Genomic DNA, 113,675 nt, shown 5'->3' on the forward strand with positions numbered 1-113,675 from the left:
AGGCTGGAGGCTTGGAGAAGGTCCAGACACCAGAGGCTCGGGAGGATGTGCGTGCACAATATTCACATGGCATATGCTCGAGACAATCCGAATGAGGTCCCCATGTGGCAGAGAGAGAGAGAGAGAGAGAGAGAGAGAGAGAGAGAGAGAGAGAGAGAGAGAGAGAGAGAGAGAGAGAGAGAGAGAGAGGGAAGAGTAGAAGGGAAGTAGATGGCATAAACATAAGAACATGGGGAGAAACTATGTAATGGACACTTAATGCATGGGCCATAAATGGATAAGGCTTACATAGAATTGACACTGCATGTACATCACGAATGGATAGGTCTTGACACATGTAAGCATGTGTGCAAGCACACAGATGTACATACGTAAGGACATGTACACATAAATAGACACACAAGGAGATTGATATCATCTACACACAACATTACACACACTCATGCTCAAGTGTCTTTATACACAAGCATGTGCTTAGCATGTGCACATGTGTATGTGTGCATATCTATGTGCATGTAGAGGTTTTTTAATCTACATATGCATACACATGTGAGAGTGTGACTATACGTGTATCTTGATTCTATAGGCATGTGTGAGGGTGTCTCTATGTGCTTTGAAGGGCTTAAAAATCTCCCTTATTCTTCTTCCTTGCTCAATTGTTCCTAGAAAGAGCAGCCATCGAAGCTCAACCATGGTTGGATCTGCATGCTGCCTCACTTTCATTAAATGTATCAAATCTTTGCAGGCCTCTCTTCCATCATCCCTTTGACTTTCTCCCCTCAAACTTCTTCCTATGATCTCTCGCTTGCCTTGTCGACACTACAAAGCTCATGTAGCCCTTTTCCTATTTTCCTACATAAGGATCTTAAAACACATGACTAAAGGCAAGGAATGCCATACACAAGGGGATTAATTGGGTTGGCTTACCAAATGATTTTGTTGTCTAGTCCTACATACGATACAAAGACAAGGTATTCATAACGAGAGGCTATCTCCAATTCTATGACATGGAGTGGAATCCAAATGATTTTGTTGTCCAGTCCTACATACAATACAAAGACAAGGTAATGATCATGAGAAGCTATCTCCAATTCTGTGACATAGAGTGGAATCCAAAAGCAAAATTATTGGAATACATCAATAAGGACTGTAGCTACTTCCATCACATCTATACCACAATATGTGGAAAGAGAGATTAGCACTTCGAGATAGAGGTGGAAGATTTGAAGGTCAATGGAATGCACAAAGAGCAGAATTTGAAACATAAGAAAGACATTGCGAATCTTGGTATCGTTTAGAAAACAACTCTCCTCTTAGGAGCCTATTCCCAATTAGAATGAATTGCATTCAAAATTGATGTGTCAAGATGATGCTTTCGAGCTGGAGGACCTACATGCAACATTTAAAACTTCAGAGTAGGATTGTCAGGCATATTGGATAAGATCCTCTAAAAATATAAGATTTCTAGACAACAAGCATTGAAAGGGACTTAGACATCATGTTGAAAGGTTTTGGGACGTCAGTGAGACTAAAACGACTGCAAGGTATGAGAGCACCTCAATCTCTAATCTACCATCTCAAATCAGTAATACCAATTGAAACTTTTGAAGGAATGGTTAATGATTCAGAAATTTGCACCTGCAAGCTTGAACGAACCTACTAATTATTTCAAGTCACCATTAAATGAAGAATCATCCCAAATTCCCATAGATACCTTCAAGCAAGCTTCATGGTTATTGGGCTCTTTTACCATTTTTGCTACTTTGGCATGAAGCAATTGCTTCCATGCCTTTCTCTGAACTCGCTCCAAAAACATTTGAATAATTTCCTTTGATATGATTGAACTTTGAGAATACATAAATTATAAATGTAAAATTTGAAATAAGTGTTCTAATATGTTTTATAATTCTTGCACCTAGCCCATGAGTTTTTGTGTGATCATTGCACTTTCTTTCTCACAGTATCTCTGTGTCGATTCCACTATGATAGTTTTATTTTTTTGCATGGCTTGACAGTGCTAAAAGGAGATATCAAGCACTTTTGTCGAGGTTTTGTCCCTATTTCATTGTTAAAAGTATATAAAGGATATCATTTGTAAAGATTGAAATGTGAATGAAGTCATGAATAAAAAGGTTCATTTATATCTACCTTATCTTCTATTCTATTTTTTAAGGAAGAGAATGGAGTTGCCATGTGGCAGGAGGAGTTGGAGTGGAGGGGGAGTTGGGAGATGAACAAATTTGACACTGGGTAGGAGAGGAAACAGAAGTGGAGATGCGGCTAGGTGAGTTGCACATTAAATTTTTGCGAGTGTCACAAAGTGAAATAGTGCCTCAATTTTTGGATCATGTTTGTCAGCAATTATTTCCATCTTTCCCTTTTCTATGTGAAATGTAAGTTTGCAAATGTTTTATGCAAAAATTGAAAGTGATGATACAAGCGATAATAAGAAAAAGCTCAATGAAGGGTATTCTATCTTTGCTATTATTGGATGCTTAGTTTGGTGGTGGCTATTGTTTCTCTACATATTGCATCCAAATTTTAGCAAGTGATTAATTGCAGAGTGTGTTGCTTATTCACGAGTTAAAGTGGAAGTTTCTACCTTTGATTTAGGCGATTATGTTTATGTCAATGTAGTTTGCCAAGTATTGCAGCTTGAGTTGATGTTATGCAAGAGATGCATAAACTATGGTTGAAATGCTTGAGATGATGCTAGAGGGTTTGGAAAGCAAACACCTCAAACTCTCTATAACCAGCCTCCTGATGTATAAATCAGCTAAAAAGCATAGAAATGTCAAGAATAGTAAATATAGACAATTGCTTTCTCTCTCTCTCTCTCTCTCCTTGCGCGCGCACACACACACGAGCGTGCGCGCACACACACACACATGGAGAGAGTTGTGTATGCAATGCTAACGAATAACCAAGATCCAACTTGAAATTTTCTTTGAGATATTGAGAGTTTATAATAAAACTTGAAATTTCAATTTTTGATACTTAACACATTCTAAGATCACACCTGAGAAGAGAGTCTCTCACTCCGTCGTAGACGAGTCATGCTAGTCTTAAGGCGAACAGAGACTCTTTGGCTGGCAGAAAGTCCATGTAATAATAAACAGGAAATATTATTTAAAATAAAAAATTTTGATTGATACACTTCTCACTTGTGGTGGGATGTGTGCTTTTGTGCCATTACCATGCTGTAGTAGCATCCTTCCTTGTTTCTCATGAGTTGATCATGGCTACCCAACGCCACAAGCCTCCCCGCCTCTATCACAGCAATTCCATCCGCATGGCGGATGGTCGACAGTCGGTGCGCTACCACCACTGTTGTGCGTTGCACCATTGCCTTGTCCAGAGCTTCTTGTACGTTTCTCTCCGACTTCGCATCCAACGCACTGGTGGGTTCATCCAGTAGTAGTATCTTAGGGTCTTTCAGCACCGCTCGGGCTATAGCTATCCGCTGCTTTTGCCCTCCCGACATTCGAAGTCCCCTTTCTCCAACCTGCTCCAGCATCGTAAACAACAGCAATCCACATCAGCTCGACGTGAGTATAATGTATCCCTTTGCCCGGAGGCAGCATGCAAAGACAGTCAATGAAGAATCACGTTTGCAGCTCGGACATATCATGCAAGTACAGTCGACGAAGGAACAAGTTGGTTGTGATCACAGCTAAATCACCTCTGTTGCGTATCCGTTGTGCAGACCGCTGATGAAGTCGTGTGCGTCTGCTGCGCGAGCTGCCTGCTCGATTTCGGCCATGGTAGCGTTGTGTTTACCATAAGCGATGTTCTCCCATATCGAGCACGCAAAAAGTACAGGCTCTTGGCTTACCAATGCCATCTGACTTCTCAGCCAGTTGAGCTGCAAGTCGCGTATGTCTATACCATCCAAAAGAACCTTGCCGCTAAGGGGATCATAAAACCGTTCTAGCAGAGAGATAACAGTCGACTTTCCGCTTCCACTTCCACCCGCCAGAGCCATCACCGTCCCTGCGGTGATTGTTAAGTCGAATCCATCAAAGATCAGTGTCTGTGGTCGCGTTGGGTACGCAAATGTCACTCGTTGAAGTTGAATCCCTCCGCGCAGCTTTTCCAGCCTATGCTCTCCATCATTCTTTATCTGTGGTTCATGATCCATGATATGGAAGACGGTTCGAGCTGCTGCTGAAGCTCGAGAGTAGTCGGGCATAAGCCGGGAAAGGCTACCCACAGAAAAACAACTGAGCACGAGAACTAGAAAAACTTTCACTATGTGTTCAAAATCTGTTTCTTTCTTTTGCGCCAGAACGGAACCGTAGTATAGCAAAAGAGCATACGATCCGTAAGTTAGAGCCTCGGCTATGCCCAAAGCTGCTCCGGCAAGTTGCGTCTCACGGATGGAATGCTTGACCGAATCCGAGAGAGCTGAGACAAACCAATCCACAACTTTGTCTTCTGCACCAAAAGACGCAACTGTGCGGATGTTTGCGACCGCTTGAGACGCTATGCTGGCCGACTTTGTAGCGCTGCTATTCACCTCCCGTGCACCTCCTCCTACATTGATCAGCAATGCTTCCATGTAGTTCGAGCTCAGGAAAAAGGGCGTGAGCACCGTCGCCAGCAATGTCATCTTCCAGTTTATGAAAAAGCAGATGATCAACGCTGCAACTATCGAAGAAATCCCCATAAACAGCACGGAATAGCGGTCTGCCAACAGTCCTCTCACTCGAGACGAATCCACAGATACCCTCGTTGCCAAGGAGCTGGTCATAGTGTCTTCCTTGTCGAACCAAGCCACGTCCTTTCGCAGAATGGTCGCAAAGGCCTTTCTCCGCAACGTTCTCGTCAACCTGATGCCTGCCCAGTTACAAAATCCATGCTGTAGAGTCATGGCCACGAAGCAAGCAAGCCCAATGAGCACAATCAGCAGGCTGCCCTGGTTAGCTTTCCTTTTCATCTCGCTCTGATCCGCGTCATAGTAGTGGCTAATTGTGAAACTGATAACAAAAGCATAGGCCGGCAGTGTGACACCGGCCTGGATAGCACTGACAAGCCCTAGTATCAGCATTCCAAGGTCGGGTTTACCGATCGAAATGATGCGTGAGAGTGTCACGGCCTTCTCTTCGCTTTCTTGTTTGGAGGAGGGACGTGAGTTTGCTGCTGGACGCTGGTCGGCTTCGGGAAATTGTTCTTGAAAGGCCACGATAGGAATTGTTGTTGCTGAGTAGTATTGCGACGGGGGAAAGGCAGCAGAGGGTGGACTCGCGGAGAGAATGGATGGCGTGCATGCTGGGCTGACGAAGGCGCCTCCACTCCGTTGTGTATTATTGTTGACTTCTCCAGCAGACACCAACGAGGCATACACGCCTGCTTGCTTCTCTAGCAGGCTCTCATGGCTTCCCATCTCCATTACTCGACCGGCTTGCATCACGGCGATGAGAGGGACATGCCTGATGGTGGAGAGACGGTGAGCGATCACGATTGTTGTGCGATTGATCATTATCTCGTCCAGAGCTTGCTGCACGATGCTCTCCGACTCGTTGTCCAGAGCGCTTGTTGCCTCGTCAAGTAGAAGAATGGACGGGTCCTTGAGGATTGCCCTCGCTATCGCGATGCGCTGCTTCTGTCCACCCGATAGCTGCACGCCCAATTCTCCTACCTGTAGCCATACGACCGCTTAATTTACGTGCGAAGTGTGTGGAGAGCAAGCAAGTAAACGTTGAGACGAAATTGTTGGGAAGAAAGTTTTACTTTGCATAGAAGAAAGACTGACAAAATTACATGACATGTAAACAAAAAAGTGCAGAGCCCGGGGGAAGAGCAGGTTATCGTGGAGAGGAGCTGAAAGAAATAGAATGGGATCAGAATTTGATGGCGAGGACGTGAGGTGTTCGAGAGAGAAGCAAAAAGAAACAAAAACAAGATGGAAGTGGGAAGAAGAAGAAGATGATGTTAGACCTGAGTGTGATAGGCGTGAGGCAAGGCACATATGAAGGAGTGGGCGTTGGCGGCTTTGGCAGCGGCCTCCACATCCTCAAGGCTGGCGTGCCGTCTTCCATACAGAATGTTGTCGAGGATGCTGGTCGCGAACAGCACCGGCTCTTGCCCTACCATCGCCATTTTCTCTCGAAGCCACCTCAGTTGGACATCCCCTATACTAACACCATCCAAATATATCGTCCCTGCAAGCCTCTCAACAATCTCCTTATATTAATTTGCAAACACAGCTCCATCTCTCACGTCATTTATGCATTGCAATCGCATCTCTCATCTGTCGTGACGTTTTTCTACCTTTTTCCGGATTGTAGAACCTCTGCAGCAGACAAAATATGGTCGACTTGCCGCACCCGCTTGGTCCGACCAGCGCCACCGTCTTTCCTCCGGGCACTCTCAAACAGAATTTGTGGAGCGCTGCAACTTCTGGCCTCGTTGGATATGCAAAGGAGACATCTCTAAACTCTATGTTGCCCTTCAGATCATCCATAACTAATCCGCCCATATTGTAGACATCGATCGGAGGAATCCTGTCTATGATTTGGAAGATTCTGTAAGCAGCCACGGATGCTTCTGTGAAAGTGGACAGGTATTGTAAAGCCAGACCGAGACACCTGCGATTTACAGTTCGGCTTAGATACATGTTAAGCTGAGTCCTTCGCATTCAGCGAGCTCAAAACGTTTGTGTTTGAACTTGCCTTCCACTAATCACAGTAGCGAAGAAGCACGACACGGCGTTGCCCCCGGTAATTTTGTTCTGGGCAATCAGGATTGCCCCGTACCACAGTATTGTTGACCACGTACAAAACGCGATAAAATAGAAGACCCCAACGCCAGCGCCCTTGACGAACCCGAATTTCGTGCCTATCGGTAAGGACTTTTCCAACAGCGCAGCGTATTGACGGTATAGATGATCTTCAGCAACACAAGAGTAAACGGTTCGGATAGAGCGGAGTGTTTGATCTGCGAGGTTACGCGCTGGACGGTACTCCTCCTGAGAACGTAGAAATAGAACATCAATTGCTGCAAGCAGTGAAGTCCATTTCAGTGCTGCAACAAACACTCATCTTCGTTACGAGTTCCAACCTCTTCTTTTACTGCGAGCTTGGCTTGAATACCATGTTGGAACAATCCGATTGCTACCATGCTCAAGCTGATGCCAAGAACAACAAGCGAAATTTGCCACGACTTGGTGAAGCCGACAATGTACCCGATCACGAAAGTAGCAAAATAATGAAGAAAACTAGCTGTCTGCAAGAAACACGGTACGACAGAATTCTAGTCAACGCCACCTTTCAAACTTCAAAATTCAAATCAAGGATCAACGTCCACTCCACGGATTCATTACACAATTCATCAATTCGCTACAATAAACATTCAAAACTCCGGACTCCGGTCCTTACTTTGTGCCCGATAGTGTCCTGGATGCAGTCAACGTCTGCCGTTATCCTCTGCAGCAAACCTCCCGTCTCCACATTCACGTCAAAAAACCCCACGTTCTGTCGCAAAACCGCCCGCAAGTATCCCGAACGAATGCGCAACGCTTGCTTCTCTGCTGCGAGCGCCCACGCAGCAACCTCTGCACATTGTTTCCTCTTGTAAGCCCATCGAATCTTAAATTTAACGCGTTAATACATAGACCTACGGCTCGCCGGAGTAATTTTGATCGGGGCTCACCTATATACGAGCCAATCATTGTACTGATACCCAAGATGACCATGTACACACAAACCTGCAGACCAAAAACACTCGAATCACCAAAGTTAGTACTGATCCAATCAAGATTCAAGTTAAGTAAATAAACCGGGGGGTGGGCTGCCGGAGTAGTTCATGCATCATGAATTCATGCATGAATGACGAGATTATGGAAAGTCGGCATCTGTCATAGGAGAAGCTCGGCATACCTGGCGCACAGATTGGATGCCTCGGTTCGTCCCTAACCTTGTTACCATTTCCCCGAACAGTAGACAGAATACAGGTATTGATGCCCCGTTAATCAAGGCTCCCAAAGTTCCCAACATCATAAGCAGCTTGTCCCAAGTGTCTGCATATCTGAGCAAGGCAGGATAACTTATAGTACCCTGCGATTTAGGATCTCTGTCATCTTCGTTTCTGTCTTCTTCCTCATACTGCGGATAATCTGTGTTTGCGTCCTTAACAGGAACCCAACCATTCATCCAGTTAACGGCTTCATCGGAATCAGAGTAGGCAGTATCCCGGACGCTTTCGGAATCGAAGTAAGACGGCACTGCGTCTTGTTCAACTAACAAGCTTAGCAGAGATCCGCCATCCCGCGATGGTTTGGGCTCAATGTCAACGACTTTCCTCGACGAAAATGGTGACTGGTCTACAGAAAGATCATTTTCAAGGAACAGAGACGGATTGATTTCGCTTCCATTTGCTGGGGATTCATGAAAAGCGCTCAAATTTGTCTTTCGTAATGGCGTTCGTAGCGGCGTAGCCCCAGGAGTGCCGAACGAGTCTCTCTGCGAGCGTGCTGCCGTCCATATGACCTTGCCAGGTGATCCATCAGGATGTTTTCTGTAGTAGTCTTTTGCGGTACTCGAACCAGGAGATTTGCAAAAATAGTTCCAATCAGGACCCAGTGCGGGGCTCAAAGCTAAGGCAGCAAAGTTTTGAGCCGACGAATTCCAACGGGAATTCGTCACGGATGGTGAATCGATTTCAGAGGCAATGTATAGGGCAGAAGCATTATTGTATGGGCTTCTTCGCGAGAAAGCGTCGTGTCCTGGGGAAGAGATCGGAAGGACCTTGGAGTGATACTGGGCCGGAGAGTCAAGAGCAGGAGACGCAGAAAGAAGAATTCCGGGTGGCAAGATTGGGAGCTCTTCCATTGTCTGGTGACGAACTTTCTGTGTATACGATAAACGATCAAAAGTGATCCAGCAAAAGCAACGCTGAATTACGGGCTGGTCGTGCTGGAAACTTTGGGAGGAGAAAATTAAGGAATGGAATGAGGATGGAGTTGCCTCGGCCACCTGGCAGCCACCCGCCGTGATGGTCTCAATGCTCGCTTCCGTGAACCCCCAGGTATTTGTCCGTTGCCTTAGTCAACAAGCTCCCCATGATTAACGAGGAGAGGCAACCATGGTGGTGTTCACGCTCAGGTGACGGATGCCCTTGTTGTTGCACCTGAGTTGTGTGAACCCAACCTTAGTAACTGGGGAGGGAAGCCACTTGTCTTTTCTAGCTTGAAAGGAACTAGATTTGCAGCAAGGGAGTCTTTCCATCATGGAGCAAGTAACTACTAACTCGAAATTGAAGCTGAATCCTTCTATTTTATCAATTCTTTAAGAAAAAAAGAGAATGAGGAAAATAGTGGACATGAGACTCGACACCAAGGGTAGTGATTTATTATCGATTTTGTGATGTCCATATTTTGGAAGCTGAAGCCCAACAAATACATGAATACGGCAATACAATAACTGATCCTCATTCTAGTTTTTACAATATTGTCACAAGGACTACAACCATATGAATAACGGTGTAGACATCCTTCAATCTTGCATCTATCTTGGATTTCCTTACTCCCTCGCATCGATAACATGCATTAAACGAGAGGAATGTTGTAAGAATTCATATTAAAAACAAGAAATTTTGAATGGACCAGTAATTGAAAATATTTAAATTATAATATATAACATCACAACAAGACAAAGCACCCATAGACGCGCACACAGACGCATTTTTTGAACTAAATAAAAAACTTACGGGTGCGTCTATTTGCGCGTCTATTTTCGTGTCTGGAGACCCGTGCCTATCAGCGCGTCTATATATTAGACACACGCGCGTATAGACGCGCACTTAGACACTTAAATAGACGCGCTTATAAATGCGTTTATAGATGCAAATATAGACGCTTGTCGAACAGACAGACGCATAAATAGACGCCTTTATAAACGCACTGATAGACGCGCTTTATTTATTTTTTTAATTTACAGAATGCTGTGTATGTTGTGTATGCTATATAGTTACAAGAATCCCATATCCACATTGTGTAATTCAATTCTTACAGCCAATCGCCAACTAAAACATTACAACTCCAAAACGCAATAAAATTGAAAGCTCAAAAAGTGCTTGTATATACATATAGCACGAAGCTAAGCCACGTCATGTGGCTTCAAGTACAAAAAATAAGGAAGCTAAGCCACGTCATGTGGCTTCAAGTACAAAAAATAAGAGGAGTGTATATACAAGAGGCATGAAGCCAAGCCAATGGCTTTAAGTACAAAAAAGAGTAGCTAGCACTACTTCTACGACTAATCTATGTTCTCCATGTCCTCCCTCCGTTCCACGCTCCCTTCTGCGCTCGTCTTGTGCACGGGGCTGTATACAAGGGACAACATATATCAATGTATGAAAAATTAAATCTTTACCTATAATTTTGGCATTATTTAATTACTTTCAAATACCTGGGGGGTCGCTAGCCCGGGTATATTACTCCTCAGTAATCAACCCGTCATCATAGAAGTGCCTCCATGTATCTCCTCTGCGATGGTGGCGGTGGTAGGCTGTCTCCACAAGAGTAGGGTATCTGCCCACGATCTCAAGCTGCATGACGACACACTTTGCGGAGGGATTAGTACAAAGAAACAACCTCCTAATAAACTACATAAGCAATATAATTTGAGATCGATACTTACAAATTGGGCCTCCCATGATTCAACACCCCCTGCTACAAAATGCGCGCTTCCATATTCCTCCATCTAGATCCTCCGTGCCTCCACGTGCTGCAGACTGGGGTCCTCCCTCGCCTCTCCCTCGCTGACTTGATTGCCTTCTTCCACTCACGCTTGTGAGCGGTGTGGGGCGGGCCCCTTGGTGGTTGACCTGCCTCAAGCCTGGCAAGCTCCGCTAGTGCCTGCCTCTTAAGCGAAGATCTTTCATTGCCAAGTATCGTAACAATCTTTGACTTGGCCCATTTATCTGTGAACTGGCGATTGGGGGGGTTAGGATACCTAGAGCGAACAGCAGCGAGGGTCTCATCAGCCAACCTCTTTGGCTGGTCTTTGTAGTGGATAAAGCAATCTCTGTAATTGTTAGCAATTACAGAGCACATGAAGGCCATGATGTCCTTCCCCCGCGCATCCATCAAGATGCCTCCTGTCTGAGTGATGTCATAATAAATTGTACCATCTCCCGGAGGCACGTCTAAATCATCTGAATCATCATCGTCCCCACCGCCACCCCTCCCAAAGCACTGTGCCATGCATCCCCCACCGCTCTCCCTGCTACTGCGCCTGCTACCGTGTCGTGTCGAGCTCGTACGCTGGCCACTCGTAGCTGGAGACTGCACAGGACTACGCTGACCACTCGTAGCTAGAGAACCGAGTCTCGACGGCACAGGAGTACGTCGACGGCTCTGCGAGACAGAAGGACCTCCTGACAGCATGGGAAAAGGGGCATAAGACGGGATGGCAGAAGGGACATAAGACGGCATGGGGGAAGGGGCATAAGACGGTATGGGGGAAGGGGCATAAGACGGTTGTGCTGACTCCGTTGGGGTGATCTCAGGTGGTGTGGGGTGGTTTGGAGTCTGTAGTGCTGACTCCTGGGGAGTGTTTAGAGTATCCGTCATATACCCGTATAACTCCGCAGGACTAGGAGGGTGCCCTAAAAGGTTATATAAGTCCTTCCAAATAGATTCCCGGGGATCAGGTGAGCTGGAAGCGCTTCCTGGCCACATGTTGAACTAGAAAAAAGGAAAAAAATCTATTACTGATGAGGTGAGAAGAAAGGGGAAGGAAAGAGAGGCTTACTGTCGGATCGCATCTATAGACGCATCTGAATAGCACGTCTATAGACGCGTCTAATAGAGCGTCTAACAGAGCGTCTAACAGACTGTCTAACAGAGCGTCTAACAATGTCTGCAAACAGGCTAGACGCGCGTTTAGATGCGCCTATAGACACGCTTTTAGACGCGCTCTGAGACGTGCCTATACACGCGCTCCGACAGACGAGATTTCTAAAAAGTAGAAAAGGACATTGCGCCTGACACACAAACGTGACACTGATACCCAGATCATGCACTTCTTGGATACGAGAAAGTACAAATCTAAAGAGAGCAAACTTCCAAACAAGATCAACTGCAAAAGGACTTACTTGGATAGAGGTATGGAAGGTTCTTCTTCTTTTTCAAAGTTGCGTCTCCTCCTTGTTCTTCCTCCTCTCCTTTAAGCTTAGAAGTAAGTGTGGGTGCCTTCCTCTTAAGTGTAAGCTTGGAAGTAAGTATGGGAGCCTTCCTCTTAAGCGTCAAAACTGTGGATCTGCTAATGAGGAAGGAAGCAAGCCGCGCGAAGTATAAGTAATGTGAAGAAAAGCAAAGCGAGCACGCTAAAAGCAAGTTTAAAGGCCGCGTCTATAATCACATCTAATAGCGCATCTAAATACATAGAGTAGACGCACCTTTAAACGCGCCTTTAGACACAATTTTAGATGCGCTTTTAGACGTGCCTTTAGACGCGCCACAGAGTTTAAATTAAACATTTGAAGAAAGCAAATTTGGTGGGTTGTTTATTTGTGGATGTCTTCATCTTCAACAAATAGCTCCAGTGAGGATGAAACCCTCCGTATCCACCATCGCGAAATGTGGTTGGAGCAAAAAATCAAATGTTTGTGTGATCGATGTCGAGGAAACATGTATCATGCACGCAGGATTACACTCAATCATATCTCAAAGTATGGAGAATGGGATGTGACCGTAAACAGGGTAAGGGTTTGCAAGTTAAGGTCGATTGAGATACCTATGGGTGTTCATATGTTTGAGTTATGATCCCGTTTTAATTTGATACAGGATGCAGTGCCACATCCGCATATGTTGCCCTATGCTCGCCGTGAGGAGGCGAAGCGTCGGCGATATGAGGTGGGATCTTCAGGAGGGACTGTTACGGATGCATGGAGTGATGGTGATAGTAGCCCTTCGCCATTACCTCATGAAGCCGTGGAGGAGGAGGTGTTTGATGATATGGTGCGGGATTTATATGTCCATCAAGGGAGGGATGATAGCATGGAGCAGGATGATCTTTTTACTGCAGCATCGACTCCACTGTTTGAGGGGTGCACATTCTCTGTTCTACGCGCCTCCCTTGAGTTACTAAACTTGCAAACCATCTATGGATGGAGGAATGCAAGTTTGAATGCATTACTCAAGTAAGCTTTAAAGTCTATTTTGCAAACATGGTGAATTATGCTAGTGGGTCAATTACTCGAATGCTTTTCCTCATTTATGGTCTTCACGTGCAGGCTACTATGTAAAATGCTTCCAAGGGAGAATAAACTACCGACCTCAAGAGATATGGCAAGGCAACATGTGACCTCTCTTGGAGGATTAGATTACAAGCGCATCCATGAGGCATCCATGCATGTGTCAACGATTGCGTTTTGTTTTGTGGACTACATAAGGATGCAAGAGAGTGTCCTACTTATGGAGAGGCAAGATATAGAGCAGATCTCAAAACCTTGGATGTGCCTCGTAAGGTATTGCGACATTTTCCCATAATCCCTCGCATCCAACATATGCAGAGCTCATGTCATGGCATTCCTCCCATCGATCAACCGATGGCAAGTGAAGAACTCCCGCGGACTCTCCTGCATGGAAGCATATTGAAGAGCTTGAGACTTGGATTGGGTATGGACGGTGTGAACCCATTTGGTCTCAAAAGCACGTCTTACAGTGTATGGCCAGTGGTATTGGTGAATTACAATCTTCCACCCTCTATGGCTATTAAGAAAGGACATGTTATGATGTCCCTTCTAATTCCAGGGAAACATAAAGTCAAAAACCCTGATGTTTATTTGGAGCATTTGATTGACGAGCTAGAGATACTTTGGAGAGGTATCGAGGTGCATGATGTGAGCAGGCCTCCCTCATCACGAGACTTCAACTGCAAAGCAGTCTTGATGTGGACGATGCATGACTTCCCAGGCTATGGCGAGTGTTCAGGTAAGCATTGCATTTCTAATTATGAATAGGCAAAGGATGTGGCACCCTAAACCCACCTTCCACTCTTAATTGCATCTATTATTCAGGTCTCACTACATCGGGTTACCATGCATGTCTTGTTTGTGGTCCTTCGCTAGTTGCCTCATGGGTAGACGCATTGAATAAGGTCATCTATGAGAATCACCATCGATTTCTTCCACCTGATCATCCTAGATATGTTGCCCCTTGGAATGAAGTCCTCCCACAATCACTCACCGTGGAGATTGGATGAGAATTTGGGACGGTTCCACGACTCCTCCACCACTTGGCATGAGCCGGTAAGGGTTTGTAACTATTGTGTACTATATTGGCTGGAAATAAAGATTGCTTGCTAACACTTTATTTTGTTTAGATACTCCATCTTTTATCGTTTACCATATTGGTCCCACCTCAAGATCAATCACCTGCTTGATCCCATGCATATCTTCAAGAATGTGGCATCTACCATTTGGGAGCATTTGAATGGGACACGAGATTCTGCAGGCATAAGGGAGGATTTACGTACCACAGGGAGGATGCGTGAAGCTTGGCCACAAGAGAGACCAAATGGGCGTGTTTTTTTACCTCGTGCACCGTGGATGTTATCAAAGCTAGAGATGGCGACGGTGAAGTGTGCTATTACTACAATTCGTACTCCCACTGGATGCATGAGGTGTTTGAAGGGAGCCTTTACAAAGAGCAAGAAAAGAGGTGTAGAGCAATTATATGGCTTGAAATCTCATGATTGGCACAAGATGCTCCAAGTAAGTATTTTATGTGCATAATATCTTTTTCCTTTCAAATTTGTGAGTGAATAGTTATAAGCAACTAATCAACCACCTCCTCATGGGTTCAGTTCATACTACCTACTAGCATTTCACGTAGTGCATCAAAGGACGTGAAAGATTGTATTTACAAGATGGGCGAGCTTGTGAGGTACTTTACATGATACAAAATATGATGCGTATCAATGCTCCGTGCAAGTTTGAATGCATATTGCTAATATGCTGTACTTTTTCATTTCTAGGTATGTGAGCTCAAAGGAAATAGATCCCACCACGCTTGAGAATGCTCGAGTTATGTTAGTGGAGGCGGTTTGTTTAGTGAAGGAGACATTTCCACGTTCTATTCTCACAAGCCAACTACATCTCATAGTGCATTTGGTGGATGAGATTGCTATATGCAGTACTATACATGCACGATGGTTGTTCTTTCTAGAGCGCTTCATGAAGACCTTGAAGGGCTTCGTGAGACAAAATGCAAGACCCGAAGGTAGCATGGCCGAGGGTTGGTTGGTACAAGAGTCACTTGTATATATTTCTGAGTTTCTTGTTGATGTGGATAGCTCTCTCCCACGACTATGGAGAGATGATGAAGACCTAAGGATGACCTCTATTGTGCCTCAAGGGAAAGGATGCAATAAAGTAATAGACACGGAGTTGCATAATAGTATCAACCTCTTTTGCGTGCTTAATAGTGATGTGATGAAAAGATGGGTGATAAGATACGAGGATGCAAAGGCAAGAAGACAAGAAGAAAGGGCCCTCTTTCGTACACACCACGGATCTCGTGTGCCATACCCTCAGTATCTAAGAGCACTTCTAAAGGATATTCATGTGGATTGGCTACTTGATGAAATGGAGAAAGCAGAGAAAGAAGAGGGGATGCATATCACAATGGAAGAATGGGAGTATGCTAGGGGATGCATGAGCAAGGTCGGTATATAGAATGTTATGCATAAGTAAGGAGCTTTTAATAATTTAGATTGCTTATTTAATTGATTTTTTCTTGGTGTAGTGCACTATGTTCAATGCTATATGGTGTGAGGGCAAGCATTTTCGAACACAACGGATTGATGATAAGAGAAACACACAAGATTGCGGCGTCATTGCTAGCTTTGAGGGAGCCAATGGAGCCATGGATGATTATTGTGGCATAATCCAAGATATTATTATGCTTGACTTTCGACACTTCTTTGTGTATGTTTTGGATGTGAAGTGGTTTAAGGACGTGGTGGAAAGAGGCCCTAATGCAGCAATCAAATGCCATGCAAGTGGCTTTGTAACTATTGACTCCACAAAGTTTTGGCAAAGTAGGAAGGACACACTAGTACTACCGCAACAATGTGAACAGGTATTGTGCACACATATAAAAATACTTGCTTTTAAATATTTGATGCAAGAAAAATAACATGATTGTATTTGTGTTTGAATTGGGTTGTCTATCAACCAATGGTGGATAATAATAGATGATGGCATGTCATACCTATTATGCCACGTTCCAAAGTGATGTATAGTACATTTACTAATATGGAGCGTATGGAGGATGATCATGGCCATGGACGTGATGATGACCGTGATACGAGAGAGGAGGATGATCATGAGATAGGAGATACAGATATTGAAGCCATTACCCATGAGGACGAGCCTACCATTCGAGATGCTGATTTCGATGAGCACATGAGTGGCACAAGTAGTAGTGGGTTGAATGTATTTGTAGATCTAAACACTTGTTTGGATTTTGAAGTAGATAGTTTGGCGGATATTGGCAAAACTATTTTACATATTGTCTCATTCTCCTCATCTCACTTAATTCTTGTATATGTGGGCTTGCAAAAAATTATGTGCTTTGGTAATCATGGGCAATGTTTGGAAAGCAATGATGTACACCAAAATCTCACTTTCTGTATTCTCTGGTTTGTGTCTATCTACGCGTCTAAATGCACGTCTGATCAGTGTAAACGCACAAATAAACGCGCTAATACACGTGCAAATAGATGCGCTGATAAACACGATGTTAGACGGGCTCGTATTTTCTCAGTTTAGATGCGCAAGTACACGCATCAATTTACACGCAAATAGACGAGCTTTTAGACGCACCCGTAATTCCTCTACTAAAGCAATGCCTATAGACGCGCCCGCTATTTTGCGCGTCTATAGTTGCTTTGTGTTGTTCTGTATGATTATTATAACCACACATAGCGTGGGCGAGAAGGTGGTGCGCTTCCTTCTCCAAAGAGTTATAATTTGAGGGAATGGGCCCTTCCCTAGGTGTTGAGATAACGTCGAGAATATTAGCACCGATGATGAGTCTCGCGAATGGATAAGAAACCGGCATATTACTTGAATGTCAATAGTCATAATCATAGTCAAATGCCTAGAGACAATATCCAAAAAACTTGCCAATGTGACCCTGAGAGGATTTGTGTGTGTCCTTGAGCGGGATGATTCGACCAACATTCTCACATTGTTCAGTAGACTCTGGACAGCGCAAAAAGACAACTATCATTAGAGGAAGTCCGAAGTAGAGCACTAACATTCTCACTCTCCACTTAGCCAATGTTACGTGTCTCTCCAACCTGGAGAAAATGGGGGTTTGATCAGTGTAGTAAGTTGAGCTTGTGAAAGTAGAGCATAAGGTCATCGCGAGGCTCTCCAAAGCTTCACATGCCAATAAGCCCAAACTTGCAAAACAAGTAGACCATCTCTTCAAATCGAATAGGTTTGAAACATTTACATAGTCTTTTTATTGTGAAAAGCACCTATATGCTTTTAGTGCTTTAGTCAAAAGCTTAGCTTTTACATCAAATGAAATCAAGGGCATAAGATGAAGGGCATAGATTCATGACAAGTGGCTCAAGGGGGTGTGAGAAAACCCAAACATCCCCCTAGGCTGCCTGTCGTAATGACAAGACTTGAAAATATAAGTGCAAAGTAAGGAATGAAATATTAGATAAAATGTTATGACAATTAATAGACACTTGGATTCTTAAATTGAAAGAGGTCCATGTATTTTTTTACTTTTTTTGCAATGTTCCATACTCTTGCATTGCAATATTCACATGTCTTTAAAGGACCAACATGATTCTACACTTTGTCCTCGCAATCTACTCATGCAATAGGCTCTCTCTTGATAGAGAAAAATTGCGTCATATTGTCGACTTCTTTGTGTGTCTCCACAAGCTTACAATTTTGTTGAAATTTAGAAATGAAAAAGCATGATATTTGAATATCCCCATTTCTCATACAATTATGTTACCCACAAAATCTATGCAAACAATATGTTTGCAAGTTTTAGATCCAAGCAAAGGAGTCACAAAAAAACACTCAGAATCTCACCTTCTCTTTAGCTTGAAGTTGATTCATCAGGTCGTGGTTGTCGTGGTTTTATTAAGGATCATGATTCCATGGGCCACTATATTCAAATTGATAGAACCCATTGTTATCGGTACATTTCTTGAAGTCTATAATTGACATTTTAAACATGTAGGGCAAAATTTGTGTGATTGGTGCTCGATTGATGTAAGATTTGGATTCATAAAATGAGCATCCTAGATCTAATTGATGCAACTCTCATGAAAATAGTGCCTGTAATGTTTTTTGAATATTATTGATGCAACTCTCATAAAATGAGCATCCTAGACCTATTGATGCAACTCTCATGAAAATAGTGCCTTTCATGTTTTTTGAATATTATTGATGCAATAATTTTCCCTATGGATCATCCATGAATTACAACGGTGCAACATCTTGATTCATGATGATCATTCTAACATTGCCACCAATCAGAATGGATTGATGCACCATTTTGATTCATAAAATGAGTGCCCTAAGTTTTTAACAATGCAAAAATGGATTAAATCAATACATCTCTCATGCAAATAATATTTAGAAAAGAAAGAACATATGGATGCAACATTTTGTTTTATGGATCATTCATGAATCACATGATTGGTGCAACATCTTGATTCATGATTATCATTCTAACATTGAGCTGGTAAAAGAACATGATGGTGTCTTGCAACATTCACACAAATTATGCACCATTTTCAATGCACTATAAATCAAACTAGAGGCTATGAATCAATCATTAATTTCATTATTGGTGCAATGTCAAACGATGAACCTAAAATTTCAAGCAATGCAAGAATATATGTGACCAAATCCAACACTCTTGCAAATGATAAATCATTTTTCTTTCATATTGTTAGTTCAACTCTTCACCCTATCCACCATTCATGAATCTGCACGTAATAGGTGTAGTGTGTTGATTCAACAATCATCCTCTATTTTAAATAATTATAAGAATGGATGCAATTGACACAACATATCTACAACATTTATGCATAGAGGGCCCGGGAGAATGCCTCATCTTTTTCATACATTATCATAATATCCTATCAATTCTACTCATATTATATAGATGAAGGAATGTATGAAACTAATTCAACAATATTCAAGCAAATAATGCATCAATTTTTCCATGCAATTTTGCAGCTCATTCTATCAATATGATGATATCAATCATTCATAAAACATGTGATTGGTGCAACGTCTAAATTCATGAACTTGTTATCTTGCATTTTAATGATCCCCATGTATTTCAATTAGACTACCATCGCAAGAATGGACAAAATCAATGTGATGAGATTAAATAAATAATGCATTATCTTCCCCATGTTTTCTCGTATATGTGCAATAATAAGCTCTTTATTCTATAAATAACTCATGAATTACATGCAAGGGGCGTTTTGAATCAATCATTTATTGTGGCATTTTAAAACATTTAAAACACTTTTAATCATCCTGGGAGCATTTTAAAATAGTCTAGGAGCGACTTAGTTATAGGTGGTAACCGCGTGGTAAATTAAAACACTAGGTGGTACCACGTGATCTTCTTGTCTACTGCACAATGTTTGATTAAATTACAATATATAGTGCGGTGTACCCATTATACCATGTGGTATACTTTATTTATATAATATAGCCGTCTAATATTCATATTCTCAAGATTTTGGTGCTCCATGAAGTCTCGAAAATGAAGACAACGAAAAAAAAAGGATAAACAAAGCTACAACTCAAATTTGTTACTTTTATAATATCTACTGGCGGTGGTGGGCTCGCTTGTGTTGGCACGATCTTTGCCCACAATTAGATACAAATTGGATAAACTTAGTTTTTCTAGTTTGCTAGTAGAAAGAGGTCGATGTTTTAAATAGTATAAAATATTTAGTACCCTTTTTAAGGAAAATCTATGCATTGATTGGGGGTTGGATTATGTTAACGTGTAACAACTCACACATAAATGAGAAATATTTAGTTTGTGTGCCGATTAGGGGTTTGCTTATGGCAAACTATAACAACTTGCACACGGATACAAAGTATATGTCAAACTATCAATAAACTGTAAAGTAACATATAATACTTAACTTTGAGCCGGTTGTTGTTTTATTATGCCAACCAATAGCAACTCGTTCAAAGTCTAGCCCATTGTGTAGCTTACAATTTTTGCCCTATATTAACACGTACATTATACTTTACAAATTCTCCCATGTGTGTGGACTATAATAAAGTTTATAGTATATCCAGGCCTATACTTTATACATTTCATATACTATAAGCATGAAATAATAAAAATGGCTAGATTACATATTTTCAATTCCTAGGTTTTAAGAAAGATGCTAGCTTGGAGGAAAGAAAAGATGCAATATTTTTTAGAAAAGACACAGCTAGCCTAGATAAAATAAATGAATGGGGGGAGCAAATTTTAGATCTTGCTTATCTCTCTCTTGAGGTCTAGTTAACTTACATGAAATGCTATAAGTGTAATGTGCTAATGTCCAAAACAATTTCTTGGTATAGAATAAACAAAGAAAACCAAAGCTGGCTTTTTAAAGTATCTTGAGTATCATGATATAAACTTTAAGCATGGAAATGCACATGAATGGATCTTAATTAGGAAACATTACTGATGTTTCTCTTCATTTTATCTTTCTCTTCACTTTATGTTTCTCTCTTCTAGCCTAGACAACAATCATGGCTCTAGAGAAGCAAGGGAAAATTCCTACAAAGGCTTAGGATTATGTTATGATTCTAAGGACTATTTGCCAGCTTAAAGAGTACACATGGTCAAGAACAAGAATGTAAAGGCATCTCATATGTGATCCTCATAAGCAAATTGAAAAGTGTAGAGGGCCAAGACTTTAGAGATTTGTTGCAGTTCTAGCTAGAGATGTATCTAGAACTATAGACAATCAAGTGGATGATGTAGTGGCATGTCAACAAGGCCAACCTACAATTGATGGTAGAATCACACATTCGGAATCTGCCAATGTTCAGTCATACCTATATATGGTTCTTCGTAAACATGTAAAGAGGGGAGGAGATAAAACAACAACCAAAGTACATACTCATGAACTCATGAACCTTCCACTTGCATTACAGGGGAGAGGCATAATCTTGTAGACAACATTACATCTTCTATCCTTAAACTCAATCTACAAGGAGTTCCCTTAATACCATTTATAACTAAACTTTAAAGATGCCACCTAAGCAACTCTATATCCCACACAACATGTATGTATATATCATCTATACATCAACAGTCTTCTTCTCAGGCTCAACATGAGCTCGTACATCACATAGGCTAGCCTAATAAGTCAATGGCATATGCATTTCATCCATCACGGGCTCTAGACATATCTCCAATCACTCTAGATATTTTTCCCTTTTGCAATAGCATTTTGTTGTGGAGTGGATCTGCATGTAACCATCTCTTTATGCCTTGACCATACGAGAACTCATTAGACCCATATGACATGTACTTTCCACCATTATTCATGTAAAAGCATTTTATTTGACACACAAGCTCCTTCTTAACAATTCTTTTGTATTTGTAAAAAAACTTTGAAAGCATCACTCTTTGCTTTCAAAAAGTACACCCATATCATGTGGCTAAAATCATCTATGAAAATAATGTAATAACTTGCTCCTCCTTGGGCTAGATTATCCATAGGACCCCAAATATTCGAGTGCACTATTTCCAAATGATACCTACTAATTCTCCCCCTCTTTGGAAATGGCAAGCGTGTTTACTTGGCAAACTGACATGTTGGGCAAGGCATACATGGCTGAAATCCAAATGTCCAAAACTAGGCAACCCTTTTAGAAGATCTTTTGTTTGCATCTCCTCCAACCTTCTATAATTGATATGGCCAAGCCTTTTATGCCATAATTCGGCCACTTTGTGTAAACCTTTCTCTAAAGAAGTGTTCCTACATCAAAAGTAAATAGTCTTCCTCTCTTATGGTGTCTTGCAACCACTTTCCAAACTCTACCATTGTAAAACTCCTCCACAAAGCATCAAACTTTATTCAATCTCACTTGATAATCTTGGTTAGCCATTTGACCCACTAATGCAAGAATATTAGTAATGGTGGGAACATATAACACATCCCCCAAATTATTCTCTACACCATTTCTATCAACCAATGGAATATTCATATGTGGGTGATTTTATGCATAGTATCATCACCCGTAGCCACAAACTCACCAACTAGCATCTTATCTTTTTGAGTAAACCACTCACCATAGTTGGTCATATGATTGATGCCACCCGAGTCAATAAACCAATTATCACTTTGTGATGGGGTTGATATGCTGCCCATGACATGCTCCATGCTAAATAAATGAGCTCCATGCCTATTCTCATAATCATACTCCCTTTGACCAACATTATTGTTATATTGAGGCCTTCCACCATGGCCTCTACGGCTATGATTTTTTAAAGCATAGCAATCTCTCCATATTTTTCCACAAAAATGACAATTTTTAGCTTAACAGCACATGGTTAGCCCTTCCTCTACCACGGTTTGGGGCTCTCCCCCTTAGCCTCTTGGTGCATATTCATTTCCATCCATATTGTGTTCATGAGCATATGAGGTTCTCCCATGGCCTCTTGAGGGCCCACTCCTCCCTCTTACACCACTTCTACCTCCCCATGGTAGAACAAATTATCTCTTCCACTACTACTTCAACCTTTTAGTCCAATGTTCACTTTTTTCATCCTGCATAAAGAAACCAACTCATCAAAATTGCACATTATACCTCTCATGGAGATAGAAGTGTCCAAAGACTTATATTGAGGCCCAAATTTGTTCAAGGTGATGCACACCAAGCCATCATCCTCCACATTGCAATTAATGGAAGCCAAATCCTCCATGATTCAAGACTAATTTTTGTAACATAATCTATAACACTTCTATTACTTCTATAGCCTCTCTAGATTCCATGGAGCCTTTGAATAAGCTGGGGTCTCCTTGATTTGGTGGTTGTACCATACGTTTTTTGAATTACATCCCAAGCTTCTTTTGAAGTGTTGGCCTTCTTGATGTGTGGTATGAAAGTTTTTGAAATGCATATTGATATCCAATGCAACACCTTGCTTGAGTTCTCAACCCAAGTCCTATATGCCAAAATTAACTCTTCTGTTAGTTCCTCCCATGGTAATTCGAGGCATTCATCTTCACTTGTAATCAAACCCCATAATCCTTTGCCCATGAGGAAATATTCCATGTGAGAGGACCAAACACTATGGTTATCTTTGATGAGTTTCTCACCCATAATTTGTGTAACTTGAGAGGTTTTAGCCATGCTTGACTCAATATTTAAGCATATAGTTTCTTCCAAATGCAATTCAACAACACCCAAAGTGTTGGTACTTTTCTGAAATTTTTGCACACCATTTGCCACTCACTTCATGTGAGGCATATAGCATTCAAATCTGAGATTTGCCCTTTGCCACAAGTGCTTAAACTTGCTCTATCTTTTAGCATTAAAGAGCATCATTCTTTGGCATCCAACACTCCACTCTTGGACATCAAATCATGCATTTAGCATTGCATTTATTGCCTTTTTCACTTTTTGTAAATGCATATATCAAGGCATCAAATGAAACCCAAAAGCATCCCAAACTTGGACTTACAATAGCTTGCCAAATTGAAAATTTACCCTTCATTTTCGAGGCATCAAACACTTCCAATATTGAGCATTCACACCCTCATATTCACCCTAAAACATAAATTTACTAGTAATTCAAGTGCTCAAATGCATCCACACTTCTCCAATCGGGCATTTAAACCTTCGATATCAACACTTTCATGCCCCAAATATGTATGTTTCTGATTTTTATGTATAATTCCTGCAAACAAGTTCTACCCCCAATGGCAAATTCTTCCACTGTGCTAGTCACGGGAGCTATGCCAATATTTTGCTGGGAAAAATGGCAATAAATGACCAAGAAAGAGCAATAATATCTAACTGCATCTCTGATGTAATGGGCATCAACCTTGTCAAATAGTTTCCAATCCACTTCCAAGCCCTTTCTTGTAGAAAAAATGGTTCTCTCTTCTTTGCAAAGGGGAACTCTATTCAATTGAAGGGGTCAAGAGCCTTTGATTTAAGTGAGTGAGAATTAAAGGGCTCTTAAGGCTCATTCACACCCAAACACCTTCTACAGTAAGACTAAAAGGGCTAATAAAATAGGACCCCAATAGGCATGGAATTGTCCAAACAAAAGGATCTCTTAAAAAGTTGCTTTGTTTACAATAAATCTGCACATTCGTAGGGATCTTCCTCAAATTGCCTTTGAACATAACTTCCCTTTGATGTCCAAGAATAAGGTCCAATGAGCTCCTTAAATATGCAAATCCTGAATAACAAATTTCAAAGCTATCTCTTGCATGCTCTTCTGTGTCAGAGCCCTCCATCTAACACGTTCCTTAGCACCAAACCAATTTGTCAATTCAGCAAGACTGTCCAGTAACTGTGGGATTCCTTTGAATCATGAGCTCTCAGCTAGGCACAACTCACTTATATTCTCCATTGGCATTCTGGAATGATGTAAGAAATGTATCATGCTAAAGCCTACCTATTACCTTGTTGTAAAGCAACTCAAACAAGCAGGAAACAAGCCTTCATGTATCAAAATGATAGCTCAAATGACAGGCAGCCTATGAATGTCGAGATTGGCCTCCCACAAGACACATGGAAGAGCAAGTGTTTTGGGCTTAGTAAATTAGTAAAGTACATCAGTCATCGGCAACATCATGCATCATGAGCACAAATTTGCTTTATGGCCTATTTCTATTGGATCCCTTACTCTAGGCATTTGCATTATATTGTTAATTGTTGTTTATGAGCTAGTTGTTGGACTTGGACCACTTATATCCTTCGATGGCCTTCATAGAAATTGGTAGATGGGAATAGGTGGGTTTGATCCAATGTATGTTGGTACTCTCTCATTTCAACTGTACCATGCAATAGACACTCAATCCTAGGTTAAAATGAAGATTCCATAGGCCCACAAAGTTTCTTGGATGCCTTCAAAAGTACTCGACTCTCTTATTGGCAAGTATCAAAACCTTGTATTGAAGTTGGTGTCTGGAGGTTGTGACAACATGGTGGAAGTGTGGAAATTTGCTGATGGACAATGGATGATGGATTGCTGGCTATTATAGCTTGGCCCCCTCTTAGCTATGAAGCTTCATGGCTCTACCAAGGTAACGTAAGAAAGGGAGCAGGAGGCAATGATGGAGTTCCTAGAAGTAGAGCATGGGCACTAGTCACACCTTCAGCAACGTGAAAATCACAATCAATCATTCTATTCACTCCTCCCTTCTTTTCTTTGTCTTTTAGTTGAGTGTTGCTATCTTAAATTGTCTAGTAGTTCACTTGAACCCTTTCTTCAAGCTTCCTTCACAACAACTCTTCATTTCTTCCTCACGGGCTCTCCCTACTTCTCGTGGTCTTCAACACTACCATGCTCTCATGGCTACACCGTGCTCTAATACCAAACTAAACAAGTAAAGATGAGAGGAGATAAAATAACAACCAAAGTATACTGATAAACTCATGAACCTTTCACTTGCATTACAGGGGAGAAGCATAATCTTGTAGATAGCATTACATCTTCTCTCCTTTAACTCAATCTGCAGGGAGGTCCCTTAAGTCCATTCATACCTATACTTTAAAGGTGCCACCTAAGCAACTCTATATCCCATACATGTATGTATACATCATATATAAATCAACACTTTGCAAAATGTGCCAGCTCATAGCAGTGTTGTAGGTTCGATGACACAAACGGAAAGTTGCTCAAATGTTACTCTCTCCAAAGAGTGAATGCCACCTTCTCTACCCCCTTTTTTATTTGTAGCCATCTCAACCATGTTAAAATAACCTCCAATAACCCAAGACTCCACAATGGAGGCCCAGGGGAACTGCTGTTCCTTCCATAGGACACGATCCCCTCTAATGTTGGGGGCATATAGGTGTAGCAAGCCAACCTTACGTCCACCAATCAATAAAATAATCCAGTGAGCTCTAGAAGAAACAATAACCCCGTGTCTAACCACCAAGGGGAGTAGAGAAGAAGCAACAGAAATGCAAGTACCTCTCCTAGTACCCAAAGCAGGCGACCAAAACGTGTGTCCTGAAAGAAACTTGCCTAAGCACAATCTCTGGCATCCAAATTGTGTTCTTGGAGGAGGACGTGCTGTTGAAGACTCCGCAATAGATGCCCAAGAGAGCAGCTCCTTCCATAGAAGGACATGATCCCCTCTAATGTTGGGGGCGTACAAGTTTAGCAAGCCAACCTTATGTCCACCAATCAATAAAATAATCCACTGAGCTCTAGAGGGAACAATAACCCCCTATCCAACCACCAAGGGGAGCATAGAAGAAGCAGCATAAATGCAAGTACTGATCCCATCTCTTTCATACAAACTTTTTCAACAATGTATGGTGATTGGCATTGTATCCACCCTCACTACGGCTTGAACTTTTGTTTAGCATATCCCGCTTGGCAATCCACCAAGATATGTAGGCAATCCCAATGCTTGTACCTTTCACATCTAGCTTGCAGATAGCAAACCATATGGGCCTTACTGCATCCAATACATCCAATGTTCTCTTCCAAAATTTGAAATTGAATAAATCTCCTTTAGTTTAGGGAATTATGCTCAAAATCCACTCATGTGTGACTTCGCTATCCACTAGACTGCGCATCTCGAGGGTCAAGCGAGCCTCCTGAAGAGCTTCCTAGCCACATGATGAACTATAGAAAAGAAGAGAAGAAGATTAGAAGAGAAGAGAAGAAGGATTGAAGATAAGAAGAGTAGAGAAGAAAAGATAAGAAAGAAAGAAGATAAGAACATAAGAAGCACATATAAGAAAAGAGAAGAGAGAATAGAATAAGAGTAATAAGAGAAAGAAGAGCAAAGAAGAAAAGAGAAGAAAGAAAGAACATAAGAACATAAGAAGAGCAGACAAGAAAAGAGAAAAGAGAAATCCCTCATGCAATCCTTTCTTTCCATCATGCAATCCCTTATTTCCATCATGCATGCCCTCTTTCCCTATCCCACCCTCATGCTTTATCCCAATCAATCCCATGATTTCCCTCACGCAATCCCATGATTTCCATCATGCAAGCCCTCTTTCCCTATCCCGCCCTCACAATTTATCCTAATTTTTCCTCATGCAATCTCTTATTTCCATCATGCATGCGCTATTCCCACATGCATATATAAAAGAGTTATGCATGTGTATATGCAATAAAAGAGTTATGTTGTATAATGGGACATATGCATGAAAGAGTTATGTTGTATGGGACATATGCATCAAACCTTTATTCATATGAATTGATCCTATGGATATTACTTTAAATTTTTAAAGATTCATGCATGAATATTCAATGCATGACGCTTTATGCATGACCATCAACTAGAAGGAAGGGACAATGAATTGCTACCTACCCCATCTCATGAATGCTTAAGGCATTGAAAATTCAACTTAAACATGTATGTAAGGGAAAGAAGAAGGAAAGGATCGAGAAAGAGAAGGAGAAGAAGAAGGAATGAGTATGGGAAAAAGGAAAAGAGAAGGAGAAGGAGAAGGAGAAGGAAAAGGGAAGGAGAAGGAGAAGAAGAAGGAAAATGGGAAAAAGGAGAAGGGAAAATGGAACAGAAAGGAGAAGGAGAAGGGAGAATGGAAGGAGAAGGAGAAGGGAGATGGGAAGGAGAAGGAGAAGGAGAAGGAGATGGGAAGGAGAAGGAGAAGGAGAAGGGATGAAGAAGGAAAAAAACTATCGCAGCGTGTCTATACACGCGGCTAACAGCACGTCTATACGTGCAGGTGCACAATTCAAAAAACAATTAGATGCGTTGTTAGACAAACTGTTAGATGTGCTCCAACACAAAATCTCAACAAAAACTAACAACGACAGACTGATTGACCCCCACATAGAACAAAATACCCAAAAACATTCTTTCTTGCATGCGACAGAGGACGAATCTGACGAAAATAACTTTCCACAAGTACAAGAAGCATCATAGATAGAGAGAGAAGAGAAACTGACAAGAGACTTACCTTGGATAGAGGCATGAAAAGCTTCTTCTCCTTCTTCTCTTGTGGCTTCCTTCTTCACCCTCTTCTCTTGTATGCTTGGAGATGAGATGTAAGCTACTTCAAGATGGGTATACAAGTTCAAAGGAATGCAAACATGGTAGAGTGAGAAAATGAAGTTCATGTACGTTTAAAAACCAATCAGCGCGTCTAAAAACGCATCTATTGGTGTATCTATACTATATATTAGACGTGCCTATAGAGGTGTTTCACAGTACAGATGCGCTAATAGACATGTTACACAGTTTTGGGTAAAAAATTTAAGGGTTGGCTTCACTAACATTTTGGACTTTCATTTTGAGTTATTATTTGTAGGATGTCTTCATCTTCAACAAGCACCTCTAGTGAGGATGAATCCCTCCGTCTCCACCATCGAGAAATGTGGTTGGAGCAAAAAATCAAATGTATGTATGATTGATATCGAGGGAACATGTATCGTGCATGTAGAATTAAACTCAATCACATCCCAAAGTATGGAGAATGGGATCCGACCATATTCATGGTAAGTGTTAAAGTGTTGAGATGGAACCACATTCATCTGTGCATGGGATGCATCGTACTTGAGAAGAAACGAAAGATGGTATTGCTCGAACATTTGTTGCTTTTGTGTTTGACTTTGCTTCTCCTTGTCGTAGCAGCAGGGATGCTATCATGCACGCTCGATATTCCCAACCCCTCTAGTTATAATCCACTATAGTCACTGCTTCTACATTCCTTGACGTGGAGAGAAATGCATTGGACGAGTTACATCTGTGCACTGGTGATACTTGCAAACACTTGTAGCTTCGCCATGCCTGCAGCACAACTCACCTGCTCACCTAGAAAAACCTCCCACTGCAACTCTGGTCAAAGGTAGGGATGCTATCATGCACACTCAATCTTCCCAACTCCTTAAGTTCTAATCCACTATAGTCGTTGCTTCTACATTCCTTGATGTGGAGAGAAATTCTTGCATTGGACAAGTTACATCTCTACACCGGTGATGCTTGCAGACAGCCGTAGCTTCACCATGCCTGCAGCACAACTAAGCCACTCGCCTAGAAAAACCTCCCACTGCAACTCTAGTCAACAACCTTTGAAGATCGTCATGCTGAAGCAGGTTGTGCCTGTCAACTATTTGGGTCTAATTGTACTGAAACAGGGAGCAAATTAAGGAAATTCATTGATTGGGCGACTTAAAAGAGTGTAGAAAACAATGCATTTGTTGTAGTGTCATGACTTGGTGTTCCTCTTCTTGTGCTCATGCGGTTTTTGGGGCACACTTGCATAGTTGTCTCTGTGCTCCGTGCTTGGAAGCGTCTACTAGAATAACACCTCCTTCTAGCATCGCCACGTTGTAGTATTGCGGGCATCTAGTTTTGGTTCACATCCTCACGGGTTACCATATGCTAAGATGGTTGTTCTCTAGAAAAGATTCAATGCTGAGGAGTTTCGGTTGAAAAGCTTGAACGTTGAGGAGGTCTCTAAGCATCGGTAGCTTTGATGAGGAGCAATAGCTATGTGGAGATGAGTAGTAGCCAATTTGAAAAGGGTGTGTTATTTCAACCTTCATTTGAATTCGTAATTCTTTCAATCCTGATTGCAGATATGATGAGCATAGCGGAATCACGACTTGGTTGCGCCCAAAAAGTCACTTCTCGTTTTTGTGGTACCTCTATTTCTATTTTATGCTCCAACAGTTTCAGTCTGAATATTGACGCAAGTGCTTTGCTAATCCAGTATCGTGCAGACGTTGTGGAGGACTCCGATATCAACAAAGCATCACAGAAGGGAAATCAAAAGCTCCGAATGTTATCGATGGAGCACATGCCAAGAACAATGAAGGTGTGCATGAGTCTTCCGTTCGCATCGATGGAGCACAGCAGGCCAAGAACAACGAAGGTGAGCGCGAGTCTTGTGTTTGTTTTAATTTGAGGCGTTCTATTTTATTGAAGCGTGTTTCAATTTGCATGGTTTTCCAACAGCCGCATCCGCATGCCCTTACCAATTGATGCCGCACCCTCTTCTCTGCATCCTGCACCCGCATGTCCTTACCAATTCGATGCCCCACCCTCTTCTCTGCATCCTGCGGCAGTTTTCAATTTGGCTTCCCTCGGCTGCGTCAGAACCCTTACCATTTTCTGTTCTCTTCTACTGTACTTCCTGTTGGGCTGACTGTATGGCTAGGAAGTTAGCTTCTCCTACAACACTATTAAAATATGGTTGTATATTTCGCTTAGCCGAGACCGAAACACCCAATTTTTAAGTAACGTCAGGGTTGATATTTTGCATTTGGCATCAATGTAGGTGTGCGTGATCTTGCAGAGAGACGCTATGTGTCTATCTATGGGGGTTGCTTACTAAAAACGAGGACGCCTAGTGCAGTAACATTGATCGATTTACCTCTTGTGTTGGCATCATCAAAAGACCTAGCAAACATCGAAGTCTTCTTAAAAACTATTCTATCAAGAAGGTTACTAAAACTACTTTGAAAACTGCATTTCACGCAGTAGCCAAAGAAGCTTATGCCGAAGGTGAATTCCCATATCGTTCGTTATTTCAATCCATCGATGGTGCTAGTATTTCTTTCGTAGGCGTTGCTAGTGTGTGAACTGAGCATGTGCGCTATGTCTTGTCCAGTCCAAAAAGAGATACGCAAGAAATGTTATCTTTTAAAGATGCGCTGCAGAATAGAGTTGGACATTGGGCCTCCAATTGTCGAGGAGGACAACAAATCTGACTTCACTAGTGACTAGTGTTTTCTTAGTTTTAGTAAAGAGGCTACATACAAAGCATATAAGGCCCGGTTCAGACTAGGCCGGTGGAAGGCCTCAAGGTTTTGAAAAAGGACATGACCGCCTGTGTGGTGGCGGAAAAGACATAAAATACAATTGAGCATTTAATTTCAATGATAGCTGATTGGCTTGGTGTATGAGGAGATGGGTGTAGACCCCGCTACCCAAGTTCAATACCCAATAAAATTCATTCGCAGTTCAACATTTTCAGAAATCCTTTGCTTGGGTGACCTTCTTACACCAGACAACTTTTTTCCCTTTGAGCATCCGGGCCCGCGACTTTGATTGGTCAACGTGGGACAACGCCCCTTCAACACTCCTTTTGGACATCTTCAGCCGGCCTAGTCTGAACCTTGCCTAAATACACTTACGCATGAGCAAGTGAGTTAATATATTTGCCTTTTTTTTGTTCTTTATGCATATACAAAGACAATGACAATTTGTTATGAAGCACTATGTAAATAGGGAAAATAACCAGAGGGTTTCTCGTTCGATGCAATGCATGTCGAAAAGTTAATGGTTCTCACAAGCAGGAAAGTTTGTTTTAGCATGTCATATAAACTTACTAAACAGCTCGCCCCATGCAGGTTGAGTTTATACTTATTGTGTTATGTACAATTATTGAAGGTCACATTTCATGGATACTTTATTGATAGTGTTTCTTGTCGCAATGTGTGACACAACACAAACAAATCACCACTAATTAAAGCAATGCCTACTTATTTATTATTTCAGCAAGCTCTAGCTTTCCACAAAAGCTTGATAAAGGGAAGGGAATAGCTTATTCTAGCAAGCTAAATGACACAAACATTGGAGGACAATATTTCAAAGCAATGGTCCCCGCAAACATAGGCTTGTCAAATGCAAACAGCCTCCCAGTTTTACCCATAGATGCACTAGCAGAGTATATCCCATACCATTTTCCATTCGAGGGTAAGATTTTAGCAAAGTATGGCACTTTCAACGCCAAAGGTGTCTCTTATCCTATCTTCATGCAAGTCGACTTGACGGATGCCCAGTGCTGTGAAACAATCACTTTCCATGTTCCGCATGCGTTAACGTATTACAGTTGAGAGATGTCTTGCACGTAAATGAATTCTTTAGGGTAGAAGGCCCAGCCATCACAAAGAGAGTTGTAGGTGAGGATGGGACTTCTTTTGTGTCATTATGAGTTGATGCAACAACGACAATAATCAAGGGTGAACCATTCAACGGCACGATCTCTTTTGTCCCCGATAAACCCATGAGAATCTACGCACCCTGGGCAACACACTAAGTAGAAACAGTGAAAGCTTCATTTGTGTCATTGATGGACACCAGAGCCTTTGTTGTTCTCAAAGTAGACCTTGATGGGCCACCCTTAGACCAAGTTATTGCCGTAGATGGGCCCAATCCTCAAGACTGTGCTATGGTATGCACTCAACAAACCATATAATAAGTCCCCAGTGATGTTTCGTCCAGAACTTGTTGCGCTAAGTCGAAGATGTTGCGACCCAGCTAACATTTATAACGGAAAGGAGACACACTCGCACATATAGTGCAAGAGTTTGTAGACGAAGGCATTGTGATGTACGTTGCCAAAAACATATCGTTCATGTACACGTGCTCGACATGAGCAGTCCCAGATCTTTAGCATCACTGCACGAAACTTTCATAGGTCAAGTTTCCAAACTAGGCTATGCAAAAAGGTAACACAAGAAAATAAATTTGTTTCACACTAGCAAAAGAACGTCCTGACATCAACTTTTGGCTATGGGCAGGTTATTGGAGTTATGCACTTTGTCAGCTTGGAAAATCCTTTGGTTGAATTCCAATTCGGATGCTATGGAGCAACTCGAGTTAGTAGAGACCCTACTCGTCCATTTTGTTATAGTTGCGATAGCACACATACCATTTTGCGTGTGCCTTCTTTAAAGGGTTGTGTCGTGAACCGCAATGGCTCACAAGTGACCTTGTAAATCTGTGGTTCCCATGTTGATGATGTGCTTAAGCTTCACTGTCCTTTCATAGAGTTTCACAGTCGTAGCATTGTTGCAACAAGGAACTTACTGTACGAAAAGAGACCATCAGGAGAATTCACAGTGGATAGTGCTGGATTTGTTACTGCTTTTTGACAATGCGGTTGTGGCTTCATGCTTTGTGCATAAACCAAGCTTTGTTCCCACACTGTACATAACTCTATGGTTTTGAGTTGTTTCTTTGATAGCTTTTCCATGCTTTTTGTGGTAAATAGCCTCCCCATCAATAAAGTTGGCATCCTGCCTGACCTGTTTTGCTCTACAACCTGACTTGGCACACAATCTTGAGAACAAACCACTTGGTCAACGTTAGTGAGCATTCATTTGTGCATTGAATAAAAAATTGTCTTTCAAACTCACAAGAAGGTTTTCATATTGTTTGTTTACCGGCAAATTGAGCTGTTTGCTTAGACACTGTCATGCACAACAACAAAACCAAAGGATGCAAGACATAAGAAATGGAAGAAGCACCCCGCCTTGCACTATACAATGTGGCCGTTAATGCTGACTTCATCGCAAGGTTTCCGTCCAACACAGACATCCTAAATTGCTTATGCACATTGTACCCCGCATATGACTACGAAGCCTTGCTAGACATGTTGCAAGATGATATTTGCCCCAAGCAAACACTCGTCGAGACAGAAAGCATGCCCATTTGTGACGCTTCTAACGAAGTTAATCCCCCAAATAAACACAAAGTGGCCATTGAATAGCGTTTCAAAACTCTGCAAGTAAGTGCCCTTTGGTGATTGATTGTTTGGTAGCCCTCCATGGATGGTTCGGCCACTGCTTTGACTTGCTTGTTTGTAATAATGGTCATATCTCTTGCACTTACAGGAAAAAGCCTGCAACAAGCACTCATTATTGATAGCTGAATCAACATTGCTAGTGACAATAATCCCATTGATTCCGACTGTTGGCAAATGCATATACAACAAGTGGGCAGTTGAGGATGAAGCGTACCTGCTGGAGATGATGAAGGCGTCCCCTGACAAAACTACAAAAGCTATAGCCACCACTTTTGCCGAGCAACACTGCCCTCTAGAAAGTACAATGAAAAAAACATTTGCGGCAAAGTATACAGGGTTTGGGCAAACAAGTTTCGCAACAATCACACAAACCCACAAGTGAGCGTGGAAAAGCCAGAAGACAATAACGCGAAACATAGTCTCCCCAGACGTGGGCGCAACAAGAGAGCGCCCACCTAAAAGAGCCTACACAAACAAAGTTGAAGCCCGTCACTTGATAAAAATTGAAGATACACCGAGCTTTGCGCTATGGGTGCTTGACATTCAAATAAAAAATGAAGCGGGGCACCAATGACCTTGAAGATTTCATGAGGCCAAACCAGCTCAAGACTAGTTGAACCTTGCTAGAGTAGAAGTGCCTTTGCTCTGCTTGCCACAAGCACATAACTAACCACTCTATGCCAAAATTTTCAACCAGATATATGAAGTTCGCACAAAAAATGAAGCACATCCACTTTAAACAAAATAGAGGAGTGATTGATATCTATAAGAATACCTTTTGCACAAATTTGTGAACTCACTTACGAGGGACAACTTGGCCTACACGGAAGTGTCATAAATGTTTTTGCGGATGTTGACAAAGCTCAGAATGTGTTGCCTCGGTTTATTGATGACAACGCAAGAGTGGTAGTTGCAACAAAGAGACATTTGCAATATAAGCACAAATACACTATAGTGGGCTAGTACGGCCAAACATGACTATGTGTGCATTACATGAGTTGATGGAAAGCCCTCTCTATAAAGAAAAAAATGTCCAGATTAACACAATATGGACACATCATATCGAGAACCTCCAGAGGGCTGACCACAATAACAAAACAACTACAACACAAGTAGGTGCGGCTAACAACGACCAAGTCCAACAACCAAACCCTGAACATGTTCAACATACAGACACTTTCATCCATGGAATATACACAGCCCAGCAAGTGGTGGATTTTGAAGACAAGCCCGTTGTGGTTGCACCATCAAAAGATTTTGCACCCCTTAGCCTTTCTATGATGTACACTGTGAAGAATTGGCATTCCCAACATTGTTCCTTTGACATCGGCAAAGAGCTGCAATTCAACAAAAGCACCAACCAAATAAAATCCACACAACAATGTCCAAATCATATACTACCAAACAACTTGTACGACAAAATGTTCTAGCAAGCTAATAATGACCAACGTCGCATAGTTGACGACATCCTCCTCAAAAAAAGATTGCAACAAATTCGCATTGGATCACAAACAGCTGCAGAAATAAACACATTCAACAACAAATACGTGAGAGTGGTGCCACACAAGCATGAAGTCCCGCACCTCTTCTACACACGCAACGAATGATCAACATAATGACTATGTTTTCGAACAAATAAACACGGAGCCATACATCCTAAAAGCAATTGACCACAAACACAAGACTTGCAACAAAAAATTAAACATCCCCAAGGACCCCAAAAACACAACCGGCTTGCAAACAACTGAAGTTGAAAGTGGGGACGATTGTGGAAATCTATTCGGGGAATCTAGACATTACTGACGGTATTGTGAACGGTGCCAATGCTGTATTCAAAGGACTCAGTTCCCAATACAACATGCATCAGCAAGAACCATACACCGCTCACAAGGTTTAACCATGCAATCCTTGGCTTTTGATCCATCAAATATAAGAACACAATGGCTTGTCTACACAGCTCTATCATGAGTAAGTGACCCAGCTAATCTATACCTCCTTCAAGAAATACAACAACAAAACATTAAAGTTGATCGAGTTGTCCTTTAAGAAATAAAATGCTTGCAAACAGAATCAGCTTGGAACCTCGAAGAACACAACTTTGGACACCCACAAATACCAAGCTTCACATTAAAGTTGATCGAGTTGTCCTCTAAGAAATAAAATGCTTGCAAACAGAATCAGCTTGGAACTTCGAAGAACACAACTTTGGACACCCACAGATACCAAGCTTCACAATACAAAGTCTTAACACTAGGTCCTTCCGCCCACACAAACAAGATTTCCTTCATTCCAGGGTGATCATGGCAACAGACATACTGTGTTTGCAGAAAACACATGCATACCATTTGACGGCATTGCGATACCACCTCTATGCAACATCACCACATCGGAAGGGCTAGGCCTCAGCATATACTTCCACCAAAAAATTCACCCCAAAGATTCAACGTCTACAACCACGGCTTTGAATGCCTTTTAGCAATTTTAAAATTACCAACAATGAAACAAATTGCAATAATAAATGTCTACAAAGCCGCAATACCTTATTCAGTTGTTGTAAGAAATCCTCAGTGCCATGCCAAACAACACGGACACCTTCGTAGTAGGTGATATGGACTACCATCAAAATCCAAAAGAGTGGCTAACCTACTACAATTTATGCAAAACGAAAACATGACACAATGTAACAATTTACGGATCCACAATTGACCACATATGGGTATCGTTTACAACAACTAATCATCACCACGGCACACATTTCATCTATTGGTGGGAGCACTCCCTCATATACAATTCCATAACCTAATATATATTGCAAAAGAATATCAAACCATAGCCATGACTATCCCATTTCATAACCCTCCATACACCTCGTTGTTGTGTGAGCGGGGGGTGGGCAAGGAAGGCGTGCACAAGGACATGTACGACTAACTCGTTGGCAACGTTTATGTCTATATGGCTTTGGCGCCAAGCAAACCCAACGCTGTGCGCTTCCTTGTCATCCATCACACGGTTGTAATGCCAGCGTGTGTGATTCATGCCGGAACTTGAGCTTTCTCCAGCCACAGAGCGACAGAGATCCATTTCTATACAGGCTTTGCATCGTGCGTGCGATTTCTTTTCGCGTTCCGACCTCCCATGATTCCTGACTCTCGTCCATCCCAGGTCGCCCAATTTCGAATTTCGGCTTGTTGGAGCTTTAAAGCTCTCGTCCATCCCAGGTCGCCCAATTTCGAATTTCGGCTTGTTGGAGCTTTAAAGGGCTCTTTTGCTTCTCTTTGTCCGGAGCTTGATTTCCCACTCGGTTGCAACAATTTTGAGGAACACACAGAGTGAGCATCTTTGGTCAAATCGTCTACTTTCACCATCGCCTTTCGAACTTCCTGATTACTCCCAATTGTTCAGCTATGAGAAAGAATGTCTCCACAAATTGTTGGAAGGTCACGCCCTACGTGAGCTGAGGTCTTCAGCCACACTGTCTTCTTTCACCGACCTCGTTAGTCTTATGCTATTGAGAAGGACAGGTTTCCGTTGTATCCTTGCCAGCTCGAAAAAACTGTTCAGGGCTTTGGGTACGAGCAAACCCCAGAAGACGTACTTTGGATTGTTCGCGTATTTTCCATGCTGAGTTGTGCTTAAAGTTTATGCTGACATTTCGGGACAGTCATGGCCTACGATTCTTCATTAACACGAGCGAATTTGACGGGGCTTGCACTTGCTTTGGGATCCAGTTTCTTTATTGGCTCGAGTTTTATAATGAAAAAGAAGGGCCTTAAGCGGGCAGGTGCTTCGGGCATTCGAGCAGGTTGGCTTGCAACAATTGGAAAGATGGATCATTGCAACTTAGGTCTTTGAAGGTACTCATAGTCTTAAAGTTTGTATCGCCTTGTGACAGGTTCAGGGGGTTACTCGTACTTGCGCCAACCTTTGTGGTGGGCTGGGATGATTACAAGTAAGCTCTGTCTTTGGTCTTCGCAGACCCAAATTTTGTTTCTCTTATAGAGTTCTTTGGTCGGAACTTGTTAACCGTGTCAGTGAGGACGTCAAATTTTCCAAACTGACCATCCTTCCTGGAATAATTTTAATCTAAGTTCTTGCGACCAGGTTCCGTTATCCCCGACGTCCGGAATTTAAATCTGCTCGTTTAGTACTTCTTAGATAGAGGCTGGATGACATAACATATAATTGCTTGTGGTTAGAGTAGCAGTGCTCACCTGTAAGGCCCCCCCATCGGCTGACGATGTGGCAGCCACGTGGCTGTTTTACAATCGTATGGTGTTGCCATTTCCCGACATGGCATTCATAGGTGCTGATGTTGCATTTTGTACACGTGGCAGATTGTGGACTGGTCGGCAGTCCACGTGGCAGGTTGTCTGCCACTCAGATAAAATGTTGGGCCTTCTTTTGGTTTCTGCAACTCCACTGTCATCAGCACATCGTAGATACTTCTCTTGAGAGTCCTGCCTTAAGAATGTGCTTGAGGCTTTCATCATCAGAAAGGAGAGCTTCGCTACGTTCTTGTATAGTGGTGGAACTTCTGTTTCAGCTTGCTTTGGCAGCATCTATACAGATCTACTTCTGTATCTCATCTTTTTCTGTGTGAACTATTGTGGAGTTAGATTGCTTCTGCTAATATTGCATTAAGTATGTGGTTAATTCTTTCATATGGTATCAGAGCCAAGTAAGTTCACTGATAATTGGTTCAGGAGGACATTTATGAGAAGCCTATTGGGGTCAGCCAATTCCTAGCAGATTCACAAAGTACGCAACTCGAGTTAGAAGCATGTTGGGGTTGGCTAGATCCACAAAGTATGCCGCTCCAGTCTGGACCTTAGGGCTGATGTACTTCAGCTAGGGCTGATCCAACTCAGCCAAGAGCTTTGAGCAACAGTACTCAGAACAAAGCTGTTCTCCAAGTATAAAGCAAATTCTCCCTTGATTGGGGGAGGGGGCCCTCAGTGGGTACAGGGACCCAATCGGTTGTTGACTCTACTCTCTCTCTACCCTCATCTCCTTTCTTTCTCTATGGTAGATTACGCTAATTCCTCGCTATTGTTCCATTACATCCTCACACATCCCTACTGTTTTCCATCCTATAAATGCTGTCTTGCCTCATTCCGTGTCACTCTCTCTAGACTACCCAAGGGTTAATTAAACCCACGTTTTAATTGTTGGCAACCTCCAACCAGCAAGTAACAAAAAAAAAAAGAAGCAAAATCCAATCTCGATTTCACGTTCTGTTTTCGTTGCTCCAAAACAGCCGTACATGTTTTGCGCCATATCCCTGCAGCAAGCCCTGCCCCTCGTCAGGCCTCCATCTTGCGTCATGGCCTGCATCAGCCGACTCTTTTGCATCCCTGCCTACAAGATCTTGTGATCAAACAGGTCCCCTTGCAGCCCCTATCGTCATCTTGCAGCCTTGATTTCTGCAAACAGCGTAGGTGCCAGAAATTCGCCAAGGTGCCAGAAATTCGCCATCTTTTTCTACTGCAAATCAGCCCTGGAAGCAAGCAGCAAGCAGCGCTAGATGCAAGCAGGCTGCGCCCTTTGTCCGGCTTCCATCCTACAATCTTCTGGATCGTTTTTGGCAGCCAACCCTTGTTAGAGCAATCGCCACCATACCTACCTGTGCCCAGCAGCCTTGCTGCCCCAATATCGCGATTCAGACGAGCCTGGATCCTGCTGGCTCATCTCGCCACCTTAGCCTGTGAACAGCGGCCTTTTGCTGCCTTCCAATTCCGACCAGCCAGGCCCAGATCTGCTCCTCGCACCCCACAGGTACTTTGCCTCTGAATTCAACGCAGGAAAAGCGTGTTTGGTTCCACGCAATCTGCCCTTTTCTGCACCACGCCTCTGCCACGCCTCAATCAGTCTTGAAAGTCTCGCCAGGCGCCTCTTAATCGATGGACCTCTGGACGAGATTTTCAAGCCTTGCTATGCAACTAATTGGCAGATCTAATCTATGCTAGGTGGATTCTTTCCATTCTATTTCTAAGGATTCTCTTTCATATTGTTATTTGGCGTTCATTATCAAATTACAGCAAATGAAAGCATCCTCCTTAAAGCATGGAAACCCCTGGTAATTCCCCAGTCCCTTCAAGGACGCCTCAGGCATCATCTACCACACAATATCGTGTTCAGATTGCACAACCAGCCCATTTCGGAGCTTTTGCATCGTGGGTCTTCTGTGTCACGTGCCCTTCCAGTGACTTGGATCACATCCTATACCTTCTGTGTGAGGCACCTCAATTACATTACTTCCTCAGCACAGTCCAGGTTGTGTTCCACGAGACACGTAGATACTCAGAACCCGATATTCCTCACGAGTTTGCTGTCCATCTTTGGAGAGACTTTTACCCCTCAGCTTCAGCATCTCCAGGGTACTCTCCACCTGCTTCAGCTCCCAGATATCCTCCTATACAGGTTGTACCTTCCCCAAGATAGTATTTACACTCTGAAGGCACTCCTTCTCCTGGATATCCTCCACTTCCGACAGCAGCTCCTTATCCCTTCTCAGATCCATGGACTTTGCAACCTACCCCTGTACTCTCATGAGCAGTAACACCCATTTCGACATCACCAGTGTTACCTTAGACAAGACCTCCTTTATCATATCGGCTGGTTCCATCCTGCTTCTCCTGCCCCCTCCAACATGAGCAACCTCAGGGAGCAGCCCGAATCTTCTTCCAGGAATGGTACAAACTAGAGTGCAGGTTCGTGCTTTTCTCATAGGGACCTCAAATATGTCGCAACGCTCACGTGCAGCCTCTTCGGAGATAAGCGACTCAAGTCCAAAAAAGACCCCTTAAGTCAACTTACAAGGCGAAGCACTACTTCGACTTCAAATATCCTAGCTTCAGGACAACATCTCCGACTTGGTCCAGAAAGTCCAATAACTCCAAGATTCTCGCAGTACCACATATAGAGAGGATGACGTGACGCAACCAGACGACTATGTGGACTCATTACCACCAGAGGTAGAAAACACTGAACTCCGTGCCCTCTACTGTTTACTCCAAGCTTCCAAACTAAAAGACTTGACATTAAACTTTCGAAAGCCTACACTGGCCAATGAAATCGTCGAACAGTTGACCAATGGCTCGCAAAACTGCGCATGTACTTTGATACTGTTGACCTCACTGAAGGCAAAAAGATTGCCTTGGCAGCCTCCCTCCTCAAGGATACAACTTTTCTATGGTGGCAATGACGCTTAAAGGACGGCAAAAGTGTGTTAACTTGGGAACGTTTTGAACACGTGCTCCGTAAGCAGTTCATACTTGCCAATGCGGACTTCCAAGCACGTTCAAAACTCCGACAGTTGGAGCACATGCTCCCTGTCTTCCTACATCTCTCAGTTCACCACATTGGTGCTGGAGATTGATGGTTTAACTAAGGATGATCGCCTTCATGCTTTCATCTAAGGCCTAAATCCCTCGTTACGCATTGATGTCCTCAAAGCAAACATCACCACCACAGTTGGCGCTATTGCTTACGCAGAGCGCATTACAGATTTCCAAAACACAGGGAAGCAGAGTGCTAATCGAACACAGAACTCTACTATGGCCAAAGGTGCTTGCCCTCAAGATAACCCCAGGTTTAGAAAAAACTCGGGTAATCAAGGTCAGCGACAGTCGCAAGATCCCCACAAGTCTCAGAAATCATATGTTGGATTCCAATAGAAGCACTCCTCCAAGGATCGCGCCTCTTCTTCTTCACAAAGTCATCGCCGTCATCCCCAACATAAAGGTGCGGCCACTGACAAGAAGAACAACTCCAGCACCAAAGGACTTTGTACCATCTGTCCATAGATGGTTCGATTGTCCCAAGCGACCAAAGCAAAATTCCAAGATGGAACCTAGCACTTCCCAAACACAAGATGCTACCCCAGCACAAGACAAGAAAGGCAAAGCTGTTCGAATGGCAAATACCATCCACATGAGCCTTGCCAGCAACCCCGAACCTTCCCTGGCCACTCAAGTACTTTGTGTTTAAGGATCGATTCGTGGAACAACGGTTACTATCCTCATCGACAGTGGCTGTTCTCATAACTTCCTAGCTACTTCTATGGTCGACAAACTTCGGTTGACCACCAGTCCTAGTCTCATGGACTATTAGATTGAACTCGCAAATGGAACTACCTTCTTGTGCAACACCAGGATCAAAAACTTGTCTTTTCGCATCCAACATTATACGGACAAGTTGAACTTCGACATCATGCCTCTTCTCGGTACGATGTCATACTTGGACAACAATGGCTCTACGACTAGGATCCATCAATCAATTTTCGCAGCCATACTATCCAGTTTGTCCACCAGGTATTGAGCTAACTGGTTCTAGGGACTCTCCTTCAATCCCAGTTGCCTCTGTCTATAAGTAAAGAAGTGGGTTCGTAAACGTCAAGCAAAGACTTCACTTCTATTGTTTACGGCAGTAGAGGAGACACCAACAAAGAATCCTCCTGAATACCTCAACCAACCTTTTTCCCAGCCCTACCTGGATATTTTTTTACAGGAATTGTCAAAGCAGTTACCACCTCGATGACCAGTGGATCACCCAATCGAACTTATTCCCGGCAGTAATCCACCGTCGAAACCTCCTTATCGGGTTTCTTACACTTAAAATGAAGAAATCCAAAGACAGGTGAATGAACTACTCGACAAAGGTCACATTCGGCCTAGTCGCAGTCCTTTCGGATCTCGTGTACTACTTGTGGAAAAAAAGAATAAGTCAATGCGCCTCTGCATTGACTACCGAGCCCTCAACAAGCTCACTATAAAAAACAAGTATCCATTGCCTCGCATCGATGACCTCTTCGATCAACTTCTACACGCAACACAATTCTTAAAGATTGATCTTTGTTCAGGTTATCATCAAATTCGCATACGAGAAGGCGATGAGTACAAGACAGCTTTTCGAACAAAGTATGGACACTATGAATGTTTGGTCATGCCTTTTGGGTTAAACAATGCCCCGGTCACATTCATGACACTAATGAACGACATCTTCAGGCCTTTCCTCGATAAGTTCGTCATCGTTTACCTTGATGACATCCTCGTTTTCAGCAGATCCCTATATGAGCACAAACAACATCTTGACCAAGTTTTTGAAGTTCTCCGCGCAAATTCTCTCTACATCAACATTGAGAAGAGTGAGTTCTTCAAGACCCAACTCGAATATTTGGGACATGTTATTTCAGCTCAAGGCATCTCTGTGGATCCCGAGGTAATCCAAAACTGGCCTACTCCTAAGAATGTTCATGATGTCCGCTCTTTTCTCGGATTGGCAAACTTCTACCATACAAAGGTATATCAGTTTTCCGAAATCGCAGCTCCTATGTCCGAATTATTGAAAAGCACAGCAGTTTTTCAGTGGCTTCCCGAAACAGAGTATAGTTTCTAACAAATCAAGCAAGCACTCACTACCACACCAGTTATGGCTATTGCTGACCCAAACCTTCCATTTGAGGTCATGACCGACGCTTCCGACATCACTACAAGAGTAGTCTTGATGCAAGAAGGCAGAGTTATTGCTTTTGACAGCCATAAACATTCCGATATCCAAACTCGATACCCGATTTATGATAATGAGTTTCTTGCCGTTGTACATGCTTATCGCTCTTGGAAACATTATCTCATGGGAGCCGACTCGGTCTTGAAAACATATAATGGATGCAACTCAAAAACTAAAAGGTGGTTGGGTGCTGAAGCTTACCTGCTTGTTAGCTTTGTGGTTGAACTACTTGAGATGGATTGTCAAAGTGGCGAGGTTAGGCCTTGGATGTGGTTGGTTTGTACAATTTTAAGGCATCATTGATTGAGATCATTGACGAGAGTGTTTGATATCTATCTTTGTTAATGTGTTTCTGACTTGGTTGACGGAAGCGGTGAGAAATATTTCTACTTTTATGCACATTCTGACGTGGTTGAAAGAAGTTTTGATGCCAACACTTGTTTCATTGGTAATGGACCTGTGATGGAGCTCTGTATTTTGTATTTGACAAATGTCAACGCATCGTTCGTGTCGATTGAGGTACCGCTGTAGGTCTTGATGGCAGTTTGGGCTGCAAGCTCGGGTGCAAGCAAAAGTGAATCTTATGGGTGCACTACTTTTTTACAAGAAGTGTGTAAGCACAAGAGACATGCCAATCGGGCTTTGTACATTGAGGCTCCGTACAAGCTTGCGTCTCTTGCTTGCTCTTGCTGCCCGTTACCTTCCCCCTGCCCTTGCTTCCCCTCACCATCGCTTCCCCTCTTCCGTGTTTCTTCTTCCTCCACTCCCCCTCCGTCAGTCTTTTCCTCCCTGGCATACCCCTCGGTTGGTCTTGTGCTATCTGTCAGGTGCACGTGTGGCAGCCAGCATTGGTATCCGGCATTGGGTCTCGGGACTGCTGAGCTGCTCAGCCCGAGACCCAATGCAACAGAGGGTTACTTAGGCTAAACTTAGGCTAAAGTTAGTAGAAAGGCCTTTATTGGCTTGTAAGTGTTTTTCCTTTCTTTAGGGGATACCATAAGTGGGTCTTTAGACTCCGCGGGTCTTTAGAAACCCAGTATAGCTGCTTATGCTTGGGCACTGATGACGACATAAGTGTTGCTTTGCTTGCTAAGTATGTCTTCCTTTTGTTTTTCATAAAAGTTTTTGTTTACCTCTTTTTTCTTCTCTTTCATTTTCTCTTTTATTTTCTTTGTAGATTTTTTATCTTTAGAACAACAAAAATTCTAAATTTGTATGATTGGACTTATTCTAGTCTTACAAAGGTATATATATACTATAAGTTGCCACGTGACATCCTAGGAGGTAATCCCATATGCAATATTGCTTTGTACTCACCTTGGCCATACCTGTATAAGGACTCTAGTTGTACTTGGCATTTATATTCATGATTTGTAAGTTGGAATATGGAAAAAGAACTAGAACTAGAAACTAGAAATGAGATGACAAGACTGAAAGATAAGAAATACCTTGAGAAGAGTGTAGACAAGACACAAGCTAGACAGATAGATTAGAATGATGTGACCCATTGAATATATGGGCCAAAGTACAAGACATAATGCAAGAGTGTTTATGGGATAATTGTAGAAGTGCCACATGGCACACACTCAAGACATAAAGACTAGACTTAGACTTAGACTAGGAAATAGTACACTTAGTGTGCACTTATCTCCAACACCCTCCTTAAGTGGACACTAGGAGTAAGACTAGAAGACAGACATAAAGACTGATAGACTGAGAGACAAGATAGAAGACATGACAGACAAAAGATCCTGAGACACCCCTCCTCAAGTGATATCCTCATATGGGTCCACAAGGGTAGGGACAAGATGGATCTAAAACATAGTCAGATTGATAGTCAAATAGACAGACAAACAAGACTAGATAGACAGAAGACTGATTGTAGACAAATAGAAAGACCAAGACACTAGAACCCCTTGACCTACATCATCGGTGGTCAAGGTGGTAGACAAAACATAGAAGTAATCAGAAAGCCCACTTCTCATCATGTAAGGAAGGAACAGCAAGATCAGCTGATGGAGATGTTGCAGCAATATGGGCTGAGGTAGATGCAGGAGCTGATGTAGAGGTTTTGGAGTAGCAGTCCTTCTCCCGGTGATTATCACGGCCACAAATGGTGCATGGATGAGCCTTGAAACAGTCCTTCTCCACATGATTAGGTTTGCCACAATGAGTGCAAGGCTTTCTAACCTTAGAACTTCCTTTCTTTGCTAAAAATGCAGTGTCAGTTACCTTTCGTTGTTGAGCTCTTTCTTCCTCTTGGAGAGCATTGATGATACCCTCAAGAGAAGGATTATTATGATACTTGAAGGTAGTGACAAGAGTATCATAGGAGTCAGGTAAGCTTTTGAGAAGCACAGCAATAGCAATATCTTCGGAGATGGGAGACTTAACTGACGCAAGCTGAACCATAAGACTGCGAAGATAATTAACATGAGAGGCTATAGTAGCTCCTTCCTGCATATGTAGATCAAAGAATGAGATCATAAGTGCAATTTTAGAGTTTTTTAGATCGGGCTCCAAAAAGAGTATCCAGAGTGATCCATGCTTGAGGAGCAGACTGTATGTCGGAGATGTGATGAATGTAATCATCTCCAAGACCGAGCAAGATGATAGCATAGGCTTTGTCGTTTTTGGCATTGGGAACATAAGTGACAACTTGCTCAATGTCGGACTCTTCGGGAGCAGCACGGTGAACAATGTCCCAAAGACCTTCTTTCATAAGATGGCACTTAATTTTGATTTGCCAAGTATGAAAGTTGGACCCATTGAATTTGTCGATAGAGATGAGAGAATGAGAGGAAGATGCCATGTGGGAAGGTCTTACCTCTTGCTAAGATGCAAGGGCAGTGTCTATTCCCTTACAATATTGCAGAAAATAAATGAGAGAAAATCCCAGAAGCCGGTTCTCTCACCACTTTGTCAGGGCCATAGCATATGACAGCCCATCGAAGTAGGAGGAACCAGCAAAAAAGGAGACTGTTCAGCAAACTGAAAGAGGCAAAGCTTAGTACCTCAATCCCGGGCAGAGATAGAGATGAAAAAGGAAAGCAGATCTTCGTGCAGGTACGGATTCCGTACAGTCGTACGGACTGTACGGATGTACGGACGATGGCGCAGAGTTCTGACGGCGGAGTACGGACGAGGTACGACGGCGTACGGATGGAGGACAAACGAAATACGACGGCGTACGGCGGTCGTACGGAAGAGCAGAGGCGCAGATTTGTCGGTGACAGCAGATCTGGCGCTCAGATCTGGCTGAGCTGCGCAGATCTGAAGCGCAGATCTGTTGTGACAGCAGAGTGCTGCGCAGATCTGGCGTGACAGCAGATCTGGCGCTCAGATCTGGCGCTGAGCTGCACAGATCTGAAGCGCAGATCTGGCGCAAGAAATGGCGGTGCAGAAAGAGGGCAGATCTCGAAGAAGAGGCGGCCACGAGAGGCTGAAAAGAGAGATGCTGGAGGGAGAGGTAAACTGAAAGGAGAAGACGAAGCTATGGCTGCAGCAGAGTGAGAGGGGAGGAAAGGAGATCTACATGCTCTGATACCAAGTTGGAATATGGAAAAAGAACTAGAACTAGAAACTAGAAATGAGATGACAAGACTGAAAGATAAGAAATACCTTGAGAAGAGTGTAGACAAGACACAAGCTAGACAGATAGATTAGAATGATGTGACCCATTGAATATATGGGCCAAAGTACAAGACATAATGCAAGAGTGTTTATGGGATAATTGTAGAAGTGCCACATGGCACACACTCAAGACATAAAGACTAGACTTAGACTTAGACTAGGAAATAGTACACTTAGTGTGCACTTATCTCCAACATTGTACTTCATTACTGACATAGAATACACAGCAAGAGTTTCATTACTCAGCTGAATTCTAAAAAGGATCGATTCCTCCTGTCCTTGTGTAGGCCCTCACAAGTCTCTGTTGTAGGTCCAGCCCATGATCTTCCACTCCTACCTTTTTCCTAAAACATAAGGTACTTCACTACTCTACTTTCCTGCATATACTACCAAATTTAGTGGTGTTTACTGTCAGTTAGGAGCAGTCCTGTTGCATTGATATCAGAGCCCTTTTCGTGGGAATTTGTGGGAAATTCATTGTCCAATTACTTTGAAATTTTGAGCGTCTACTCTTGAGCCTAGGGGGCTCAAGAGCCTACCTCTGTGCAAAAATTCAGCGCCAGAAGTGCTCTCTGTTGTGAGCTGCAATGTGGCAAGCTCTGAGAAACCCTGATTTTCGAAGTGTTCAGAATTTGGGGCTTCTTGCATCAGTGGAAAGCCCTTGCTTCCTTGATCATTTCTATATATGAAAATCAGACATTGGTGTAGGATAGGTCGACATTGCAAGAGTTCCCTAATTTTGGCGCAAGAAATTAATGATTTGCTGCTTCTCTACACCAAATCTGGTAAGTCATGGCTTGAACTGCTCGCCCTAAGCTCCGGTGTCTGCACTCAACGTTTGGTGGAGATCCGAGCTTGGATGGAGGAGTTATGAAGAAATTCGACTGGCTGGCTAAGAAGATCTACGATAATCTAGGAGCTGACAATTCCGACTTCTGATTTGCCTTCCTCCAGGGAGTCGCCTCTGCTCTAGGAACATGATGACACAAACTGGCTAGTCCTTAAATTAGAAGCTCCAAAAATGCATGCGCGTGTCCTTTGATTGGCAGCTTTGTCATCGTAAATCCCGATTGATTCTCAACAATGTAGGGGCGAAACGTTCCAAATTGTTTCCAAATATAGCTAACTACTCCGAGAATTTGGCTGATCCCATTGTGCGTTATCAGAGGTTTAGACGTCGTTATTAGATGTTTAGATGCCCAATGATTACTGCATTGAATCATATGACGCTTAACCCATAGTAATTGCGATCTTTGCAATAATAAGTGGAGGAGAATGGCTTTGGAAAAGCTTTGGAAAGCAAGTCCTTCTGCGGAGCAAGGATGATTACCCTGGGGTTCAGCGATGTGGTCAGTGACTTGACTGTTGACTGGCAGTTTAGTACGGTAGTATATTGTTCGAGCAGTGCTTCTGTCTATAGCTTTGAGAGAGAATTGGCTGCCCCAAGAATTCAAAGTCCTACATAGGTCTCTATATAGTTGGTTTACACATTGTGCAAAAAGAGCCTTGCAATAGTATGCTACTCCTTGGAAATTGAGCTATTCTTGATCAGGGCTTAAGACAGTGCATTTACTCTTGATTCGAGTCATTAAAGATGCCTGTAAAGAGGTCTTCTGGTCAAGCTAGTAAGCAGCCAATGAGTACCCTTGATTCCATCTCAGAGAAGGAAGCAATTGATGATCAGGCTGTAGTTTCCGAGCCCAATGATCCTCGTGTTGGCAATATTCAAGGGGATTGGGCAGCAACTCCTCAAGTACAAACATCCCTTAACCAGGAGTAGATTATAAGGAGTTGTATGGACCCAATGCTACAGATATTCAAGGAGTTAACTAATGAGATAAAGACCAATAATCAGAGGATTGACCAAAGGATGCAGAACATGTCTGCCACTTTTAATAAAAGGTTTGACCAGTTCAAGAGAAGCCAAATCTATGATGGGAAGAGACCTGTGGATCCCCAAATTGATGGAGACTTAGGTTCAGATGATGATCCTGTACATGTAGCTGACCCAGTTGGTTTTATGGTTTCTGCCCGAAGGACCTATCACTCTAGTGGAGTTACAGAGTGGAGTTACAGCTCATATGGATAAGGATTCAGCACATGGTGAGACTCCTAATAGTAACAGTTCAGCAGCTGAAGAATTGTGTCAAAAAGTCCATGAATATAAGTTGCTACCAGTAGACCTTAGGGCAGCAATGACATTCCAGCAATATATACAAACAGTTAAATCTATTGAACGGAAAGGATATGTTCATCAAGACAAAGATATGAAAGACAAGATTATACTTCCTAAGTTCAAAGGTGATTCTACCTCTCCTGAGGAATGGCTCAGCAAGATGGATGACTACTTCCTTCTATATCCAAAGGGTGATCAAGGTAAAATCAGATTTGCTGTTCATCATCTTGAAGCTTATGCCCACTCTTGGTGGAGGCATCTACAGTAAGAAGGGTTAACTTTTAATGCTTGGAATGAGTTCAAGGCTGAAATGTTTAAAACTTTTATATCTCCTTTTACTAGAGATCTATATACTTGTAAGTGGTATGATCTTACTCAGCAAGGATCAATGAAAAATTATATCAAACAGTTTTGGAAATTGGCTCTATTTGTTCATGGTATTGATGAAAGAGTTAGAATGCTCAAATTCATCCATGGTCTACACCCTAGTATTGCTTTAGACGTTGCAGCTCAAAAGCCCAATTCTCTTAAAGAGGCCATGCAGTTGGCAGAGCTTTATGAACCCAAATACAATTGGAAGGAGAAGACTTCGGGTATTGGTCACTTTGGAACTAAGCCTACAGTCAAAGGTGTTTCCAATGATGAAAACAAACTTCCTGCACCTGCTACAACTTCTTCTATTTCTAGGTTCCCCATAGTGTATGGTAGTGGCATGGGACAGCCTAAGGCTTACAAGGCTACAGATGTAAAGCCATCCTTTAAACCCACTCCAAAGGATGATCTGGGTGATAAAAGAAACAAGTTGGTTAAGCAGTTATCTCAAGCAATTATTGATGATAGGAAGAAGAAGAATTTGTGCTACCTTTGTGGTGAGAAGTGGACCCCTAAGCATAGGAATGTGTGCAAAGCTAAAATAGGAGCAAAGTTGAGCATGATTCTAGAGATTGATGATGATTTATCTCCTGAAATTCTTGCACCAGAATCTGAATTCCACGAATATCAGGACTGTATGAATGAAGGCCTTGATGATGATGAGGATCATAGTTCCAAAAAGGAGACTACCTTTCCCTTTGATCCAGGTGGTTTTTCCATGTGTGATACCATGCTTATGGATGATAGTTTGCCAAAGAGCCCAAATAGTTCTAGACAATGGAACATTGAAGTTGTTGAAGGTTATGAGGATGAGATCAGAAATTCTGATGGAAATGATGCAGTTGATGATGATGAAGTGTATTGGGATACACAATCAGTTTTGTACAGTATATCTCCTGATGTTTTTATGGGCTGCAAAGGCTCTCAAACCCTTAGGTTAAAAGGAACAATCATTAACAGACCAGTCCACATTTTGGTTGATAGTGGGAGCACTCATAACTTCATTAATGCAAAGACACTTCAAACAGTGAGGTTATGCCCGCCCACTTTGGATCATGGGATCAAAGTTAAGGTGGCTAATGGTCAGCATTCCCCCAGTAAGCAATATTGTCAGGCTGCTCAAGTGCAACTTTCTCAAGACTATACTTTTCATGGAGATCTAATTGTCTTGGAAATGGAACCTATTGACATTGTCCTTGGTTGTGAATGGTTGAAAACCTTGGGAGAATTCTCTATGGACCTTAACATGCTGTATATGAAGTTTATGCATGAAGGTAAGCACATCACCTTGCTGAAGTTGTCCTTAATTTCTGCAAGAAGAATGGCCAGAGACCTCAAAAGTGTTTGTGGAGTCTATGCTATTCAATTGACCAAGTCTCAAGAGGGTAATGGGTTGTTGGTGGAGGATAAAGACATGCAGTCCCTATTATAGCAATACTTTGATGTATTTGCTGATCTTCCCAACCATCTTCCTCCCATGAAAGATGTGGATCATGAAATTGTGTTGGAGCTAGGATCTAAGCCAATTAACAAAGCTCCATACAGACTTTCTAGAGCTGAAAGAGAAGAGGTGGCAAGGCAAATAAAGGAACTCCTTGACAAGGAATTTATTACACACAGTCAGTCACCCTTTGTCTCTCCTGTGATTGGTTAAGAAGAAGGATGGCTCATTTAGAATGTGTATTGATTACAGGGATTTGAACAAAATGAAAATTAAGAATAGGTTTCCCATCCCTAGAATTGATGATTTATTGGATGAGCTTAGAGGGGCCAAGTACTTCAATATTTTATCAAATGGAGAGGTCTACCTGATGAGTCGTCTTCTTGGTAGCCATCTACAATTGTGGAGCAGTACCCTCATTTGCTTAGCTGAATTCTATGGCCAAAATTGCATCTTTATGGGCAGATCTGATTTTCTTTTGCTATATGGCATATTGTCACGATCTGTGACGTATTCCTTTCTCTATTTCGAGACTTATGGATGGTTTGATGAATGGACACTTGTGGAAGGGTATGCCCTTTCGACGGGACACTTCCTATAAGGCATAACCCTTCACAAGAGACATTCTAATGAAGAGACATTTCTATTGTAATGTACCCTCTCATCAAGGATCACACCCTTCACAAGGGGTACACACCTCTTCATGCACATACCCTTTGGAGTACACACCTTTTCATGTGTGACTCTTCACTTTCTATATAAGAGAGGCCCAATTGTATGGATGACATATCATCTACCCTACAGACATTTAAGCAATACAATTATTCCTTGTTCTCTGCTATCTCAGTCTCCTTTCTGTTCCTTAGCACATTTCTAAATATAGTAAATCTAGGATTTCTTACAATGGTATCAGAGCAAAATTCGCTCCTGCGTGTAGGAAATGCCCCCCACCTTCTAGCGCCGATCTGATACATCTTTTCTGCTAGAAGGATATTCCGTGCACATCGTGCATGGAAGAGATGGAGAGGATGAGCGTAAAAATTTTAAGCGCCAACCCTGCCTAAAGTCATCTATGGCCTCTCCATCTCCCTCACATCACAAGTTGATGTGAATGGACACGACAAAAATTGTGTCTTTCCAAGTGCTTGGGCTGTCCCAAAACCAAGGGACGCACCTTTTCCACCATGGGACACACCTTTTGATGAAGAGTCTCGACGACTCACTCAAGGGACACACCCCATCGTGGACAAAAGGACATACCTATTCATGTAGGGACATCCCTTTTAAAAACAGGGATACACCCCTTCATGAAAAGGTGCACCTATTCCAAGGGTCACACCCCTTCGAATAGGCACACCTTTTAGGCCCCAAGTACCTACAAAAGGGTACCTAGAGGGGTAAAAAGGGAAAAAAAAAATAAACCCATCCCCTACCCTTAGGATTACCCTAGCTACCTAGGGTTAACTAAACCTCCCATTTAATTTTTGGGGCAACTAACCCATTAGGCAGCCCCCAACGAAAAGTCGCAGCCTCTTCTCCAACAAAAAAACTGCACGTATGGATTTCCGTACCACCTACGCCAGCCCGTACAGCCAGCCATCACCCTCGCCGTACAGTCCTGCGCAGCCTGGCCGTACAGCCCTGTGCAAGCCCTCGCCATACTGCCTTCCAGCCTGCGCCTTACAAATCGCCAGCCTGCACCGTACGGATTTCTGGCAGCCTGCGCAGCACCAGCCCTGCATGTACGGACTTGCCGTACAGCCCTGCATCAGCCCTGCGCCGTACCATCAGCAGCCTGCCGTACAGCCCTGTGCACGTTTTCTGCCGTACAGCAAGCCTGCGCTGTCCTGCCCACAGCCCTGCGCCATTCTGTACGACCAGCCCTGCACACATCGTTTGGCCTCGCCAGCCCCCCCCTCCTGCGCAGTCCTTGACCAGCCAGGCTTTTCGCTCCTGCCTTTCTTGCGCAGTCCAGCCCTGGGAAATCCTAGAGCCTCGCCATTGACAGCCTGCAGCCCCTTGTTCGCAATTTTTTTGGTCCTGCCAAATCAGCACCAGTTGCAGCTCCTCGCGCGATGAAGACAGCCTGTTGACAGTCCGGACCAGACAAGTATCGATCGCTCCTCGCAAACCATTGCAACATGGATCTCCGGACTACGATTTGCAGCCTTCTTCTACGCAACAACTTGGCAGATTAAATTATCGCCAGGTGGAGTCTTTCCAATCTGCTTTTAAGGATTCTCTTTAACAAATTACAGCAAATGAAAGAATCCACATTAAAGCATGGAAACGCCTGGTAATTCACCCGGCATTTCAAGGACACCTCAGGCATCAGCTACCACACAATATCGTGTTCAAATTGCACAGCCAGCCCATTTCGGAGCCTTTGCATCTTAGGTCTTCTGTGTCACGTGCCCTCCTAGTGACTTGGACCACATCCTCTACCTTCTGCGTGAGGCACCTCAGTTACATTACTTCCTCAGCACAGTACAGGTTGTGTTCCACGAGACACGAAGATACCCCGAACACGATATTCCTCAAGAGTTTGCTGTCCATTTTTGGAGAGAATTTTACCCCTCACCTTCGGCATCTCCAGGGTACTCTCCACCTCCTTCAGCTCCCAGATATCCCCCTCTACAGGTTGTACCTTCTCCAAGTCAGTATCTACACTCTGAAGGCACTCCCTCTCCTGGATATCCTCCACTTCCGACAGCAGCTCCTTATCCCTTTTCAGATCCGTGGACTCTGCTACCTACCCCTGTCCTCTCACGAGCAGTAACACCACTTTCGGCATCTCCAGTGTTACCTCAGACAAGACCTCCTTTACCAGATTTCCACGGGTGGTTCCATCCTGCCTTGCCTGTCCCCTCCAACATGAGCAACCTCAGGAAGCAGCCCGAATCCTCTTCCAGGAATGGTACAAACTAGAGTGGAAGTTCGCGCTTTTCTCACAAGGATCTCCGATATGTCGCAACGCTCGTGTGAAGCCTCTCCAGAGATCAAAGAATCAAGTCCCAAAAAGACCCCTGAAGTCAACATACAAGGCGAATCACTATTGTAACTTCAAATATCCCAGCTTCAGGACAGCATCTCCGACTTGGTCCAGAAAGTTCAACAACTTCAAGATTCTCGAAGTACCGCACAAACAGAGGATGACGTGACACAACCAGACAACTATGCGGATTCCTTCCCACCAGAGGTAGAGAACACTGAACTACGTGCCCTCTACCGTTTACTTCAAGCTTCCAAAACTAAAAGACTTGACATCAAACTTCCGGAAGCCTACACTGGTCAACGCAATCGCCGAACAGTTGACCAATGGCTTGCAAAAATGCGCATGTATTTTGATACTGTTGACCTCACTGAAGGCAAAAAGATCGCCTTGGCAGCCTCCCTCCTCAAGGATACAGCTTTTCTATGGTGGCAAAGACGCTTAAAGGACGGCAAAAGTGTGTTAACATGGGAACGTTTTGAACACGTGCTCCGTAAGCAGTTTATACCTGCCAATGCGGACTTCCAAGCACGTTCAAAATTCCGACAGTTGGAGCAAACGGGTTCCCTGTCTTCCTACATCTCTCAACTCACTACATTGGTGCTGGAGATTGATGGTTTAACTGAGGATGATCGCCTTCATGCTTTCATCTCAAGCCTAAATCCCTCGTTACGCATTGATGTCCTTAAAGCAAACATCACCACCACAGATGGCGCTATTGCTTACGCAGAGCGCATTACAGATTTTCAAAACACAGGGAAGCAGAGTGCTAATCGCACACAGAACTCTCCTCTGGCCAAAGGTGCTCGCCCTCAAGATAACACCAGGTTTAGAAAAAACTCCGGTAATCAAGGTCAGCGACAGTCTCAAGGTCCCCACAAGACTCAGAAATCATTTGTTGGATTTCAACAGAAGCACTCCTCCAAGGATCGCGCTTCTTCTTCTTCACAAAGTCATTACCGACATCCCCAACATAAAGATGCGGCCACTGACAAGAAGAACAGCTCCAGCACAAAAGGACTTTGTACCATTTGTACAGGCGACCATAGATGGTTCGATTGTCCCAAGCGACCAAAGCAAAATTCTAATATGGAACTTAGCACTTCCCAAAAAGAAGATGCTACCTCAGCACAAGACAAGAAAGGCAAAGCTGTTCGAATGGCGAACACCATCCACCTGAGCCTTGCCAGCAACCCCGAACCTTCCCTGGCCACTCAAGTACTTTGTGTTCAAGGATCGATTGGTGGAACAACGGTCACTATCCTCATCGACAGTGGTTGCTCTCATAATTTCCTAGCCAGTTCTGTGGTCGATAAACTTCGGTTGACCACCAGTCCTAGTCTCGTGGACTATCAGATTGAACTCGCAAATGGAACTACTTTCTTGTGCAACACCAGGATCAAAAACTTGTCTTTTTGCATCCAACAGTATACGGACAAGTTGAACTTCGACATCATGCCTCTTTCTCGGTACAATGTCATACTTGGACAACAGTGGCTCTACGACTATGATCCATCAATCAGTTTTCGCAGCCATACTATCTAGTTTGTCCACGAGGGAAAACTTATTGAGCTAACTGGTTCTCGGGACTCTCCTTCAACCCTAGTTGCCTCTGTCCTACAAGTAAAGAAGTGGGTTCGTAAACGCCAAGTAAAGACTTCACTTCTGTTGGTTACGGCAGTAGAGGAGACACCAACAAAGGATCCTCCTGAATACCTCAACCAACCTTTTTTCCAGCGCTACCTGGACCTTTTTCCACAGGAATTGCCAAAGCAGTTACCACCTCGACGACCAGTGGATCACCCAATCGAACTTATTCCCGGCAGTAATCCACTGTCGAAACCTCCTTATCGGGTTTCTCACACTCAAAATGAAGAAATCCAAAGACAGGTCACCGAGCTACTCGACAAAGGTCACATTCGGCCCAGTCGCAGCCCTTTCGGATCTCCTGTACTACTTGTGGAAAAAAAGAATAAGTCAATGCGCCTCTGCATCGACTACCGAGCCCTCAACAAGCTCACTATAAAAAACAAGTATCCATTGCCTCGCATCGATGACCTCTTCGATCAACTTCTACATGCAACACACTTCTCAAAGATTGATCTTCGTTCAGGTTATCATCAAATTCGCATACGAGAAGGCGATGAGTACAAGACAGCTTTTCGAACAAAGTATGGACACTATGAATGTTTGGTCATGTCTTTTGGGTTTAACAATGCCCCAGCCACATTCATGACATTAATGAACGACATCTTCAGGCCTTTCCTCGATAAGTTCGTCATCGTTTACCTCGATGACATCCTTGTTTTCAGCAGATCCCTACTTGAGCACAAACAACATCTTCACCAAGTTTTTGAAGTTCTCCGTGCAAATTCTCTCTACATCAACATTGAGAAGAGTGAGTTCTTCAAAACCCAAATGAATATTTGGGACATGTTATTTCTGCTCAAGGCATCTCTGTGGATCCCAAGAAGGTCAAGGTAATCCGAAACTGGCCTACTCCTAAGAGTGTTCATGATGTCCGCTCTTTTCTTGGATTGGCAAACTTCTACCATACAAAGGTGTATCAGTTTTCCGAAATCGCAGCTCCTATGTCCGAATTATTGAAAAGCACAGCAGTTTTTTAGTGGCTTCCCGAAACAGAGTATAGTTTCCAACAACTCAAGCAAGCACTCACTACCACACTAGTTATGGCTATTGCTGACCCAAATCTTCCATTTGAGGTCATGGCCGACGCTTTCGACATCGCTACAGGAGCAGTCTTGATGCAAGAAGGCAGAGTTATTGCTTTTGACAGCCATAAACATTCTGATATCCAAACCCGATACCCGGTTTATGATAAGGAGTTTCTTGCTGTTGTACATGCTTATCGCTCTTGGAAACATTATCTCATGGGAGCCGACTCTGTGGTCAAGACAGACCATCACTCTTTAAAGTATATCTTTACTCAGCCAGTCATGAACGCTCGACAAGCACGCTGGGTTGAGTTTCTAGCCAACTTTCACATGACCATTGAGGACATACCAGGACTATGCAATGTAGTTGCAGATGCTCTCAGCAGGTTACCTCTAGCATCAGCGATGGTAATCTCTACATTATCTGTGGATGTTCCGAATTCATTCAAAGGAAAGTATTTCAATGATAAAGACTTCGGCACAGCAGTACAGGTTCTTTCAAAAGATCAACCTTCGACTTCCGAACAAAACATTTTCTCTTCCTATTCTTATACGGACGACCTTTTGTATTATCAAGATCGCGTCTGTGTACCACATGACAAGGATGTTTGACGTCTTTTGTTAAAAGAGCATCATGTAGTTCCTTATGCTGCCCATCTAGGCATCAACAAGACTTATCGGTTACTCAGTGCAACATACTACTGGCCTCAGATGAAAAGCGACATCATCAAAATGGTTACATCTTGCTTATCTTGTCAACAAATGAAAGCAAGCCGACGACTTTCAACCGGACTTCTTCAGCCTCTTCCAGTTCCAACTGAAAGGTGGAAAAGTATTTTCATGGATTTCATTACAACACTACCATGATCCTCCAGAGGTAACACTCAGATTATGGTAATTGTTGATTGATTGTCCAAAATGGCACACTTTGTTGCTTGCAAAAGCAGTGCACAGGCTCCGGACATAGCCAAACTTTTCATACAACACATCTTCCGACACCATGGATTGCCCAAGAATATCATATCCGACAGAGATCCTAAGTTTACTAGTCACTTTTGGATTTCACTGTTCGAATCTTTGGGTACAACTCTACTGTTCAGTTCAGCCTACCACCCAGAATCAGATGGCCAGACTGAAAGAGTCAACCAAGTTCTGGAAGAAATGCTTCGACATTATGTTCAGTCATGCCTAGCAGCTTGGAAAGAGTATCTACCACTTCTTGAGTTTGCTTATAATAACTCTTTCCATAGTGCCATCAGCATGACTCCATTCCATGCAGCTTATGGACACACTCCGATTGTACCAACGAATTTTGTACTTCAACATCGAGTGGCCCTAGCTGATCAACTGGTTCAAGAAATGCAAGACATTCTCCTGCAAGTTAGGGATCATATGCGAAAAGCGCAAGAGCGGTATCAACGGTCTGCCAACAAACATAGACGTCACCTGGAATTTGACACTGGTGACATGGTGCTATTATTTGTAGCCCCACATCGCTATAAGACGGTTAAGTCTGTGTTTCCTAAGTTGCGACCAAGATACTATGGACCTTTCCGGATCGTCAAGAAAAATTCACCTTTAAGTTACAAATTGGAATTACCACCATCATGGGGTAAAATCCATCAAACATTTCATATTTCTTGGCTAAAGACGTATATTCCAGGCGATGAAGCAGTTCCTCCTGCAGGTGATTATGTCCCAGAAATCGAAGACGATTATGTTCTCCTTATTTCTGAGCGTATTCTGGACCATCGACAGCGAGAGACTCGACATCGACTTATCTCGGAATTCCTTGTTCTTTGGCGAGATCTGGACGACTCCGACGCTACTTGGCAGTCTGATGAAGACTTACAGCAGTACCCTGACATTTTACAGCAATATTTTCAGAATTTACAGTGATATTTTCTACATCAGTTCATTATCTCCACCAGGGTCTTCTTTTGAGTGGGAGGGGATGTCACGATCTGTGACGTATTCCTTTCTCTATTTTGAGACTTATGGATGGTTTGATGAATGGACACTTGTGGAAGGGTATGCCCTTTCGACGGGACACTTGCCCTTTCGACGAGACACTTGCCCTTTCGACGGGACACTTCCTATAAGGCATAACCCTTCACAAGAGACATTCTAATGAAGAGACATTTCTATTGTAATGTACCCTCTCATCAAGGATCACACCCTTCACAAGGGGTACACACCTCTTCATGCACATACCCTTTGGAGTACACACCTTTTCATGTGTGACTCTTCACTCTCTATATAAGAGAGGCCCAATTGTATGGATGACATATAATCTACCCTACAGACATTTAAGCAATACAATTATTCCTTGTTCTCTGTTATCTCAGTCTCCTTTCTGTTCCTTAGCACATTTCTAAATATAGTAAATCTAGGATTTCTTACACATATATGGATATGTTGCAGCGAGGATTCACTATTTTTTTCAGATCAGCATGTCTCACTGGATTATATGATCAGATCTGTTATATTGGACAGCATTGTTGGAAAGGTCACCTCCCCATCTGTAAGCCCCCAAATGAGGAGAGCGTGGGGGAGGGAGACCTAGGGCAGGATGTGCCCCAAAAGAAGAAAGAAGGGTCCCTGGCAAGTCGTGGAGCTCCTGATGTACAGGGCAGACACGTGAACATCAGGGACCTGCAGCAGCCTGATTGCGCAGGGATTTCCAGCAAGGACAGACGGCGCAGCAGTACGGAAGGGTACGGTACGCATACGTGACTGTACGGGGCTGGTGAAGGCCTGGCAGGAGTCAAGGATGCTGCAGCAGGAAGGCGCCTGCATGAAGAAATATACGGGGCAGATGGCAGAGGCTATGGGCAGGAGTACAGCCTGCAATAGGGTCTCTAGCAGCAGCAAAGGGCAGCCTAGCAGCAGCCCAAAAGGGCCTGGCTAGGGCCCTTATATAGGGCTGGGACCTTGCCTTAATTGGAGGGCCAAAAGCCCTAGAACTGTGGGCCAAAGGGCCCTAGTTTTGTGAGCCCTTAAAGAGCTGGTTGGGCTGAGCCAACCAGGTCGGTTGGGCCAGCCAACCTGGTCTGTCCAGTCGGCCCAGATTGGGACAGACTGGTCGGGTTTTTGACAGGCCCCTAGGCCTATAAAAGGAGAGGCTTGATGCCTCACAATTCATCCAACAGTTCAGCAAAAGCAGGAGCAGACAGGAGCAGCCAGGAGCCACTCCCTTGGGCCTCACACGGGGGGTGAAGGAGAGTTGAAGGAGTGTTGCAGACTGAGTTCCCTAAGGGCTGGGACCTTGGCTGTCTTCTAGGGCAGCAAGGTGTTGTGATCATCATACCTTCTGGAGCAGCCATTCACAAGCAGGTTGGAGCAGTGGAACAGGGACCTGTGTGCTGCAGACAAAGCTTGGCAGGGGCTGCCCACCTAGGCTGATTTACAGGCAGTAAGGTGGAGAAGAACACACTGGACGGAAAGTCTACAGAAGCTCGAGGTGGAGCACGCGGGCTCGAGTCTAGAGATATCCAGCAGATAGGAGAAGGACCTTGTGGTAAGATCAGAGGACGACACCATTGGTGGGACTCTGGATCTATCTCTCTTGTATTGTGTCCATAGTTTTGGACGGAAATATATATTTTGGTGGTTTCTCTATCTGGCTGGTTCATTGTCTATTGATGAGTCTGCACATCTATTGAATGCACATAAGTAAAGAAGTTTGTGATTCCACACCCACACCACACTGTGTGAGCTCCTGGGCATTACTATAAGTCTTCCGCCTTGTATATCCTCTGTTGCATTGATTTCTAACATGGTATCAGAGCCCAAGTAGGAGGCTCACAGGTGTGGGAGCCTGAAGGCAGGGACCTTGCTGAAGGACGACCTTGATTTAGAAGCTCTTGGGAATTGACTTCCACGACTGGAGGATTGTGCCCTTGCGAGGAGGAGGGTGACTCAGGTTCAGTCAGATGTGTTTAAAGTTCGCAGTCCAGGTTATCTGGAGATGTACTTTTGTTGCAGACCTTACCAAAGGAAGGACGGGTTGAAACAGACCCTCAGAACATGGTGCCTGGAAGACTCCAGGTTGTTCACTCATTATGAGGGGGACAACTGGAAGATCGTGGAGGGTGGGTTGCTCGAATTCGAAGGCAGGAATGTGACGGAAGGGGGTGGTGCCAGGAGGTGCTACCAGAGATGGACCTATGTACCAGGATGGTGTGCGGAAGCGGAAGCGGACCTGGTGGAGCAGGAGCCACTGGATGAAAAGCCAGGAAAAGATTTCGACATCGAAAAGTTCCAGAGGACTACGACTCGGGAGTTACTGGAGCATCTTCATCGACGTGTTGGCATTGGGCTGAGATGTGTCGGTGAGAGGGGGTGTTGGAAAGGTCACCTCCCCATCTGTAAGCCCCCAAATGAGGAGAGCGTGGGGGAGGGAGACCTAGGGCAGGATGTGCCCCAAAAGAAGAAAGAAGGGTACCTGGCAAGTCGTGGAGCTCCTGATGTATAGGGCAGACACGTGGACATCAGGGACCTGCAACAGCCTGATTGTGCAGGGATTTCCAGCAAGGACAGACGGCGCAGCAGTACGGAAGGGTACGGTACGCATACGTGGCTGGTAAAGGCCTGGCAGGAGGCAAGGATGCTGCAGCAGGAAGGCGCCTGCATGAAGAAAGATACGGGGCAGATGGCAGAGGCTATGGGCAGGAGTACAGCCTGCAATAGGGTCTCTAGCAGCAGCAAAGGGCAGCCTAGCAGCAGCCCAAAAGGGCCTGGCTAGGGCCCTTATATAGGGCTGGGACCTTGCCTTAATTGGAGGGCCAAAAGCCCTAGAACTGTGGGCCAAAGGGCCCTAGTTTTGTGAGCCCTTAAAGAGCTTGTTGGGCTGAGCCAACCAGGTTGGTTGGGCCAGCCAACCTGGTCTGTCCAGTCGGCCCAGATTGGGACAGACTGGCCCCTAGGCCTATAAAAGGAGAGGCTTGATGCCTCACAATTCATCCAACAGTTCAGCAAAAGCAGGAGCAGCCAGGAGCCACTCCCTTGGGCCTCACACTGGGGGTGAAGGAGAGTTGAAGGAGTGCTGCAGATTGAGTTGCCTAAGGGCTGGGACCTTGGCTGTCTTCTAGGGAAGCAAGGTGTTGTGATCATCATACCTTCTGGAGCAGCCATTCACAAGCAGGTTGGAGCAGTGGAACAGGGACCTGTGTGCTGCAGACAAAGCTTGGTAGGGGCTGCCCACCTAGGCTGATTCACAGGCAGTAAGGTGGAGAAGAACACACTGGACGGAAAGTCTACAGAAGCTTGAGGTGGAGCATGTGGGCTCGAGTCTAGAGATATCCAGCAGATAGGAGAAGGACCTTGTGGTAAGATCAGAGGACCACACCTTGGTGGGACTCTGGATCTATCTCTCTTGTATTGTGTCCATAGTTTTGGATGGAAATATATATTTTGGTGGTTTCTCTATCTGGCCGGCTCATTGTCTATTGATGACTCTGCACATCTATTGAATGCACATAAGTAAAGAAGTTTGTGATTCCACACCCACACCACACGGTGTGAGCTCCTGGGCATTACTATAAGTCTTCCGCTGTGTGTACCCTCCGTTGGGTATTTTTCTGACAAGCATAGCTCTTCCACCCTGTTGCTTGAATTCTTCGGAATATTATATGATCCATTTACAGACCAGCATGCCTACAGGGAGGTATTTGACTGAGAAACTTCATTGTTCAGCTGATATGACCAGAATTGAGCTATTCAGGTTTACAAGGAGAATTGTATATCCAGGTTACAGCCTTTTTAAATTTGAGGACAAATTTCTATTTGAGGAGGGAGGATTGTAACAGAGGGTTACTTTTACTTAGAACTTAGGCTAAAGTTAGTGGAAAGGCCTTTATTGGCTTGTAAGTGTTTTTCCTTTCTTTAGGGGATACCATAAGTTGCAATATTGCTTTGTACTCACCTGCGCCATACCTATATAAGGGCTCTAGTTGTACTTGGCATTTATTCATGATTTGTACTTCATTACTGAAATAAAATACACAGCAAGAGTTCTTCGTGACTGGTACGAGACTAAGAGCGGCCGTCTTAGGGCTATTTGGCGATGTGGCATCCCCGTGAGCGACCTTGGGTGGAGAGAGTGCGCAGTAGGTTCTTTCCATTTGCAAGTGGTGTCTGTCTGGGGTCGAGCACTTCAAGATCAAGGGGTTTGCCAGGAATCCTTATCTTTTGGGCTGCACTTGCAGCCCACCCAGCTTGCAGCTTATTGGCAAGCTGTCTCTCTTTGTTTCTTTCCTTCCTCTTCGTGGTGGCAGCAGAGTGTTGGTGATTGTTTTTGGGGAACAGAGTCTTGACGGTAACCACTTGGTCTGGCCAGAGGAGCTCTCATGGCAGCATCGTGGACTCCTAAAGCTGTTAAGATTTATCTCCCCCTCAGACAAGCAGAACGTTTAGCACACAGTTCGATCTCTCTAGGATAGACCAGATCGTACGACACCCTCGAGGAGGCAGATTCGGGAGTGGCTTCAGGCAAGCTTAGCGCTAGAGGGTGACCACATTCAGGAAGTGAAACCAGCCTGTAATCACTCAGAGGGCAGTGGAACTAAACCTTTAATCACTTTAGCACTTATTTACAGCTCACAAAGCATATATCACAACCATTAACCATTGCATGATCACCATTTGGCATTTACCCATTTGTTCATAAACAAAACCACTGAAAAAGGGATGGAGGCTACAATGCTCCTGCTCAACAAACATAGACAAGTGCACCCGATTGGCCCCAAACACCGTGGTGCCCCTTTCGGTATTTCTTTATATTTCACAGTGAAATGATTACAAGTTGCATCTGGGAGACCTTCCCTGCAACTGAGCATGCAGCCCCAATTCACTGAGCCTTCGCAAGGCTTTCAAGCATAGAACACCATCACATAAGTGCACTTAAACCATAGGCTCAATCCAAAGACATTCTCTTTTCCGAGTGGATTCCATTGGCTGTCCAGATGCAATCACACTGCACCCCAACTGCACTCTCTTTGAGTGGTTTCCAGATGGTTCACAAAGCTTTTCAAAGCTCCAAAATAAAATCAGCAAAGTGCCAAACCAAAGAATGACTCATGTAGCAGTGTCTGGGCACCTGTGAACCAAGAAAGAGGCGGACACGAGGCCAACCAATAGCTTATGGCAAAAAGAAATAGCAGCAGCAAGATCACAACTCACCAAGCCCTGAAAACTCGAACCGAGTCCTCAATCGCCAAGAGGACATAGAAGCCAATGCCCAATTGTATTCTCAACCAAAGAGGAGTGTAAAGGCATGAAGAAAGAGCATTTACAAGAGCCGACTAGCAAGAATTCCACTGAAAATGCGAAAAGACGCACTTCTGTCGCGAAGAAGTGGGAGTTCTTGGGCTTAAAAGAAGCATGCTTCAGAGAGGAATGCATTGAGAAGGTTTTGGAGAAGTTTCATCGCCGGAAAGTGCTCCAAAACTGAGAAAAACCAGTTTCAGCTTCTTGTATTTCCAATGTAATAAAGCGTCATATTTCAACGTACTTGATTTTTTTCGAAGAGGACAGCCAACTAGTTCAGGAAGGCTCTACTCTTTCTGCTTTAGATAGAGAAAGGGTTGCTTTTATTTCAGATTTTCAGGATTGTTTCTCAGATGCACTTCCTCAAGAATTGCCTCCCAAGAGGCCCGAGGATCATCAAATTGATATAATTCTAGGAAGCTCACCACTTAATATACCTCCCTATCGTGTCAGTAAGGCACAATAGAAAGAGAGAATGTCACAAGTGAAGGAACTCTTGGAAAAGGAATTAATACAGCCAAGTAATTCTCCTTATTGTTCCCCTGTGTTGCTTGTGCAAAAGAAGGATGGTAGTTGGAGAATGTGTATTGATTATAGGGCTTTGAATAAAGTCACAATTAAGAACCGTTTTCCAATTCCACGCATTGATGATATATTGGATCGGTTGGAAGGTTCCTCAATGTTCAGTCGTATTGACCTTAAAAGTGGATACCATCAGATAAGGATCAGCTTGAAGACGTCTACAAGACTGCCTTCCGCACTTCATTTGGCTTATATGAGTTCCTTGTGATGCCTTTTGGTTTGACTAATGCACCTGCCACTTTCAATAGAATGATTGACATAATTTTTAGAGCACACAGAAAGTTTGTGGACACCTTCTTTGATGGCATCATTGTGTTCTCTAAAAATGAGCAGGAGCACAGGAAACACCTTACTATTGTGTTTCAAGAGTTGAAAAGACACAAGCTGTTAATAAACACCAAGAAAAGTGAGTTCTTTATGCATGAGATTCATTTTCTCGATCATATAGTGTCAAAGGATGGAGTCAAGATGGATCCTGCAAAAGTTGAGGCCATAAGGAGTTGGCAATTCTGAAAAATCTGCATGAAGTCAGAAGCTTCCTTGGGTTGTGTTCATACTATCGGAGGTTTATAAAGTACTTTGCAGAAATTGCTTCTCCCTTGCATGCTTTACAGAAGAAAGCTGTACCGTTTCGGTGAGGACCAAAGGAAAATGCAGCTTTTAAAGAGCTGAAGCAAAAGTTGTGCTCTGAACCTGTTATTATCTTGTCAGATCTTGCAAAATCCTTTGTTGTAACTTGTGATGCATGTGGGAACAGCATAGGAGGCACTTTGATGCAGGATGGCAGAGTGGTTGCATATGAGAGTAGAGTTCTCAAAGATGCTGAATCGTAGTTGCAAACATACGCATTTCGGTGGGGACCAAAGGAAAATGCAGCTTTTGAAGAGCTGAAGCGAAAGTTGTGTTCTGAATCCATTATTATCTTGCCAGATCTTGCAAAACCCTTTGCTGTAACTTGTGATGCATCTGGGAACAGCATAGGAGGCACTTTGATGTAGGATGGCAGAGTGGTTGCATATGAGAGTAGAGTTCTCAAAGATGCTGAATTGTACTTGCAGACATACGAGAAGGAAATGTTAGCAATGATACATGCTTTGACCACATGGAAACATTACCTTCTTGGAGCTGATTTTTATGTGTAGACAGATCATCAGTCACTTAGATATTTTCTCACGCAGAGAAATTTATCTGAAAAGCACATGAGATGGGCTAACTTCCTCTCAATGTTTCATTTTCAAATTGTACATGTGTCGGGTAACAAAAATGTCGTGGCTGATGCACTTTCCAGGAAACCACAACCTGAAGCAGTCTCCAAGAAACCCATTGTTTGAGTAGTGAGTATTGCTTACGACAATGTGTTAGATGTGATGAAAGATCAGTATGTTAATGATGCTAATTTTTCAACTATTTATGATAAGCTTTCTGATGGTCAAAGGCATGATCACTATATGTTGAAAGAGGGTTTCATTTTGATGCATGGACGACTTTGTGTCACTAATCAGATGCGACAAAAAGTCATAATGGAAAGTCATGCTCCTCCATATGCAGGACATCGGGGAATTACAGCAACAATTACAGCAGTGGAGCAATACTTTTATTAGCCATCTTTGAGGAAAGATGTGGAAGAATATGTGAGAACATGCATGGTTTGTCAGAAAGTAAAGTTTGACAGGCTGAAGGTACCTAGGTTGTTACACCCTTTGCCAATTCCGGATAGACCATGGCAAAGCATAGCTATGGATTTTGTGTTTGATCTTCCACGTACTCCTACTAGACATGATGGATTGTGGACAATAATTTGCAGGTTTAGCAAACAAGCCCACTTTGTGCCAGTAAGAAAGAAAATTATAGCAGATCAAATGACCAAATTGTTTCTGCAGCATCTCTTCAAGTATCATGGGATGCCTGAATCCATAATCAGTGATAGAGATCCGAGGATGACCAGCCTCTTTTGGAGAGGGCTGTTTGAAAACATGGGCACTACGCTGAATTTTTCGTCATCTTTTCACCCTCAGTCTGATGGACAATCGAAGCAGGAAAACCCTACCATCTTGGATATGTTTAAATGCTATGTCTCACACCACAAAAGCAAAAGGGAGCATTATTTGCCTTTGCTCGAATATGCTTACAATAATACGGTGCACACATCCACAGGTAAAGCACCTTTTGAAATAGAGGAAGGTGCCAGGAAGATACCTCCCATTTTACATACAAAAGAGAAAATCTTCGAAGCTGATCGTTTTGTGGAAAGCCTTGAAGAGGCTTACAAGAAGATCAAATATGCCTTGCAAAGAAGTCAGGACAAGCAGAAAAGAGCAGCAGATAAGCACCGCAGGGAATTGGTATTCACAGAAGGTGATTGGGTTTTGCTGCGTTTTCAGAAGGCAAGGCTGAAAAATAAGAAAGGCAAGGAAAGGTTGTACACAAAGCTGAACATCCATTACTATGGTCCTTTCCAGGTTTCTAAAAAGATAAACGAGGTAGCTTATAGGCTGAAGTTGCCTCCGCATTGGAAGATACATAATGCCTTTCATGTGAGCTTGTTAAAGCAATATCATGGAGATGTTCCCGAGGATTTACCTGATGAGATACAACTTGAAGTGGAAGAACAAGATGAACCTCTGGTCCCAAAGCAGATTTTGGCACACAGAGATAGAAAGCTCGAGGGTAAAGTTATCCTTCGCTACTTGGTAAATTTTCAAAAATACCCATCACTTGATGCGAAATGGATGGAGGAAGGTGAACTGGTAGATTCACCTGGGATATTGTAGCTTTACCTTAATGCTTTCCAATTAGAGCCGACTACGGTCTAGGCTCCTACAGGTAGTTCAGCAGAGCGAGCGTCTGGAGCATTACCTGGTGTTCGAGAGAGAGATAGCACCTCCACTCCCTCAGTACAGACGGGCTCACCGTGATTTCATGAGGTCGCTTGATGACACTGCATGTTTCATCCGAGATACTAGGTTGACAATATTTCTACTGTGAGACTTCATGATATTGATGCATCTTGATTATTGATCGCCGAGGATCACATAGATTTTGAGTAGTGTATATAAATGGATGCATGCCTCTCCTAGCCATATTTTCACTGTCTTTGTATACTATAGCTGCGGCTTTCTTGTATACTCTTTCATGGTATCTTTCATGCTCGCTCCTGTGTTTTGGGCAGCAAACTGTGGTTTGTTGTTTCAAGAGAGGGGTATGTCACGGGGGCGTGAAATTCTAAGTACTTTAATGTACTACAAGACTGTGACAACTTTGGTTTTAAAAGTCCAAGCGTGGGCTTAACAATGTGTAATTAAACGCGGCATGGTGCCTAGCACATAAGCGTAATTAATCCCTAGGCCCAAAGGCATTCCAAGGAATTAAAAGAGTGGTTGTTGGAAAATGATGGCGTGGCATTTTTAATGGGTCCCCTAGAGGGCCATGTACCTTCAGTGGCCCCCCTAGAGTTCCAGGTGGCTCTAGTGTCTTCTACATGCTCCTTTGCCATTCCTAGACCTTCCTGGGTTTTCTAAACTTCACATGTGTGGTTTTCTCTCTCATCTTCTCCCTTTGTTGAGATTTTGGACTGGTTTTTCAGCCTCCTTCAGCTGAATTCCTTTTTCTTCATAGCCCTCACCCATTTAAATTCCTCGACTTCCGTTTGGCCCGATGGCTTCCCCTCTGCCTCCCCTTCGCAACAGTGATATGCTTTTTCCTCCGTGCGTTTGGTAGAATGGGCAGAGTTGAGCACTTCTTTTGCTGGTCGAATTTGCAAAAGTGGCTTGATCTCTCCTGCATGCAACTTCTCTCTAACGTAGTGATAGTGAACCTCAATGTGCTTCGTGCGAGCATGAAACACAGGATTCTTTGCCACTGCAATAGCACTCTGACTATCAGTGAGAATTGGAGAAGGACCCTCCAATGAAAGATGAAGATCAGCAAATAAACGATGCAGCCAAAGACATTCAACTGTCGCTGTGAAAGCTTCCTTGTACTCAGCTTCACATGAGGAGGTAGCCACTGTAGACTGTTTCTTGCTCAACTAAGAAATACAAGCTTTGCTAAAAAATAAACCATTGCCACTTGCGGACTGCCTAGTGTCATAGTCTCCAGCCCAATCTGAGTCACTGTAGGCATGCATTTGCAAGTTACCCCCCCCCCCCCGGGAAACATCAAGCCAAAAGACTTTGTACCTTGCAAGTAACGGAAGATGCGTTTTACAGCCTGCCAATGCATAGTCTTTGGGCTGTGCATATACCTGCTCACTTGAGAAACTGCAAACTGAATATCAGGTCGTGTATTGCAGAGATAAATGAGGCATCCAACAGCCTGACTATAGAGTGTGACATCAATTGATTCACCTGCATCATGCATTGTAAGCTTCAGCCCCGGCTCCATGGGAGTAGCTATGGGCTTACAATCCTGCATGTTGAATCTGTCCAAGAGTTTCCGCACATACTTGGATTGAGACATAACGATGCCACTTTTCTCTTGAGTGAACTAGATCCCCAAATAAAAGTGTAGTAGCCCCAAATCTGACATGTCAAAAGTGGTCTGCAATTCAGCTTTAAAATCTGCAATATTATCCTCATTTGACCCTGTGAGCAGTAAGTCATCTACATAAAGAATGATGACTAAAATATCCCCCCCATCCTTCTTGATGTAGAGGGTGCTCTCAGTTGGACTATTGTGCAGCCCCTTGCTGGTCAGAAAGGCATGAATTTTGGCATACCATGCACGTGGGGCTTGTTTCAGCCCATACAAAGCTTTATTCAGCTTGCATACCTGAAGTGCATTTCCTGAAATTTTAAAGCCCAGAGGTTGTTTGACATAAACCTCTTCCAACAAGTCTCCATTAAGGAAAGCTGTTTTAATGTCCAACTGATGAACATTCCATTCAAAATTTGCAGCCATGGCTATAACTAACCGGATAATTGTTATTCTGGATGTAGGAGCAAAAGTCTTCTCATAGTCTATGCCCTTTTTCTGAGCATATCCTTTTGCAACCAGCCTTGCCTTGTACCGATCAATGGACCCATATGGCTTTCTTTTGACTTTGAAAACCCACCGTGTACCTATGGCATGTTTACCTGGTGGCAAATCCACAACTTCCCATGTCTGATTTTTCTGAATGGACTGCAATTCATTGTGCATGGCATTCATCCAATGCACATTATCCTGTGCTTCTTCAAATGTCTCAGGCTCCTCCTCATCAAGAAGAGTATCTGCATAAGCTGATTCAACTGAAAGAGCTCCCCCCCATGCTTTACTGCACTACGAGTTTTGCCAGGTGATGGAGCATCGTGGCTGCAAATGTCTCCTGTGGAGGGCTTTGGACAGGTCACGACAGCAAGACGCCTCCTGCTGATGGCTCTGGTAGGAGCAAGTATAGTATGCAGGTACAACATACGGTGGAGCAGGTACTTAGCGCAAGTACGTGGTTGTACGGCGGTGCAGGTACTTAGCGTAGTGTACGGAGTAGGTACGTGGTTGTACGGCGATGCGTGTACGTAGTATTTGCAGGTTGTTTGTACGGGCATCCGTACAGTCGTACGGACTGTGCGGATGGAGGCGTAGGTAGATTTGAGATCTGTATGAGGTCGCGGGAGCTGGGCGCTTGGATCTGCAGCACAAAAAATGGCGATTGATGGCCACGGGTGCTATAGGAGACCTTGAAAAAGCTGTAGTAGGGCCTAGAATTAGTCGCCTCTGCTGGAAAGCAGCAATAAGGTAAGTTATGGCGACAAAAAATGGCTGTGGAAGCCTTAGACAGCAGTTGAAGATCCTCGAACAGGCTGGAGATGTGACGACTAGTAGAGCAGCAAACTCCCAATGAGCAATGGAGGACTCGGGGGGCTGAGTAGAGCTGGAAGACAAAAGCAATACCCGCTCTGATACCATTGTAGGATTGATAAATGAGAGAGCAAGCACAAGATTCAAGAGTTGATGGATATCAGCCGTCACGTCAACTAGTTTTGAGAAGAGAAAGTACAATGTACTTGAAGGTAGACCCTAGGACTAAGTGTCCTAGGTGTCACGTAGGACTAAATGTCCTATGTGGCATAAAAGGCACTAAAATACTAGAGCGCCTATTACTATGCCTACAAGGCACATACCAAGGCCCATAGGGCATCACTAGAACCAGGAGAAGATGGCCTACAAGCCCAAGCCCTAAAGTAGTTTAAAGGCTAACCTTAGTGTATTGTTTTCTAGGGCCAAGGGCAAGGGGCAAGTGGGTTAGAGAGGGGTAAAAATCCATTTCGCTAAAAATAGCTCCAAGAGCCACTTTTGCCTAGCTGGCTTAGAAAGCAAGCAAGAAAGTCGAAATTTTGGATTTCTTAACCACAGAAAGACAGAGAGAGGCAAGTCACAAGTTGGGAAGGTGCTCCACGGCTATTCTATCATATCCCCTTGCCGATTGTTGACCACTAGGACAGTCTGTGGGCTGTTGGTGGGCTGCCAGAAGCTCGAAAACGAAATTTGTTTTTGTGCCAGGAGCCTTTAGATCAGTTCGTTTTTGCTGCTGTCTGCGCCTTCCATAGCCCCCAGAACTGAATCACACTTCTACTAGGAGCCTTCCAGGCTAGGCACCATCAGTTTCACCACTTCTCAGGGCTGTTTTGAGCTCCCAAGCAAGCCGATTTGCTTCTAGATTGGGCAAGATCCTGAGTTGCACCTGCCAGGGGCCTTTAGGGGCTGCCAGAGGTGCTGTTTACCAGTTCTGCTGCTTCTAGATCCATCCCAAGGTCAACACACATAGCTTTTGCAGAATTCGCACCTGTTTGGAGCTGTCTAGAGCCACCAAAACAGGTTGAAATCCTGTTGCAGCTTTCAAGGGTGCCGGATTGCTATCAGATTCACCTCGCCTTTCAGGATTGGGCTGCCAAGGGATAGAGGGGTGGCATAAAGAAGTCGATTTTCTGCTTTTCACCTCTCCAGGGCTGTTGCTGATGATTTCGCCTGCCAAGCTTGTGTTTTGTTGGTTTCTGCTTAGCTGGCCTGGCTCAACCTCGTTTGGTTGAGCTAGAGGCTGCCAGATACTAGGTATTTTGGCTGCTGGATGCCCTACTCTTGCCTGAGATTGCCCATAGGTTTTTGCCAAGATGGCAATGGAATTTGCATTGAGTTTTGATGCGTTTTCCAGCCGCGGTAAGGCTGCTTGAGTATTCAGTCGATTGATCTGTCGGGTGTTGTGCAAAGTCGCGGATTTGCTGTATTTTGATCTCATTGCATATAATGAAAGAAATACCGCAAGGGGGTCAACGGTGTCTGGTGCGGACCAGAGGGATTCTAGCTCTTGGATTGTGTGTTGGACGTTTATTTGTTTGCTGTCTTGAATTTTCTAAATGGCTGTAATTAAGTGATTTGCTCATTATTTTGGATTTACCGCCTTTTGGAGAACCGGAAGGCTGGTGACTGTGGTTATGTTGTTGGGACCCCACCATCTTTCTCAAGAGGTGAGCCGGCAGTTGTGGCTTGGCAAGCACAGGTAGATGGAAGTAATTGCAGCCAAGTAAATTCAGTAAATATGTCTCATCGTGAGAGGTCGCAGTCTATTTTGGACTCATAGCAAGAAGAGTCGCATGAATCTCAAGAACAAGAATCCCTTGGGGATGAATATTTTGGGGATGAGGAGCAAGTTTAAGAACCACCACCTTTTGGGCAACAGATGTTTGGGCAACAAGCTTTTGGACCTCAAGGCTTATGGGCAGCAAGTCTTTGGACAGCCGGATCAGGAAGAAACTTCAGTTCAGTTCAGTTTGAGCAGGAGGAAGAAGACGAGGGAGATGCCATGTTGAGAGCGTAGTTCGCGAGCACGATGGATACGTTTATTCAGCTCACTCAGAATCCTTGTATTCAGAAACTTTGTAATCTTTCGAAGAAGGATAAGAAGAAAAAGAAGAAAGCACTCAGCCTGCAACAATTTGTTTTTGGCTTTGGCACCTGGATGAATGATCAAGGCAATAATTTTCAGTATTTTAATTCCGGACAGCAAGTTCTCCCTCAGTCCAACAATATATCTAGGTTATTTTGGGCCATGGTTCGGTGTTCCAGGCCATGGTTAGACAGCCTAATGAAGGCATGGGTATGGCTGGAAACTTCCCAATGGGGTTTCAACTTGGTATGCAAGGTTTCCAGGGACAGATGCTTGGAATGCCAAACATGATGCAACCTGGCATGCCAAACATGTTGCAGGTTGGAATGCCTAATATGATGTAAGGAAATGTTGGGATGCAGCCAGGGATGCAAGGAGGCATGGAAATCCTATAGGAACGTCTTGGATGACACCTATGGGACCCGGAGTGGTCAATCCCTCTAAAGGAAATGGAAAAGGGGCACAAAGCATGGGTAGTATGATGCAGCCACCATTTTTGCAGGCACCAATCTATGACAATTTGGCATCGAGAGGCCAAGCAAAGGAGTTCAAAGAAGAAGGTTTGTGTTGGAAAGGTCACCTCCTCATCTGTAAGCCCCCATATGAGAAGAGTGTGCCCAAGAGAAAAGGTGAGAACAGGCTGCCATGTGGGCAGCACTCAGCAAAGGGCAGAGGTTGCCATATTGCCGGCAACACACAGGCTGCCATATGGGCAGCTGTCAGGGCTAGCAGATATGCTGATGGATGGCGACACATGGCGGGGTGCTGCAGCAGCCCAAAAGGGCCTGGCAAAGGCCCTTATATAGGGTTTGAAAGCCAGCCAACCAGTCGGGTTGGTTAGGGCTGCAACCAACCAGCGAGTCGGCCCATTTAGGGCTGGCTGGTCGGGCAATTTGACAGGGGGCTCAGCCCCTAAAAAAGGAGAGGCCTCAGGCCTCATTTTATCATCCAGCCTTGCAGCTTTTGGAGGAGCAGCATATACACCATCCTTGGGCCTCTACATAGGAAGTGAAGGAGAGAAGTGTTGCTGTAGACTAAGCTCCAGGGAGAGGCTGAACCGAGACTATCTTCCAGGGTAGAAGGTTGCTGAGATAATTCTGGACAGAAGTCTACAGACGCTCGAGGTGGAGCTCGCGGGCTCGAGTCTAGAGATGGCCGGCAGATAGGAGAAGTACCTTGTGGTAAGATCAGAGGACCACACCATTGGAGGGACTCTCGATCTCTCTCTTTTGTATTGTGTTCATAGCTTTGGACGGAAATATATTATTTTGGCGGTTTCTATATCTGGCTGGTTCATTGTCTATTGATGAGTGTGCACCTCTATGCGATGCACATTAAGTTAAGAAGTTTGTGATTCCACACCCCACACACACTGTGTGAGCTCTTGGGCTACTCTATCAGTCTTCCGCTGTGCGTACCCTCAGTTGGTCGATTTCTAACAGTTCGGACATAAAGTTTGAAACTTTTAATGGGGTGTAGGATAGGTTGAAGGCTTTGACCTTTCTGCAACAATTTGATGCAGCTTATTCAGGAGGCTTATTCAGGAGGGAACTTCACTGAACCTTCCAAGCTCAGAAAGGCCGCCACCTTCTTGAAAGGCAACACTTTGTAGCGGTGGACTAGTTTGCTCTTGCAGGGGATAGCACCAGTCACTTGGGTTGGATTTAAGCAGGTATTTGCAGCCTGGTGGTTGACTACCACTTTTGAGGTGGAGGTGATGACCGCATGGCACAAGCTCCACGCTAAGAATGAGATTTGGGACTATTGTACGAAGACAGGTGTCAAACATGCTCCAGTTGATTGAAAATGCCAACATGGCATATGCTCTTATGCAGGGGAGGACCACAGGATTCAAAGGGGACAAAACAAAGAAGAGTGGCAAGCCTTTTAAGGCTTTTTTTGTTGCAGGCGAGCGACACAAGATGAGCTAGCCTAAGTCCAAGAGGCTTACTTTTAAGGAAAAGAGAGACTTGATGAGGCAAAATAAATGTTTTTACTGTAGGGAGGAAGGCCATCAACCTTGGGAATGCCCAAATAAGAAAAGGAAGCAGCCTACTGAAGAAAAGGAGGAGTAGAAGAGCGATAGAAGGGTAAGAAGTCAAAACCGAGTGCGGGACTTATACCTGATGTGATTGGTGAGGGGTAGAATGATGATAAGTTAGAGTTGTGCAGAGCTTGGGGCAAAGTACGAGACCAAACTTAATCTTCTTTGACGTTGGAGCTCGAGCCAATTTTATCTCGCCAGAACTAGAAGGTAAGTTGGGAACGCGTCCCAAGGAGATGGGGCTGCTTTGTGAAGCTGATATGGCCAACCCCGAGTTCAGCTCTCCTATCACTCCGATCATTGGATAGTTGAGGCTACACATTCAGAGCTATGTGGACATAGAGGAGTTCTACATTATGCCCTTGTCTGGACGTGATATTTTGCTGGGTATACCCTGGTGTTACAAGGTGCGGGCTGTCATGGATACCTTCAATAAGAAGTTGACCTTGACCCATAGGGAAAAGACTCATGTTTTGGATGTAAAACTCAAGGGTGAATCTGTGCCCGTTGTATCGGCTTCTGCCATTTCTTTTGTAATGAAAAAGAATATTTCTGCTTACTTGATTTTTGCAAAAGAAATTCAGCCAGAAGACGCTAGGTCTTAGCTTTCTGGGCTGGAAAGCATAAGACAGATTTTCTTTGAGTTTAAAGATCGTTTTTATGAGTCTTTGCCAGGTGAATTGCCACCGGAAAGACTTGAGGATCATGCTATTGACATAATCTTAGGGAGCAGCCCACCCAACAAGCCGCCATATAGGGTAAGTGCAGCTCAGCCATGGTTGTAAGACATGTTAAGACACGACACGTTAGACACGCTTTAGACACGAGTGTCTAAAGTGTCTTAAAGATAAGACACGTAAGACTTGTCATTGTAATAATAAATATTTAATTAATATATGTATAATTATACAAGTGTACAACTTGCTAGCATAGCTAGCTGCTTGATTCTAGAAGTACAATAAGCTACACTTAAACAATGCAAGAAGTAACAATGCACTTGTACAATGTACTCAAGACTTAAAAGTTAAAGTTAAGACTCACTACTCAAGATCTTGCAAGTTAAGAGTCACGACTCAAGAGCTTGCAAGTCACGACTCACAACTTTAAAGATTTAAATTGACAATAGAATCTTGATATTCAAAAATCTAGATAAACAACTTAACAAGAGCCTAGAGGGCTACATAGATTATATACCAACATCATTAATCAATACACATAAATATCATGGCAACAGTCTGTCAATCACATGTAACATGAATAAAATATGCATCTCGATACATATAATTGAAAGGAAACTTTTGACTCTCAAGAGTCAAATCTCTCAAGATTCATCCTAATTCGAATCTGCAAGGTCACTACCACTGCTGGATTTGAAGTCACCATCAATGATAGCCTGGTTAAGTCAAACTCGATGTTTGTTGTTACACCCAACCCACCAAAAAAACAAAAAAAAACAAGAGTGTCTAAAGGTGTCTTAAGGTAAGACACGTGTCTTAAGTGTCTTAAGTGTCTTAGCATAAGACACGAGTGTCTTAACAACCATGAGCTCAGCAAGAAGAAATTATGAGCCAAGTCAACGACTTGCTTCAGAAAGGGCTCATAAGGCCAAGCTTTTTCCCCTTTTGCTCGCCGGTTTTATTGGTATAGAAAAAGGATGGATCTTGGAGGATGTGCATTGACTACCGTGCACTCAACAAGATCACCATCAAGAACAAGTTCCCAATTCCTCGTATCAATGATATTGATAGGTTGGAGGGATCTGCTATGTTCAATTGCATCGACTTGAAGAGCGGATACCATCAGATTCGCATCCGACCAGAAGATGTGCATAAAACTACTTTTCGGGCCAGCTTTGGTTTGTATGAGTATCTTGTTATACCATTTGGTTTGACTAACGCTTCGGCCATGTTCAATCGGATGATAGGATTTTTCGAGAACAGAGGGCTTTTGTTGGTACGTTCTTTGATGACATTATCGTGTTCTTAAAGAATGAGGAGGAGCACAGGAAACATCTGGCTATTGTGTTTGAAGAGCTAAGTAAACATCAGCTGGTTATTAATGCAAAGAAGAGTGAATTCTTCATGACATAAATTCATTTTTTGGGGCACATAGTGTTGAAGGATGGAGTTAGGAGGGATCCGGCCAAGGTGGAAGCAATCCGATCGTGGCCAATACTCATGAAGTGTTGAGCTTTTTTGGGTTTATGTTCCTACTTCTCATCAGGTACTTTGCTGATTGCTTCACCGTTGCGCGCTCTACAGAAGAAACGGGTGCCTTTTCAATGGACTAAGAAGGAGAACTCAGCTTTTGAAGAAGCTAAAGGAAAAGCTATGCTCCGATCCCTTGCTAACCTTACCAGATCTCAAAAACCCTTTGCTGTTGAGTGCGATGCTGGTGGCAACAGCATAGGAGCTGTTTTGACGCAAGACGGTCGGGTAGTAGCCTATGATGAGAGCAGGGTATTACAACCAGCTGAGTAGAATTGGTAGATTTATGAGAAAGAAATGCTTGCTGTAATTCATGCTTTGTCCACGTGGAAGCACTTTTGCTGGTTGCTGATTTTTATGTACAGACAGATCATTCTTCCTTGCGCTACTTTCTTTCTCGAAGGAAACTATCTAAGAAGCATATGAGGCAAACTTCTTGTCTATGTTCCATTTCAGATTGTTCACATTGCAGGCAAGAAGAAGGTTGTGGCTAATGCCTTATCCAGGAGACTTGTGCCTGATGTGGTTTCCAGGAAACCTCAAGTTTCAGCAGTGACTGTTGCTTATCATAGCGAGTTGGATGCTATGAAGGAGCAACATGTTGACGATGATGAGGGATATGTGATCAGCTTTTGGATGGGCAAACGCATGATCATTTACTCTCAAGGAAGGCTTCATTTTGATGCATGGACGCTTGTGTGTCACAAAGCAGTTGAGGCCGAAGGTACTTACGGAAAGCCATGCTCCACCGTATGCATGGCATAGAGGTTTTGATGTCATGATAAAGGCTGTTGAGCACTTTTTTTACTGGCCAGCTTTGAGATGGGATGTTGAGGCATTTGTCAAGACATGCATCACTTGTCAGAAGGTTAAGTTTGATAGGTAGAAGGTGCCTAGGTTACTGCATCCCTTGTCTATTCCGGATAGACCATGGCAGAGCATAGCCATGGACTTTATTTTTTATCTTCCTCGTACACCGAGTAAACATGATGGGATTGGGACCATAATTTGCAGGTTTAGCAAATAGGTCCACTTCATTCAGGTGAGGAAGAAGATTTCAGCGGATCAGATGGAAAAGTTATTTCTGTACAACATCTTCAAGTACCATGGTATGCCGCAGTCTATCATCAGTGATAGGGATCCGCCGCGGATGAATGACGAGTCTTTTCTAGAGGGGACTTTTTGAAAATATGGGTACCACTCTTTAGTCCCCATCCTCTTTTCATCCACAGATAGATGGATAGTAGGAGGAGGCTAACTTCACAATTTTGGATCTTTTGAAGTGCTATGTACCAGAGCACAAGGCAAAATGGGAGCAGTATTTGCCACTTATAGAGTTTGCTTACAACAATACAGTACATACTGCTATAGGTAAAGCACCGTTCGAGATTGTGGAAGGTGGAAGGCAAATTCCACCCATTTTGCACATCAAGGATAAGATCTTTGAAGTTGTTCGGTATGTGGAGAATTTGGATGAGGCTTATAGGAAACTGAAGTTTGAATCAGAGGACTCAAGAGAAGCAAAAGAGAGCGGCTGATCTCCATAGACGCGAGCTGGTTTGTACAGAAGGTGATTGGGTACTCTTGCGCTTTTAGAAAGCAATACTCAGGAACAAGAAGAAGCTGAATATGTATTACTATGGGCCTTTCCAAGTCTTGTAGAAGATAAATGATGTAGCTTACAGGCTGAAGCTACCGGATCACTGGAGGATACATAATGCCTTCCATGTGAGCTTGTTGAAACCGTTTCAGGTTGATGTGCCATAGGATATGCCTCTAGAGGAACATGATGAGATTCTGCTACCATAACAGATATTCGCACATAAGGAACGAAATATCAAAGGTAGAGTTTCCCGTCGCTACCTGGTTAAATTTCAGAATTATCCAACGTTGGATGCGAGGTGGATGGAAGAGGGTGAACTGGCAGAATCGCTTAAGGTATTGCAGCTCTACCTAGATGCATTTCAGTTAGAGCCAACTGTAGTTATGGCTCATTCAGGACATAGGGGTAAAGTACACCATGTGGTTGCTAGGAATAGAGGGGAAACTATTCCCATTGTATCAAATAGTTCTATTGGAAAAGAAATAAAGTCTGTAGTTTTAGCTTACATGGTTTTTGTAAAAGAGAGAAAATGCATGGTGAAATAAGTGAGGCAGATCAGAATAAGTTTCAGTTTCTTGAAAATTTTGAAAATTTCTTTTTTGACGCGTTGCTAGGGGAGTTACCCCCTGAGAGACCTGAAGATCATGGCATAGAACTCATTCCTAGTAGTGAGCCACCTACTAGGCCCCCATACAGAGTTAGTGCAACTCAGCGAGGAGATTATAGCTCAGGTGCAGGACTTGTTGTCCGAGGGGCTGATTCAGCCCAGTTCTTTTCCTTTTTGCTCGCCTATACTGTTGGTATAGAAAAAAGATGGTTCATTCCGTATGTGCGTCGACTATCACGCTCTAAATAAAATGACCATCAAGAATAGATTCCCTATTCCGCGCATTAATGGGGCTTTAGTTTTCAGCAGGATAGACTTAAAGAGTGGTTATCTCCAAGTGAGGATACAGCCTCAGGATTTGCATAAGATAGCATTTTGCACTACTTTTGGGTTGTATGAGTATCTGGTAATGCCTTTTGGATTGACTAATGCCCTGGCTACTTTCAATAGAATGATGGATCGTATCTTTCAATAGATAATATGGGGACGAATCTGAGTTTTTCTTCTTCCTTCCCAAACAGATGGTCAATGTAATCGCTAGCTCTCTCTCCGGTGGAACCTCGCTCATAATTTACTGCAGAAATACTCATAAGAGCTCTCTCTCTCTCTCTCTCTCTCTACACACTGCTAGGGCCCAGGACAACATGTCGGGCTGGACCCCCCCGAAGGTATTTTATTTCTTGAAGAGAATCTGTTACAAGAGTTCAGCGTAGAGCTGCCTGATACATAAAATCCAAAACGTGAATGAATCATTACAAGAGCTTCAAGCTCATTTCAAATTGGCAACATGCCACTTGTCTAAAATCTAGACTAAGTCCTATTACATGCCACTAAGGGCAACTCTGGAGTCTTCAAAGCACTTGGTCACGCGAACCGCCTCCTAGATGCTTGTTAGGCTCCCGTAGCGCTTAGGAAAATAACTTAGGAACCTAGTACCTGCAACAATTAATTAAAGCACACCACCATGGCACCCATTAATTGTTAGCGCTTTGCATGCAAATAACTGTAGATGCGAAACGAAGAGAGAGAGTGAGAGTGCAGGTACAGGACGAGTCGAAGAGAAGTCACGTCAAACTTAGATTGATAGATAAGGTTCCTAAACACAAGTACAAAGTACTTATATCTAGGCCTAGGACTAAGTGTCCTAGGTGTCACATAGGACTAAGTGTCCTAGGTGGCATAGAAGGCACTAACACTATAAGTGCCTACACTTATGTCTACAAGGCACATACCATGGCCTATAGGGCATCACTAGAACCACCAAAAGATAGCCTACAAACCCCCCTCCACGGGATGGGCTGAAGTACTCTAGAAACGTCTCAGAATACCTGGTAGTTTCTGGTCATGGTGGCACATGTTGATCCAAAAGGATATAGCCACCTATGAATGTACAAGGAATGTCAGATCATGTAACAAAGGGAACCAAGTGTAAAGCCTGTCGGAAGACTTCGAACTTGGGACGAGGAAGTGCCTTTGTAAACATATCTGCGATGTTGTCCTCTGTGGGAAGATAGGACAACTCTATGTCTCCTGCTGACAACTGCTCCCGAACATAATGATAGTGAACTTCAATATGCTTGGTACGCGCATGAAACACTGGGTTACGCGCAATGGCCAAAGCACTCTGGCTGTCAGTGTAGACAATAGTGGAGGATGTCTGGCAAATACCAAGATCTGTAAGTAACTGTCGAAGCCAAACACACTCTACTGTAGCAGTGAAGGCTGCCCTATACTCAGCCTCACAACTAGACGTGGCAACTGTCGGTTGCTTCTTGCTGAGCCAAGAAATACATGAATTGCCAAGCAAAAAACAATTGCTAGTATGTGACACTCTGGTGTCGGAACTTCCTGTCCAGTCACTATCCGTGTAAGCATGCATGGTAAGTGAACCCTGATCACCATAGAAGAGGGCTAAATCCTGAGTGCCTCTGAGATATCTGAAGACTCTCTTCACTGCCTGCCAATGCTGTGAACTGGGCATGTGCATGAATCTGCTGAGCTGAGATACTGCATACTGCAAGTCAGGTCTGGTGTGACATAAATAAATAAGGCATCCAACAGCCTGCTGATAAAGAGTGATATCACATGGTGGGCTCCCATCATGAGCTGAGAATTTGAAGCTAGGGTCCACTGGAGTAGAGATTGGCTTGTAATCCTCAAACTGAAAACGATCAAGGAGCTGTCCAATATACTTGGACTGAGACATCATGATACCCCCCTCAACATGAGCAAACTGAATGCCCAAATAATAATGGAGCTGTCCCATGTCTGACATGTCAAAAATCTGCTGCAAATCAGCCTTGAAAGCTGCAATTTGCTGAGTATCTGGGCCCGTGATAAGCATATCATCCACATATAAAATCAGCACTAAAAAATCAGATCCACTCCGACTGAAATAAAGAGTGGGTTCTGTGGGACTATTCTGAAAACCAAGGGATAGTAAGTGTGCATGAATTTTGGCATACCATGCCCTGGGTGCCTGCTTCAAACCATAAAGGGCTTTTCTAAGCCGGCATACCTTATTTTCAGAATTAACAACCTCAAAGCCAAGAGGTTGTGTGACATAGACTTCTTCTTGCAGATCCCCATGAAGAAAGGCAGTCTTGATGTCAAGTTGGTGCACTTGCCAATGATGATGGGCTGCAATGGCAATGACACATCGAATGGTAGTAATCCTGGATGTGGGAGCAAATGTCTCCTCAAAGTCAATGCCTTGTTGTTGGGCATACCCTTTTGCAACAAGACGGGCTTTGTATTGATCTATGCTGCCTTCAGATTTCCTTTTTAATTTGTAGACCCACCGCGTTCCAATGGCATGCTTGCCAGGTGGGAGATCTACTAATTCCCAAGTGTCATTTTTGGCAATAGATTGTAACTCAGCTTTCATTGCATCCATCCACTCTTTGCTGTCAAAAGCATCTTTATGGCACAAAGGCTCTTCATTGCAAGCTGTAGCAAGGAGTGCAAACTCAAGAAAGTGACCATGCTGTCTATTCCCTGATCTTGTCCAAGCAGCAAAAGGCTGATCTTGTTTGCTGTCCCTCAATGTATCCAGAAGCCATCTGGGAACTTGCCTTTGCTGTCTATTAACAGCTCTTTCTTCAATGACTGCATCATTAGTAATGGGATCATTTTGTGCCGGAAGAGAAACCTGCAAATCAGCATGAGGTTGAGGCTGATTATTGCTTTGTGGAGGGCCTGCAGGAGGCGCATGTTGCTGCTCAAAATCCTCTTCTGATGATGGTAGAGGTAACCAAGATTCAAAGGCATCAAACATGTCAATATCTGGCTTTGCTTTGCAGTCCACAAGAGGAGAAGCTGAATGTTCAGCAAAGATCACATCTCTATTGACAATAATCTTCCCAGTATTTGGTTGATATAACCGATACCCTCTGCTCTCTTGGCTGTAACCAATGAATATGCATTTGATTGCCTTGTCATCAAGCTTATGTCTCAGCTGAGATGGTACATGAACATATGCAAGAGACCCAAAAACTTTCATGTGTGAAAGTGAAGGCTTCCTGCCTTTCCATGCTTCATAAGGTGTAATAGTCTTTAATGCCCGTGTAGGTGATCTATTCAGCACATAGTCGGCACACATTACTGCATCAAGCCAAAATTTATTGGGCAAAGACTTGGCCTTAAGCATGCATCTGGCCATCTCCATTGTGGACCTGTTTTTCCTTTCAGAAACAGGATTCTGCTGAGGAGTGTAAGGAGTAGTGCATGAGTGAATAATGCCCCGTGAGGATAGAAATGCATCAAACTCCTTTGACATATCTATCTGTGTTGAGGGTGACAAGCTTGCATCGTGATTCATTCTCAACCATATTCAGCCATCTCTGAAAGCATAAGAAAACTTCAGATTTGGCCTTTAAAGGATATACCCAGCAATACCTTGTGAAATCATCAATGAGAGTCATGAAATACTTGTATCCTCCAATGGCATTGGTCCTCATTGGGCCACATACATCACTATGCACTAGCTGCAATTTCCTTTGTGAGAGTTTTGGACAATTCTTTTGAAAAGGAAATCGATGCATCTTACCCAAAAGACAACCCTCTCACACATGTTTAGAAACTGTGTGAGTCTGAGGTACATCATTTGCCATCTGCTGTGAATGTAGCTTTGCAAGAGCTCTATAATTGAGATGGCCCATTCTTTCATGCCAAAGATGAGTTTCAGCAAGCTGTGAATCTGAAATAGCCAATGCTTCAGTAGAAAGTGCAGCTGAATGATGATCAAGGTGATAAAGCCCTTTTTGCAAAGTGCCAGTGAGAACTATGGCATTGTCATCACGAAGATCATATACTAGGCATCTGTAGCCATCAAAAATTACTCTGAAACTTGAAGTAGCAATTGCTGAAATTGAAATCAAGTTGACTTCAATTCCAGGCACAAAAAGAACATTTGTCAAAGTGACAGGATGGCTGGAAATGGATGTGAGCTGCACATCTCCAACTCCTTTTACAACATATGAAGCATTATTGGCACATGTGACAGTTCCCCCTCCAGGTGCATCAGCTAGGGAATGAAACAATTCTCTACAAGATGTGACATGCTTGGAAGCTCCACTATCAAAGTACCAGGACTGAGCATCATTAGCAGCAAAGAGTGCATCAGCTTTGGAGGGATCAAATGAGCAATGGACAGCCCATGCCCAATCATGCTGAAGAGCATGTGCATGTGAAGCATCTGCTGGCTTATGGGATTCAATGGCATGTGAGGCATTAACTGGCAATCCTCCTTTCTTTTTCTCCGAAGCAATGCGCTTCCTGCATTCTGAAATGTCATGTCCAGGCTTGCGACAATAGCTGCATCTTTTCTTCTTTCCCTTATCTGCTGTATTTTTAGATGCATGGGAGGAATTGCAGCTGCTATGCGTAGAGGAATTGCAGCTGCTATGCGCAGATTTTGGCTTGCCCATAGGCTTGGAAGCCTTGCCTCTTCCTGTATGCTGTGAAGCAAATGCATGATCAGGAATAATGGCTTGTTTGTTAGCTCTACTTTGCTCTTCCTGCAAAAGCAAAGTAACTAGCTGATCAAAAGAATAGTGGTCTGGATTACCCATGGCCACTAATCGAAGGGTTGTAGCAAACCCTTGATATGTATCTGGTAGTCCATTCAATGTAGTACTGACAAGTTGTGAATTTGGCACCACCTCATCAATGTTGGCAAGTTGTTCCATGAGGTCCTTGACCTTTGTCAAATATGCATCCATTGACTCACCTTCATTCATATTCACTTCCTGTAATTGCCTTCTCAAATATGCAACACGAGCTTCATTGCGAATCTGATATAGAGAAGCCAATTTATCCCAAGCATCCTTTGCTGTCCTGCAAGACCGGATGTGTGGAATAATGATTCTCTTGCATGATAAAGCAATGCATGAATGTGCATTTGCATCTCTTGCATCCCATCTTGACTGTTCTTGAGTTGGAAGAGCAGCAGCAGGAGTGCTAGAGGAAGAGGCATCAGGAGGAGTACCACCTGCAGAAGGACCAGTAGTAGAAACAACCACTGTAGCATTGGCTGGCCTTAGATCAGCCCCAGAAACAATATTGCACAAATGCTTTGCAACAAGAATATGTTTCATGAGATAAGACCACATCGGATAGTTGGTGCCATCCAACTTATCATCTTCACGAAGAACTCCAAATAAATCTTGATTGTTCCCAGCCATAGCAACTGTGATAACCTCTAAAAGACCTGAAAACCCAAAAGCCTCAAGGCTATCACTGAAGCTGGCTGTCCCAAAAATGACAGCAATTATCTGCAAATTTCTGACCCAAATCAAAGGGCAAATGCAGATCTGACCCAAATGTGACTGTGACAGGCAATGTTCACTGCAAAAACATAAAATTTGGCAAAAGCCCCAAATTTATTGAGGGCAAATAGGCCAAAAAGAGAGCAAATTCAGAAAAGCGTATGGACGGGCATGCAGGGGGACTCCCGTGCAGCCTCAGCTAGGAGGGCTTCTTTCTTCAGGGAATGGAAGGATTCTCCTTTCTTCTCTGAATCTACTACAGGGTTGAGATGGCACTTTCAGCCTCAGCCTTGGTTTCTTTCCACCTCACTCTGAGGGGGTTTTTTATTATCCTCATGATTTCATGATGTATTCCGCTTTGAGCTTGCTCTCGCGGGTTTTTGTTCTTACTTAATAGAAGTCTTTTTCATGAAAAAAAAAAAAAAAAGAGAGCAAATTCAGAAAAGCCCCAAATTTTGCTGAAATTTTTGCAAATGTGACCCAATGTATGCAAATCTGATGCAAAAACAGCAAATTTGGCAAAAGCCCCAAATTTATTTAGGGCAAATAGGCCAAAAAGAGGACAAATGTGGGAAAGCCCCAAATTTTGCTGGACTCTCGCAAATGTGACCCAATGTCCTGCAAATCTGACTCAATATCTTGCAAAACTTGTACTGCAGTATCGAGGGAAGTACCAGCTGTACGGACAGCTCAAGTACAGTGTACGGCTGTATGGCTAGCTCGAGTACAACTGTACGATTGTACGGTTGTACGGCCGTACGTTGTACAGCGATGCGCAGGTACAGTGAAGGAGATGTACGACGATGCAATACGGCCAAGTGTAGTACGGACGTGCAATGCGGTGATGCAGTACGGTACGACGATGCAGTACAGCGATGCGCAAGTGTACGGCGACGTGCAGTACGGATGTGCAATGCGGCGATGCAGTACGGTGACGCGCAGTTGTACGGCGACGGCGATGTACGTGTTCACGTACGGGCTGTACGGCTAAGGTACTATATGCAGTACGGAACAGGTGAGACTGGATGCCTGGATCTACAGCACGAAAAATGGCGTCTGATGGCCACGGGTGCTGAAGGAGACCTCAACAAACTACAGGTGCTGAAGATATGTCGACCAGCAGGGCAGCAGACTTCCCAAAGAGCAATGGAGGACTCAGGGGCTGAGTAGAGCTGGAAGACAAGAGCAAAACCTGCTCTGATACCACTGTAGATGCGAAATGAAGAGAGAGAGTGAGAGTGCAGGTACAGGACGAGTCGAAGAGAAGTCACGTCAAACTTAGATTGATAGATAAGGTTCCTAAACACAAGTACAAAGTACTTGTATCTAGGCCTAGGACTAAGTGTCCTAGGTGTCACATAGGACTAAGTGTCCTATGTGGCATAGAAGGCACTAACACTATAAGTGCCTACACTTATGCCTACAAGGCACATACCATGGCCTATAGGGCATCACTAGAACCACCAAAAGATGGCCTACAATAACACACTGTGGACTAATTCTAGTCTCGGTGGGCGTCCCCACTAAATACATGTGCACACCTAAACAAATATAAAAATATATATTTATTCTCTGGTTGACCGGAGTCAACACTCTTGATCATAATTAAGGAGCTTTGACCAAGGGTCGAGGCACCTTAATTATAGCCAAGTCTCTCCAACCGAAGTTGGCACATCTTGGTTAACCGTGGTTAATCCTCTTGGCGCATGCCAAGTCTCGTTGACCGAAGTCAACACTCTCTGACCATAGTCAGCTCTGTAGTTCTCTGGTTAACCGTAGTTAACCCTCTTGGTAATAAACCAAGTCTCCTTGACCGAGGTCAATTTTACTTGACCAGAGTCAAGTATCTTTGACCGTAGTCAATTCTTTGACCATTAAAAGAACTCTTTGATCATAATTAACACATATAAAACTCTTTAATTATGATCAAATAAATGGTCAATTGTACTTTGACTTAGGATATTTACATTGTGGTGACATCCCCTCGGCTTCTATTCAGTTGACCTCAACTGAAAAGCTTCCTTGTAAACATCCAAAAGCTGTGGATGATCGGATAACATGTCTTCTTCCATCCACTTGGCATCTAATGCCGTATAATTCTTGAATTTTACAAGATACCTGTAAAACTCCTTGCCCTGAGGGCCTTTGCGTACAGTATGGTACACAATCTGCTCTGGCTGAAGGACCTCCTCCAGCTCATCCACTTCTGGTTCTGTAGGCTCTGGCCCTTGGAAATTCTTTAGAAGACTCACATGGAATGCATTGTGAATCCTCCAATGCTCTGGCAATGCTAACCTGTATGCAACCTCATTTATTCTTTCTGTAACCCTGAAAGGGCCATAGTATCTGGGAGATAACTTTGCATACACTTTCTGTTTGCCTTTAAACTTGCGGAGCCTAGCTTTTTCAAACTTCAAAAGTACCCAATCCCCTTCCTTGAGATCTAACTGTCTCCTATGCTTATCTGCAGCTCTTTTATGTTTCTCTTGAGACCTTTCGATTGCTGTCCGGACTTGGCTGTAAGCTGTCTGGAGGTCTCTCACAAACTGATCAGCTGCAAATATTTCATCTTTGGTCCTCGATATAGGTGGCAAGATCACCTTCCCATAAATGACCTCAAAGGGGGTTTTCCCTGTAGAGCTGTGTACTGTATTATTGTAAGCAAACTCTATCAATGGTAGGTACTTTTCCCAGTCTGAACCTTGGTCACCCACGTAGCATTTCAGCATATCCAATGCTGTAGAATTTGCTACTTCACTTTGACCATCTGTCTGGGGATGGAAAGAAGAAGAAAAATTCAGATTCGTCCCCATGTTATCAAATAAAGCTCTCCAGAATAGACTGGTCATTCTGGGATCTCGATCACTAACAATGGACTTAGGCATACCATGATGCTTAAAGATTTGTGCCATGAAAAGCTTAGCCATATGATCTGCCTTTATGGTTTTGCGAACTGGAATGAAATGAGCTTGCTTGCTGAATCTATCAATGATAGTCCAAATCCCATCATTCCCTGACTTTGATCTTGGCAAATCAAAAATAAAGTCCATTGTAATACTTTCCCATGGTGCCTGAGGCACGGGAAGAGGTATAAGTAGGCCAGGTGCCTTCCGTCTATCATACTTTACTTTCTTGCTGTTTGCATAGAGCTGATGATTTCTCAGCTCTTGAAACACTATAGCAAGATGTTCCTTGTGCTCTTCTTCTGTCTTTGAAAAGACTAGGATATCATCAAAGAAAGTACTTGTGAAATGCCTGTACTTTCGGAAGATGCGATCCATCATTCTATTGAATGTGGCTGGAGCATTTGTCAACCCAAAAGGCATCACTAAGTATTCATACAACCCGAATGTAGTGCGGAACGCTGTCTTGTGCACATTCTGAGGCTGTATCCTCACTTGGTGATAGCCACTCTTTAAGTCTATCCTACTGAAAACTGAAGCTCCATTTAAGTAAAACTGAAAACAAACCAGCGGTACCAAATTGCTTTATTTGCACAAGTTATAGTGACGAATTTTTGTCACTCATCAAGGATATTTTTAAAGCTACATTCATCAAAAGGCAGCTCCGCTCTAATCCATCATATACCTAGATGACAGGTAGGTGAAATGTGCTGGCAGAAACAGTCTCTGCAACTGTCTCTTTTTTTGTGTGTGTGTGGGGAACAGTAACCAGATGGAGTAACTGGCTGGTTACTCTAACCAGACTGACTGGTTTTGGTCTGGTTAGTTTGCAACTAGACTAACTGGGACTGGTTATACCAACCAAACTGGTCTGGTTAGGTCAGATTAACTGGACCAAGGTTGAACTAACTAGATACTGGTTCAACTAACCAGAGTTAACTAGTTGTAGTTAACTTAACCAGGGTTTCATTAACCACGGGTCAACCCACCAGGATTAACCATACCAGGGTTAACTTAACCACTGGCCTGCAAGGCTAGCTGCCACGTGTCTACTCTCTGCACATGCTTGTGCCATGTCAGCATCCACTCAGGCCTGCAATTGTCTGCCACATCAGCATGACACGTCACTACCACGTGTCAGGTGGCCAGGTCAGGGCCACGTCAACCACCTGCATGCACTGCCACGTCAGCTGGACCTGCTGGCTGCCACGTCAGCTGTCTGTCAGGCCTGCCACGTCAGCGCCACGTGTACGCCTGTGCCACGTCACCTGACCTGCTGGCTGCCACGTAAGCCTAAGGTTGAACCTTGGCTGAGAAAATATGTGCAGGCGAATCGTCTAGAGCATCGCGCCTCAGAGACCGTCGCGCGTCGCGGGCTTTTGGAGAATCTGTCACGGGACCTTCTAAAGAATCCGTCGCAGGACCTTCTACGTGCGCCTAACCATCAGGCCTCCGCCTTCCATTTCTTTAAGCAACGAACGATAAAAGCACCCGTTCAATGCAAGCGCCTCTCAAGCATAGCTTTGAGCGTCAAAGTCACTGGTCCTTCGTTGTCTCTTGAGAACCTGGCCGGCCTTATATAAGCGCAGCTTACGCATCCTTGTGCAAAAGTTGCACGCTTCCGTCGAGATAAAATTAAACACTGGGACACACAGACTCAATATCTTCCAGTGGCATCTTGTGTAAAACGATTCCTGGCACAGCACTTTCTACAGGATAATCCTTATGCAACCGAACAGATAAACGTTGATGCATCTCTTCGTTTGCAATTACATCTAGAGTCCTTTCCCGAGGCAATAGATAGCAGCTGGCTTCGCTTCTCCTACACCTACGCCAATCTCTAAGGTTCTCTTTTGCTAGATCGTCATAGTTTGGGAAAACTATGAGCCTTATGCTCTGATACCAATGTAATCGCTAGCCCTCTCTCTCGTGGAAGCTCGCTCATAATTTACTGCATAAATACTCATAAGAGCTCTCTCTCTCTCTCCAGGGTTAGGGAGTTTGGAGACTCAGCAGCAGGCAGAGCTCCGTTGCCATGGTTAGCACTTGCATCTTCTATGGAGTTGGCACGATCTGGGGCCCGATACTGCTGGTACTTCAGACTCACTAGGTGGCTCACATCTCTTGGACTAGACATGGATAGACTGCCTCCCTTCCGATACAGCATAGATGCCCCTCATCTCGAGTTGACTCGCCACGAGCTTAGTCAGGTCACGAGAGCAGACTTGCTGCAGCTTCATACGTACCGCACTTGGATTTATCCCACGCAGCTTCCGACGAAGATGGCCACATATCGTGACCACTTCCTTCGGATCTCAGGGGATGGATTTGTCATTCCACCAGGCTACACAGGTATCCACATGTCCCACTCACTGAGGATTGCCCTTGGCCAGCTTAGAGTCTCTTCGCATCAGCTCGAGATAGAGGCTGGTAGGATGCGACGCATGGAGGATGGACGGCGTCCAGGCCGAGAGACCAGGATCTGCCCTTGTTGCACCATGGGAGAGGTGGAGTCAGAGGAGCACTTCATTTGCAGATGCCCGCTATATTATGAGATCAGAGGGAGATTCCACTGTCTCTTCACGGATGGCTTTGGACCTCTCTCACGAGTGATGGATTATGAGGATCAGCATTGCCTAGCTCTTTATGTCAGGGAGGCCACTATGCTTCGACGACACTACCTCAGAGACCATCAGCACAGACCGGAGCGTGATAGAGCCCAGCCCGATAGAGCTCAGACACACGCTATACCAGATGACAGGTATCAGGAGGAGCACGAGGAGGTCAGAGCTCACACAGGACACATGCCTCCACCCTGTGGATGTACATATGAGATGGTTTGTAGACGCCGCAGGATCTTGTTACATAGGGGACGTACTCGCCGCTTCATCTCGAGACGATCCAGGATGATGGCAGCTTTTCGGAGGAGACTTACTCATGGAGATCTCGCTCCACCAGCCGCTCACCTCACTTTTGCTCAGATTTGTACTCTCATAGCAGGAGGCAGAGTCGATGGACAGGATTTCCAGTATTATTTTGGTTCTCAGACTCCGTGATACATGGACTTGTATCTTTGCATTGACATATTGTACTCATCCCCCCATTTTGCACCCAGGGGCGGTTTCCTTGCATCTAGCTTACTTTGTATTTAGGCTCGGATTTGACATTATGTGCTTTCACTTGCATTGTATTGCGTAGCACTTAGATGATATTCGACGATGCCTCTTCTTTGTGGCACGTTGATTTTGTGCTATCTTGTACGCAGAGTTCTTGATGTCCCATGGGCCCATTTTGGCCTTTAGTGGACAATAATACACTTTCTTTCTCTCTCTCTCTCTCTCTCTCTCTCCACACTGCTAGGGCCCAGGACAACATGTCGGGCTGGACCCCCCCCGAAGGTATTTTATTTCTTGAAGAGAGAATCTATTACAAGAGTTCAGCGTAGAGCTGCCTGATACATAAAATCCAAAACGTGAATGAATCATTACAAGAGCTTCAAGCTCATTTCAAATTGGCAACATGCCACTTGTCTAAAATCTAGACTAAGTCCTATTACATGCCACTAAGGACATTTCTGGAGTCTTCAAAGCACTTGGTCACGCGAACCGCCTCCTAGATGCTTGTTAGGCTCCTGTAGCGCTTAGGAAAATAACTCTTCCTAGGACCTGCAACAATTAATTAAAGCGCACCACCATGGCACCCATTAATTGTTAGCGCTTTGCATGCAAATAACACACTGTGGACTAATTCTAGTCACGGTGGGCGTCCCCACTGAATACATGTGCACACCTAAACAAATATAAAAATATATATTTATTCTATGGTTGACCGGAATCAACACTCGTGATCATAAATAAGGAGCTTTGACCAAGGGTCGAGGCGCCTTAATTATAGCCAAGTCTCTCCAACCGAAGTTGGCACAACTCTCCAACCGAAGTTGGTACATCTTGGTTAATCGTGGTTAACCCTCTTGGCGCATGCCAAGTCTCGTTGATCGAAGTCAATACTCTCTGACCGTAGTCAGCTCTGTAGTTCTTTGGTTAACCATAGTTAACCCTCTTGGTAATAAACCAGGTCTCCTTGACCAAGGTCAATTTTACTTGACGAGAGTCAAGTATCTTTGACCGTAGTCAATTCTTTGACCATTAAAAGAACTCTTTGATCATAATTAACACATATAAAACTCTTTAATTATGATCAAATAAGTGGTCAACTGTACTTTGACTTAAGATATTTACATTGTGGTGACAGTCAAAGTGAGGTAGCAAATTCTATAGCGTTGGATATGTTGAAATGCTACGTGGGTGACCAAGGTTCATACTGGGAAAAGTACCTACCATTGGTGGAGTTTGCTTACAATAATACAGCTCATAGCTCCACAGGGAAAGCTTCCTTTGAGGTCATCTATGGGAAGGTGATTCTGCCACCTATTCTGAGGACCAAAGGTGAAATATTTGCAGCTGATTGGATTTGGTGCTTTTAAAGTTCAAATAAGCTAGGCTCCGCAAGCTAAAGGGCAAGCAAAAAGTGTATGCAAAGTTATCTCCTAGGTACTATGGCCCTTTCAAGGTTATAGAAGAGATTAATGAGGTTGGATACAGGTTGGCACTGCCAGAGCATTGGAGGATTCACAATGCTTTTCAGTGAGTCTTATAAATAAATTTCAGGGACCAGAGCCAGTAACAGAGGATCCACCAGAAGTGGATGAGCTAGAGGAGGTCCTTCAGCCAGAGCAAATTGTGTACTATACTGTGAGGCGACCTAGGAATCAGACGTTGATAGCATTCTTAGATTCCATCATTAAGGATGTTGATGCTTGAAGAGGGAAGGAATGTTATGCTCGAGCTGAGGTAACATGACCATGGAACGATCAGTTAGCATTTTCCCTTTAGAGAATTGACAATTGTAAATAATATGTATTGCGGTTTATGTATATGGTCAAAGGGATTTAATGCCAAGTTCATCGATGAGGGTGATTTCTATAAGTAGGTGGGTCTAAAGGCCAAAAGCCTAGATGCTCCTAGAGATGAATTGTGCCTCAGGGCAATTGAGTCAAAGGTATCCCAAGAAGGGGTAAAGGGGGCATCTAAGGAAGGCTTTGAAAAATGGACATGTGGCATTCTAGGCCCAGCTAGGGAGATTGGGGGCTTTGCAGATAGAAGACGTGAAATGTAAAAAATGATTTGAAAATGTGAGTTTGTGTTAAAGAGCGAGGCTGGGTAGAAATCCGTGCAAAACACCCGTGATTCTCTTGTTTGGTTTTCAGAAAAAGTTATGGTCCTTGTCAACGGGGATGTATTGCTCATGATGGATTTTGGCTCATGGTCTCATATGCTTTTTTGGCTTTTTTGTTTATTAACTTGCTTGTTTATTTTTGCTTAGTCACCTGCTTCCTTTCTTCTTTATTTCTTGTTTTCTTTCTCTTTTGTTTATTTGACGTATTTTAGTAAGCACTGGGTTTGCCCAAGAGACTCCGCGGGTCTTTAGAAACCCAGTATAGCTGCTTATGCTTGGGCACTGATGACGACATAAGTGTTGCTTTGCTTGTTAAGTATGTCTTCCTTTTGTTTTTCATAAAAGTTTTTGTTTACCTCTTTTTTCTTCTCTTTCATTCTCTTTTATTTTCTGTGTAGATTTTTTATCTTTAGAACAATAAAAAATCTAAATTTGTATGATTGGACTTATTCTAGTCTTACAAAGGTATATAATGTTAATAAATCTTTCTTTCTTTCTTTCTCATCGTTCCTTTGTTTGCACTGCCCTGCAGGCAGTGCTCTCCTAACACTTTTGATTAAAAAGTGTCCCTCCAGTTCTTTTAGGCCTCATTTTACAATTTCTATTTTGAGTGACATCTCTCTCTCCTTCTCTCTCTCTCTTTCCCTCCCTCTTTCCTCCCCCCTTCCCATATGAACTCGTCTGTCCATCCATCCCTCTCTCTCTCTCTTCCCAAATCAACTCGTCCCTCCAAGGGCAGTGCTCACGAGTACTTGTACTCGCTTGTTTATTTTCAAAAGATTTAGTTTTAGTCCTATATGAAGGTATTTAAAGGCCACCTCCATTTACTTAAAGCATCCAAATTGTTGGGAATTGGACCTTCAACATCCACACTTGCAGAAAAATAGAGAAGCACTAGTCAGCCAAAGAGAGGAGGCACGAGGGAAGGGATCTTAGCTGGCTGGGATGCTGCAATACTCAGTTATTATACCCCTTTATTGAAGCATGAGGGAAGCTATACATACACAGGTGTTGGTTTGCAAAAAGAGAGAGCAAGAGATTAGAGGGGAGGGATTGTTAAGGCCTAGTTATATCTATCTTACAAAGAGAGCTGTAGGGAGTTTGAGAGAGGATTGTACATCTCTTTTTGTCCGCATATGTTCAATCAATGGCTTATTTGTACACACTGATTTACAGTGATCATCGGAGAAGCAGCAAATTTTGTGGCTTATGCTTATGCTCCTGCTATTTTGGTTACCCCTCTTGGTGCAATTAGCATTATTGTCAGGTAAAGGATCTTCTGTCCCTTTCAAACTAAAACGCATGAGTTGTTTTCTTCTGTCTGATGAAACATCCTAGGGGAAAAAATGCAGTAGGAGACAGTACAATGTCACGTGACACGTAAGAAGTACACAATTTTCGCTAACAAAATTAGTGGATCGCTATGGGCAGTGCTGTTTTAGCGCATCTGATTTTAAAGGAGAAACTTCACGTCTTTGGAATCTTGGGTTGCATCATGTGCATTGTGGGATCTGTTACAATGGTTATGCATGCACCAAGGGATCCAGATATTGGCTCTGTAAAAGAAGTTTGGCAACTCGCAACACAATCTGGTAATTTTAGATATTTTTATTGAGCTTTCTGTTAATAGGCTGTCAAGATGTCACATGATTCTTTGTGCAGCTGAAGAGTGGAAGAGACAGGCTCCCATAGTGTAGCTAGCGGTTCTTTTTCGTAATAGTTATTTGTTGTACCATAATTTTTCGGTTGGGTTTGGCTTGCAGTGTTTTTGATATATATGGCATCTGTGGTTGTGCTGGTTTTGGTCCTGGTGATCTTCTTTGTACCACAATATGGGCATACACATGTAACTGTATGCATTGGTATTTGCTCTTTGGTGGGCTCTCTTTCGGTATGCAATCATATGTTTACTGCTTTACTTGGTTACCCTTTGAAATTCATATCTCAGGGAGGTCAAAAAGCGCTACTAGCTCACACTTATTTGGACAGGTAATGAGCGTGAAGGCGCTTGGGATTGCCATCAAATTGTCATTTCAAGGGGATGATCAATTTCTTTATCCAGAAACGTGGATTTTTCTTACTATGGTCATCCTTTGTGTCTTGACACAGTTAAACTATTTAAATAAGGTGAGTTCTACTGGCCTGCTTTGCTGTGTATCTTCTTCTAAATGCTTTGCTGTGTGTCTTCTTCTAAAATTCAGTTTCTTATATATGTACAGATACATATACACATACATATACACATGGCTTACTATTCTAAAATCCAATTGCTTATATGTGTACACATACATAGACATAGCGTAGACGCTAAGAAGACACTTTGCAGTGATGTCAGGCTCTTGATGCATTTGATACAACATTGGTATCACTGATATATTATGTGATGTTCACGTCACTCACCATCCTTGCAAGCGTGATCATGTTTAAGGTGAGAACACAACTATAAAACTCATGATTATGCAGAAGTGATTGGGCAGAGTTGAGACATATCCTTAATGTAACTTTGCATCTGCTTGATTTGTGATCCGTTATACAGAATTGGGAGGGCCAGAGTTCTGCTAAGATCATCTCAGAAGTTTGTGGGTTTGTAATCATTATTTCTGGAATGACCCTGCTGCTAACCACTAAAGATCTTCAAGACTCCAAAATTATTGGAATGAGTAAGTTCCTATATATTGTGTGCCTTGGTGTTCCAACTTCTTTGATTGCTGTCTGGCTGGGAAATTTCAAAGAAAGCTTTGAGGCTTGGTCACCTGGTCACGGACATGAAGTTTTATCTTTGTTATGGTTATTTTGCTCTATGGCAGATGGTATTGCAAGCAGAAGAGGTAGAATTTCTTGTATAACTGATTCTAATTGCAAGCAATTAAACAGTCTGTGTTTGTACCTATACATTATTGCCTGTTGAGAGTGTGGGAAAGCCAGCAGCATGTAAGCCATCCAGAAGTTCAGCACATGCCACATGTAACGAGTAAGAATTGTCAAATGAAGGTTGCCTAGTGTACTCAATAGAAGTCTTCAGATGTCCCTGAGGCAGATAGTCTGTACAATAAAGCTTTGATAGCCACTATTCCCATTTCATTACCTTTTAATTTTTGCATGAAATAGCCTCTCAAATCACTACACTTCACTATGTACAAGTCACTAGTGTACTGGTCAGGCAAGGAGCAGGGTGTTGCCCATATTGCTTGTAGTTCATGGTGTGATGATGTATAGTCTTTGCTTAAATAACTTAGTTGCCTACTTAGTTGTCTTCAGAACTACCTGGAAGTTACACCTAATTTAGCAGGTCCAGATGCAGCAGGATCTTATAATCTGAAAAAGATGAACTCACGCCATTTCTCAAGGTAACGTTGAACTTACAAGAACTCATGAGTGCATTATTTCTGCAAGGTAAACATCATGGTTCTCAAAATTTCGGAGTTCAAGAGAGAGCCTGCTATGATGACAATTTTCATCAGTCATTAGCATTAGTTCCTGTTATACTAAGGTTATTGCAGTCCCTTTGCATAGGTCGTTCTCTTGGACTACGAGCAGATAGGGGACCAGGTTTACTGTTTACCGTTTACGGAGGTGGAGCCTTCGTGCTCTCGTTCTTTATACAAAAAGAAAATGCTCAACCAAAAGCTTGAGCCACCCCTCTATGTTGTCTTGGGTGCGGGGAGCAACGGAATGGAGATGGAATGCTAGGGAGAAAACAACAAGCTGAGGAAACGAGAGTACTTGTAAGTGGATAATGAGAAAGTACAAGTGGTGGCCAATATAGGCCCCAAAGTCAACCACAATAGTTGACCAATGAAGTCAACTTGAATCCTAATTGGCCTACAAGGCCATACCAGCGCTAAGTGCTAACAACCCCCCTCCATGATATAGCTGGAGGATCTTGGATACATCTCAGGTATGTCTGGAAACTATATCATGGTTGCACATATTGTGTGCCAAGTGTAAGACAGGCGCTCTCGAAGATATAATGATTGTGCACCTCAATGTGCTTGGTACGCATATGAAAGAGAGGATTACGCGCAACGGCCAAAGCACTATGGGTGTTAGTGCAGATCATAGTAGAGGAGGTGTATATCAAGATCTGCAAGTAACTTACGAAGCCAAACACACTCTATAATGGTTGTAAAGGCTGCCCTATACAACTTGAAGTAGCAATTGTAGCCTTCACATGCATGTTTTGTAATTGCATGCATGGGTGGAAGATCTACCACCATGTCCTTTGAAAGCATCTTCACCTAATTGTTAAATTTTAGATGCCCTAATCTCTCTTGCCATAAGTGAGTATTGGAAATCACAAATTCAGCAATGGCATTAGCTTTGATTGCATCCTGTTTTTCAAAGATATCAAGGTGATACAGCCTGTTGTTAGGTGTCACAGTGAGCACAATATAGTTATTATATCGGTTATCATACACAGCACAACGATGACCATCAAAAAGAACTTTGAAGCCATTTATGGAGATGGCTGAAATAGAAATCGAAATTTTCTTGATACATTACATACACTGTATCTTCTGACATTGAAGTGACTTGCACGTGCCCAATCCCTTTCATGGGATATGTTGCATTGTTCGCACAAGTGATAATGCCCTCATGTGAAGCATCTCTCAAGGACTAAAATAGAGATTTGCAGGAGGTAATGTGCTTACAAGCACTGCTTTCAAAGTACCAGGCTGACATAGAATCTGAAATAGGTAAAGCTGAAGCATGCATGTCTGGATTGTAATGGCAGGTCACAACAAATGCCCTCTCATCCTGAGCCAAGTTTGCTGCCTCATGAGGGTGATAATGGGCAGCAGGGGCATGTGTGGACTGCAAGACCATTTTGTTGTTTTTTCTTCTCCAAAGCAATGGGCTTCTGACATTCAGAGATGTCATGGCCGGGCTTCCTGCAATAATTACAACATTTCATCCTGTTAGCAGGAGAAGAAGATGATGAGGTGCCAGATGAAGGTTTGGGCTTGCTGTAATTTCCCACCCCTTTGTCTTTGCCTTTGCCTCTATAATATGGTGGCAAAGGCCTGATTTGCATGAGTAGAAGAAGCCTTGTTTTGATGATTGTGCTCCTCCTGCAGGAGTAGGGAAACAATTTGATCGAAAGAATAGTGGTTGGGGTTACCCATGGCCACTAGCCTCAATGTCGTAGACGTTACCTGTGAATATGAGAGAATCTCATCAACATTGTTGAGCTGCTCTCTAAAATCCTTAATTTGTGTGAGGTAGGCATCCATGCTGTCCCCTTTATTTCTCTTAACACCATCGATCTGCTTGTGCAAATAGGCAACCCTCACCTCATTCCACATCTGATAAAGATTGGCTGAAATATCCCAAGTAGCCTTGGTTGTCTTGCAAGACCAAATGTGAGGGATTCCCCAAAAATTAAGTGCCGTGCAAACGTAAAAGCCTTAAGGCTACAATACAATGAGCTGGATGCTCAAGAGTGGACGACGAATTTGCAAATGTCAACTCAAAGAAATGATATGCTAGCCTATTGAAGGGATCTCCTATACAATATGCACTTGACGTTGAGTCTAGTATGTCACAATGCACCCTAGTGTAGGATGCATGTAATATTCCCTTCTCCTTAACTTGGCAATAGATGCATCACCTTCAAGTAATCTGCCAATATCTTAGGAAACTCTGAAAGAAATCTTTGTCTAACCAAACCGCCTCATGGGTTTCTCGATCTCGGAACTTTATGTAAAACTACTAGATGTGTCATCCTGACCCATGTTTTTTAATGATAGGGAACGGTACACAAAATCTTGAAGGAAATCTTGGGTATTGCTCGCCCATGGGTCTGTCCTCTTGTTGTAGTACTACCCAATGGCCACATTACTGGCATTCGTGATAACCAAAGAATGGATCATACCAAGATGCTAACTTTAACGCTGATGGTGTGAGGGCCAACCATTGCCAATCATGGAAGGCTTGTAAAGCTGGGTCGATATCTGAAATCTTTTGCCTAGGTGTCTTCATCCCTTTCAATAAATCTGTGAGAGTTGTTGCATATGTTGAAAACCTGTCCATGTGCACTTTAGGCTTGGCAAAGGCCAACAAAGGAGTGGATCTCTTGAGCTGTCATGGGGACACAATGGTCTGAACCTTTTCAGGGTCCAAGCAAATGCCGTGTGCACTTATATTGTATCCCAAATACTTGATCTCTATCAGCCCAAATTCACTCTTCTTGGCATTGAGATAGAGCTGACAATCTCGTAAACTTGGAGAGTGTCCTGTACATCCTTCCCATGCTGCTTTACAGTAGCAAAAAATATAAGAAAAAGATCGAGAAATATGGATAGACACACTCCTATATTTTGAGTAGACAACCTCGACATCATCTTGTTTAATGTTGGCGGTGCATTCTTGAGTTTGAGGGCATGACCACGAACTCATAATGAGCTCATTCTGTCTTGAATGCCATCTTGGGGGTGTCAGCGTCAAGAATGCAGACAAGATGGTAGCCACTTTTCAGATAAATCTTTGAAAATTACTTGGAACCATCTAGCCTTTCTAGGATCTTCTCTGTGAGGTATAAGGAGACTTATTGCTTACTAGTACCGTGTCGAGTATCCTATAGTCAACACAAAGGCGTGCTGACTAAACCTTTTTCTGGATGAAAAGTATCGGAGTTGCAAACAAAGAAGAAGCAGCTTGGATAAACCCTGCGTGCGGTAACTGAGACAACTACTTCTCCAATTCTCCGTCCATAGACTTGGAAAGCCTAGTAAGGAAACTTACTTGTGGAGTGGAACCTTGGACCAACTCAATACTATGATTCTCAAGCCTATTGGGCAGAAGTTGAGGTGGAAGATCACCTTAGAGCATACTCTTTCAGTAGATCGACCACGCTTTGGAATTGGCTGAACTATGATGTACTGGCAACGAACATATATAAGTGCGCAGATTGCGCCCTTGCAGATGGCACAACGAGCTTGGATATGTGAAATCCATAATATTCTGGGCATGATCCTATCCCCTTGAATGATAGCAGGCTGAGGAAGACCTTCTGCAATGGTGAAGGTATCTTGCCGCCAATCGGGACCAGGTGAATCCTCACTGAACCACTTAATCCCTAAAATCATGTTGCAATCAAGCAAAGGTGCGCAAATGAGGTCTTTTGAATTGAAAATTAGAATTGAGTGGCCTTGTGTGTGATCTGCATGCGTAAACCTAGATTGCAGCCCATCTTCTTGGCCAACTGTGGGGAGATGGCATCTTCGGAACTCCACATATCAAACATGACAATAATCTATTGCCTTTAGCTGTACTATAGGCCCGATAAGAGCCCTCTTTCGGCCTTTGAGATTGCCTCGCCACTGAAGGTACAGCCTTCAATGAAGGCGAGACTGAATTTGCAGTTGAAGTCAGAGGAGCCGAAGCGGCTGCTGCAGATGCCACGATCAAAACCGCTGATTGGCAGCCTTCTCGGCCAACCACTTCAGAGAATCCTTCTTCCTGTGCCTTGCAAGCTAATTGCAAAAGAAACATCGATTTTTGTTCGTCAGGCTAACTTCCCATAATGGCTTCCTTTGCTTTCTCAATGGGGTCTTCTTAGGCTTGTTGTCCTTCTTTCCTTAGATGATTGTTGACTGACTTTCTTCTGGTTCTGCATGTCCTGCTATGTGCCTTTGCTTGTGGGTGTTGAGGGCTGCTATGGGGCCTTGGCACCTCATTGGACCTGGTTGGGCTTTCCTCCATGCAACACATCTCTTGATTCTGAGCGAGAGCCATTAAGAACCTGGAGAGTGGGGGCTTCTATGTGGGTGTGCCCGACTTGAAAAAAAATCACTTAGCGACTTTGGGGGCCTAGAGGACTGGTTAAAGGCCTGTTTCAGGCTGGCTTTCTGATTGCTTGTTGGGTCTAACTAGGCCAGCATTTTAGCTGACCAAGGTGGGGTCAATTGGTTTTCCAAGTTCTGGTTAGCCGACTTGACCTGGATCTCTTGCCTCATACTCTCTCTCTCTCTCTCTCTCTCTCTCTCTCTCTCTTCCCCACCAAGTTTTGTAAAACCCGCGTGGGTCTTGGTGGTTAAGGCTCTGGTTTCTGTCGTTGGGTGTTGTGTGTTCGATCCTCAGGGATCGACGTCGGATGAGTCAGAACTGGCTCCTTGGGATTGTTCCTACGACGTTAAAAAACTATCTATCTATCTCTCTCTCTCTCTCTCTCTCTCTCTCTCTCTCTCTCTCTCGTATGCTTTTGCAATGTGGAATGTTAACATGGTATTATGTTATTTAGAAGCTTGGGCTTGGACTTGGAGAGTGTGGGGTTGACAGTCTACCGCGTGCAGTAGTGACGCATGTGAGAGGTTGCTGGTGGTTGGTTCTGGGATACTATCACAGTCCACTGCACCCACCCTTAATCGCATTGCGCATGGATAAAATGATTGCCCATGTCTCAATTGTGTGGTGATTGCTCAAAATAGTGTAACATGGACGACTCAGGCTGAAGGTGAACCACTGTCGATTTGAGGGCGGTGTAGCAGAGACTATGGACAGGATATGTTCTGATTTAATTGTTCGAGGTTCCTGGATGTGATGTGTATTGGGCGTGTTTGTACTACAGTTCATCATTCTTTACTTGGAATTCACTGCATACTGGTATGGGAAATCAAAGCCAAGCCTATCTTTTAACTGTTCATGGTGGCAATGTTTCAGGAATCGGGGCTGTTAAGTGCTCTCTCTAAGGTGATTTCAGTATTTCACGGTGCTGGAGGGTCCATGGTTACATTTTCATCAGCTTTCTTCTTCAGGCTTATGCACATTATGAGCTGCAGAGAGGGTGTTAGAATTAAGAGCATCTCATATGTGGAGAGTGAGACCTTCTATGTGGCCATGCTCACCTAGAAAGGAGTAGGCTAGTTGGGGCGGGGGGGGGGGGGGGGGGCTAGAGGGCTGGTTAAAGGCCAGTTTTAGGCTGGTTTTCAGATAACTAACCAAGCCAGCATTTTGGCTGACCAAGGTTGGGTCACCTGACCTGACCCGTGTTGGTCAAGCAGGCCGTCTTGGTCAGCTGTTTGCAGCTCCTATCAGCACCCTATTAATAGGACTTTCCTGTCACGTTTGGAGTGTTCCATTCCACCATTACACAGCCCCTTTGTTTGGGACTGTTTTCCATGTTATCAACGAAGTTATCTTGCCTCATACTCTCTCTCTCTCTCTCATAACCCAAAAAGTGCTTCATTAAAAGCAAGGGAAGAAGTACTGGAATGCCATGTAATCACTGGTATGACGAGGACTGCAAAGATGCAAATAGAGCCTAAAAAACAGCAAACACGGAAGAGAAAGAAGACAAAGCACGAATGTCTAAGCAGGTGGTAAGGAACTAAAAATGGATATTTCTCAAGAGCAAACAGATTTTGAGGAACTAAAACAAAATCCCAAAAAGTTCTTTTAGAAATTACATGGCAATAAACCTCAAGAGAGGAAATCACAATGGGAAGACAAGCTTTACAAAAGGGATGGGGAAGAGAAACTATACGATCAAGATAGCAAATGGAATCATAACTGAGGAAGACGTGGATGAAGGCCTGAAAGAGTTGGCTCCTGGCACACAAGGGCTGGTAGCAGAAATGTTAACATTGGGAGGGGAGAAGACAACGGAAATGCTTACTAAGCTTATGAATATGGCTCTAGAAGAAGGGTTTCCCTCGGAATGGCAGCTTCGTAGGATTGTACCGATTGATAAAGAGGGAGATAGTAAGATGGCAAAGAATTATCAGAAAATCATGGTAAGTAGTCTAATGGCAAAGCTGTATGGCACTAAATGGGCAGAGCACTCTGCAGTTGATCAATTGGTTGCCATAAGGGCTGCAATAGGAGTCAAATCTAAGAAAGAAGCGGTTTACTATTGCTTTGTAGATTTCAAGAAGGCCTTCGATATAGTATCATATAAGAAACTATCAGAAAGGCCGGAAAAGCTACAAGTCTCTCAAGAACTCCAAGAGGCCACATACCAGCTATATGTGTGTGTTCTAGTAGAGTTAGTACAACCGTTAGTGGATGGATCAAGCTCTGAGGGGAAAGCTATCATAAGCAGGGATATAGGGGTTAAGCAAGGCTGCCCCCTCTCACCAACCCTTTTCGGCCTCTTTATCGACAAGTTGGAAGAGTTGATGAGAATACATAGCAAGGAGGGTGTACAGACTGCAGGATATGCGCTGCTAATGCTTATCTATGCAGATGATGTGATATTCTTTGTTTTTTTGGGATAGAAGAAAGATTAGTAGAAAGAATAGAAACTTTAACACAAACACTTTCTAATAAGGGAGTTAGGGGTTAAGGCAGACATTCTACCCCATCCTATGTTAGAATTATAGATATAATTCAGCAGTGACCAATGTAATTTAATAAGCTAGTTAGGGGCACTTTTCCCTCTTTAAGAGGTTTTTCCCCCTAACCGCAATTAGTCCACTAACTATGGTTAGTGACTACTAAGGTTTTGTCATTAGGACAAAACCTTATCTCACTCCTTCAGTTGTATCTCTCACACTCTTCTATTGCAACTAAGCTCTCAAGCTTTCAAGCTCTGAGCTCACTCTCTTGCTCTCTCTCCACTCACACTAACATTTGGTATCAGAGCAGGTTTAAGAGCTTCGTGCTCCCTGCTCCCTTCAGCTCCTGCTCTCAGTCTCGTTGAGCGCCTGCAAGCTCCTGCTCCTGCTCCATCGCCATCGTCGTCTGTACAGATTGTCCGTACAATCTGTACGGACTGATTTCGTACAGTCCCGCACTGTACATGTGTTGCTCGTCCGTACCTGCGTTGCCTTCCATATTGTTTCGTACAGCTCGTCGCCGTACATCTGCCCGTGAAGAACTCCCGTACAACTCCTGTACTGCATTCTGTACAGCTCCTGTAGCTAGTCCGTACGTTCGCCGTACATCTGTGACAGCAACGCCGTACACATCGTCCGTACTGCACACGTGTCTCCGTACAACCGTACAGTCCACGATCGTACAGTCCAATCGCAAAACCGTACTTGTAGATCCGTACCTGCTACCTCGATCTGTACATTCTGCCGTACTGCAGATCCGTACGTACTCGCCATCCAGCCTCTTTGGTAGGCATTCTTGCAGTTCTTCTGCAACATTTGCAGATCTGGTGGTATTTGTGCAGACATTTGCAGTCATTTGGGTATTTTCGGGTTCGTAGTTGCTTATGAAGTAGACATTGCAGGCAAATTGAGAGGTTTAGCCCAGAAATTTGGGGCTTTTAGTTTTGCAGTACAATTTCTTGCAAAAATTTGGGGATTTTGTGAAATTTGGGGCTTTTGCAGACAGAGTGCAATTTTTGCAACATTTGGGCCTTTTGATCAATTTGCCCCTTTTTGGTTGCAATTTCAGGCCTATTTTGGGGCTTTTGTGTTGGGAGAGCAATTTTGGAGATTTCAGTTCACGCTGCCTTTCTTGAAGTGTTTTGCAGCACTTTTGGCAGATTCTGGAGAGTTTTTGATGCTTGGACAGATTTCTAACAGTGCAAGTGCAGAAATCTGTGATGCATTTACAGCCAGTGCTTGGCTGTGTTTTTTGGGAGTTGTGCATTTCATTCCCAGTAAGGGAATTCAGTTTTGTATCTGCTAAAATCTCTTTCTCAGATATGGCCCAGCAAAATCAGAATGATTTCCAGTTCGGTGGTCTTTCACAGGAAGACAAGTTGGATGGTACCAACTACTCCCTCTGGAGTTTTATTTTTTTTGCGCAAAAAGTAGTGCTAGTTATATTACTTGAAAGCGAGAGTACAAGAAGGCCTGAAGGCCAACGGGCTGTAATCACAAAACGGATTCAGCCCGAGAAGTCAAACTGCTAAATACAAGCCTCTTAGGGCCTAATCATCGGAGAGTGGACAAACAACCACGGTGGAGGGGCGTAATGCCACTGAAGACTCTGAGTGGAGTGCTGAAAGAATAACTCCTGGTGGTCCCAGTCGCGAAGGAAACGTCGTCTCTTTTCCTTCCCTGCCCGGGACTCTCCCTGAACCCTCTGGAGTTTTATGGTACGCAATATTCTGATTTCTCGCAATTTATGGGATTATGTGAATGGGGATGAGATCTGACCAGCAGATATGGCACCTAATACCCCTCCTCAGCAAGGAGGAGGAAGAGGTCGTGCACAGGGTGCAGCTGCAGGACAGGTTGTTGGTGCAGCTGTAGCCACCACTCCAGAACAAAAGAGATGGGATTCAAGGGATGCCTTAGCTTTGTCATGCATCTCTCTTTCAGTGAAAAGATTTATCATTCTGCATATCCGGTCGTGTAAGACCTCGAAGGCAGCGTGGGATATCTTAGAAAGCATGTATGCAACCCAGAATGATGCAAGGGTATCTTTCTTGAAAAGAGAGTTAAGTAATACACATATGGAAGAGGGTGACTCCATGTCAGTCCACCTCACAAAGCTACAGGATCTCAGAGAGCAATTATTGAACATTGATGAGATTATTCCTGATTCAGAGATGATTACCACCACTCTGAATTCTCTTCCTGAGACTTATCTCAGCTTTCATACCTCGCTGAACTTATCATTGAGGGGGGGTGCAAATCCTCACTTTTCATGAGTTGATAGGACTTCTGCTTCAGGAAGAGCAGACCAGGAAAAACTTGGCTTCACGTGCAGGTGAACAAGCTATGCTCTCAAAGTTCATTTCAAAAACAAAGGGACAAGCAAAGACATCAGTAAATCAGCCTTCCAGTGGGTCACGACAGCCTTCACAAAAGGCTAAGAATGATGCAAGTAAGTCCAAGAAGAAGGGTTTTTGTCATTACTGCAAAAAGCGAGGTCATCACATTGTAGAATGCAAGAAAAGGCTTGCAAAAGAGAAGGAAAACAGCTCCGGTATGGCTGTTTCAGATTCAGCTTCTCATGCATCTGACAGTGGGGATGCTGCAGCCAACTTTGTTGGACAGGATTATGCCTTTTTATCTTGCATTTCAGATTTTAGGCTGGCTGCTCCAGATGCTCGGGATAGTACAGCCACTTGTAATGATGATACATATGCCTTTTTGACTTGCAGTTATGATCCTTCCACGGATGCATCAGCTTTCAGTGTCAATGAAACACTGAATACTTGGTATTTTGACAGCGGTGCCTCCAAGCATATCACTTCTAGGAAGTGTCTCTTCACTTCCTTGCATCCACCTCCCGTTGGTAAGAAAGTCACTTGTGCCAACAACTCGTCATATTCAGTACGAGAAGTTGAGCTTACCGCCATTGATGGCTCAGTTTTCAGACTTTCAGATGTCTTGTATGTGCCTGGTATCACCAAGAATCTCCTTTCAGTGTCCACTCTTAACAGGGCTGGATTTCAGGTCATCTTTGAGGATGACAAATGTGCTGTCCGAGACAGGGAAAATGATTATGCCTTGAGATTATCTGGTTTATTTGGTACTCTGCTGTGTGGGCTTTTTCAGCTTGATCTTTTTGAGAAAAGAGCAGCCCATGCTCTTGCAGTTTCTACTCCTACTGCTGCCATGCAGAATGCAGAGTTATGGCATGCTAGATATGGCCACATGCATTACAACAGCTTGATGACACTTCAGAAGCACTCTATGGTTGATGCATTGCCACCTCTTGAGATACCTTCTCCACATGCCTGTGAAGGGTGCATTTTAGGCAAGATGCATAGATTCCCCTTCAAAAAGGATGGTTCAATTAAAGCTGTCCGAAAATTACAGGTTATACATAGTGATGTCTGTGGTCCCATGAGGACTCCATCATTGGGTGGTCATCTCTACTTTGTTACTTTTATTGATGATTCCTCCAATTTCACTTGGGTCTTTGGGCTGAAGTGCAAATCAGAAGTGTTCATGGTGTTTAAACACTTTTCAGCCATGGTTGAAAATGAAACTGGACTCGAGATACAGACATTGCGCACAGATAGAGGTGGGGAATACTTGTCTGCAGATTTTGATGCCTTTCTAAAAGGCAAGGGTATTGTGCATCAGCTCACAGTGAGGCTGACCCCTCAGCATAATGGCAAAGCTGAGAGGAAAAATAGAACTCTTATGGAGATGGACAGATGTATGCTGAAAAGCAAGCACATGCCTTGCAAATTTTGGCTTGAAGGTCTAATGTGTGCCAACTACATCTTAAATCGGTCTCCCACTAAGGCTTTGAAAACAAAAACTCCCTATGAAGTCTGGAATGGGAGAAAGCCTTCAGTGGATCATTTCCGTGTCTTTGGATGCCTTGCATATGCTCATGTGCCAGTTGAATTTCGGCATAAGTTGTCAGATAAGGCAATTAAGTGCATATTTGTTGGGTACAGTGCAGAAAGCAAGGGGTACCGTCTCTACAATCTTGCTACACGCAAGATCATTGTCAGTAGAGATGTGATATTGCAGAAAATTCAGCTCACACTCAGGCTGAATTTCGTATGCCTTCTTCTTCAGAGGATGTTTTGCCACCTCCACAGGATGTCTTGCCACCTCCACAGGCAGTGGAACAGGTGGTTCAGCAAGAAATTGCAGACATACATGCAGCAAAAACAGTCCCAAACTGGCTGTTACAGACTCTCAGGGAGAGTAAGATTGATGCTCCATTACCTGGCAGGACTCGCAGTGCAGTAAGGCACATGGAAGGTGCTAATTTAGTGGAATCAGCATATGCAGGTACTCTTCTCGATGAGGAGGAGCCTGCAACATTCGAAGAAGCAAAGGACAATGTGCATTGGATGAATGCCATGCACGATGAATTGCAGTCCATTCAGAAAAATCAGACTTGGGATGTCGTAGACTTGCCACCAAGTAAACATGCCATTGGTACACGATGGGTTTTCAAGGTGAAACGGAAGCCAGATGGCTCCATTGACAGATACAAGGCAAGGCTGGTTGCCAAAGGCTATGCTCAGAAAAAGGGCATAGATTATGAGGAAACTTTTGCTCCTATATCCCGGATGACCACCATCCGATCTGTTATTGCAATGGCTGCACATTTTGAATAGAATGTTCATCAGTTGGACATTAAAACAGCCTTCCTAAATGGAGACTTGTTGGAAGAGGTTTATGTCAAACAACCTCCAGGCTTTGAAATTTCAGAAAATGCACTTCAGGTATGCAAGCTAAATAAAGCTTTGTATGGGCTGAAACAGGCCCCTCGTGCATGGTATGCCAAGATTCATGCCTTTTTTACCAGCAAGGGGCTGCACAATAGTCCTACTGAGAGCACCCTCTACATCAAGAAGGATGGGGGGAAAATTTTAGTCATCATTCTTTATGTCGATGATTTACTGCTCAGAGGGTCCAATTAAGATAATATTGTAGATTTCAAAGCTGATTTGCAGACCAACTTTGACATGACAGATTTGGGGCTGCTTCACTTTTATTTGGGGATCCAGTTCTCTCAAGAGAGACGTGGCACTGTTATGTCTCGGTCCAAGTATGTGCAGAAACTCTTGGACAGATTTAACATGCATGATTGTAAGCCCATAGCCTGGAGCTGGGGCTGAAACTCACAATGCATGATGCATGAGAATCAGTTGATGCCACATTTTACAGTCAGGCTGTTGGATGCCTCATTTATCTCTGCAACACTAGACCTGATATTCAGTTTGCAGTATCTCAGGTGAGTAGGTATATGCACAACCCAAAAACTATGCATTGGCAGGCAGTTAAGCGCATCTTCCGTTATTTGCAGGGCACGAAGTCTTTTGGCTTGTTATTTCCCAGGGGGGGTGACTTGCAGATGCATGCCTACAGTGATTCAGATTGGGCTGGTGATTATGACACTAGGCAGTCCACTAGTGGCAATTGTTTCTTTTTGGGTAAAGCTTGCATTTCCTGGCTGAGCAAGAAACAATCTACAGTGGCTACCTCATCATGTGAAGCTGAGTACAGGGCAGCTTTCACAGCAACAGTTGAATGTGTCTGGCTGCGTCGTCTATTTGCTGATCTTCATCTGTCATTGGAGGGTCCTTCTCCAATTCTCACTGATAGTCAGAGTGCCATTGCAGTGGCAAAGAATCCAGTGTTTCATGCTCGCACGAAGCACATTGAGGTTCACTATCACTACGTCAGAGAGAAGTTGCATGCCGGAGAGATCAGTATGATCTTTGTGTCCACACATGACAATGTTGCAGATATTTTCACCAAAGCACTTCCACGTGAAAAGTTTGAGGCATTTCGCAGTGCCATGAACTTATATCCGTTTGGTGATTAATCATCCTTGTACATGACATTGGCACTGTAGAGGGGTGTTAGAATTATAGATATAATTCAGCAGTGACCAATGTAATTTAATAAGCTAGTTAGGGGCACTTTTCCCTCTTTAAGAGGTTTTTTCCCCTAACTGCAGTTAGTCCACTAACTATGGTTAGTGACTACTAAGGTTTTGTCACTAGGACAAAACCTTATCTCACTCCTTCACTTGTATCTCTCACACTCTTCTATTGCAACTAAGCTCTCAAGCTTTCAAGCTCTCAGCTCACTCTCTTGCTCTCTCCACTCACACTAAGCTCTCAAGCTTTCTAGCTCTCAACTAAGCTCTCCAGCTTTCAAGCTCTCAGCTCACTAACAATCCGTTGGCTGAAATAGGTATGATAACTCTAGAAGGTGAGGCATTGTGTCAATTCATGGCTTACCTAAACGAAGTTGAGAAGATGGACACCAATAGGATACCACACAAGGCAATGGAAGCAATGAAGTGGATGGAATCATGAGAAGATGCATGTGAAATGAAGGAGATAGTGACACAAAAATTGCTACAAACACTATGGCAAAACCCAGGGATGAAAATGCAGTGCTACAAACAGGAAATTAACTCAATGCATAGCTACGGGATTCAGAATTACTTGGGAAAGACATCAATATTTGAAAGGCATCTAATCTACAAAATTAGAACCAGTTCAAATGATCTAGAGGTGGAGAGGGGCAGGTGGGTAGGACCCATAATCCCTAGAGAAGAAAGGAGATAGAAATAAAGAGCATGTACTCCTAAAATGTAGAGCCTACACACATTAGAGAAGGTTATCGGGACAGCAGAGATAATTTGAAGAATCTGTTGGAGCAGCCAGCCAAAAAACTAGGGGGCTACTTAAAAGAAATTTTGGATCACCACAACAATGTTCTAGGGCTAGCAAGTAAGCAAGCTCAACAAGTACTTACTACATAGCAAGTTTTGTGATATTTACTTTCATTAGATGCAAGGGATGACTATCAGTTAATAGTGATCGCCAGTCCCATAGATCTTGAAGGCTCTCATGCGGACTTTAATAGAATCATATCATCTCTCTCTCTCTCTCTCTCTCTCTCTCTCTCATGCTTCCGCAGTGTGCAATGTTAACAACATGCAATGGTTAATGATAGTGTAATCATTGCAGACCTTCTTTAAACATTTAGTGTGTCATTTTTAATAGGCACCATAGAGAGGGGAGAGAGATATAAAGGTAAAGAGATAAGGGAGGTGACAACCAATTAGGTCCCTGTACCCATTGAGGGTACCCTTCCCTAATATAGGAGAGAATTTGCTTTAATCTTGGAGAACTAAAATACGACTGAATGACACTCTTTGAGAGAGCAAAGAATGCAACTTTGAAGAGAATTTGAACACTAGAACAGACCCAAAGACCTGAGAATCAGCTGCAACCAATGACCAAGATCTCAATGCTGTCCACACCGTTGATGTAGACCACTCTGTGAGGCTAGTGACAAGGCTAGCGCTGTCCTCGGGCATGTAGGGTTACTGCATGAGTGACTGAGAAATGAACTGAGTGAAACTAAGAGATGAAGCAATGGACTGTAAACTGAAAAGGAACTGCTGAAATAGACTGCCAAACCTGAACCTTGATGCTGTCTAAACCTTGTTGCTTTGCGGAGGATCTACCACAAATCACGATATGATTGGAGGTGATTCAGGGCTTGTTCTGGTCCTTACGTGGTGTGGAAAAACTCTGGAGCTGAGGTTGGAGGATGGCTGGACTGAATGGGAAACAAGGGGCAGTAAAGCCCCTTATATAGGCCTGAAACAGGCCAATCTGGTAGGTGGCTTTGACGGACTGACCAGGCCAGGTTGACCGACCTGCCTGGTCTGGTCAAATGAGGGGAAAGCAGGCTTAGGAGGCAAGGGAAGTCTTCAGGGAAGAGATGAAGAGAAAGGAAGGGAAGGGCTGGTGAAAGGAAGGAAACGTGGAGGGATAGAGGGCTGGGGGCAGCCCTAGAAGAGGAGGGAGAGGCCCGGGCTGCTTGGGACATCTAAACGGCTATTCAATACCCAGCCCAAAGGCTAGGCAGTAGCCCTGGCTATCAACGAGCCCTGCAGGGAAGGAGCTCCACACCAGCAGCAAGAATGCCCCAAAGGGCTGGGCCGAATGGCCATAGAGGCTGGGAACAGCCTTCAGTGCAAAAAGGAGGAGAAGCAGAAAATGGAGAGAAGGCGAGGGCAACTGGGTGGGTGAGGCTGAACAGAACCGAGGGGAAGGAAGCAGGTGGAGAGGAAAAAACAGACGGCTGAGACGGATGGGCAAGTGGAGGTGCGAAGCAGGAGCTCCAGCTACACATTTTCAATAGGTCATCGAATAGTACTGGCCTTCCTATGTATCAAAGTCCTCCTGCTATTTTTTTTACCCCACTTGGTACTGCTGCTGATCATAAGCATGCAAAATTCCTACAACTTGCTTACAAGATCCTTAGATGCTTAAAAACTGACAGTGAGCTCCCTCGGAGATGCCAAAAATTGAACTGGCATGTTGTGCAGATGGTCATTGTTGCGAATTGTGTGAGACACCTAACTATGGTCAATGTCTTGGACCATGGTGGCTAGCAAACATTTGGTGTCTCATACACTCAAAAATGTTAATGCAGAGTCCTACCTGTATACCTCAAATACCCAAATATATTATCCTCTTTTCTGGAAAGTGCTTGCAAATGAGTTCAGCATGTTTTATTGCAGCTAGGGTGTGGACCTCTGACAGAAAGGTTTAATCACATGTTAGAAGATAATTTGTAACAAATGAATATCATAGCCTATCATTTCATATCATGTTTATGCTCTGGCGGGATGTTTGTTAGTGAGGCAGAGCCAGGATTATAACTTTGCACTTTGTCCTTCAGTCAGCAAGGGTTTCACCCACGCCCTTCACTTTACGAAAGAAGGCCGAAGGCCCGTATGTTGAACCAAAGGTTCTCCGATTGGACCATTATTTGACTACGGAACTGTATTGTCTAAAATACTTGACTACGGAACTGTATTACTTGACTACAGAACTGTAATTCCGCTCTGGGGGGATGTTTGTTAGTGAGGCAGAGCCATGATTATAACTTTGCACTTTGTCCTTCAGTCAGCAAGGGTTTCACCCACGCCCTTCACTTTACGAAAGAAGGCTGAAGGCCCGTATTTTGAACCAAAGGTTCTCCGATTGGACCATTATTTGACTACGGAACTGTATTGTCTAAAATACTTGTGTGCTAATAACGCTGTCGGGGATTTTCCTTGTCTAATGTATGTTGAGTTGATCTTAGGACTTGCTTTTCTTTCTAATTGTCAAACAACATTTCTTTCTTCACTAGCTATAGAAAACCTTTTGTTAATGCATATTTGGAGAGTGGTCGTATCTATGCATGATGGTTTTTTTACAGATTGAGATGAAACTGAGCCTTTTGAATTACACTGCATGACAGTTGTCAAGGCACATTGACTTCTTGTATTACCTACAAATACTCTTGGACAGTTCATATTTATGCCATTGTTTTCTCTAATTGGGATTTTTCTTTGTAAGTGTGCAGATCTATGTTCTGCCTTTTCAGCATCTCTTTCCACACGCCTTATTGGAGGAGTTGCAGAGCTAAAGCATCCTGAATACACAGTAAAATGATTTGTATACGAAAGTCTCTTTGGACATAAAACCATGCTTCTCTGATGTATGTGGTGAATTTGGCATACACTTCTGAAGCATGAGCTACGTGCTAATAATAAAGAGGGAGTTACATGTAATAGCCAGTCATGGGCATCAGACTTAAGAGACTGAAAGGGTAGGGTAGAGCAAATGATTAAGAGGGTGCAACTTAACTTTATCACATTTTATTTCTTAGAACGAATAATTGGCGAACATTAATTTGTAAAGAACGATTTTTGTTGTAAGAATGCCTAGTGTGTCTCCATTGCTACATTAGTCATAAGGCTATCTTGTATAGAATACCTTTTGAAATGAAAATTACCTTATTTGTATATTTCAAATAACAGTGCGACATTGCAGGAACTGTTTTCAATGTTATGGGTAAAAGATGCTCTGAGGAATGTACTTCTCTCTGTAATGTTATAGGTATGATGACGGTAAGGAGTGCACGTCATTTATGTTGGGTAAGCTGCCTTGCCACCCTCCTGCCTGCTAAGGAGTACATTCTCTCTCGCCTTGTCACCCTACTGCCATCGAAGGAGGCTAGCCCCATTTTCTATAGAATTAAAAATGATTTTTTACTTCCCAAGTCCCTTGAAAAGTTGTAATTGGAGCTGTGCTCATAGGACACTTTTGTCATGATGCTTGCAAGATTGCTTAAGGACTTGACTTTTTAATCCTGCAATCCTTGCAAATCAATGTGGAGTCAGTAGGAATTCTTGACTGTCCTCTCCCATAGTGGGAGGAATCCATGGGATGTCAAATGATTATGGTCATATGGAGAGAGATTTGCGGCTCTCTGTCCAAACTATATAGAAAGGTGGCATATCCTTGTCAAGACCCTAAGTCATGCAACCACTTGGGTGCATCTAAATGCACCTTATTATGGAAGTATGCCTGAGATCTCACGTGCAGGTCAGATGTTGGAGGAGTTTGGTTTCTTGCCTTTCCAAATGCCTCAAATTTTTATGTGTCAGCAATGAAGATGTGGTCTCCATCCTTGTCCGACAATGGCATTCCCATAAATGAGGGGCCCTTCTATGAGAGCGGGGAACTTGCATTGCTAGAAATAGAGACAGAGGTTGCTTGGTATAGCCAAAACTCCTGCATTGGAGAATATATACAAATGTAGCCTAGGAATCACTCAATGCTAAAATCAAATCTTGCACCTTTCCATTGCGCACACAAATATACATAGAGCTAGATATTAACACAGATCTTGAACAATGCACGTTAGAGT

At 43.6% G+C, this 113,675-nt stretch overlaps 2 protein-coding genes across 5 annotated transcripts; one reads left to right on the top strand and one right to left on the bottom strand.

The window, feature by feature from the left end:
• Positions 1-3,160: 3,160 nt before the first annotated feature.
• LOC147898860 (ABC transporter B family member 19-like) lies at positions 3,161-8,831 on the bottom strand. Its single transcript, XM_087379241.1, has 9 exons — positions 7,881-8,831; positions 7,654-7,708; positions 7,380-7,555; positions 7,063-7,227; positions 6,675-6,970; positions 6,274-6,590; positions 5,941-6,164; positions 3,683-5,641; positions 3,161-3,505 (listed from the first exon to the last, which is right to left on the bottom strand). The coding sequence occupies exons 1-9, from the start codon at positions 8,829-8,831 to the stop codon at positions 3,161-3,163; spliced, it is 4,488 nt and encodes a 1,495-aa protein (XP_087235367.1).
• A 27,750-nt stretch (positions 8,832-36,581) lies between these two features.
• LOC147898861 (putative magnesium transporter NIPA3) lies at positions 36,582-112,732 on the top strand. Of its 4 annotated transcripts, XM_087378921.1 has the most exons (11): positions 36,582-36,900; positions 36,957-37,307; positions 37,467-37,540; positions 37,631-37,687; positions 93,790-93,880; positions 94,045-94,205; positions 94,377-94,504; positions 94,603-94,740; positions 94,949-95,041; positions 95,150-95,273; positions 112,326-112,729. In XM_087378921.1, exons 3-11 carry the CDS (start codon positions 37,492-37,494, stop codon positions 112,412-112,414), a joined length of 930 nt encoding a protein of 309 aa, XP_087235047.1. In that variant the 5' UTR covers positions 36,582-36,900; positions 36,957-37,307; positions 37,467-37,491; the 3' UTR covers positions 112,415-112,729. The 4 variants fall into 4 exon arrangements, with proteins under 4 accessions (XP_087235047.1, XP_087235046.1, XP_087235044.1 ...); XM_087378920.1 differs by having other exon boundaries at positions 36,957-37,540; positions 112,319-112,732; XM_087378918.1 differs by having other exon boundaries at positions 36,957-37,540.
• The last annotated feature ends 943 nt before the right edge of the window (positions 112,733-113,675 follow it).

The sequence above is a fragment of the Dipteris shenzhenensis genome, chromosome 9, assembly GCF_047967505.1.
Source record: "Dipteris shenzhenensis isolate YYH24624 ecotype China chromosome 9, Dip_SZ_1.0, whole genome shotgun sequence".
Lineage (NCBI taxonomy): Eukaryota > Viridiplantae > Streptophyta > Polypodiopsida > Gleicheniales > Dipteridaceae > Dipteris > Dipteris shenzhenensis.

What these genes read in the sequence shown, in the direction of transcription:
- LOC147898861 (XM_087378918.1), top strand. Translation starts at nt 37,402, where the DNA reads ATGGCCTACGATTCTTCATTAACACGAGCGAATTTGACGGGGCTTGCA. An exon ending in GCAATTAGCATTATTGTCAG is followed by an intron (nt 93,881 to 94,044) that starts GTAAAGGATCTT and finishes CGCTATGGGCAG; the next exon opens with TGCTGTTTTAGCGCATCTGA. An exon ending in GCAACTCGCAACACAATCTG is followed by an intron (nt 94,206 to 94,376) that starts GTAATTTTAGAT and finishes TTTGGCTTGCAG; the next exon opens with TGTTTTTGATATATATGGCA.
- LOC147898860 (XM_087379241.1), bottom strand. Translation starts at nt 8,831, where the DNA reads ATGGAAGAGCTCCCAATCTTGCCACCCGGAATTCTTCTTTCTGCGTCT. An exon ending in AGCTCGCAGTAAAAGAAGAG is followed by an intron (nt 6,971 to 7,062) that starts GTTGGAACTCGT and finishes CTACGTTCTCAG; the next exon opens with GAGGAGTACCGTCCAGCGCG. An exon ending in GTTCTACAATCCGGAAAAAG is followed by an intron (nt 6,165 to 6,273) that starts GTAGAAAAACGT and finishes AGAGGCTTGCAG; the next exon opens with GGACGATATATTTGGATGGT.